Source organism: Pseudopodoces humilis, chromosome 2 (genome assembly GCF_049639895.1).
Source record: "Pseudopodoces humilis isolate 2021_Gansu_Grassland_sample_001 chromosome 2, ASM4963989v1, whole genome shotgun sequence".
NCBI lineage: Eukaryota > Metazoa > Chordata > Aves > Passeriformes > Paridae > Pseudopodoces > Pseudopodoces humilis.
The window spans coordinates 109,121,718-109,265,896 of NC_142201.1; the positions used below are offsets into that span (position 1 = coordinate 109,121,718).

At 40.5% G+C, this 144,179-nt stretch overlaps 2 protein-coding genes across 4 annotated transcripts; one reads left to right on the top strand and one right to left on the bottom strand.

The window, feature by feature from the left end:
* The first annotated feature begins 11,012 nt into the window (after window positions 1-11,012).
* HTR1F (5-hydroxytryptamine receptor 1F) lies at window positions 11,013-116,316 on the top strand. Of its 2 annotated transcripts, XM_014253603.2 has the most exons (4): window positions 11,013-11,168; window positions 59,138-59,238; window positions 103,803-103,940; window positions 110,534-116,316. In XM_014253603.2, the coding sequence occupies exon 4, from the start codon at window positions 110,572-110,574 to the stop codon at window positions 111,673-111,675; it is 1,104 nt and encodes a 367-aa protein (XP_014109078.1). In that variant the 5' UTR covers window positions 11,013-11,168; window positions 59,138-59,238; window positions 103,803-103,940; window positions 110,534-110,571; the 3' UTR covers window positions 111,676-116,316. The 2 variants fall into 2 exon arrangements, with proteins under 2 accessions (XP_014109078.1, XP_014109079.1); XM_014253604.2 differs by lacking the exon at window positions 103,803-103,940.
* Window positions 116,317-129,750: 13,434 nt separating this feature from the next.
* Window positions 129,751-143,510, bottom strand: LOC102100968 (cell surface glycoprotein CD200 receptor 1-B-like). 2 transcript variants are annotated; one of them, XR_015771885.1, is made up of 8 exons: window positions 143,142-143,510; window positions 140,911-140,992; window positions 139,872-140,189; window positions 138,714-138,962; window positions 137,571-137,666; window positions 136,727-136,773; window positions 135,239-135,499; window positions 129,751-131,465 (listed from the first exon to the last, which is right to left on the bottom strand). XR_015771885.1 is itself a non-coding variant. In XM_088051634.1 (7 exons), exons 2-7 carry the CDS (start codon window positions 140,969-140,971, stop codon window positions 135,383-135,385), a joined length of 888 nt encoding a protein of 295 aa, XP_087907760.1. In that variant the 5' UTR covers window positions 140,972-140,992; window positions 143,142-143,510; the 3' UTR covers window positions 134,735-135,382. The 2 variants fall into 2 exon arrangements, 1 of the variants encoding a protein (XP_087907760.1); XM_088051634.1 differs by lacking the exon at window positions 129,751-131,465 and having other exon boundaries at window positions 134,735-135,499.
* Window positions 143,511-144,179: the final 669 nt, after the last annotated feature.

A 144,179-nucleotide genomic window follows, 5' to 3' on the forward strand; every position in this document is an offset into this window, starting at 1 on the left:
CATTAGAGTACAGCATCCTCTCAGGAACAATCTCTCTGTAATACCACAGGTGTCACTCTGCTGAATCTTTTGTTTCCTTCCAAGCTTATATTAGAGTTATCACAAAGGGACAGTTTTACTTAGGAAAATAAGTGTGGGAAAAGCCTAGTGCTGCAGGGTTTGTACTTCCAGCAGTATTCAAAACCTTTCTGTAAGCTGTTATTAATTACAAAAAATTGCACAGAAAAGGAGCCAAACACTCTTGCCCAAACTCTATCATGCCACACCAAAGCTCTTACAGATTATTTCACTATTTCACATTTAAAAAAAAATTCATAAAGTCCAATTTATTCTTATTTCCATCTTCTCCATGGGTTCTGATTTAGGCTAATAGTAATACATTATAACAAGAGAACAAAAATGCATACACCAAGAGTTAAAATAGGGATGTCTTTTCAGAGCATCAAAGCATTTGACTGCCTTAATTCCAGATGTTTATCTCAAGGTTAATGGCAAAATTTTATGTTCTCAAAAGAATGTTCAGCTGAAGATTTAGCTTTGCAGAGGAATAGTGCTGCTCTCCCCTCAGTTATTGGCACAAATATTTCCATTCAAGGCCACAGCACCCACCAACAGCAAGGTCTCCCCAAAAGAGCCAGATACTCCACACCAGATACTTCCCCACCTTTAAATACAAGAATCACAACAACAAAGCTCTGCTTCTTAAAACAAGCTCAAGAGTCAGGCAAGAGTGATGTGGAGATGACCAGCAAAGACAAGACTGTCCAGCCAAGAGGCGCCTGACACAGCACATGGTGAGGCTGGAGCCCATCCCTGAAGGTGATAGCCCATATCCCCTGAAGATATGGGAACCAGGTGCATTCATCTGCACTTAACCTGAACAAAATGGAAATGTATCAGCCATAAACCCCCTTGCCTTGATTTCACCGAGATAGGAACACTCATGAAGTCAGCAGTACTCGCCTTTTCCCCGGCGTCCATCAGGCCTATTCCTTTCTCCACAGACTGAATGCTGCCACTTAAGGTGCCAACTCCAAATCCCAAGACATCTTCTCTCTTCCAACAACTAAACTTTCAGTTTCAGAGCACCAAAACAAGCTGACAACTTACACAGAGGAGCTAGAGCTGCCACTAGGGTGTTACTTTTCAGGATAACCTCTACTGCTGAAGCAGAGGCCACCCAGCCCAGACAGGCTGAAAGCAATTCAGACCCCCTCACATCTGCTCCAAACAAACCCAACTCCTCATTTATGCTGCTGTATGGAAATCACTTATTTCCCACCTGGATCTGATAATAAAGTCAGCTGGATCCCAGCCTTGAGTTCCACCTAATCTGCAAAGCAGATCAACAGTTACATTTGTGAGCTCAAAGTAATGTGTTTATAGTTTTGAATGTGTTTTATTATTAACTTCAAGCACTTTCTCTCACAAACACCTTCCAGAAGACTGATGAATGATGTTCCTATGTTCATTTTATACATACATACATATATATGTATATATATATACATATATATACACATAATGTGTGTGCATGTGTATAAGACATATAGGAAGAATCTTGGTTTTCACTTAAGACTTCCTTTGTTCCTTGCAAAGACAGTTTCATAAAAATAACGCAAACCAAGAAGGATTAAAGTTCAAGGAAAGCAGCAGCTGAGCTCCACACAGATGATGTCAGGAACAAACTAATGAGACACTTGTCACTCCTATATCAAATGTATCTCAAGATTATGGATGTGACATATGTCTTAATTACATTTTATGATTCCTCATAAAGATTCTAAGCTATTCTAGGAGAAGCAAGACCTACCCTAAGGGTATGAAAAAGATTTTGAGATGTTGTCCCTACTGAATGTTAAGATTAAAGGTTTTGTTAGAGGTGGAGGAGCAGATTAAAGATTGAAAAAGCAAAAAGCTTGTACAACACAGGAATCAGAGCAAAGAACATGCTCAGAAGGAATCTTTCTCTATGAGGGAGCAGGTGAAGGTCTAATAGCTTTGGAAGCATGCAAGGGTTTGTAAGGTAGAAGAGACAGAAAAACAAACATGGAAGGATAGAAAACATATGTAGAAAGTGGTTGCTGCCAGGAAATGTAGGAAAGAAAAATGTTTAAAGCTCCATGGTGACAGAGAGAGCCCAGAATGTCTGAAAAAAAGAAAAGAGGGGAAGCACAAGGATGAGTAATGCCAGGCAGAAAACTTAACAGAGGTGATTTTCTATTGGGAAACAATGGGAAAATTAGCTAAAGGTTTTCATGGCAAAAGCACTACTGCCAGTAACTTCCTCAGTCCTCTTGTGCTTGGTGAAAGGCAACTATCCTTAGAAGTCTTCCCTTCATTTTAAATAACTGGGAGGCCAGATATAGTGAATGACCATGAACTTCATCATCCTCAGATCCTGGGGGTCTCATCCAACATGCAGCTGATCAATAGAAATCTATGTTCACTCTTTTCTTTTTTGTAACCTGCTCTCCACTACTGCTTCCCCATGACAATCTCATCATCACTTAAAAAGTTACATTTAAATATCTCCTGAAAAAAAAAAGGCATAATCTAGTGATTTATGTAAAATAAAATAACACCACAATGCTTTATTTATATTCTTCCAGCAGGACTTTTTACAGATTGAAACTCATCTCAACTTCAAAATAGTAAGTTTTTCAGAGCTGGAAGAAAACATATAGATAGATGAGTGGGGGTGGGTCCTAAAATATGATTTACATTTTTACAAGTCAAGAAACTGAGGGGGGAAAAAAAATGATTTTACACATTTTCAGAGATGTAGCTTGGTGACAAAGCTGCTTTTTAGAAAACAAAGACTTTTAAAACCTCCAACACATTCATTCTATAGTCTGTACTCAAAGCAAACACACCAAGCTTTTGCATAAAAGGTGAATAATCAGCCAGTGATACACTATTCACTAATGATGCAAGAAGCTATTTCAGAGAGTGGGATCTTTAAAAGCAAACATTGTCATGGAAAGATGCATTTATTTAGAAGTCATTAGAATATTTGTCTCATCTATTCTTCCATTTCCTCACCTGAGCTCAGTCTGTTTAAGAGCAACACAGTCAAGCTGTTTAATAATGGAAAATTCAAAACCTTTGCAATAAATATGTCCCTAGGCTATTTATTTTCCAATGCAATTTTCAAAATATTAATCAAAGCAGCAGAAAACAGAAAGACTCAGAGATATCTGAGCAAATCTAATAATTTTAACTTATATTAAATGTTTTCTCTCTTGTATGAGCTATTTAATTTTTAGTCAATCAGAACCAACCATACACAAGGATTTCCTTAAGAGAAGCATTAGAAGCTATTTAGTGCCATGCTGGGTTGGAGATTTTTTATTCTTTCTGGATGTGGTGGGCTGACACCAGGTGCCCATGGAAGCTGGTCTATCATTGCCCTTCTCAGCTGGAAACCAGAGAGAAAATATATCAAAAGGCTGATAGGTCAATAAGAAAAGGGAGAGATCACTCACCAGCAAAACAGATTTGACCTGGGGAAATGGCTTCATTACCCACCAAAGTCCTTTTTCTCAGGCTCCACTCACAATTTTCTCTCCCTCCCCCCAGCAGCAGCACAGGGGTAGGGGGAGTGAGGGCCATGCTCAGCTCCTCACACATCATCTCTGCCACTCCTTCCTCCTCAGGGAGAGCTCCTCACACCCTTCCCCTGCCCCAGGAGGGATCCATCCCACGGGAGACCTTCTTCACAAATTTCAGCAGGTTCCCCTGGGCTGCAGCTGCTCGTGAACAGCTCCAGTGTGGAACCCCCATGGACTCAGGAGTTCTGCCAGCAAACCTGCTCCAGCGTGGGCCCCTCTCTCCAGGGTGGGCTTCCCATGGGGTCACAGCCTTGTTTCAGGCTTCCACTCACAAAGTTACATTTAAATATCAGGCTCCACTGTGGGCTCCTCCATGGGCTGCAGGTGGATCCCTGCATCCCTCTGATCCTCCATGGGCTGCAGGTGGATCCCTGCATCCCTCTGATCCTCCATGGGCTGCAGAGAAATCTCAGCTCTGGGGCCTGGAGCACCTCCTGCCCTCCTTTTCCACTGACCTGGGTGTCTGCTTCTTCCCTTCTCACCTCTCTCTCTCCATCCACAGGTTGTTGTGCAGGTTTTCCTCTTCCTCATTGTTAAATCCCAGAGCCTGTTCCACCATCCCTGAGGGGCCTGGCCTTGGCCAGCAGTGAGTCTGTCTTGGAGCCACCCGGCATTAGCTCTGTTGGACACAGAGGCAGCTTCGCACGGAAGCCACCCCTGCAGACCCCCACCATCAAAACCTGCTCATGCAAACACAATATACTGATTTAAGAAGGGTAAGGGAAGGACAGAAGGATTCTTTTTAAATATGAAGTCCAGCAGTCTTTGTGGCAGTCAGCACTTGGTTGAAGCAAACAGTGGCAAATGCTGATCTAGCTGTGCAAAAAGTCATGCTGGTCTCATTCAGTCAAAATCATGACAAATGTCCATGGAAAGTGTAAAAAAAGCTTAGAGAAAGGAATGCCAGACTTGACAGCGCTGAAAAAAATGCATGCACACCATTTAGCCAGCTTGGAAGGCTTGCTTTATTACTGCTCTGTTGTTTGGCTGCCTTTTCCTGGTTCTTCTCCAGCATAGATCCTAGGTTCATTTTGAATAAGGTTATGTAGAAACCTCCTTTGTCATTCCTGATGACTGATATAGATGACTTTTTCTTTACTGAAGAAAACAGATCTAAGTACTCTTAACATTTGCATTGTTAGACCTGCTTTTTTTACATCAGGTGGAGGCAGCTATTCCCCTCAGCAAGTTCTTATTCCTTTTAAAACTACCTTGAATATGACAGACTCTCATTCTCAGTGAAACTGAGAATTGAGACTGAGCCCCACAGACTTCAGTAAATCTTCAGTAAATTCTGAATCAGAACAAAATCAGCCCAGTAACTAACTGGTCAGCACCCTTGGGCAGAGACCAGAATACCTCTTATCAAAATTTTTCTGGTAGCTCATTGGAGGGAAGAAGGGTTTTCTAGACAGAAATGCTTCTAAACTATCCAAAGGGAAGGAGAGTTGTAACATCAGAATGTGTTTGGGTTTGTTGGGTACTTTTACCTCTTCATCAAATCATAAAATTTTAATGGGTTTAATGATGTGCTGTAAGGGCACTACTGCTGTAGCTATCACAATATTGTACACCATTTTGCTCTGTAATTAGCAATTTTCCCTTTTGCTGGTCAAACTCCTCCTTTTCCAGTTGCCCTGATACCAGGCTCTGTGAGTTTGGGTGTGTGAGAGTGTGTGCAAACACCATCACAGCAGCTGACAGAACAGCAGCACCCAGCCAAGTGGAAAATACAACTTTCAGAAGATAAAAACATGCATTCCCAGAGACAACAATCTGTCTGAATAAGTCATCTGTTAAATGTAGTAAGCCAGTAATTGAGCAGTGAAAACTGATCAAGATTTCTAGTGGCTCTCATCTAAAATTTTCCTATTTTCTTTGTTATAATTAAAAATAGATATAATAAAATCAGAATTTTTATGGTTGGAAAAGACCTCCAAGGTCATTGAGTCCAAACTTTGACCAAACACCACCATGTCAACTCAGGGCTTTCATATCCACCTACCTCTTAGGCAGTTATTACTTTGGATAAATAATTGTCTTTCTATTGTATAGAATCTGATCTTAGAAATACATGAAATATGGAGGACATCCTCACTTTTGCAAGAAGAAGGAAAGTACAGGGATTTTGACAGCCTCTATAGCTCTTCCCAGTACATGAATATACTCTGGTATATGCTGGTGTGAAGAAAGCCACCAAGTTTCCAGTGGACAACTGGAATGGAAGTTACTAAATCTAAGAAAGAGGCAATAAACCTCTTGCTGACATAATAAATTAGGATATAAGCATCCTTGTCCTCCCCCTTAGCTGTGTGTCATATCCAGTTTCCACATTCTGAAAACTCTAATGAATTTTTCTGGTAACAGCAAGACCCGTGCTTTTCTTCTGAGTGGTTTCTCACTGCATTCTGCTTGTCCTGTCCATTGGGAGGCAACATTCATGCTTTTTAAAATTCCAGTCTTTTTCTTCAGTCGCCAGGCGCTGAGCGTCTCCTTTCCCGCCATCTGACATAATAGGTGTGGCATTTCCTTTTTTCCAAGAGGCAGCCTTAGCTTCTCCAGTTTTCTTTGAAGAGTTAACACACCACCCCCTGTCCCAGAGCCCCTGCTAAATGTGCTGGAGGGCACCCTTGAGCTTGATGCCTTGGCCTCTGTGATGAGAGCAGGTTTGAATACATGGAGTGTAAATATTATTTAAAGGGAACAAACATCTTCAGGTTTTTCCCTCTTTAGCTCAATAGCAGTAAGACACACATATTTCATTAAGCAAAAATGATCATCTGCTTTCCTAAGCAGCAATCCTCATTCTCGCTTAATAATCAGCCTTTAAGTGAACTAAGAGTGTTTTAATTAAAGGATGCAGACAAATGGTCTGATTTTGAGAGATGTTGAGCACCTGGTATTGCAAACTGCAGATGGTCTGTCCCTGCTCCCCTGACCTGCTCCTCTGACCCTCGTTAAGGGCACACCACAGCACATGATGGCTGTGCAGAGTCAACTCTCACCTCTCTAGACATCATCATGTAAATAATAACATCATAACCCCTGTCATCTAACTGAAGCTAACCTGGCATCTGCATGGCATGGTTTATCCCAAATGTGCAGTTATTTATGGTGAAGTAGGAAAGGCAAGAACCGAGAGGGATCAGGCTCTAGGTCATCCTGGGACTCAGCAGCAGCTACGAAAAATGTCTCTGATGCCAAATACTGTTCAGCCAGCTCCTTCCTATCTTTTCTTTCTGTGTAACACTGATTCAGTCTCCCTTAACCCCACATGAGATAGTCAGGATATGCACAACAGACAGATACGCTCAGAAAGGAAAGCAAAGGAGTAGAGGGATTTAAAAGCAGGGGGGAATGGTCAGTTAGATCTCTCCTAAGAGCACAGCAGTAAAAATCAAAAAAGGATGCTCATCCCCTGCAATGTTGAGTTATTGCCCTAATAAATGCCACTGCCAAGGAGGAGCTGCTTGCACAAGACAGTGTGGCCCTAGAGACTAAACAACAACTTTTATACTTGCCTTTCATAAACCCAGTGGGAGGAAATTTTTCTGACAGCAGTATCTGCCACATTAATTTCTTACATCAGTTCAAGCTGTTTTATCTTCTGTTTGGTGTCTTTGGTTATATCCACACAAATGTGTTCAGGGCCTCTTCTCCGCTCCCCAGAAAGCAAATGCACCCAGGGGAGATCTGATGGAGGGCATAGTGGTGTCACAACTGTAAAAACATCACTAAAACTTTCCTTTGTCCCTCTGTCACAGCTGATACCAGCAGAGGTGAGGTAATATGAGAAGTAAGGAGGAAGAACAGGAGGGGGAAAACTCCAGCATCCCAATCTGATTAACCTCTGACCTGCAGTTATAACCCAAGAGAGGAAAGGCATCTACAAGCAAACTTCAGCAATCTGATCCATGTAAGTGAATGGGAAAGGATGAAGAAGGAGGAAACAACTAAATCTTCTTAACATTCCAAGAAAGAAACATCCCAGAAAGGAAGAGAGCCTGCACAGGGATCTGTAGAGGAAATACAAATTACCCACCTGATTTATTGCACAAGGGGAATTTAAATGTGATGGAAACCACCAAAAGTTTTAGATGTATCAAGTCTACACTGTCAGGAAGGGAGGAGAGTTCACAAATGATGGTGGCTTACAAACAAGCTACAGTCTTTCTTTCACTCCATAACCATGTGAGGCAGAGTTTGAGAAGGAAAAAGAGAAGGAGGAAAGCAACCTGGACTTCACAGCTGGATACTGGAATTTCAAACAAGGTGTTAAACTGAGGGTTTCCTGCCCTGCTCTTCTCCAGCACCAGCTTCACACATCAGCTCAGAGACCAGCCACCGTATCATTTTTTATTTTTTTATTTATCATTCAAAAAATCCACTAGTACCTTTTTATTGTCATAGTGTCTTAGAGCCTGAGTCCAGGATCAAGACTTTAATACAGCAGGTGTCGCACAAATTCAGGGCAAAAAGATTGTTTCAAAAAGCTTGAGCTGTAAGTACATAAGATATGTGGACATTCTTTCCCAAATAAACCCTGCATGAAGCTGTTTGCACTTCAATTACCCATTTCTAGTTTTTTTTTTCTTTTAAATTTCATGCAGGGGATTAAGTAACTTTATCTAAATTAACACAAGTACCACTTAAGCTAAGTAAAACTTTCCTACCAATTCTTGACTTTCAGTTTGACACATTACCTTGAAAGAAGTTTAAAACAATCCAGAAATATTTTTCCATAAGCCCCATGGCTATGTGTGCTGTAGAATGCCTTGCTGGAGTCACAGAACAGATACCAAAAGCAGAAATGTGTTCAAAAACTACCTGTATACACTCTTAAAAAAAAGATCTCTAAAGGTGGGTAGATAGAAAGGCACAGGCAGTGTTTCAAACCTGCATTGCCTAAGCTTCAGCCAGATGAGAGGATGTTCCAGGACAAGGATCTCCCTGTATTTGCTCAGATCTTGTACTCTTTTCCTAGGTACCCACTGCCAGCCCTCCTCAGGGAGAAAACAATGGACTCAGAAAGAATTTCTGCCTGCCCCAGCATGACCATTCCTGTGTAAAAGACAATGACAAAAAATTGTCATTGCTCAGAAAAATAAGCTTGAAATTGCCACCTGATATGATCAAAACAGAAAAGCCCCTTGCTACCATCAAATCTATTTCTGTGAGATACAGCAGCTGAGCAAGATGTCACTACACTGAGCAGGGCACAATCTGAGGATGAGCCACAGCTTGAAACCAAAACAGCACACAAAATAACAATGAGAAAAACTCTTAGAAAACACCACGGGAAGCAAGAGGTCCTAAGGAGATATTTGAAGGAGATGGAGAGACTACTTGCTCTCACTGTGACATCCAATGCCCTTTCATACTGTTTTGGGAATTACTAGAGAGTTTCTGCCACCACCAATGTCACTCAGGCAGTTCTCCCTAGGAGAAAATATATTTTAAAGGTTTACAGACACAGCAGAAAAATAATATACTAAATTGTCAGTTCTAGAGAGGCACTTTCACATTCCTGCTCGGTTGAGTGTAGTGGCATCAATCTGACATCAAATGCAGATTACAGTGCAGAGATTAATCATAAACAGTTGGCTCTTACTGGTCAGGAGCAATGGACAGAGCAGGAATGTTTTGCTATTATTTTTGCCATTTCTAAGGTCACTCGTGGTATAATACATTAATTCAAACAATAGCCAGTGATGCATGTAGCTGAGAGAGATTGTATTCACTAGAGCCAAAACCTGCAAAAGAAAAAAACAGTGTTCAGTCCATATAAAACTGGAGCTTAAAAAGCATGCAGAAGACAGGTCCTAAGCACGTTCAGCACCCAGCAGGCATCAAATGACCTGGGGAAACTGCATCTAATTAGACTGATGAAGCTACAGCGTGGCTGTGTGATGAAGGTAGTTGTTAGAACTTCTGTCTTTAAAGGCTTTGCCTTTCTTAATAAACAAAATTAGAAACTACCTTCTAGTACTTTCAACTCATATAAGCTTTAGTGGAATAAATATTGGTGAAGGGATGTAGGGGCTGGTTTCACTGAAACACATTTTGGGGTTGCTTCAGAAACAAAAGCTCACATAAACAGAGGTCCAAGCAAACAATAAACATCATGAGCTAAAGGAAAGGACATGAGCAGCACTCTGGGTTACTTGGCACCAAGGTAAAATGTGCACCTTGGCAGGGAACTGCGATCAGCATGCAAAGAGGAGCTCAAAGCAGTGCCTGCAAACAGGTTGTGTGTGTGTGGCACTCGGCCCCCTCAGATGACGGGCTGGGAGATGTTGAGTCTGAGTCCCAGCGCTGAGTGCCGAGAAGAGGGAGGGGAGAAGGAGGAGGTGTGCGAGTGTTGCCGGGTGCTGAAGAGCTGGGGCTCAGCCCGGGGACAGCAGGTCACAGCTCCCGGGCGTGTCTGAGCTCCTCGGCAGGGTATCACCCACTTCAGGGTCTGCTGGTCCAAATACGGGGCTCTGACAGCTGCGCTGTTTCTCTGCGGAAGATCTGAGCAAATGCTCTGCGCCACTTTACCCGCACCCTGGCACCCCTTCCTCACAGCCCGGCCGTAACTCTTCGGAGGAGGTTAACAGCATCACCCACGGGATCGCACTTGTGAAGATCCCAAATCCCACACGAGTCGGGTGCTTGAAACAGACCTTCCCCTTCATCCCCGACCCAGGCATCAGCCTTTCCACCCAATTTAGGATACACCAGCCCCCTCCCCACTCCGGAGGACTCGTGTGGCCCCTCCCAGCCCTGGAGCCGAGGAGGCGGCACAAGCGCAGGGTCCGCGGTCAGCATCGCACCGGGGCTGCTGCAGGTGGGCGCATCCCTGCATCCCGCCGGGCATCCCCCCGGACATCCCACCGGGCATCCCCCCGGACATCCCACCGGGCATTCCCCCGGACATCCCCCCGGACATCCCACCGGACATCCCACCGGGCATCCCCCCGGACATCCCACCGGGCATCCCCCGGACATCCCACCGGGCATCCCCCGGACATCCCACCGGGCATCCCCCCGGACATCCCCCCGGGCATCCCCCGGACATCCCGCCGGGCATCCCCCGGACATCCCGCCGGGCATCTCGCCGGGCATCTCCCCGGGCATCCCGCCCGATATCCCACCGGGCATCCAGCCGGCCATCCAGCCGGCCATCCCGCCGGCCATCCAGCCGGACATCCCACGGCTCGCCCCCGGCACCGCCCGCCCCGCCGCTCCCGCAGATTGCGGGGAGCGCGGAGCCGCCGCGGCCGCGGCGCCGGGCAGGGAGCGCTCGGGGCGGCACCGGAGTTTTCCCCGCCGGCTGCCGCTCCCCCGTCCCTCCCCTCTCCTCCCTTCCCCTCCCCGCCTTCTCAGCGTTTCATTTTTGGCGGGGGCAGCGCCGGCTGCGGAGGGAAACGCTTGGCTCTCCGGGACCGGCGCCTACCGCGGTGCGGATGCGTGTGGACGAATCCTCGTGAAAACAGCTCCCGACGTTTTCCCCCACCCCCCCCAAAAAAAAAACCAAACCCAAACAAACCACCCACTTGGATAATTAAAACGGTAAATCTAGCTAACTTTTCATTATCTTGCTTGCTGTGTGCTTATATATGTAGATATTCATTATTTATCTGGCTTCATTTCGTCATCCTTTGGTTTTTGTTAGTTATCTGATCTTGTGCTGCCGGAAAACTTGAAATATTTGGGTTTCGAACAGAGGAGGACTCCGTTTCTGCTTTTTCCTAAAGTTGAACTGAGGAATGAAAACATTCCTAGTTCATACCAACCTTGTGAATGCTTTTACTTGCTTTACCAACCTGAACGTAGATGAGATTTCCTGTGGCAGCGTCGTCGAGTTTGCTTTCCTTTAATTTTGGCCATAATACAGCAAAGATGTGTGCATGCTACACACATACAGTCCTGTAGGCTGATGGATTTTGTATGCTGAGATTCTAACTAGGCTTTGAATCTCTTTAGTTTATGATGTTAACAAGTGAATTGTCTTCTGTTTTCATTCTAATTCAACTTGTGGATTCTGCCAAGAGATCATCTAAACCAAATCGAGTAGTGTTTCTTAGCCCTGTAATTAGTCAGTTACCTTTTCAGGGATAGAAGCATGCTCTCGTTTGTACAGGTGACACAATTTGTACAGCTTCATAATCCAGGGGGCTTTTGTTTGAGAGGATATTAATTTTATATAGTCCCTGTATTGGCTGGATACTTTATGAGACTGGGCAACCCCAGGCTTTCTGCAAATTATGAAAACCAACTTTAGGAAATTATATGTCTTTGCTTTGTTAGGTATTATAATACCACAGATACTTATGTTTTCTACTATAAGATATTCTTCTTGGCATATTTATCCAGCAGATATTTACCTGAGGAAAATAAAATTGAGATGTTAGTTTAAAAAAAAATATCAATGTATAATGGGAGAAAAGACTGTCTTATTTTCATCAAATAAGAGAAAATGAGAGCATCAGTTGCATAGTTGGTAAAAATTACTGACCTGAACTTTGCTGTAAAACACGGGCTAAACTTCCAAGTCTGACTTGGGAAAAACTTAGCTCAGAGCAGACTCTGTTGCTCTTCATTGATTTTGTTTCTTTCCTTTCTGAGAAGTCAATCATGTATTGATCTACCTGCTTATACATGCATGGGTATATTCACCTGCCCAGGCACACACCTGATACTGTCCAAGTTCAGGACTTGTGAGCTGAGGTTTTGAGCCACAATGACTACAAAAAATGCAGGAGAAAGGAAAAAGGAGGAGGGATTTACAATATTTGCTGTTGGGCATGTATTTTACAGACCTTACCTTGGAAATGAGTCTCAGTAGTCAAAGAAGAGAGGCAGGACCTCACGTGCACTTGGCACAGCTTCTGCTCTGAGCTGCTGCCTGCTGAATTTTCATCTGTATTTAAATTAATCTTTGAAAAAAGCGTTTTCATCCATCATTTATCTTGTTAGTGTTAAAAATTGGATAAAACATGAATTTGCTGGTTAATTTGGTCTGCCAAATTCTAGGATCTGTTGACCCAAGAGACAAGTACTTTGCTTAGGGGCTAAAAAATTATTTTTGCTTATGATCATACAAACTGCTGTGTGCTGATGCTGCACGCTTCACTTCTTGCAGTGTTGTATGAAACAGGAATATGGAATTAGGAGTCATTTTTTTCTCCTACACATAGGACTTCAAGGGGTTAAGTGATTGGTCAGCAGCACTGCTCAGAGCATTAGTAACTCCAAGGGTTATTATTTTCTGAACACTTGGAAAGTTACAGCCTTTGCCTCAGGTTGTTTTAAGGTACTGTGAATAAACTGGTACCCCAGCCTCTTCACAATTACCATTCACAACTTTTCTCTTTGGTGAGATTTCTGCAAAGCCCAGATTTCCACCAAGCTTGTCATAAATATCTGGAAGTTTCTTCTTTTTGATTGTGGAGACTGAATCTTGCACACTTGGAAGGTTAAAGAAGGGGAAAAGGTCATCAGCTGCAAGCCATTGTGAAAAGCTAATATAATATCTAAAATCTGATTTCTGACTTACCTAAAAGTCTGCTTTTTTTAAGAGGAGATTAATCAAGCCTTCATCGTTTTGGAGTTTCATTGTAATTATTATTATTATTCCCAGAAGTTTGGGACTCTACAGCTTTCACTGCCCTCAGTGAAACCTGCAAATAAGCAAGTTTCCTTGCATGCTTCCTCTTCCTTCCTTCTCTGAGAGCTCCAAATTGCCTGATCTTTCCATCCAAGCAGCAAATGAAAGGGCTGGCAGAATACACTCAGGCAGGAGGCACTGCATGTAGAATCTGACTTCTGAGTACTGAGAGTCCCCTTGAGCTGGGGTTACAGGACATCTCTCAGGTGCTCACATCATTTTGTGCTAATTCCACATCTGAGGGTGACATACCACTTTTCTAGTGTTTGAGAGAGCAGGAGTGATTAAAATTCAGATATTTTTAATGACTTACTGATGCACAGCTGTTAAAAGCGACAACTGAATTTATTTGATCTGAAAGAGTAACACCTTTTTGCCCCAATTTTCTCTTAGGTATTTACTGGAAATAAGCCTTATATGCTGCCAGATTCAGTGTTCTGCCCTGCTATTAACCCCCCACCCAGAAACAAGGGAAAAAAGGCACAAGTTCGAAATGCATGAAAAACTGACTTTAAGACAGCTTTAGCTGAAATTGAAATCAGTTTTTATAGCTTTGTCTTTTAAATGACTAATCTCTACCTGTGGGTGTCCATTTAACCTGTGATATAACTTTAGAAGCTGCTGGAGGCAATTTGTACTATAGGATCTGAGGTGATTAACATTGGGTACACATGTACATAAAGCATTTCAGTATTTGATGGGTTGCATCTCTTGGTGTTGTATGCCTTTCTCCTTTTTTTAATATCACATTCTCATCTGCAGGGTCATTTATGAGCACGAGCAAAGGTTACAGGCTTCCTTAATTCCAGCTTCAACTGTTATGGCATTTTTATATAAATGCTCACTTTCTTTGTCATTTAGCAAAAAGGATCAATGCGATCCATTATCTTGCAACTATTTTGGTGAAAAAACAACAAAAAAAAGTGGTTCTATCAAAAATGTGTCCCCTGGTTGTATTTTTTTGAAAACTAATTATATATGTCAGACATAATGTTGCCCTCTGCTATGACATTATGTTTCCAAATGTAATAAAGTTGGGGAAGTTTCAATGCATGAAAAAAACAAAGTATTTTTTCCATGGGCATTTGATGTCCATGGTTTGAGATTTGCTCCTGGCAGAGGAACAAGTCCCTCTGCCTATACAATTTACATTTTAATTAAAACCAGGGCACATTTCAGAAAATGTATGTTATATATATTGAATTTCAAGTGTAATTTTCTTAGTGGTTCATTTTAAATATTAATGCTGGAGTAAGAGAATGGAACTGGAGGTTATTTCCTCCACATTCTCTTTAGGTCCTCAGTTCTACAGTTATTGGAGGAAGAAAAGCACATGGGACTACAGTGAAATATGGAGACCTAGACATCCTAAGAATTGACTAAACACTTTTTAGTTTGCCTTGCCTGCAGTAGGAGTGTGTCACATGGTAATTTGGGAAGCTTGCTTGGAAATGGAAGAGTTATGAAACTGGGTTTTCCTCCTACAGCTGTGCATCCCTGTGTGTGCCTTTGCAGGTTTGATGTAGGGGACAGGTGAAAAGCCCAAAATTAAAAGCAGGATGGCTACTTTTAAATAGGCTTGCTCTGCCATGAAGCATCAGCTCAGCACTACGAAAAGTCCAACCTAAGGGCTCCCACATCACTGGCTCCTCTGAAAAATGGGAGGATTGGTAAAGCTCTATCAGTACATGAGAAAAGTAGCCTTGTTGACTCTGTTTAAGTATTCTTTCTTGTCAAAATAGAAAATGAGCTTTGGAAGTTTTGAGTGGCAAGCATCCCCAAATTTAAAACAAGGCTTATCAAAGTGAAAAAATGGCTGCCTAAGTTTTTGGTTTGTTTTTTTTTTGGTTTTTTTTGGGGTTTTTTTTGTTTGGGTTTTTTTTTTTTTTTTCTTATTTGTTCCTAGAATCTTGTGCCTGGATTCATTCTATTTTGTAAGAAATCATTACTCCGCTATGTTAAATGGCAGTGTTACCTTTTCAGGCTTTGACTGAGCTGGATTTGTGTTGATTGTGGAAAATAGAATGGTTTGATGGTGAAAACATCCAAAAATAATCAGCCAGTCATCTGGCCCATGCACAGACACAGCAGTTATGCCCCAAGTGCCTAACTGTTAAAAAGTCATTCCCTGCCACAGGGAATGTTGAATTGCAGAGTGACAATCCTGCTGCTGAGCTGTCTGTGCAAAGTGGGGCCAAGGTGATTTAGCTGCCTACTTGCATACGTAGGTGTCTGTGCTTACGTATGTGCACAAACACACAGAACAGTTCCATGGAGGCCAATACAAAATTCATGTGAATGAACAAAAGTTGTGGTGAATTGTGAGGCAACACTGGGACAAGGACCTACTGGAGAAAGAGGAAAGGAAAGCAGAAATGAAAACCAGGAATCACAGTATGTAGATCCCGTACATAGACTTTTGACCAGAGTGAGAAGGGTTAGAACTGGCTACCTCTCCCAGAAATGCTTGTGCAGTAATGAGAGGGGATTGTAATTTGATGGAATTCTGCCAAAAGGTACTTTGTACCTATTGAAGTGTGGTTTCATTTGGCAGCTTCTCCTGACTTGAGGAGAACTTCCAAACTCTGCTGCTATAAGTCACAATCAAAAATATGACGATGTTAGAACACTTTGACCTTCAAAAGAGAATTTGAGAGTATTAAATTACTGTACCTGTAACATAGTCGTGTCTGCAATAACAATTATAGGCAAAATGACAGAAGTCAGTATCCCCCTCCCCCTTTTTCACAGTGGAAATATAAGTTCATTTTAGTCAAGTTTCATTCCTTTTCCTTTCCTCCTAGAGCTGTCTGTAGTTGTTTCCTGCAGCAGCTGGGTGAGCAGGACAGTTGGCCTGGGTCTTTTCACGGACTGGAATGCCAAATGTCCCTGCTTATCGTTCCCTCCCTCTGACAGAGGACACGCTGTTCAGTGAATCACTCTTATGGCCAGCAGCAGAACATGACTTCAGCATCACCTTGCATCTTCTGTCCTCCCAGTCCTGCTGCTTTTCGTGCCTCACAGCAATTAGGTTTCAGGCAGACCACACGTCCTCATCCTCCGCTGTTTGAGTTTCCTGGGGTTTGACTTGTTGGATTGCTGCTGATTGCGCTCACGTGGTAGCACTGACACTGCCCTGCCTGGAAAACTTCCTGTGTGGGCAGCAATAATCCTTTGGGCTCTTGTTTCTGCCTGAATCCAGAAGCCACTGTGCATGACACTTACTGGAGGTTGGCTGTAATACATCAAAACAAGCATTTTCCAATTTTAAGTGCAGATGATTTATTTGTATTATAACCACATTAGTTAGTCTCTAGATGCATACATTTGGGCCCTAATTGGATCTTTCACTGTATAAAAGCAATCCTTCCTCTAGGAGGAAAGAAACACATAATTTTTTATTTTTTTTTACCTAGAACTGTTGATTTGATAGCATTAAATCCATCCAGTTTATTTGTATTAAGCCTAAGATTATATCTAAATTTAATGGGGGTGGGGGGGGGAAGTAGCTATCAATACTCATTTTCTTATCCTTAGCTTTGTGCTAGATTATAAAAGATCAGCCTGGCTTGGAGAAGCCAAGTAGGCAGTGGTGGAGCCCACGGAGTACAAGTTTGCCACCTCACTGTGATGACTGTGGCTCACTGAGTCACTGACGAGAAGGGGGTGCTCTGAAACCAGCAGAGACAACTGAAACAGGGAGATCTGTGATCAAAATATGATCCCTGAGAGAGATTTTAGGCCATGGTTTATTGGTAACTCAACCACTAAAGGATGTAGGCTAACTTGGACCTCATCAGTGTTACTCAGAGATGAAGCCCAGTCAGTTATCAGAGTATCTTTCTCTAATCTGTGTTATAATAAATCCTGGTAAATACAGCACAAGCTTTTAACAGGGCCACAGACACAAAGCAATAAATGTGTGCTGGGTAAAAATATTAGGAGTATGTACCATTGTCTGGAAAGCTTTTATCAAAAATGGCTCACTATAACAACTATTGTCAAGTTGTAAACCTTACACCACTTGTGATTGTTCAGGAGACTCTCCTGGGTGCCCTGAAATGTTTTAATTAATAGTTTAATAAAAATTAGTGTTTAATTATTCATTAACAGTTGAGCTGAGGGAATAACCTGTAAAGTTGGTAAGCATGCAGGTGATGAAAGGTTGGGGAGGAATGCAAATGGATGGAACAACTGAGTTAGAATTAAAGACTGTCTTAAAAAATGCAGCTGCATAGAACCAGTATCAGGGATGCTCTCGGGCAGGAACAGCCAAGAGTGCAAATTTAACAGTGGAAATGAGTGGCCAGGCAGAGGTGACACCCCAGCAATATCACAGAGCTGATTCATGTTCTGATGATGTCTCTGGCGAATCCTTTTTGAATAACTGCTACATGGCCCTCCACATCCTGGGCACGTGGGAAACAGAGAGAGCAGGGCTGCTCTGCAAGGGGGACATGCTGGGAGCCCAGGTGACCCCAGCACAGGCACTCCTCACAGAGGGGCCACAGCCAAGCACAGGCAGGCAGAGCCAGGTGCCCATAATGGGACCAGTGACAACCCCAGAATTGTGGGGGAATGAACCAGTGGCCACCCCAGGGAGCAGCCAGGAGCAAAAAATGACAGACATTATTTAGTGACACAGGAAAAAAAATTCAAATGTACCAGAGAAAACAAGCAAATAATACAATTATCCTCTCAAGAAAACAGGAAAGTCAAACTTTAGAAGTTTAATAGCATTTTGGTCTCTGTGAAAGATGCATTTTAGGCTGCTGATTTCTTTCCTAGGGAAATTACTTCCATTCTGTCCTAACACTTGTATCTGCATAAACAATCTTCTGTATTGGGCTTGCCCAACATAATGGCATCATTACCATCTCTTCCGCACAAAGAATTTTTACATTATGGTCGTAAATCAAACTCCTTCTCACTCTGCCTTTTACTGAAGACTTTTAATTTTTTTCTTCCAGTCAAGTCTCACTCCTCTCAAAGACTGTACTGCAGGTCTCATTAGGAAATTACCTGAAGATTGACAGTTGCCAGTGGCAAAAAAGAGCCCCTGCTGTTTTCTAAAAGGCAAAATGTGTTTCTTTTCATTTAGACCAAAGTCTTGTGTGATTATGGGGTTTTGGCTTGGTTTTGTTTTTTTTAATTAATATTTTAGGATGTTTATATCCAGAATAAACAACCATTTTCTATTAATACTAAGGATCTATGTCTACACTGTCACTTCTCTGATTTGCTGTTAAGTCCCTGTCTCCTGATCATCAAAACTGTCTCGGTTTGAATTTGTTTGGACCCTGTTATGCAGAAAACCAATCCATTCCTCTCAAGACAAAAGCCATATGTGGATTTAGAGGTGATTTGTTGAGGAGACCATTTCAGATAAGCACAGTAGCCAGGACCATATCCAGACTGGGATCTTTCTGTGCTGCACAGTGTTTTCCAGCACACTTCCAGCAGATCTTCTGCTCTCAAGGGCTCGCAAATCTTTGTGTCGTGTCCAAGGATGTGCAATTTGATAACAGGCTATCAAACTACCAATCCACTGATTGAGCTCTCATGTCAATTTAGGTCTTTTGAACATAAAATGTCTAAAAAACAGTGATGATGTCTTTCAGCCACATGGCCCTGTGTTACAGGCCACACAGTGTGGGCACTGCTGCTTGTTCACCCTGCTCTAGATGGAGTTAACAGGAATATTGTGGGCACCAGTCCCACTTCAGCTAAGGAGCTGGGAACTCTCAGCAAGAGAGACATTTTGTTTCAGAGATTCTGTGATTCAGGATTAAGTTTTTTGTTTGCATTTCAGATTTTGTCAATGGCCTAGAGACACCCTAAGATTTCTCCTTGGGAAAAGGAGATCAGGCTCTCCTCAGCCCAGGGCAAGGCAGCTACCACTGGAAAGATGACAAAATGAAACAGCAAGATGAGCAGCCCAGGATGCATCCATTAGTTTTTGGCACAAAATTCAGTGATGCTTTGAACTGTCTGTAAAAGACAAATCTGACCTACAAAATACCTATATTTGGATCCAGCTGCCAAAGAAAGACAGGTCAAGAGGGCATAAAGTGTGGAACCTACTCATGACTGTAGTGGCAGCCAGCACCTGTAAGTGCTGGACCATCCAGATCCCCTCATAACAACAAAGAACAGGAGCCTTACAAATGCTGTCACTTCTCCAGAACGTGATTTGTGAGGCTTCTGTGAGGCAGTTACACAGTCCCTCGTGAACAACAGCCTGGGCTGTGGGTGTATATGGTATTGGGACACAATGTGCTATTCACACTGGAATTCCAAATCCCTGCAGTCGCCCAAAAGCCAGGAGTGTCATCTGCACTTAGATGTGTGATCTTTAATCAGCAGCAAGAGTGCTGGGTGTAGATCTTGTTTTTAAGGTGACCTATGAAGCTGTCAGCTGTAGCTGCTTGACCTATAACAGATAATGCCGTCAGGAGGAGCAAGCACTAAAATGAAAAATAGCTTTCCTTGCTTTGCCTAACATTCATCTGACACTCCTAAAGGCTGGAGCTGGGCAGCACAACTACAAACAGAGTGTAAGTTCACTATGAAGGTGCCTCAATTGTCTCTTTCTAGTGGGCTTATGTTTATTCTCTCAATTCTTAGGTAACAAGTCTGTTCCTCATTAGCCTTCTCCTTGATTTGGTGCTGAAATTATTTATTGGCTTTCTTGGTAGTTTGTTAGACTAATGGCACTCATTTCCTGTTATATACTGCTACACATAAGAAATAAGCAAACCATGTTTTGTCATTTCAGTCATTTCAATCTACAAAATCTCCCAAACAGAACAAAGAAAGAGATGCTTAGATGCACTGAAACTTCATCTGCTTTTTAGTCTTAAGAAGCTAAATTCGGAAAAGGTACCAAAAGAGTGTGAAAAGTATTATTTAGGAAAACCAGACATTAGATTTACAGTGAGATTCTTTGAGGTTCTTTAGATATTATGCTTCAGAAGCAGCTTCTGTCTCAATGGCACACATCACTGGTTACATTTTCCCTCGAAAGCATGACACCTAATTTCAGAAAAGCAGTCATTAATTTCTAGCTTCAGAAGTCTGTAAAGTGTGTCAATCATTAATGACATTTAACAAAAATTCTCAATGTAGCAATAATTTAATCTCTAAAAAAGAAGAGAGGATAAAAATGTGTCTTGGACATTTTCAGGCTTGAATGGTTAAACTAGAGAGTTTTTGACAACACATTCTGCCTTCAGCTTCAAAATGTTTATTGTCTTGTGCTCTGAAGAGCTAAAGAACCACTGTAACTGATAGAGGAAATAATTTTAGTGGACCATATGTCCACCAAAATTATGCCATTTAAAGAAGTGAAATTATTTGCAGATACACTGAATTTTATGCCAGAACAAACCTTAACCAAGGATTATTGGGCACAGAGATTTGGGGTTTTTTAACAATCCTGATACAGCAGTAAAGGAAGATAGTTGCAACAGGATGGCAGTATTTCTGTTTCCGTAATAGCTCAGTTACTGGAAAGCACAGTCCAGAGATAAATTCTTGCTCTTTGGGGGTTTTTCATCATGCAACAGTTTTAACTTCACCAAGGACCACTGTCAGAGTCTCCTGCTCCTTCTGCTCATTACAGGCTGTTCTCAAACAGGCTTGGAGCCACAGAGCAGCAGCAAGAGGAGCTCTCTAACCAGCTTTTATGGCAGTCCTGAAGACAGAGATGCTCTGGTTCAAAGCCCTTTTATCTCCATTTAAGAGAAAGGCCTGAAATGGGCTTAAGTTAGTGCTGTGAGGGGCAGTGGGAAAAGCAGAGCTTTGTGTTGCAAGGTGTGCAGGCACCCACACTTTGAACTGCTTTATCCATCTCCAGCACAGGCAGAGCTGACCTCTGCTGGAATCAAAGAGTATAGAAAGTAAATTGAGGGATTTATGTCCATATGAAGAGAGGAACACATTTTTTGCAAACTCCTCATTCCTTTTCAATATGTGTTTGCAGAAAATCCCATTAAATTCTTCTTTGTTGACACCTATCTGTGAAGGCTGGTGGATGCAACACAAGATAAATGGAAAAAACAACCCACCAGAAACTCAGGTCTGTGTTGCATCCACTTGCAGGAATGTGCTGGGTCAGCTTGATTTGGACATATCCTGAGGCAAGGATGGAGAAAGAGCAGGGTGGGTCCTGATTCTCTTTGGAAAATGCTTTCCACTGCAGACCCACAGAGATGCTTCTCTCTCTTTAAAGACTCATGTGGTCTCCACTACTGCAGTATCACCTGGGTTTTACTGAATGTCCATCCCACTGCAGTCTGTGAGGTTGGAAATGTGACATTTTATTGATTCAGAGGGAGAGGCAGGCCCCTGCCTGTGGATGGCATAGGAGGTCAGGGAGTTTGCCCCTCATCTCCCCAGATAACACAGCAATGATGCTGCTGAATTCTTGGCTGTGTGGTGAGTATAAACTGGTGACCCTCTGCTGTTCCCAGGGCCATTGCAACACACACAATCAGCTCCCAACAGTCAAAGGCTTTGTTAGAAACTGCTCATCTCTGCTCCATTGGAAAAGTCACAAGAAAAAGCTCTTTATGAGATACTGGAAAAAAGGTTTGGCCAGAATTTATCTGAGCAAATATAGAATTAAAATGGAATCAAATGCAGAAAGATGACAAAGCAACCATTTTTCTGACCTGAAGGCATCAGTCTGCTGAAATCTGATTTCCATGTATCAAAGAGGAATGTAACCAAGGAAGAAGGGAACAGTACATGTATCTTCACTTCTCTCATAAAGAAGTGAAGATGTGAAGAGGTACCTTCCTCTGGGAGGTACCTCGGTGGAAGTGGCACAGAAATCTGGATTGAAATCCAATGCAACAGTGTAGAGCCTAAGTTAAAGGTAGGCAGACAGAGAGATGTGCTGGAAATACATACAGGATGAAGCACCATTTACACAGGAAGGACCACTGGTAACTTCAGGAGCAGCTTCAATTCATCAGAACTTATTTCACATGGAACTGTAATTCTGAATTTTTTACTGCCAATTCTTTTCATAAAAGCTGCATGTTGTTTCGTTGGGGTTTTTTTGTGACCAACTAGTTTGTTCTTTTAACTGTTATTGAGAGAACTATTCATGCAATGGCATAATTTAATGATGCCTTTTCTGCATTTTAATGTGTAGTACACCTGTGACTAAATGATTTTTACTTTCTCATTTTTTATTGAGACAATATTGTGCAGACTTCTTTGGCGGGAACCTGATATAAAGCTCTGTCTGTGGAGCCCAAACACATTTACTTTCTGGAAACTCTTCCATTTAATCTAGAGAAGCATAGATCATTTGAAGAATGATAAAATTACATGGTCAGCCTGGAAATTAAGCCATTTATATGAAGAGGTTTGCTCTTATGCAGCTGTAGGTATGAGTCACTGACCTAAAAAGTTAAGGCATTGCAGGGATATTAAGAAAATAAAAATAAAGAATTTAATAAATTGGTGAAGTAATAAAAGAAGACAGGAAATAAAAGACTTGTTTGTCCTGACAGAAACAAAAATCTTCTTTTTGTGGTAATGAGAACAGATCATACCCCTCGTGTTTCCTGTTACAAATCTTCTGACCCAACACCTGTCAAATGCAATTGCTGGATGTTCTGCCTTTTAAAGAGCTGTAGCAATCAAGGATCAAGATGTACTGGTCTTGCTTCCAGTAAAGAAGACTTTGCCACTCCCTTCTTCAGACTCTTCCTGTCTGCAGTCATTGCCAGCTCAGAAACATCTGAATTGCAACAAGGAAATATCCAGGAGGGGTGGAGAGGGCCTTGTGGGCAGAACTGTTCTTCTCAGACACAGACACCTCCAGCCAGGGAAGAGAAGGTAGTTGTGGTTGAGGGTAAAGAGGGGAAAAGAAGGGGTAAACAATACCTTTCTTTCTTTCTTTGCTTCCTCAGCTACCTCTGAAACCTAGCCTGAAAGTGAGAATCACTTTTTCTTCTGTCTCTGTAGTGGAGGGAACTACAGGAATCCGTTCTCACCTCTGATTTGGTGCCTTTGAGGGAGAGCTGTGTCACTCCGAGCTCTCAGGCAAGAGCCTCATCTCCAGCATCTACAGGGGAGCAGCTCATACATTACAATAAACTGGCTTGGAGTCAATTCAATTTAGATCAAAGTGATGATAATGCCTTAAAGGAACTAAAGAGCTGATTCAAAAGATGTTTCTGCCTTCTGGAAGGTTATCCAGCTAGCTACTCTTATCCCTCAGGTTTGTTTGCAAATTTAGGTTCCAAGTTACTTCTAAGTACCCCTTGCTCAAGTCACAATGTTTTTTGTGTGTTTGTCTGGTTTTTACCCCATTTTAGCTGAGTGATTGCAGAGGCCAGTGGGAGGTAGAAAGGTCCTTATCAGAGGAAAATAGGGTACCTCTGATAGTAGGAATTACCCTATCAGGGTAATACCTTAACAAATAAATTGTGAAGATAGAAATATTTCTATAAATATAGTGTAGCCTCTGTTTCTCAGATTTAGATTCTCTGTGGTAGGGAGGAGGCTGTAGCACAGACTGTGCCATGGGTCTCTGTGTCTGATTACAGAATTAAATCTTTATTTAAACAGGTTTTCCTGCTGTGAACTTGCTGCCTCTCAGACAGACACACCACCACCACCACCCCTTTATGCTCCTTGTCAGGGACTTATGAATGTGCTCCATGCCAGCATCTGCCAGTGGCTGCAGGGTGCATCTTCCTTAGCAAGAGGCAGAAGCTGGGATGGGTTTGGGGACAGTGCTTGCTTGTGTGGGTACACAAAAGTCATTTCCAAGGCAGAGGAATCATTCATGGATTGCAAAAGTCCAGCAAGTCTGAGCCAGGAATTCCAATAAAAATTGTAACCAGATTGCAAATATACATATTAATATACATATTAAACATGATCCTAAAGAAGCTTCTAAATCAAAATGCAATAGGATAAACACAGATGATGAGAAAAAGCTGGAATAATTGCAAGCCAGAGACTGAAACTTCTGCTATATCATCTACCTGTTTTTCCCTCATACCACCCCAGCATTCTTGCTAGACCTTTCTGAATCACACTTGTGATATATTGTCAGTTCAGCAGCAGCAGAGCTGGGGATAAGGCACCATGATTAAATCCTCACAGAGACTGTAACAGAATAAATCAAATTATGTAAGTAGTTAATTTTCATAATTTGAAATTACTTGTCTTTTATGCAGTCAGAATCAATCTAGGCTATTAGCAACTACTTTGGAGTATTTTTGGGCATGGTTTATGAATGCTGTAAGGGAAGGCAGCAAGCCATTTTTGTAAGCAGGTTTGTAATACCAAGTCTTACACTGGGTTATACTCAATCAAAAGTGATGGCACAATGGTCAGTTCTGGGAAACTTGATAGGCCAAAGCAGAGTCAGAAATTGTAAGCAGGAATCAGAGAGCTGATTTGAGAAGGGAAAAGGGCAGAGACCACATGGAAGAGCTTTCCACCCCGCAGAGAGCCCAAGGATGCCCCTTCCCACAGCTCTCAGAGTCACTGCCGGCCCACAGCCCAGAGGGTTTGGGTTTAACTTCATCCTCTGCCAAAATGTGTGACCTTGGTGTCACCATCTAGTCTCCCTGCATCTCACTGTCCTGACTCATAAAGCAAGGTGAGGAACATTCCCCTGATTAACAAAGAACTGGAAATAAAAAGCACATTGAACAGTAAAAGGTACTTGAGCTCTGTAAGGATGGGGCATTGCTTGAACTGACAGATCTTCCTGTGAGGAGCTTCCCTGCAGCTTCAAGCCAGGGTTACTCAGTCTGTTCTCTTGGTATGGGAACAGGCAGAACACCTGCAAATAAGTTTTAAGCAGGACATGCAGTTCTGGAGGCCTCCACACAAGAGGCATGCCTCTGATTTTCTCTATAGCCAGCCACAAGTTTAAAGAACGAGAATTCGCAAATGGTGGTTTGGTCTTACAGCTCTCCCCTCCCACCAAGCTGACAGAAGGCTTTCACAGCTGGTTCTGCAGACCTTCACAAGACCTTTCCCTCTTCTCTGCAAGCAGCAATGGCAACTGAACATTGATTTTCAATGTGGCTTTTCATCACTGAAATGCTGACACTTTAATTATCAGGAGGCCCTGCACAGGTTGGAATTAGAAAACAATTACAAGTACTTATATCACAGAGCTTAGTACAGCAACTCCCAAAAAGTTACCTGAGCAGCAACACTTTTGAAGCTTGCTTGCTGTAGTTTTTGTTCTTACAAAACTTTTCAGTCCTTCTGTTCCCTCAGACAGATCCTCTAATGTCTAATAATATGTTGAACACATGCTGTGGCCTTTCCATTAACAGGGGCTTGCCTTGTATCTGCTTGTTTTCATCAAAGGCAAAGGGACTCTTGATCTCTGTAAATATAGTTGAAACTGGGCAATGAGTTCAAAAGGAGCTTGTGGGCACTGACAATGGCACAATCTTGTAACTGTTATTTCCCAAGGAAACTGGATTAAAAGGAAGCATCTGGCTATGTGGTAGGCTAATTCTAACCTCCCTTTCTGTCAGGTTTTTTTTTTTAAAAAAGAGAAAATATATTTTTGCACAATGTTTACTAGCTGAGTTTCAGTCAGAGGGAAACTGACTCCCCAAATTATTTTTTTTCTCTCATTACTGGGTCTAGAAGAAGGGAAGGTTTATGTCTTTGGACATAACTAGAAGAAATTACTCTTTTAAAGTTCCCTCTTTTATTAATTACAGGTAATTTGCTTTGTCAAGGGTTTCCACGGCATGGTGTCTCCTTTGAAATAATTGCAAAATAATTCTCTCTTTAAGGTTGTTTTGAGCAACATGATGGAAGTCTCCCATAGCCTGGTCTCCTACTGGAATTTTTATCCTTCTTGATTATAGGCTGTGTTCCCATGACAATTCCTGTGCTCATGCATCCCAGAATTAGCTCCTAACACATTCCAGCCTGATGGTACATTAAGCCCACTCAGTGCTCTGCAAACTACATGTACGCTCTAGGCTCTGAATATGTGGGGAGAGGAAGGTCTCTAATTTGGGTATTAAGGCTATGGGATTTAAAGATGGGAGAAGGGATGGACAGAAGGTAGTGGAGGAAGTAAAAGATGCCCAGGTTTATTCCCTTTTTAATTTCTTTTTAATAGAAATGCCTCATGTCTGCAGGCTAAGAAGGGTATGTAACAGTAGTAAGTATAAACTTTTGGCAAAATGGAACACTTGCTTGAAAATGACATCACTTTAACTTCAGAGTCTGCTGACATGGAAAGGAGTTCTGTTTTGAGTTAACTTTCCTGCAGCTTTCCTTCACTGAGCCCTCAGTTTACCTGCAAGCTCCTTGTTTCCATGAGGTGCCTGTGTGACATTCGCATTTTAAACACCACAGCATTCCAGCTGCAGAGCTACACACCTTCCTGGAGATCTCATCTTAGTCCAAACCTGAGGAATATTAGTAAAGACCTTATCAAAAGGAACAGCTCTGTGCTCAGTCTAGGCTGCCAGAGCAGTGCCAGAGCTGATGGTAATGCCCAACAGTGCCAGGAGCCAAGAAGGGAACACCTGGATACTCCATCACTGCAAGAGAAGTCAAGGTCCATTGACAAAAAAGATTCCCAGGAGGTGCTGGTTTGGCTCCAAATGACACTGCTGGATTATTAGGAAGATCACCATTGCATTCCCATGTTTTGTGGACAGCATTAATGTCTCTCAGCCAAAGCACAATGAATTCCAGCCAGGACTCCTGATGGATCTTCATGGACACCCAGCACTGCTAGCAGAACATGATCAACCACCACAGCTACTGAGAGAGCTGCTCACTGACTCTTCTCCACCAGCAGTTACAGCTCACACATTAAAGCTGTTCTGAGGCTTTCTGGATGTTTTTGCCCCCAGCCTGTTCTCAAGAAGCTGTCCAGAATGGAGAAGCAAAACTCTTCAACATGTTTCCATCTGAGAACAGCTTACCATCTCACCATCTGTCACAACAGCACTTTCTAACATTTTCTTCTCCCTCTTGGTACTTCTTATGCCTCTTCAAAGTTTGCCCTCTGGCATTCTCCAAATGGCACAGCAGTGTTCAGCAGTGTTGGGACACTTGCATTTGTGGAGTATCAAAAAGTCTCCTCCCTCCCAGATTTTTCTTGCTCAGTATGATGGTACCACGAGGGTTAAAAAAAACCCCAAAGCTTATTATAATGCAAGCATGGTTACCAAGATATCAGGTATAAGAGAAAATGCAATTGAGATTGTAGTTTGCTTACAGTTTGAATGATGCTCTGAGCTTTCAGCTACCTTCAACTTCTACAAGATACATTACCCAAACTAAGATATGTAAAGATACCTACAGATTTTAAAATACTCAGTTTGCATTAATCAGTCCTTACACTATTAATGCTTTGAAAATAGTGCAAAATGTCTAATATTTTGCTATGCAATTTGCTCAGACCTTCAGATGACCTAAACCCAAATTTCAAGGATAATACATTCAAAGGCAAGAGCATCTCTCTGAGGGGTCACCTATAAAAGTAACATTGACCTCAGCCTCACAGAACCTCAGTGAGAAGCTCCCCACAGAATAATTGCTGTCTACTGCACCAGCTGCCATCACCATCTGAACAAGACCCTCTCCGTTCCTTGGTGACAAACCTGCTGATCAGCTCTGTCCCACACCTCAGGGGCAGCCCATAGAGTTGCACCAAGAGGTTAACACTGATTTCTTCAAATCTCATCCATTTTCCAGCAATTCAAAGCCACACAGGCACCCTCCCAGTCCCTGTGCCAGTGCTGGTCTCCAGGCTGAGCCCAGGAGGAGGCCATAGGAGGGGAATTCCAGGAGTGAGGGAAAAACATTGCATTAGTGTTGCTATGGAGATGAAAATTAGCACAATAACTATTGTGTTCTGTTTCAAAGCTTCCCAGTCTTCAGTTTTAACTCCTTCCCCTACTCTACCACTGTTTCAGTTCTGTCCCAGCAGCATTCCAGCATACCTGACAGATTTCTGGGCCAAGAACTGGAAAGGGAATGGCAGAACACATAAGAACCTGAAGTCTGGGCAGCGACCAGAAAGGAAGGAGAAAAAAGTGAGGGAAGGCCTTGTAGAAGGAGGGGATAAAAAAATAAAAAAAATAAAAACAGGGAAAAGAAATTGGAGGGGGGGGAAGAGAGAGAGAATTGTAAGAGGCAGAGATCTAGAAAAAGTGCTTTTGAAGAAAGTGCAGAAACATAATTGGAAAATACTTTGGTACCATATGGTCACCCTCTACCATTCCTTAATGAAGCCCTGCTCCTCACAGTCAGCAATGCACAGGCTGTGCACACTCAGCAGTGAATACTGAGATCTCTTTCTTCCAGCATGCAACAGCCTCTCACTTCTCTTCAGCACTAAGAGGAAAAGCAAAGCTTCTAGCAAAGAAATATAACATCATGCTTTCCTCTCAGAGGAAGAGCGAAAGTTAGAATTAATTTGATAATTTTAAAGTTTTCCACATCCACATGGTTGCACTGAATTATGTGGTTGTGCCATTTCTGATAGGGTTTATGTTTCAGTTCCCTAAAGCTTGCACTTCTTATGGATGAGTTGTTGTTGACCTGAGTTCAATCCTTTCTATAAAATCACTTGGGCTGTAAAAGTAATGCCCTGCTCTTCTTCAGAAACCAGAAAAGCATTCAGACAGGGTAATAAAGATTCAGTGGAGCTTGTAGATGAAAATTAAGAAGACAAGGCACTTATGATCATCTAGGCTTCACAACTACTCACAGAGGCACCATGGGCAGCATCACCAGCTATGTGAAGTCTCTGAACACACCTTTCACCTATAGAAAATGTTGTCCTCTTGCTGCCACAGCTCTTGTGCAAAAGCCAGTGAACAAGCCTTGCTGTGTTACTTCTGGCTCTGCAGCAAGCACTGCCTTTGTTCTTCCACTCTTCCAAAATCTCATTCCTTTGCAGCCACCAAGGGTACAGCTGAAATTTTATTTTTCCCAGCTAGCAAGAGCAAGCCTTTAAAAGCAAAGAGATGATGAATGTTTTCCCTCACAGAGTTTAAAGAGTAGGAAACACCTTCACTAATTTATTGATTTATAAGGCATATTTTGTGGAAGCTCAAGAAAGTCCAAAACCAGAATAGGGATCAGTGGGACTCTCACCAACTCCAACCATAATTCTACTGCTACCATTTAATTTCCATCTCCTTTCCCTCCTCCAGCCTTGCAAAGGAAAATATCTTCAGAAGAAAAGTCCTATATCTGTTACTTCTGAAGGCTCATTCCCTTGCTTTCTTGTGAAGAACTGTAGAAATCCTTTTCTGAGAAAACTTCAAACCAGACACAAAACACAGACAGAAAAACTGTTCTTTGAAGCTCAGAAAGTTAAGGAAAAGGCTGTTGCAAATGAAGCCTTTCAATTAAAATTTCTCCAGTCAACAAAACATCAGACTGTTCTTATTATTAAAAGATTATCTTATCTAACAAATGATCGGTTTAAACTTGAAACTCACATGCAATATAGAATGGCTGAAGTCTGAAAATACATGGAGTTGGGTGAGAATGCTACTAATTATCCCTTCCCTGAAAGTCTCATTTTCTTTTTCTGAAATATAATACATAAAACTGTGACAAATAACTAAGATCTTTCTAATTGAGGAAGTATCAGGAAAGGGAGAAGCAGCAGGGTATGGATTTTGTTCACATGCCAAAAGCATGGTATATGAAATGTCATTGTGAAGTTCCAAAAACACTGAAGAGTCTTGCTTGGCAGCTGGTTAGTTAGGATCTGCTTAACTCTAGCAGTGCTGAACATTTCAAGTGCAATTCAAAATCATCTTTCTACCATGTTTCCCTCTCACACTTTTGCAAGACAGGGTGATGAAATCCTTTATTTTGTGAGCCTTAAAGACAAGAAATTACCAAGAGATCTTTTTTTAGCTGCTGTACTCTAACCTTCCTGAATTTCTGAGAAGTTTTGTCTTAGGGATGGTATACTTATCTTTATCCCTGGAATTTTATCTACCACAAAGAGAATGCAATTTTTCAACAACAGAGTACATGCTCATGTTTCTATTTAGGGGTCACTTCATAGACAAAACACTTGTATGAATGCCTAAATTAATTCTCTGTCACACCGAAATAACCAAACACCCAAACTACCAATACAATTTTGAAAAATGCTCTTAGGCTGGGGCGATACTGTCTTAATCTAGGTAATTCTAGATAACCTGATCATGTCACTGAGAGAGGATTGGTTTTGCAAGGATGATTAATCTCCTTTTCCCCCTAACATTATGAATGCTACTAACCACTCCAAGTTTGTGCAGTGTTGTTATTACTATCATCTCACAAATAAAACCTAGCCTGACATGTTGATGCCTTAAGTTTTAGCTTTCATATTTTCCAAATTTTGTACTGTACTTGTACTGTATTTATTGTGTGACTCTGAACTTCATATAAAGTGTTAGCAAGTTCTCCTCACAGTTTGGTCAGACAAAACAATCCTTTTCTAGCCCCAGAACCATTGCAGCTTCAGGCCCAAAAAGTACAAACAGCAAATTGAGGAGAGCAATCTGGGAGGATGGGACTTCATCACCTGAAGCTGTAATTGGACAATTAACCCCAATATGTAAATAGAACAAAACTTATAAAAGTGTGAACACTCGTGACCAGGTGTCCATCTTGGGTGGAGCCTTGGCCTGGCTCCTGTACTGCCCAGGGTGTATCCTTTGAAGGCCTTTTAATAAATACCTACTTTATTCCTTGAACTCTGTCCAGCCTCTGCTCCAGGTAGCCTCTCCAGGCATCAGTGTCAGTAACTTGTGCATCATCTACATTAACAAATCCTTCTTACACAAGATTTATTCTATGCATTTTTTAAGCTTTAAAACAACATGGTCAGTGTTAAGGTACTGGGAACTTTCCCACCTTTAGTGAGGGGCTGGAGTGAATGAGTTGGTATGTCATGAAATAGCTCAGATGGGTCACAGTGATGGTCTGGTACATGCAAAACCACGCCTAGATCTTTGGACAATGCCTGGATGAAAAGTAGAGCTTCTCAGGGTGCTCCATCCCACCAATGCATCCCATAGGAAACATGCTGCCTTCCTGGGCTCTGGTTGTAATGCCACCTGATGGTGAGTGAAAATGTCTCAGGTGATGTGAAAAAACCAGAAATTCAGGCTGAGCTGCATCAGTTTGACTCTTGAACGGGCAGAGTCGTGGTCCAGCAGAGAGCTGCTGGATGCTGACGCTGCTTTCTCTCTTCCAAGGATTGCTGCACACTTGGGAAGCAGAGCTAAGCCTTTTGCACTCCACTGCCACGTAAAAATCATGAATGTTGTTATGTTTTTTTCAAGCCCATTTTCGCTTTCCCTTACACTCAGCCTTTCCAGCTTTGATCACAATGCAGCACAGCTAACAGCACCTGAGGAACATTGCTAGGCAACAGATGCTGCAAAGGACCGCTTCCCCTCCCCTCACACCGAGGTGGCAGCAGACCTTACAGTGCTCCACGTTGCCTGTCACCAAATATTCAAGGTAAAACCTGCTTAGGTTTATGAAGGTGGTCAGCCGAAGCAAGAAATTACTCTGAAAGTAGGAGCTGGAAACAAAACTGCAGTAGGTAAAAAGAGGCAAGTCAAGGAAATGAAAGAGAAACACGATGGGAGACAACAAAAGGCAACATTAAATAAGGAGTTATTAGATGTGTGGGAGCAGGTGGAGCATATGAGGAATGAAATTAGCAAAACACACATACAGAACTGAGTTGAAAACTTCTGTGTTAGCATAAATATAACTAAGCTTAATTTACTGTCCTTGTTGTAAAAGTTTATTTCTGAAATTCTAGTTAGTGTTCATTTTACACCACCGTATCAAAAATTATGTCTACCATGAGGAAACCAACACTACTGTTGTGTTTTTGTTCTGAATTACCAGAGTACTTCACATTCATTTTTGCTCAGTCCATAAATGTCATCCATGGAGTAAATAGAAAAATTTCATCATCATTTAGGAGTGAATATAGAACCTACATAAGGCCACATAAATCTTTATAGAACACAAATGGGTATTTCACCCAGAATATAGCTTGAAAGGCACATAGAAAATGGTACATACTAAGCAATGCTAAATAAGCAAAGGGAATGTTGCATCTGTCTAATGAGAGTTTTCTTTAGGACAACAAAAACAAGCTGCTAGAATAACCTGACCTGGAAGCTGTGAAGCACAGTGCAGTATCACATTTAGGAAATGTGTTTTTGCATTGTTTGAATCTCTGATTGCTCTTTTAAATGTGTCAATAGGCTTGCCCAGTAGGATGAACAGTGGCAACGAAAACAGATGTTAGGTATGAAGAACCAACAGGAAAATTTCTGAGCATCAAATTAAGCTGTGTGTTAGAAATTAACAAATGCAGACTTATGGTGAAAATTAGATTTGGCAATGGATATTAAAGTAAACGGGGAGGAGGATGGAGTTACTTTGCAGGGAGGACAGAGATTAAAGATAATCTGGGTACAGTCTAAAAACTGGGTAGATACTCTGTGCCTCGTTTCAATCACAGGAGATGATGTTGAACATAGAACAAGAGACAGAATGGCTGAGGGGAATCAGGTTAGGAAAGTTGTTAAGGAGCTTATTTAGTCTTTTGGACCAAATAATCACCACAGCAGAATTCTGAAAGAAGAGGATGCAAAATAGGAGGCAGAAAAATACTTTCAGTAATTCTGTTGTGTCAATCCATTCTTAAGTGACCATACAACTGCAAAGAGGTTGATGAATGACTGAGTTTCCCAAAGTAACAGCTTTGGCAGATAAGGAATCTGTCAACAAACTTACAGTTGAAGCAAAAACCAGAAAAGGGAAAATAATATTTTAGCTGAAGGGTAATGTTGCCATGAGAGCAAACACAACATGAAGTTAGAAGAACATATCCAGCCTTCAGTACAATGAGGTTGGGTTTGGGGAACAGTTTGCTGAAGGTAATTGACATAAAAGTATTTAGAAATGGAGATTGATGGGTTTGGGTAATTAGAGATGAACTTGCCTGAGGTAGGAGGAGACCATTCCTAGACCAGAAACAAATAGGTCTGTTCTTTCTGTTCTCTCAGAAGGCAAAGGTTTAGGTTGAATGTGTTGGCATGGCACAGACTGAGTCCTGCCAGTTGTTCTTGGGGAGAAGGGAGGAAATGGAAAAGTCAAAACCTGCCTGCTGTCACAGGGGTTGAAAGCCCTACATGGCTCACCCTCTGCTCATGGAATTGACTGTACACATGCTGCCCAGATGAGAGACTCACTTAGGGAAAAGCAACCAACCATTTTCCCTCAGTCAATTACTTTTTAACTTAACAGAGTTTATGCAGTTTGTCTAACCTAAACCAAATTATTGACTGTGTTGAAATAGGAGAATAGAATTGGAGGCATAGGTATCTTCAGAAAATTACTGTTATGCTTTTCAAGTTTCAAGTAAATGGAATATTCCCTCCAAGGGCTTAACCAGACTTGAGTATGTTTTGTTTGTGAACTCTTCAGCCAGCTCTCTCTGCCACTGACACATCACTTTGATAAGTCCCTTTTTATTTGCTTCAACACACCAGTTAAAATATCTGACTCATTTCATAAATGCACTTTAAGGTTTCTTATTAAAAACTTTGCAATAGTCCAAGAGAAAACGGGTTCTGCAAATACAGAATAAAGTTTACTAATCTATTTTTGGAAAATGAGAGCAGTGCCAATTAGCCTGCAGCAGTCTGATGGTGAAATTCCCCATGCCCTACTGGGAAAGGTCACTGGAGTTGTGCCTGCATGTTGACACAACCTTTTAATGCATATACACATTTAAAATAATTATTTTGCATGTCAAGCCATATCTTCCTCTTCTAAGTTCATTTCCACTGTGGACTGGATGGCTTGAAATCCAATTTAACTAATTTTCTTGATGCAATTTTCTTCCATGTCTACTATTCTCAGTGCATATTACATCTTTACTACTTCTGAATACATCTTATTAAGTAATAAACACAAATATATATAAATATATATATATACACCATAAATTTTCATTCTGTAATTTCGCCTTTCAGTCAACTCTAATGTTTGTCATTTCTGAAAGCTTAAAAAAAAATCTGTTGAATAAGTATGCACTTCAATTGTTCTTCAAACCCACTGAACAAAGACATTTCATAGCTAACTTGCATTTATTTATCCCTAAAACCAATTCAATTTTCAATTGAATCTTCTTAATGTGTTTTGTTGGGGTTTTTTGCCTTTATAACAATTGATATGCAGTTATGGAATTCAATTGGATCACAGAATTTTTTTCAGAGCTGGAAATGAAATTTGCTAGCATCTCTTTTCTCATCCTCAGAGCACCAGTTTGATGTATTTGAAACGCTGCTACAAACCATAGAGTGAAACAAGAGAACTGGGGGCTGTGGGAAGGTCCAGAGAATCTGCTCTCCTTCTAACCCTGAAGCATGGAGGGGTCTGGAGGGATGCTGGGACATTGTTACCCTTATATCCCAGTTCAGGAACTGGGTTTTGGGCAAGGGGGTTTTTGTTAGGTTTTGCAGTCCTCATATGAAGTTCCTCCTGCTTATGCAATTGTTTCAAAAGATTTAACTTTAGGAAGAAAATTCTTAGATTCATCTTCTTTAAAATAAAGCAAACAACAACAAAAAACCCAGTCTATCTTAAAACTGGCTACCTCACAGACACTAAATATTCACAGAAGGGACGGGCTGTTTATTGAAACATTTTTCATGATGCATTTAGAGGTGTTCTGTACTCAACTATTCCATTCTAAACAGATTTAACTCGATCACAATGGAGATTTAACTCGATCACACTCAGGAGAGTGTGGCAGTGCTTTCTGCTTACATTTAAATGATAGTTCTGTCTGCAAAGTGGTCATAAAAGCAGCAGGCAAGGACTTTATAAGTTGTTGTCTGTCAGTTATTTCCATGTAAAGTATACGTTATCTGCAAGTTAAATTTGGTTTGGTTTCCCCAATCTGTCAGTGCTACCAACTCAAGCTGACAATCAAGCAAAGTCCTTCTCATGCATAATTACCTTTAATGAGGAATCCTCTGGCCCAGTTGTTTCACTGACACTTGAGCACTCTTTCCTGCCAGTATTTTTTGCACAGACAGCACAGACCAGATCTCAACAAACAATGCCAGTGACATACAAGAAAATGTTGAACCTGGTTGACTCTCAGCACATCTCCTGTGCTGGGCTTGCACACCAAAGAAAATAGTTAAAACATGAGTTTGAAAGACAAGCAAACTTGTGCCTTTGAATACACAAATAACATACTGAGTAGGTGGTAATTTTACATCGAAGTGGGAGATGTTAGATAAACTCTCTTCTCAGAGCAGCTTTTGAAATACCTGGGGTCTGAGTGCTGCTTTCACATTCACTTTGCCCTTTACTGAACACTTGTAGCACCTTCTCTTTACCCAACCCCATGGGAAAAAAATATAGGACAAATAAGTTTTCAGGGCTTGGAAAGACACAATTAGTTTAGTTTTCTTCTTTAAGAAACAGTGTAAATTTTAGTGCTTAAACATCTCACTTTTGTTTTCATCCACTTTTGGCCTTAGAAAGTAGGAAAGTTTTATATGCATTGTGCAGAGGTAGCAGCATGGCCTGAACACAGGTAGAGTGTTCTTTATCTGATATAATAAGCAGTTATTTTAAACTGGAAGCAACAAACTGGTAACTGCTACTTAAAGAATGAAAAACATTTCATAAAACACACTTTGCCACATAGTATTTGTCTTATATCCAACCCAGTGGGCCAGATGTTGATTTTCATTTGGAACAAAGGTCAGGAATCCCTCCTAGTGTGAGGTCAGTATTAAAGCCCTTATGAGCAGGAGTGAGGTGATCTCTCCATTTTTTTCCTTTGTTCATACAGGGTAACATACACTGGTTCCTGCTGTCAGTATTTACTTTTATTGTGCTGCTATCTGCTTTTCACAGTAATTTATGGAATCACATTACACACCACTCATCTAGTGTCTAGGAAAAACCCATAAATTCTGGTCTGATGAAAGACCACTGTGCCACACATAATATCTGTGAGACATTTGTGTTGTACCCACTCACATCCAGAAGTCAGGCAGTCCCTCATGCCTAAGTGATTGCTTTCAGTGGCAGATGAAAATGTCTTCCCTACTTCTCCAGATGCATGAATTTTTCAGCTTATTGCTTTTTTTTGGAGGATAGGGGATCAAAGCAAAGATGATGATAAATCTCTCTAACTCCATCCATATCAACATCTTCAAACATAAAGATGAAGAGCTTTAAGTATGTTTGCACAAAGATTCTTTCAGCATTATACTGATCTGCAAGAAATGATATATGCACTAGTGTCAGTGCTGCAGAACTTTATGCTCAAAGATGAAATTGTCAGTTAATAGCAAATAATCCTAACATTTGCTGACACAGTCAACAGAGGACTGTTTGAAACAGATTGTTATTTACAGCTGTGCCAGATGGGACAGTTTGAAATATGTTTAACTGCTCTTTAGATAACATTTAAAATATATTCCTCATATCCTTAAACAATTTGAAGTTGCCGAGATTTTTATTTGAGGAAAATTTACCTGCAAACATTTTTATGTTCCTGCTGTTGACCACAATTATATGTGCCTGAAAATAAAAGAAAAACTGCCTACAGAAAATTCTTACTGGAGCTCACAGAGTAGAAGCATTAAATATTAATAAATTAATACATCAGTTTCACACAAACTGAGTGAACTTTGTGGGAAACTTATGTGTTAATTTATGATAATACATTATATTAACATGACCTTTATCCTGCGCTATGCATTGGTGGGGAATTTGTGCCATCTGTGTGTCTAGCCCTCAGATAAATGGTTAATAACTAAACCATTAAGAAAGGGGCATTGAGGTGGTGCTGTTTTGATTCAGTGTTATTTTCATATTTTTTTAGACCCTACATGTTTTTTCTGCTTTCTTCCACCCTTTCTTATCCTCTAAGAAATGTAAAATTACATTAACAAAAGATTTTAGCAGAGTGGCTGGAGTGATGGGGCAGAAACCATGGCCTGCAGAGCTGAACATAGCATTATGGCTTAAAACTAAAGGAAGTGTTAGCTTTTCTATAAAGCCAGAAGTAATCAGTAAAATACACTTGTAGCATTCTCATCAGACCTCCAGTGAGGCATTACACAGCCAGTTCATATCTGAACAGCAAGCTATACTGTTTTACAAGCTTTTAGGAATTTTCTTAGGAGTGTTTGTGTACAGGACATGTACCTGGTGAATATACCTGGGAATGTATCTGTGTGAGCTGCTTTTTTGTTTCCCTCCAAAACAGGTATGTAGACCAAAGCATCTGAGCTCCACAACTATCTCCCATTCCCCCTTGGATATGATTCAGCTCAGATCTCCAGTGAGATCTCTGGGGACACCACAACTTCAGTCTTTGGCTTGTCTGCTGAGACTTCTGGCAGCACTATCAATTATTTTAAGAGGTGCAGCCCAGGATCCACTGAAACCAGGGTAAAGTTAATTTTACATACACTGAAACAGCCATTGTTAGCTTGGGCTGGATTTGAAGCATCAGCCTGAAGCAGCAGCTTTAACCACAATTCCCAATTCCCTAACAGCCCAGGAAAAAGAATAGAGGGGGGAAAAAAATTTAAAAATAAAAAAAAGCACAGATAAAGGAGATCATACAGGGAATAAGCTTGCCCTTCCCTGTGCTACTCCAAGGCATTATTTTTCTGTGGTTCAGAATGCCAAAATCATGTCAGCAGGGGCTTTGGGATGTCATGCTGAGGGGTGGAAAAAGGACAAGTGGTTGCTGGGTTGGTGCCCCAAGCACAGGGGCCAGACCCAGATCCAGCCCCATCTTTTCTAACCCCACAAAACCACAAGACAACTCTCTTCCCTGTGGCAGGGCTTTCTTTGCTCCTCCTGGCCTCACACATTCAAAGAGAAGAGAAAATAGTTTTTGTTTTTAGATGCACATAACGCATTAGTACCGTGCATCAATGTGCATAAATAAAAGCCTAAAGTTTTCATTTTGATGCATGCCAGTAGCTTATGTTTCTCTCATGGCATTGCCTCAAGCATGAATTTTAGCACAGGTGCAGAACAGAATCTTTGAATTTGCATTGGTATTTTAAGCACTATGTGTTCCCTTCAGAATTCTTATTGCATTTTTGGATGTACGTCTAAGAAAACCCAGTGAGAACTTGATCAAACCTTTTATTTGTACAAGCGGTTTGGACAGTCACTATTTTATTAGCTGTTAAATCATTTAGCCTTGCATTGTTCCTGCTGCTATGTGCTGGAAACACAAATTACAAGATTCTTGTAAGGATAAACCGATATTTATTCACTTTTGTTTTACACCAGGGGTGTATGGGGGTGGCACAGCTAGCCACTGCTTTTATACACCTATGGCTACCAAAAGTGGTTCTGGTGGCTTTGCCTTTTGGGGTGGGAGTTTTGTTTGTTTGTTTTAATATTGTGCAAATAAAAGTAGTCTCTATCACTCAGAAAAAATGTGCAATTAGAAAACCCAGCAGACCAGCTGGAGAAATTTAAGAAGAATATTTGTTTTTCTTTATTTTCCAACTACAGGAGCTCTAATGGCAGTGGTAGAAGCATTAGCACATTGGATCAATAGCCAAATGAAATCTACTGTTCTGGTCCTTTTTTCACTCTTCAGAACAGGGGAAAGGAGGAATAGGGAACAAAAAGTTCAAAAAAGAACCCCTCAGAGACCTGAAAGACAAGATTAAGTTCTCTTGTTCTCATATTAAAATTAAATTTGCAAGATGATTAACACAGAGCTGTTTAGTCATGGTAATTTCAGATTTGGCACAGTCCTTTGTGTACTGTGCACAGATCAGGAAAGGTTTATATCCAGTTTCCAAAATTCTCACTTGAGACATTAACTAAACAGCATACACTCTCTACTGAAGTTTAGCACACACCTTCAAAAGAGACTTACTATTAGGGAACAGATCCTTCCCAGGACTGTGGAAATTGCAGTCAGTTACAGCAGCTCTAGAGATCTGGGACAGTTACAGGACCCCTAAAAAACTTCATTTATGGTGGCTCCTGACTGTGGTGAGGAGCTGCTGCTCAGCACAGGGCTGTAGGCTCTGCTCAGAGCTCTGAACTGACCCAAAAGTAGAACCTCAGGTATTTGACCCCTGCAGGAGATTTCAGAGTGGAGACCTGTAAAAACTATGAGCTACCTAGAATCTTCTCAGCCAGGTGGACTCTGGACAACATGTTTAAGAATAAAAGAACTCCCTTACCCCCATTTCCTCAGTAGAAAAAAAATTGCTAGCTTAGTAGGGGAGATTTGCCAAGTGCTATCGTTGATCCACTTTAAAGAACACTGGATTTATCACAGCAAATTTTCAGTCTAGCCAGATATTCATACAAAAGATAGTAGTTCAGCAACCATATATTTTCTGTAAATCTATTTTTTTTATGAAGTTATGTCAATTGGTGCTGTTGAGACAAGATTTTCATATGTAATTTAGAAACCTATCCAGGCAGGTCATCCCACACTCTCTTTGTAGCCAATAAAGTGAAAAAGACAAAATGAAAATCCTCTCATCTGTTTTAAACATTTTACTTTCAGATGTAAAGCACTGCACCCTGGAAAGACTATTGAACCTAAAGAAAATGCAAAAAAAACACCACCCTCGTAATTTATAAATCTTTGCATTACATGCATCCAAAGAGGAAAAACAGAGCTGGAGAAGGGTTTAAAGCACAGGGGTTTTGAGGAGCAGCTGAGAGAGTTGGGGTTGTTTATCCTGGAGAAAAGGAGGCTCAAGGGGGAGCCTTATCACCCTCTACAACTCCCTGAAAGGAGGGTGCAGCCAGGGGTGGTTGGTCTTTTCTCACAAGTAACAGGTGACAGGACAAGAGGAAGCAGCCTCAAGTTGTGCCAGGGGAGGCTTAGATTGGATATCAGGAAAAAAATCTTAATGAAAAGCGTTGTCAAGGCCTGGAACAGGCTGCCCACAGAAGTGGTGGAATCACCATCCCTGGAGGTGTTTAAAAGATGGGGTGCTTAGGGACATGGTCTAGTGGAAGACTTGGCAATGCTGGGTTAATGCTTGGGCTCTAGGGTCTTTTCAAATCTAAACACTTCACTTCTATGTGTCTATGTTTAAGGAAATTTTTATCTTCCCTGGAAGTTTTAAGTCTGCTGCAGAACTAAATTTCCATTAAAAGTAGACACCACATCTCTTAAATGGATGGATTAAAGTTGTATAAAAATCATGCTCCTCTCAGAACTGGGTCACTGGAAATCCTGTGTTAACTTCCTCAAAAAGGGACTCTCTTACAGTAAAAATATTCTCAGTCACAGACTGAGGTGGTTCAGGATACTTAAAGTGGAATGGGGATTTTATGAAAATTTACTCCTCCTAAATAAAATTATTTTTAAAATAAATCAAGCCAAAAAATTAATTTCAAGGAAGCATAATATAAGAGCACTTCACTGAGCATAATGGATGTCTGGCTGATCTGAAAAACTTTTAATTTCACCACATATTTCTCTTCCAGATGTAAAGATACCTCACCCATGTCACTGTCTGGGATTGTTTTAGCTTCTAGCATTACAATATTAATTAGTTGTTCACCAACCTAGATGGATAGATGACATCCTGCAAGATGATATTGCAATTATTGTGGCTTTTAAATACATTTCTGACATTTGATATTTGTTGGATCTCATCTCTTGATTTCTTTCTTTCCTTGTTATAGCCTAAATTGTCTTTATTTACACTACTCCTTCAATAACTCATACAAGAAATTCTTGGCACACCAAACCATCCTTGCACAGCATTTCTGTTCACTAGAAACCTTTTATTTCATTACTTCAGTTATTCATTTTCTATGCAGCAATTTATTCTCTAGCTTTCTGTGAATTTGAATTTGTAAAGCTCTGGTAAAACTCTTAAATTTTCAGATAAACTTTTCTTCACAAGGCTGTTTGTCTAGTGCAGAGAGCTGCCCACCTCTTCTATTATCAATGCATCTGAGTGCACATGCTCCAGTGGCAAAAATGTTGTTTAGCTGGTGTTATTCTCAGCCATGAAAATACTTTGCAAACGTTGTCTTTGGACACTGCAAGGATAAGATTTAGGAGTGTCATTAGTGCCTTTAACTACAAGAAATACCAAGGAGAATAGATGGCACAGAGCTTCAGAAGGAGCACAAGGCTGTGATTAGAGCACACTTTTCTCTGTATTCAGGCTCTGTTTGAATCTCTTCTTTCCTTGACAAGCTGTGCTTTGGTGACACACATCAGACGTAGTAACAATCCTTTTCTAATGCATTTTGAAAATATGTAGGTATTGAAAACACGTTGGTGTAGAATGGGGCTGTTCAGCTTTTATGCGTCTCGTCAGGGAGAGAAGATCATCTGCTCTTCCCTCCATCTTCTCATGCCTCCTCCATCCCACATTCTTTTCAGCATCCCTCACAACTCAGTATTCTCTGAGGAGTGACTTGTGTTTAGTCCCTGCAAGCATATCAGATGTAGACTTGTGGGAGTCGTGAAATGTAATTTTTTGTAATCTGTCACTATTAGGGAATAGAACATGGCTTTTTGGCTTAGCTATAGTCCACTTTACACACTGTGAAAAACTTCAAGTTTTTGCAATTAAATGTATTTTGTTTGAGTGTGCCATTTGTATGTTTATCTGCCTCTTCCTCATAACTAAAAATTACCTGATAAAAAGTCTGGTTTAGCTAGTAATAGTTCTGGGATCAGAGCAAGATCTTCAACATTTCACTACAAAGCTATAGGAAAAGCTTCCAGATCATCCTCTAGTATGGCAGCTTGGAGTGGTGTTTTTAACACTGCCTTTGTTTTTGAAAACACCTACTCAAAAGAAAAATCAGGGATTAAATTGTGTATACAATCAGAATCTCTTCACTTTACAGTATTTCTATTATATTCAAATTCATCTTTGTTTTGGCTCTTGCACATATTAAATGCATAAAATATTTGTAAATCTGAGTACTGTGTCCAACTTAATTATGTTAGTTCTGCCTTTTTATTTATGACTTTAATTCAAAAGAGTGGATTTGGCAACCAAACCCATGTCAGAGTTTGTCTTGTTGCTGTAACGAAGATCAACCTGCATGGGCCACATTTTAGGTTTTATATGAGTCTCAGGAAAGTTTGGATGTTTTAGTTGGTCAATGAGTGAGAGCTATGTTTTTATATTTAAATATGACCTTTCAGAATGGTGCCCAACATGACTGGAGCTCTTGAGTTTCTATGCCAAGAGGCAATAACACATTCTCACAAAAACAAAAAAAGGGAAGACATTTTACAGTTTAAGAGATGGAATTGTTTGATCCCTAATCACTGTATGATTAGAGATCAGTAACAAGAATACAGAATATTTCTGCAGAGGTTATGTCAAAGAGATGGCTAAAAGGAGTGAAATCAGGTTGCACTGGTCAATCAGCATTTGGCTGCGAGTTGTTGGTGTGATGCAGGTGTGGAAGAAGTTAATGACATCAGAAAATGCTTTAGGCAAGATAATTTTGGAAGAGAAAAAGACTTGTTAAAGACTTCACTGAAATACTATTTGGACTACGTTTCTTGTCATTTACATTCTGAGAAAAGTAATGTAAGTTAGAATGGGTACAGAGGAAGAACAGAAAAATGATTAAAGGACTGGAAAAGTTAAAAGAGCTTGGACAGTTTTGTCATGCCAAATTTGAAAGGGGGAAAACAAGAAGATAAGAGAAGATCTGTTTCAAAGGCATAAGTAAAAATTCAAGTAAATCCAAAGTCATAATGAATCAGCTAGAACAGGAAGCTGGGCAAGGAAAAAAAAAATTGCTTTCACGCTTATCAGCATCAAAATCTGGATCAATCTTTCAGACAAAGCAGTTGGGATGACAAACTCTCATTGTTTTAAAACATGATTCAATCACATTATGCAGAGATTTATAAACCTAAGAATTGCTGCAGACTGAAAAATAAGTCTGCTACAGGTTCTTGAGTTGTTGGTGCAGCAGTACAGCCAAAAGAATTACTATTAAAAAAAAAATTACACTTATACTGTAGTAACACTGCATCAGGATTTCTTTTGTTTACCTGCCAAGAGCAAGAAAGTTCTTTTCCACCTTTGACACATCATTTGTTTTCCAAGTTTTTTTTCCTCCTCTCCAAATCCTGTGAGATTAAGTCTAGAGTGTCTTTCAGCATTCAGCTTGACTGCCCCAAGGTTGGCCCCATTGACTGGCTGCAGCTCCAAACATGCTGCAAGTAACTTGTGCCAGCTTCTCTGCCAAAATCCAATTCCCAGGTCTAGGGGCAGCAATTCCCTCAGGCTAAGCCAAACCATTTTAGCACCAGCTGAGAAAAGCAGAAAACTGAGCCAAAAATTAATACATAAATAAATAAATAAAGCAGGTCACTGCCTTTAACAAGAGAGAAAATATTTTGGAGCTCTGGACAATTCTTGCATCACATTACCTACTATTGCAAGTACTTAGGCTTTTACAACCTTTTGTTTGTCCATGGCTTCTGTCATTTACCACATATGGCCTGTCTTGGTAACAGCATTATCAAGCAATTTGCTCCTGGACCGCTTAGGAACATGCAAAGTAGATGTTTTGCAGACCTTCTAAATCAGACACCTGTGGTCAAACAGCCTGTGCAGGCAGGAGGCTGGCACAGGTCTTCCAAACCATTAATAGCATCTAAAAGAAATTTAATCCTGTAAAACAAATAATTGTAGATGTGGAACATATGTTTATGTAAGTGCTCTGAAACAGCAGTTGAGCTCTTCTGAAGTTGATAGTATTTACCTCAGGCAGGAGCACTTTTCAACCTCTGTTTGAAAATAATTGGCAGAGCTCCCTATATAACTTACTCTGAGAATTAGGTTGCTAAAACACAGTAAAATGCCCACGTCAATTCCCTAATACCCTTCCAGCTCAGTATTTAATTTTAACACCTCCCCCTTGACCAGCAGTTCTGGCTGACAATAAACTCCTGAGACCTTTTCCTGCTTATGAAAATGCACTCAAGTGCTCACTGCACAGAGAGCTCAGCAAGCTTCTTCCCCTCCATTGGTGGCTCTGACTGGCCTTGGCCTCTCCCCAGCTTCACTTTGAAACTTCTCCTTCCCCAGGTGGCCCCCAAAAACCACCTGGCCCCAGCCAGTCCCGTTACCTCCCCTCCCAGCCCATTCCATGACCTTTCTCTGCCCTTGACCACGGGGCCCAGTTGGATTCAGCAGGGGCTGATCTGCCCCCACCATGCTCCTTACCTGAGTCAACCATGTAAAGCAGGAGGGAAGGCACTCAGCAGACAATTTCATCGTGCTGCTAATAATTGGAATTGTTTTAACTGAACAAAACAGGCTGCCAAATGAGTAGGCAATAATGGTAACTATTATCACTTGCACTATTCATGTGCGGTGACAAGGCAGTATGACCTAACTGCAGCTTTCCTGTAGTTCAGCTATTATAGACATCACAGCTGTGATTTCCAAGAATGGTCTTGGCAGTTTGGACGTGCTGCTGCCAAAAATAATAAGTGAATTGCAAGTCCGGTGTCACTGCCAGCTTTAAACATTAATTCATCCTCTGATTTTGTTTACTAAGTTCTAAGATCTCTGCTTTTACTTTTCTGTAATCACAGTCTTTGCTGAAAGAGGATCTTGGGGATGTATGCAGGAGCATTCCTTCTCAAAATAGGAATAGACCAAAAATTAAATCACCCTACCATATAAATGGAGGAGTGAATTACACATAAAGGCAGAATTAGAATGCTGATTGAAAGCAAACAGAGAAAGAAAAAAAATATAAAAAAGCTATATCCTTTATTTAATAATGGGTTTTCATCACAGTTTTCAAATGTAATCTTCTCTAGCCACACATTATGGTTTAAAAAACGTGATGAAACTCCCCAGGTGTGGGAGTTACAATATAGACTATCAAGGAAAACAATATATAGACAGATAAAAATCAAAACAGAGAAAGACAATCTATTCAATCATTTACATAAGGCTGTATTACCTTATGATTTTTCCCAAATATCATTCACTGTAATATCAGAGATTAGTTTTCTCCATAGGATAGTACTTTTAGAGGCAATCATCTACCAATTAGTATTAATTAAGATCATAAAAGATGAAGTATTGTATAGGAAGCAACTCCCTAGGGTGAGAAATATGAAAGCATCTGTCTGCTTAATGGCTTGAATCCTGTCTAAGCACTCAAGCCCACCCTTCTATAGCATCCACACAGGCAGTCTCTTGCATCCTGCACTCAACCTGGTTCTTTTCTTGCTTCCCAGTTTAGAAATGGAACCTGAAACACTGATTTCAGACATCCCACTGCAAGAATTTGGACCATGTTGCAAAATGGATCCCCTGTATCCAAGTGTTGCTGATTACTTTTAATTTCAAGACTGAAAAATATCTTCAAGCTAGGGAATCTGAGGGAAGTTGTGAGCTAGGAACATCTATTGGTAGGTCCTTCAGCTCAGAAATTTTCTTTCCCCTTCCAGTCACATCCTGAAGATCAAGGTGGTCCCTACACACTGCAAGTGTGTCCTTGGTGCATTTGTTATCAGGGGAAAACAAAAAAAGGAGAGAAACTGGAAAAAGAAAGTGGAAAATCTACAGATCACAAACTATGATAACAATAGGGAATGAGATTAAACAGGATCTTTGGTAGGGGGATCTAAGCCACCATCAGCCCCAGAGATAACATCCAATAAGCAGCAAAGAGCTGACAACAAATGTCACAGCCTTGAGCCAGGGCAGCCAGGCCCCTCGAAGTGAGAGGTGCCAGAGGGTGCTGATGCCCTCAGTGTCCTGACAGAGAGTCCAACCCTTCTGTGGAGAGGTCAGGGACAGGTGAGCAAGGTTCAGGAGAAAGACAGTTCTCATATATACATATACTGGAGGAAGGGGTGAAAAGATAGGTCTGTTTATTTGTAGAAGATTCTAGTGTCAAACCCACTAATTTGGAAGGAGAACATCAGCCAGCAGGTTGGACTCCATGCTGGGCAGAAAGCAATGAGGAAGACGAAAGGAAAAAATAACAAAAAGAAGCAGCAGCTAATGAAATCTGAAGAGTTAGAGATGCATGTCCCTCACATGGAGAGGTCTAAATGTGCAAGAGGAGAGTGGGGATGGGAGTTCATGCAGGCAGAATCTGACATCAAATACTGACTCTGTCTATTGTCTAAAGTTGTTGAAACTCCACCCTAAAGAAAGCATGCTTTTAGAGAGACACTCTTCTAACAATTTCTTCACTTCAAACACTTAACAAAAGAAATTCAGGAGGAAACTTTTTAAAATTGCACTGGAAGTAAACACTTATATCATATTATTGTTAAAGCAGGTATCACTTGAGTTTCTTTTCATTTTCTAAATCCCAGAAACAGTGTGAAATCAGAATATAAAAGAGAGAAAGAGCTCATTGCTAGAAGGTCATTTAAACAAGGAGCTTCTTAAGAGATGCAAAGTGACTTCAGTATTATGTAATCCCAGTCTCAGCAGGGTGTCAGAGACCTACTCTATTTTAGCAGATATCCCTCCAGACTCTACCAATACCTGAAACACTGCAAAACACTTATTTATGCTTTTGTATTTTACAGTGATCACAAAGAAAAGCCTTCCCTGGTTTCTAGGTGTTAGGAAACAAATTCCATCCAGTTTTGTGAGGCCATCTCTCCCACAAGATGCTCTCGTGAACCTGCAGAGCAGAGTCACAAATGCTGGGCCTTATTTGCAGCCATGTAATCCCACTATTCCCTGAAGAGGAAACAACACATGCAATGGAGATCAAAAACACTTAATGGCAGAGACCCAGATCCCTAGAGACAAACTAACAACAGAATAAATGCTCTGAGTCATGAAATAACTAAAAGGACTACTACAGAAATGAGGTAAAGCCGGAGGCTGACAGAGTTTGGGATTTTTGGCATTAGCAAAGAGGTTAAACAGTCAAAAGAAATCTTGTTAAACACCTGTTCCTTGTATTTCCTGCTGTTGCATCTAAATGTTATTAAAATTCTGTTCTTTCCTTAATGAGTTTTCAGGTTTCAGTATCATGTCACCCTCACAGTCAGTATCCTGCTTCTCCTTTTATTCAACCCAGAAGCTGCTCTTCTTTTATTGAGAGCAGGAGACTCTTGGTGTTCCAGTCCTTCACTCATATGCAAATATATACATAGATATAGATACATCTAATACCCTGTTATGCATTTTCTTCATGATCTACAGTAGCTGATACTTTTTAAACATGCTATTCCTGTGCTTGTGAATGATGAGGACCAATATCCAGAAATTTTAAGACACACAAGATAAAAATATTTACCTAAAATGCTCAGAACAAAAGTACCCTTTAAAAAAAAAAAAAAACAGCTGTGTCCTGTTTTCTGTTAACAAGCAGGAAAAAGAGGTAAAGAAGCTTCACTGATCTCTGGATGCTGAAATTGGCCAGGTCACTTAATCAGGCATGAAATCATTCAGTGTGAACATAAAGGAAAGCTGTAGCTTTCAGTTTTTCCCTCAGTTTTTGAGAGGGCATGGGTTAAGTCAGGTTGTACCCAAAAGACAAGAAGGAGGACAGGGATGAAGGGGGAAGCCTTTGGAAATTGCCCTTGGGTTTTGTCTCTTCCCTCTTGCTTTCTCCCTCCCCTTTCCTTCTTCCACTCATGTTTGTTCTCCTCACTCTGAGCAGCCTCCATTGAAACTCCACTCCTACTGTCAGCATCCAGCATTCACCCTGCTTGTACCTACTCTCCTCCCAATCTTTCTGGCACATCTGGAGCCACCTGTTCTATTTTTTCATCAATCTTTCCCTTTACCTGCCAAGCAAATATGTTAGGAAGAAAAATAAACATAATTATTGAATTCTCATTGCCAAGCTTCTTAAATGCAGAAATTTCTTTGCCTGAAATGCAGCCTTCACCAGAGTTCAGCAACATCTTCCTCTTTCAAAAGTATCCATATGCTAGTGGGTTTTGTCAGCAGAAGTCATAAAGGTCCTGCACCAACCAGCAGTAAATCTTAGTCATCAGATCAGCATCAGCTGTAGGCATTCACTATGTAGGCATTACAAATTATATGTTCAAGTCTGCCAGTGGCTGAAGCCCCACATATTCCATTTGGCCCTGCCCCAAAAATGCAGAGTCTCAACATGCAGGGAGTCACTCTTCTCCCTCCTGTTTCCTGTAAAACAGCCAGAGCAGCAGATGTGACTCTCCCCACCCAGCCTTCCTCCCCACTCTGCAACTATCCTTCCCTCTGACTCCCCAGATCTTGGCCAGACCAGACACTCATCCTTGGGATCAAAGACTTCAACTGTGTCTCCACCACTGATACACCTTGAGCACGTTCTGTCTCAGCTGTTATCATCCCCACTACTAAACCAGGTATTAGTTACTGCAAGATTTTTCCCACAGCAGAAATCCTATCTCCTCAACTACCCACGTGGGTCCTGTGGCATTTAGGAGTAAATCTAATTCCTTAGGCTCTTTGAGCACAAATCATAAACCCAATACCGGCATTAACATGTCCGTGCAGACTATGGCTTGTTAGGAGCCATTTGCCTCATCTCCAGCATTGCTCATTCAGAGTTTTCTTCTGCAGAATCCTTCAAACCCTGAAGGTTGTGGTTGAGAGCTAGCAAAATCCCCCTTTCTTGTCCAACACTGTTCCATTGCTGTGCTCTCTTTCCTGTGTCTCTTGTCCTGGCAAAGTAGCTTGAGAACAAGCCCAGTAGGGCAGAAGAGAATCTTGGCAGGCAAAGAGAAATCCTTCCCAGGCAAAGAAGAGCAGCCATGGGTGCATTTTTCCAAGCCTGCTTCATGTTCCAGTCCCCACAAGCAGATCAGCTGCTGCCAGAGCTGGAGATGGCAGCAGTTGCTAGGAGCAGTTTTGAGGCGGTCACAGTCTCCACGGGAGCCACCCTGGGGCCAGTGCCAGACCTCCTTTGCATCACATGGAGTGAGATACAACGGCGACTATCAGCTCGCACATCTCTGTAAACACAGCCAGGTGTTCGAGTCTTGACAGGTGCCACATTGGCTAAGAGAGGCTTCAAACAACAGGGTTTGTCTAAAAACCCTGGGATCTTTCCTGTTTCAATCTCCTTGCTTAGAGGATTTGATATTTTAAGACTATTTTCCTCCCAGCTAGCTGAGCTTGCAGCTCTGCCTTAACTCTCCAGTCAGGATAATGAGACATTTGGTTAGACCTCACCACTTCTGACTGAGGTTGTACCTTGCTCCAACATTGGAAACTATTTTAAGAGGTAGGAGAAGGGTGTTTAGGAAAGGGAAGAATTACTCATGATTGACAAGTAAACAGTTCTGTCTTCAGAAGGCAAGGGGGATGATATGAGCCTGAGGTTTAGGACAGGGAAACAATAAGATGAAACACTTATCTGCCTTTTCATTATACATCTAGATTTCTTAAAGATGTTTTTTTCCCTGAGGGAATCTGAATATGAAACTCTGAGATGTTCTGCACATTTCCTCCTTACCTCACAGCTTTTATCTGAAATTCTGCAGCATCAAATCTTGGCTTCAAATTCTTGAACTGTCCATAAAAAATAGTGGAAAAAATTATGGTGGAGCAAGCACAATAGAATTCTCATAAGAATATAAAAGAAAATATTCTACTACTCCCCCAAAAGCTCTGTGGGCACTTCCATATTTTCAGTATAAAATTGATTATCTAATCTTCTGCCCAAACATTGTGTACTTAAAATCAATAGCATTTTTCCATTTTAAAATGTCCAGATTTTGAAGACTGATCTTTCTTCTACCTGTATATTCCTTTCATTTACAATGTAAAGGGATGCTGAGGACAATGAAAAATTTTCTGTTTGCTGGAATAGAGTAAGATCCTGTTTCAAGTATGATTAGTTTCAGTAGCTTTGCCTACTTTTATCCCCTCCACTGCACACCCCATTCCAGCCTCTTCTCCTTCTCTGACCTCTCCTTGCTTACTCTCTGTCCTTGCCCCTGGCAGGGGGCTTGGAACTCAAGCCATTCTAGGATTCTACTGAATGTCTTATTCATTAGTAGGACAGGCAGGGAATGTCATGTCATTGGTATTTGTCTGCTTTGAAGAATTTCTACCACTTCTTGACAGATTGTGTGGATTTTTCCATTAAGAAAGGAACAGATTTACTTGCTTATTTAAAAAAGCACTTTCACCCATTGTTGCTACCCACAGTTTCTTCAAGGCAGGTACTTAAATACTAAGAAGTTTTAGGTCCTAACAAGCTGAAAGCACTTCTGCAGGTCCTGTACTCCGATCAGTATCTCCCCCTCTCTCTTCCCTTTCCTTATTGTGAGATGCTCCGTTTCCCAGAAGTGCTATACATGGTGAATTGAAGAGCTGTATCTTGAAAATTCCCAACTTTTCTGTAATATACATCTTCTCCAGAGAACTGGCAAGCCTAAAAAGTTCAGCTGCAAATACGTCAGCCTGAACCAAAGAGGCGCAGATTGAAGGCGGTGACTCACTAGCTCGCGATGGAGTGGCTTTGTGCACTCAGCTTTTTCCCACATTAAAAAGTTCTAAGAGAAAAAGTTGTGGGGCTGGAGGCTATTTTGGGGTTTCTGCTTATGTGTAGACTTCTGCTCCATATTAGCCTCTGGTTTTGTACAAAATGAAGTAAACCTAGTAAACCTTTTTCACAAGAAATCATATTTAATAAACTCCTTAGTCTATCATCCATTTTTTCTTGGAATTTGCCAATATAGGCTCGAATGGGCACAGATACCTCCACCAACTCCACGAAGGAATAAAAAGAAAATTTATGTAGAGAAAGTGATCTGACAAATGTGCACATTTATTTAAGCCTGGAGAAACTGGATGAGGTGCAAGTGACCATCCTTAACATTGAAAACTTATCTGGTTTCTGACCCATAGTGAAAGAGAGCACTGGCAAATTTCAAATCTTTCCACAGAGAATGGATGACAGGTAGTGCAGCTATCTCAGCATCTGGAGCAAATGAAAAATTAAGTGGTTTCACCCACAGCAAAAGTTGAGCCATTAAGATTTTGCAGCCTGTAGTTGGAGTGGGATGAATTAATGTTTTTGTCTGAGAATAAATAATAGCAGCAGTGGTTTGTGACTTACACTGGAATATGGTAATTACCATGCTGGATCATAGTGGTACCTCACCTTTAATCTAAAGCAGGCAGAACACTAAACTGGCCACCCTGGGCTGGAAAAGGATAAGGAAGAGAAGGGCATTTTCTACATTTGGTACTTGAACTAGAACTCTGTGGTTTTCAAGCCCTAACACATCATTTTGAAACTAAACCCTACAGTGAAGTGTGGGCTCTTTTAAAGGATAGAAAGATACAGTTCAGTGCACAATTCGGCAAAAGACTTTGGAGAGCTTGTCCTTGAAAATGTTGTAGAAAAATCTAGACATCTTTACCTAAATCTGTGGTCTCTCTATTTGATAAATTTTTTACCCCCCAATGTAAAAGAAAGCTGGCTATTTCTCCCTCCACTATCTTTTAAAGAGAAATGCAATTACTTTTGTGCAACTTTCAGATACAAAGCCAAAATAAAGAGTGCACAGCACTTTCAAAATTCCCTTATTTCTATGGCATTAAAAATTGATTTATTCATAAAAGTCCTATTTTTTCCTCATTTAATTACAAACCTCTCTACAATGTTCTCAAATACATCAACAGAAAACATTCTGCATGCAGTAAGTTAGAATTGATTTATAACTACATATTAAAATGATGTGCTTGAGATGTAATCTCAACCAGGCTGCCAATGAATTTTCTTAAACTGACCCAGCTTTTGGATATGGCTTAAAGGTTGGGGTGCTGAAACAAAATGTAATTTAGCAGAATGCAGAGCAATTCTTTGCACATCACCATTAAACACATCTCTTTCAAAAGGTACCTCTGACAGCAGCATCCTTTGGAACTGCATTCATCAGGGCCTCACAAACACTAGCCAGTTCTGAAAATATTGAGTAAAAGTTGAGATTCTTAAATTGACTTCAATTGAAAGCAGCAGTGAAGGATAACATAAACATTTATGTTAGGCCTTCTCTAAAAGAAAAACATATTCAGTCCCTTTAGTGGCCCTGCCGTACCCATCACCATTTCTGTGTTCCACAACTAGAACTCTTCCCCAAAAACTCTTCCAGCAGCAGCACGTGCATCAGGAAGAAAGGAGTTAGTCTCAACATGTTTTTGAAAGCCAGCATGGTGTCCAGAACCCCAAACTCTGAGATTAAAGATGAACATCAAAATTGTCTGTCTACCAAAGGGTTGCCAAGCCTCTGATAGAGGTTATGGCAAGATTCCCTTTCATTTTCCAAGAACTTTGTCTCTTTTAAGTCTTGCATCACCAATAGCTATACTTTAAAAGAGAATGACTATTTCAGGAAAGTTGGAGCCATATGATAACTTTGCTAAAAGAATGTTACATAGGACTGAAAGGCTGCCTGTTCTAGAGACATGACCTTTTGATATGTAAAACATTTGTCTGTGAAAAAGACAGCACACAGTTATACCACTCCAGAAACAACGTACACAATTTTTTAATCCCATACTTAGTTCTTTGTCTGTTAATCCCTGTTTTTCCTCACTAAAAGTGCTCTGCTTGAGCCATTAAATGGCAAGAAAATGAATCCATTTTAGCAACACAGTTTTCACAGAGAGATACTGCCGTACATCATAAACTTAGATGACCAAGAACCATCAGGTTACATCAACAAGTCTATTAATATAATGCTAAAAATGTTATTTGCCTGAGAAGACTGAGGCGTTTCATTATTTCCTTAAGTAAGTCACAGATTGTTCTCCAAATGAGTTTGAAAATGAGATTTTTATCCCCAGAATGAGAGCCCAAAATTTGTCTCAGGAGAGACAGACAGAGATGTGGAATTGTGATTACAACTTCGTTGGCAGTGAAGGAGGTAGTTTTACTGAATATTTCTTTATTAATTAAAATAAACATACTTTCTTCTTGAAAGTGAAGTTCAGGTTTTATTTTCAGTCTTAATCATCCTTTTCAGTTTCTTAATCTGTCAAGGTTTGACAGACAAGTCCTGAAAACTGTGACAAAACTCTGTGGCTTCCATTAGAAGTCTGAAGATAATTCAATTCACTCTGGCTCATCTTTACCACTTTTTGGAGCTCTTGAGTCACTTTTGACCTTGTTGCAAGGCCTGCAGAATGTAGAATTGTTTTTTAAAGTAGATGAAAGGACACTTCCATTAAATTTCCTCTACTTACGTGACTCACTGAGGAATGATCCCTACAGAAGAGTGTAAAGGAGCTCTGACTACTTGGCTTCCCTTATTGTGTCTTATCTCCTCAGACTTCAACCTTTCAAAGAATGCTAGGGCTAGAGCAAAATGTTCTTCCAAGTAGTTCACAGCCCTAGATGGGAACTTACAGGTTCTTTATGACACAACTTTCATTTCCATGAGAAAAAGTTCTCTCAGTCATGGTTAATCAATGCCTGGGAGCCTAAATGGTTATAAATATTTGATTTATGTTTCAAAATTGATTCATCCCGAAGCAAAAGAGAGGGGAACACATGCTGACATAATTTTGTTGTAATTCCACTTAAATTATGTAACCTTAACCTTATTAGCCAAACTGGTACTGGTTTGACATTAAGCAGTGGCAATGCTCACAGATGGTGAGGACTTGTTTAGCCATTGCTTCTTCCACACTTGTGTGGTGTATGTGAGGATACACCAGTGACAGTACTCAGTTTACAGTTTAATACAAGCAGCAAAAAATTTTGAGGAGAAAGAAACAAACCCACAAGTGTAATCTGGCTTTTTGGGTTTTTTTGTTTTGGTTTTTTTTTTTTTTTGTTTTTTTGAGTTTAGAAGTGATTCCTCCTTGCAACTTCACATTCCCTTTTGCTTTATGAGCCAACTAACTTTATGTAGTCCTCATGGCAGAAATGAGTCTTGAGAAACAATAAAGAAATAAAGAAATCAGTCTTTCATCCTGTTCAACAACCAATAATTTTCCCTTGCCATATGATGAGGGCAGATGTGGGAGGAAGACTAACTTCCTGGAGCAGCACAGGAGGTAGGCACAAAGCATCCACAATCTAATCAAGACAGGCCAGGCAATCTCATCTTTGTGCTTCTCCTGCCCAGCCCTGCTTTAAATCCTCGGCTGCAATTAGTGATGACATGTTTCTAATCCTCTTCATACAAGCCATCAGAGGATTGTAACTTCATATGGGAAATGTCAGAGGAAGAAAAATACAGGACAAGAATCCTTCCTTCTTACAAAAGCATTTAATACTGAAGAAGGATGAACTAAAAATAAAAAACAGACAGACTGAAAGGGAAGTTTGTTTAGAACTAAATAACTCCAGCTGGGCTTTTGCCTGGCTTATTGCTGTTCCTTTGTGGGACTGAGATCTTGTTTGAGGGTGCAGTTTATGCCTGCAAAATTTCATACTGAAGTAGTTGCACTTGTGAGTAGGTATTATCCTCTTTAGATAATAAAAGAAATAATGGTAACAGTCAGATTTGTTTCTAGAATTGAACAGTAGCTTAAAAACTGTCAACAGAATTACTCACAAAACTAACCATCCTACATATTTAACTCTTTGTTTTGCTGCCACTTCCTAGATTGCAAAGGTTTCTTTTAACTTCATGGCAATGAACACTGGAAAGCGATAATTTATTTATACACAGACTATGTCATATAATGCTTCAGTCTCAGCAATATTTATTGTGCTCAGATAAATTTTGCTATTAATATTGTTATTATCATCATCATCACCACATTCCAATACAGAGGAAATAAATTTTGAACACATTTCTCTTTTTTTCACTTGTAGCTGGGAGTTTTTGACATTTGAGCATCAGCTCTTTCTTCTTATTTTATGCATTTGCCCTCTAGCCATTGTCAACCCCTGCAGTCCTAATAATGAATTCCTCTTTATTGCACTGTCAGTGTGCTGTCATTATTGCAGACTTCTTCTCCTCTGCAAGGCTGTTTTGTAAGTTATTTCTGAAAAGGTATATACCACATACGTGTTTGGGATTTATAGGACTGTACTGATCCATCATTTTCTGGAACATCTGATGCAGCCACTCTAAATTTAAAGAAAAAGAGAATTTTCATCCAGCTATGGATGTCAAGCCATTCTAGGAAGTATTATCTACTTCTAACTCCTTGCTACTTTTGTACAAGAAACACAAACTCAGCTCGTGATCACAGAGAGATTTCTGTTTGCCTTTGCAGTAAGATCATAACTTTTTTTATGGCACCTTCACTTCTTGCTGTCTTTTGAGAAGACAAAAAATTGTGTGTGATCTAAAACTCGGGTCTTCTGCATGATAGGAAATGATGCTGCCAGCTGAGCTTTTAAAACAGATGTTAGGTTCATGGAAAGCTGTTTTCCTTCCATAATTATCCTGGAAAAAGGTAATATTTTAAAAAGTGTAATTTAGCATCCTCCACATGGTAAGAAAGTCACTTTTATTCTTCTCATAGAATTATGGTATTTTTAACCACAAAGAAAGCTTTCCTTCCACACTTTTCACAAGATTTTTCCCGTTGTGTTTCACAAGACCAAAGCCTTCATAATATCAATGTCTTTGCTAAGAAAGGAGGGCTGGAAATGAAAGTTCTGTGTTTTGGTTACTGGCAGACTTCAACCTGCATAATAAATATTCAGACTTGAAGTAGGAGTACCCTGAGGCTTGAGAAGCAATGGAAACAATAAATGTGTTTCAGAGATGGAAGCACGTCCAGAATTATTTCTGCTGGACTGCTTTCCTAGAGGAAGTTGCTGCCACACAGAAACTGAGACTGCTGGGATTTTGAGCAGATGTGAAATGACTTTATATTGGATAAAAAGAGGTTTGGGTTTTGTTCAGAAATATTAAGTCCTTATATGTACAAAACAAATCTGCAAATATTTTAAAAGCTTGGGTTCTGTTTATTAAACAAAACAGAGTTCATAGGACTTGGGGTAATTCCCCAATTTTTTTTATGTGGGGCTGTTCTACTATAAAAAAAATTGTAAATTACTTATCAATAGTTCCAAAAATCCTTATTTCTCTAATTTTGTAACGTCCTCTTCTCTGTCCTCAGCCTATGGGAATCACTACTCTAAACCTGACCTCACTTAACCCATTGAACATTGCCTGGGTTTTTTCAGATGATCTTAGAAACTTAAAACATAATTCTATATGAACATTGCTTGCCAGCTAAGATTCATCTTGGAGATGTCTGTTCAGTTCCTGTGCTGATCCCCTAGGTCCAGGGTGCTTACATTTTAATTAAGCTGAAAATGATAAGGCAATGATAATGAAATTATAATGATAATGATAAATGAAGAGGTAAAACAGCTCCATCCATTCAGCTGTATCATCAACACGGACTCCCACATCCTTCCCATCCAGACAAGGTTTTCACAAGAGCTTGTAGGCAGCCTGCAAATCTCCCTCACAGGGGCTGGCTGGCTGGCTGGCAGAGCTCCAAACAAGATAACAGGGAGCAAATAGTGATCAGAGCACCCAGGGGCCTCCAGATCCCCTTCAGAGGTCACTCTCCCCATTCAGACAAGAATGAAGTCATTGGATGGCAGTGCAAACAGTGAAATTCTTGACTCTGTAAGCACATGCATGTCAGAAATATTCCTTTTTGCATTAGAGGACCAGGAGAGAAATAGGGAATGCAACTGGAGATGGACTGAATGCAAAGACACATTTGAGATGAAGATGAAAATGCGAATATGCAGAAGCTGAAAGAGAAGAGAAAGGGAAAAAGACATACTGCAGGGGTAAGGCATGTATGAAAAAGACCTTGAGTTTGTGAAGAAACAGAGACTTCTTATTTGTTTAGAAAAGCAAAATAAAATGTCTGAGGTGTTTAGGTGCTGCCTAGATGTTGTGATACTTAAAATTTCTTAACTGGGAATGAAGGTGCAAGGTCTCAAACAAGAACTAATGCCTCCTAACCATCCATCCCTTAAGATGGATATCCTTCTGAGCATTTTAATATCACTCTAAAATTATCCCAGCTCTTGTGTACTCCTGCAGTCTCACTCAGAACAGAGTTTTGCTACATCTGAAGCAGTGTGTTGAGAGAAAAGGATGGAGGCAATGGTTACACCAACAACTTCCAAACAAGACCAGACAGAAGAGCCACTCTGCCTCTACTTTCAATCACTTAGATCAGTTATTGATGGTCTTCTGGTGGATACTTATCGAGATACAGCAAAGCAGATCATCATATCCTGAGTACTGCATATTCCCACAACAGGTCATGCTGGCCCCTCTGCCTTCTGTCCTTTCTGGCCTTGCCTACAGAGAGAAATCTGAATTACAAGAGCAGGGGAAAACAGAGCACAGGCACTCATTTTACTTTTTAAGCTCTATTATTACTGCCAATAAGTTACATTTTGAAGGTTAATGTTCTGTACTAAGCAGGAGACTTAATTTTTGAAAAATGTCTTACATCTACCAGTGGCACGGGTACAAAAGTATAAGAGCTTTTACTTTTCCAAGTTTTTGCAACACATGCAGCACTGATGCTGTAACTCATGATTTGCTCAGTGCTCTCACCCTTCCTTTAGCAATAAGGAAACCAGAACTTCCCAAAGTTGCACTGACAACCTCAAGAAACCACATCACCTACTGTCCTAGCCTACCACACAGAATCATAGAATTAGTAAGATTGGAAAAGAACTCCAAGATCATCAAATCCAACCCTTGACCAAACACCACCTTTTCAACTAAACCACAGCACTAAGTGCCACATCCAGCCATTTCTTGAACAATCTAGGGATGTTGGCCATAATGCCAACAAACAGGTCTGTAACCTCAAAACCTGCCCCCAGAACACTCTGAGCTGTAAGAACTCATCTGATACCAAATAACAATAGCCAAATGTTAGCATAATTATATTCCAGATAAATTACCATGTTATTTGATAATGTGTGAAAAATTATTAGGTTTTATCCTCTTTTTCCCAGGAAATCAATGATAGTTCCTTATTATTTTTGTCACTTTTTCTTCTTTTTATTCGTTTTTCTCACTGACTGCTGCTCTCCTTTGAAACAAGAGCTGCTTTTGTTATCTGATTTTCTACATTTTAAGCACATTAGCTATTTAAAGATTTTATATTTAAAATTAAATCAGCCTACTCTTGGTAGAATGATATATTTCTGCACTTCACAGTGTAGACTTTTCACAGTGCATATTCCTTTGCATTATGTTTCCTCTTTAGGCAGTTGCTCACCATGAGACACTGCTAACTGGGAAAAAAAAAAGATATTAAAGTTGGGAGAGTGCAAGAAACAATGCTTTGCACTTCAAACATCACATACTCTGGAATGTTTATCTCTTTAGCTTAATAACAGCAGGTTAATACAGCAAAATTCCAAGTGCCCCAGGCTCCTACTGCAGTCAGTGGGAGTTGACAATTAGCACCTGACAGATGCACTGGGGTGCTAAAAGCTTGAGACACACTAAAACTGCTGGTTTGGCTAAACAGCACGGGCTTCCTTCCCCTTTCCTTTAACCGGTCATTTATCTCCAGGAAAGTACAAGTCAGGCCTTTCGATTTCTTGAGTTCCTCAAGTGGAGTCAATTTCTGGACTGTCCAATCCTGCACGGCCCTTGCTGGTCATTAACTCCTTACAAAGTATTTCTGTCATCACCAGCTATGCTCTTATGTGAACTCTGGGAAGGGGGAAGGGGGAGGTCCTGGCACTGGTCTCTAAGCTTTTAAACAAACATTCCCAGTTATTTGAAGAGATCCTGAAAATTATTCTGAAAAATCATTTCCTTCCTCTGAAGTAGATATTGCCATTTATGGAGCCTATGTTACGTTTTTGTGCTTTCTTGCAGGTTTTTGGCAGTATCCAGCGTTGCTAAGGATGATTTAATTCCTACTACCAGTCCTATTCCCAGAGGTAGCTTCTCCAAGGTGGCTCCTGACACAGGAAATGGTGAGTTGCTTTTTAGCTTCACACAGAGAGATTTTATACATGTGTTTGTGGTGTACCTGCTTTAGAGATCAAGATCATTTGGTTGGGTCTTCCATAAGGATTCTGCAAAGCAAGTTGAATACAGAGTTTTGCTGACTTCTGCCAGACTGACCTTTCCTTAAAGTAGTACAGGAGGAGAGAAAAGTCTGCACTGCAAAAAGCCTCAAGTGGGAGCAGGGAAACGCAGCCAAGGGAGGGTTGACCTGTGGGGTTATTGAAGGCTGAATGGGGCAATCTGAGCACATTCACTGCAGTGGAAAGCTGCAGACCAGCCAGGAAAAGATGTCAAGGAGGACAATCAGTTGAGAAAAGGAGAGCAGAAGGATGACTGAACAAATGAAGAATGTCTAGCCCAGTCTGAGAAATTCAGGCACTCCAGAAGCAGCTTAGTGTGCAGTCCTAGATCTGAGCGACCTTCCCCACAGCCTTGGACATTTAAACACTCAACATCTACTTTAACTGAGAGAAAAAAAAACAATGGTGCCAATATAATGCTTCATTGCACAGATATATTTTAAAGACTTAACCTTTGCAAGACATTTTGAAGATGGAAAGCCCAAGAGCACAAAGATATTTTATGAGAATACTTTTCTCAATTTTTGTATTAGCCACTGTATGCTCGATTTTATTTCTGGTTTTGCCTTGTGCAGATTTACCAAGTGACTTTTTCCATAGTCTTGTAGATTTTTAACAACAAAGATTAAATCCCAGAATCCTTGTTTCCTGTAGTTGTTCAAATACAACAGCTTAACACTGATAACATTTCAGAAAGGACAACTGGTTTAAATACAAAAATATTTAAAGACAGAAGGGTAAAACTTCTTACAACAGTAACAGGAAAAAAATTGTCATTTAAGACTGAAACATGTGAATAATAAAGCCAAAAGAAACAAAGTGAATCTTCAGCAACCATTTAATTGCCTGAGCAAATGAACATGAAATATGATTGCTCAGAAGTGAAAGTGAAAATTCCACATGTTGCGACAGAGTAACGTGCCACTGTTTGACATTCAGAGATTTTCTAAGGTATTTGATCACATTGGATTTTTTTTTGCTAGAGGAAGAAAAAGACTTTTAAGGCTGATGTGTTCCTATGTTCAGCTCTCCCTACTTTCACCTATATCTACACCAGTTCTGACCCCTACCATCTCAGGATTGTGTCCACACTCTCAAATATACAGCAAATTGCAGTTTAAAAGTCCTACAGTGGGAGGTAAACACAAGGTTGCTACATTTGTAATAACAGAACAAACAAAAAATGTCACTGGGTAGCTGTAAAATGGACTAAAGTCGCCCAGTTGGCTCATGGTAGTGTTAATACCATGAAATATACAGATTTTAGTGAAAAATAGGTCAGAATAGGGGGCAGTTTCAGCCCTTACAAGCCTTTGCTGCTGCCATGAAGAATACATACAGAAAGACGAAGTTCCCAAATTTGTATTATTTCATACTTCTAAATTGGATTTTGTCTTGGCCAGGAATTCCTCCAAGTGCCATCTGTACACTTAACAGAGAAAAGGAAGACTTTTATACTGTATCTGGAAAGTTCAGCAGATTCAGGTGTGGGGAGTGCTTGATTTGAAAGCTTCTCTTTCCTTTACTCTTATCATTTCTAAAACCTATTTTCTCTCTTCTACTTCCTGTTTTTTATGTAATAAGAGAGAAATTTTGGCTGTTCCTTAATTCTACTATAATACCTGTGGTGATATTAGAGAGAGAAATTACCTGGTGGGAGAAAATGAAAGTGAGGTATAAACAGGGCTTGTTTCTGATGGAAATGGTTTTCCTGGGTGCATGCTGTTTTCCAAAAGACAATGACAGGCTGGCAGCTCAAAGAAAACAGGTCTTGGCAGCACATGTTAGTGAGCCAAACATTTTCTAACACCTTGTGTCACACAAAGCACTTTCATACCATCTGTGCTCCAGCAGCGAAGGGCTGTTCTGTCCCAGGCAGAACCTTTTGTCTCTGCAGAGTCACGGGAAGCAGAGAGCAGGTTTGTAACGCCTGTCTGAGGCTGGATGTGTGCAGGGTGTCAGCTCCCCCTGTGAACCCTCTATGTGTCCCTGACTGCCCACAGCCTGCCAGGAGCAGCAGCACAGCTCGGCAGAGAGGAGGCAGATGGGTACTGGTTTTCTTGTTTAACGCTGCCTTGGCTGGCTGAATATAAGAAATAAAGATGGGAGGGGGAGAAAGAAGGAATGCAATTCAAGAGCAAGCATGTGCCTCATTAGTGCTCACTATGCAAGTTCCTTAAACTCTGGGGAAGGTAAAAATATTTTTCACCATGTTTTCAAATATTTATTTAAAAAAAAGGACTTTATAAGGACAACACATTTCTAAGATAAATATAAGTAGCACTATCTGCAACTTAAATAGAGACCAGGAGGGTAAATAGAAAGCATACCTTGATTACAATAAATTGCCTTCTTTGAGCAGCTTTGGTGTTTGTCATTATTAAGTTGTATGTTTCTCAGCACTGGAAGAAGGGAAATCATTAAAACTAACACTTATATAAGAAGCATAAAAGATTGTCCCTGATAATCACTATGAGGCACAGGTTTTGTGCTAGTAAACTCCCATATGCCTATGGCAATTTAAAACTAACTGTGTTGCCAAAAATTTATGTGATTTGTCAGAATTGAAAAAAAAAAAAAAAAAAAAATCTCTGGAAAAAGAAAACAGCCCCTCCCATGCAGTAAGCCCTAAATGCAATCTCTCCTTTCAGTATTGTCATCTTTGAGGCTCAATATTTTTCTCATTATCATCCCTGTTTCATGGATTTTTTTCTTACTTTAATGAATTTCTGTTCCAAGTCACATAGCTATTTTCTTGGCTATCTTGCTTCATTATGCTGATGGAAGCAGCCTTTTAATTTAAGACATTATTATTAAAAGTAATGCATGAAAGGCTTATCTGAAAGATATATTGGGTTGGCAGTAGATGCAAATCAAAATGCAACTGTCTAGGTACTCAATTATGTATTTTAATGGAAGACTTTGAGTAAAGCTCAGGCAGGAAGGGAAAAAGTACTTATCAGCATCTATCATTTAAATTACCAGCATATTGGTAGACTGTTCCTATATTTCCTACCCCTCAATAAGGCTGAGACTGAATATGGGTCAGTGGACAGCAGCTGGCTTGTGAAGTCTCCGTCCTTGGAATTCACAGCAGTTTTCCAGAAGCACCAGATATTCCTGCATTTTTTTTCTCCCACGGATTCAATACTTACATCTTCCAACATCTGGTAGGCTACTTCATCTTTTGTAATCCATGTAAACATTTACCATCTACTTGTCTTTGAATGGACCCCATACTTTTTTTCTTTGGTGTCTTGGGAGATTCTCTCTGTGACTTAGGCTGAGGGTGCTCCACAAGAATGCACATGGAGTGATGCCTCCACTGGGGCACTCATCACACATTCAGCTGTCACAACTACATTTGGGGTTACTTTCAGGTTTCAAATTTGCAGGGCTTTTCTTCTCAGATCAGTACAGCACAAGTGACTGAAGTTTATTGAAGAGGGTAAGAGCATCCTGCAGGCTCCTGCTGACCAAAAGCTCACATGACACAAGTCCTACATGAGCAGAGAGGATGTCAGTGAGTTTAACCCCTGCAGTGCTCCATGGAACTCAGCCTTAGCTCTTTGGAGATATGTTTGACAAGTTTGATACGTTCCTTACTGCTCAGCTTCCTGGCAGCCACCTCAGTCCAAGTCCTTTGCAATGCAGCAGAGGTTGCAGGGATCTCTGTAATGCTGGGATCCGGGATCAAGCATCCTGAACAGAAAGATCAGAAAATAGGCACACAGACACTTCTAAAACCTGAATGAAGACTCTCTGTAACTTACTCCTTCCTAAAGAGGAATGAAATGCAGATTTTAAGAGCCAGCATTTAAGCTCACGTATTTCTGTGCATGTAAGGAAAGCAAATGTGCTCTGAAAGAAACCTCAAGGTCATGGAGTACTCTGCTTCACTGTAGAAGCACCTCCAGCAGGACAGAGAATGAGCTTGTCATCTCACTCTGTAACTGATTCATATCTAATACACAGCTTAATTTAATTTATTTTTTTTAATTGCTGTCCATCTTTTTTTATTTTATAGCAGTCTGTCAGCTGAAAACTGGCTTGATGGTCAAACAAAATGTCACCATATAAATATTAACTTTTCTCTATTTGTGGTGGCTCAGCTTAAATGATTTCTGGAGTTTGTAGACTGCAACAATGCTGGTAGTGGTAAGTTTTGCCACTTGCTAAACTTGCTAGAGTTTATCACAACTTTTGGATCATCTACTTTTACTTCTGATCTCTGTACCTGCACTCAAAATTTTAACATATGCACTGACCTAGACTTTTAACAGCAGCTTAACAAGAAGTCATCAAAGCATAAAGTTAGGATTTAAAATGGAAATCTGAAATGAAGGGAAAGTTCAGATTGAAAATGGAAAACTGCAAAGAAGATAGGCCCTGCTTGCAAAAGGGTTTCATTTTGGCATAGTTCCCATTAATACAGAATAATTGCTTCAGCAGGGCTTTTTTGTTCAAATATTTAGGAATTTTCCTGACATTCACTCAAATCCTAGCAGCCTTAGCTGCTACATTCAGAAGGACTGATAATTTAAAGATTGTTTTACTTTCACACAGTAGAGTTAATTCAAAGAGTTTTTTCAAAATTCTCACCTGCTAAATTTGACTTGGAGCTTATTTTAATTATACCAGAACCTTCTAACTTGTTAAAAAAGTCACTGAGATGCCAAACTTAAATCAGAAATCCAGGACAATTGGTACAAACACTGAGGCAGAAGAAGAGGACCTATCAGAAGACTGTACTTAATGAGATTTCCACAAGACATCTGAAATGCTGACCTTTGCCAAGTGCTTCTTTTATCATGTATTGGCAGAAATATGTTACTTCTTTAGGTTATGTATCTGCAGTAGAGTCTATCAGCTAAAATCATGCAAGTTGTAATTCTGCTGAAGCCAGTGCACTCTGGGGAGGACAATTTTAGCTACAAATGAATAGGGTCATTTACAGTTAAGATAAGGGAAAGCAAGTTACTGCTAGTTCAGTAAAATAATATATACTTATATAATATATACTTATAATTAGATATAATTAATATTATATATATAATTAATATATATATATTATAAATATAATATAATGCATATACTTATAATAATAAGGGGAAGAAATGTTCAGACATTGAAAATGTGTTTTCAAAAATTATGGTAACTACAATATATTTGATAAGCTTGTGTCCTGCTTTGAACGGAGTGTTGCCGTCACCTAAACATGTTTAGTTGAATTAAACTAAGCTCAGTTATTGCAGACAGAGTTGGTACAGCAAAGGTCAGCACATTCACTTTCAAAAGGCTCAGCAGATGAATGCTCAAATTTGAGATTTTAGGACCTAAGATGCAGTACTAAAGGGTTTTCTCTCTTGCACTTCAATCTCCTTCAGGGAAGAGACATCTTTTTCCCTTTCAAAAATATGGGATTCTCAGGACACTAAACACCAGGACTATGCTGTAGTAGGATCAATTAATATCTATTAGAACCTATTCCCGCTGTCACAACTATCACAACAACACTTTTCCCACCAGAAAATTGCCAAATATCCCTTATTCTCAGACAAAGCTTAAAAACCTGAAAATAAAGGTTAGAACTCAACTGACCAAAGACAGACACCTTGAACCAATCATTCCAACTTTCTTTTTGAAGTCATAGAGAGAAGCAGACACTCATAAGGTGCGAGGCATCTGATGTAAATAGGTCAACACAATCTCACCTCAGTATTTGCTTCACTTCTTTCCCACAAAGGGTGCCTAGAGTGCCAAAGATCTAGCACAGATTGCTTTTAGCTTAGGCAGACACATAAAACGAGGTGAGAGGAATTCTACTGAAAGAAGCTGAAAAACTTAGAAAATGGCCATTTCATTTCCCTTTATATGAACAGGTGCATGAAACTTTCTCACTTAGTAGGAGTTGGTGGCTTCAGGAAGAGGATTTTATCAGAAACATAGGAAAGAAAAAGTGGGGAGAGAAAAGCTTTAATTCATAGGGAAGATTAACATAAGCAAATGCCTTTTGTAATGTCCCCAGTGGAGGGGAACAGGTAGCATGTTTTGTTCAAGAAATGCTGGCAAATCTTTAGTGAGCAGCAAATTCCATGGTTTCCTCTGTGTGACAGCTGTTATGTGCTTTCAGAGTCCTTGCTGCAGAGTTTTTTGACAAGGTCTGTGCTGTTGTGAGCCTTGTCTCCCATGACAGCTAAGGGCTATAATCCCTAAAAATCAAAGCTTGCATGTAAATGTCCTGAAAGAGTGTGTTGGGTTTTATCGGAGCCTGTCGTTAGAAACTTTTCCCCTGGGGTCTTTCAAGTCCTTGGAAAGAAAGATCAATATTTCTGTAGAGAAAAATACAAGGCAGCCAATTGAAAATATTACTTATTCTAAATACAGGATTTCTTGATGTGCCTCTGACCCAGAGCAGATTCCAGAGATTAATCTGCTAACAAAGAGCTGTTTGACAATGCAGGATCCTTTGGAATCAGCTGCTGACATGCTGGAGATGACAGAGCACCTAAGAGACTGATAATAGCCTGGAAATGGAATAGAAATACAATGTGTTGTGTTTTTCCTATGAGGAAACAAAACTGAGCACCGGCATTCTTTGCAGAATTCATTTCTCAAAAATCTGTGAAGTCTGTACTAAGCCTGTAGACATTGAGAGATTTTCTTTTCTGTTACTCAGATTTAATTGAGCTTCCACAAAGATGTCAAGGCCATGTTTCTCACCAGCAAGGTCATCCATGTCACATGTCGAGGTCATAAAAGACAGCTAGAATTTCTCAGCCAAGAAAAATATTCACAGACATTTTACATTGGCAAGAACAACTTTTCTCTGTCTGCCTCTGAAAACACATGGCTGTTGGAAAATATTCTAACGTTTATTTCCTGGAAATGTTTCTTTCTTCTTTTCCTACGCTGAAAAGAAAATAACCCAAGGCAGACAGAAATTTCAACCAGCTGGTTAAGGTTAGCTTAGAAAGTAGAGAACAGTAGAGAAATAGGGCTTTGGAATAGAAATTTTGAGACAGTGATCATCAGATCTTCACCTATCCCAGCACCAAGCTGGAAATTTAGATTTAATTCTGTACTCCTTCAAGGAGTTGTTTACCTGGCCAGGCAAACAAAGGTCCAGTTCTCTGAGATCTGTTATGAGAATAGTATTTCCTTTACTTTGGAATAGGATTTGGTTCTAAATTATAAATGTGTCATAACTGCCAAGCTGGACAAACACATATATCATGCCTTCAGCTGTATCTGAAAGTGTACATAGGATAGCAAAAAAAAAAAAAATAATCAGAAGCTTGCCTGCTTAAATATGATTAATATTAAGGCAAAGTAAGCAGTTTACATTTTGTTATTGCAGCTTACAAAAAGACAACGCTAAAACACAAAACTGCTGTGTTTGACCAGGAGGAGACATTAAACCCACATTTGAACTTCACATCTTCAGGTATCTTGGTCATTGCCTCCATGAAATTATTTCTAAAGTTCAGTAATTAGCAGTTATTGCACTGATTAATTATGTAAAATAAGGAAGCAGCTGAGAAACCTGCTGCGGATTCAGGCTGGCATTTAAAATAATAGAAATGGACTATTTGGCAACAAGGCTGATTGCCAGATGCTGAGCTGCTGCTCAGAGAGATGGATTTTGAACTGACCCATAAGAAGAAAGGGCAAAAATTGACAGTTTTGCTGCTCTTGCTCGTCAGCAAAAAGAAATCGCTGGCTCTGGTCCTTTTTCTTTCCCATATCTTTCACTGCTTTAAGACACACAAACATTAACTTTCAACACTTGCAATTTACATTTCAAAAAGATAAAACAGTTCCGTGACTTGGAAGCCACAGATATATGTCATAAGTAGGCTCAGGTTAGTTTAATTAAGTGATGCACTGAGTAAGCTGTGAATGTGTCTGAGGTACCAAAATATGAATATGAAGGTCTGTATGGAATTACCCTGGAATGGTTATTTGCTCATAATTGTGTTACTGCAGTAGTGCCTCAAAACCCAGGCACTCATACTGAACACAAATACAATAATAAGTGGTCCATTTGCTAGAGAGGTTTCAGTATGAACAGGCAAAGTGAAGGGCAGGGGAAAAGTGCTTTTTAAAACACTTGTGGTCTTTCGTAGGCAGATAAATTGTAACAATTTAACTAAAGCCCTTTAGAAGCTGAAGTTACACCAGGCACTTGAAGATGACATAGGTAAGGATTTAATAGTTTACATCTGCTGCCCATCAAACACACCTTCAGTTGTAAACTCGCAGCCCTAACAATGTTTCCACAGGCAGCTGTTTTGTTCTATACCCAACACATGGATGTTCCTGTACCCAGCTGTCCTCAGGTATTAACTCAAAGCAGCTTAAAATGTCTTTTGGGCTCACAATCCTTCAGAAACAATATAACTGTGAAAACTTCACTGTGGTCTAATAAGCAGGTGGGCTTTTTACACCACAAGGGGACTGGCAAGCTGTGGTTTCAGCTTTTAACTTTTCCATCAAGCATGGCAGCTTTGTGCTTTCACCAGCTTCTTATTGGAAAGCAGAGAGGAAAAACAAATAAAAACAAACAAACAAACCAAACTTTGCATGGGTTTGAAGGAACCTGTGCTCTCCATATTTTTTTGCAAGCTCCAGAAGAAGAGAACAAGTGAGAGTTTGGAGGTTTGGTGCCTTGCTGCTGCTGCCAGTTCTGGGTGGCTGGACTATGGTTGCAAACACAGAAGTCACAGCACAGCAGAAGCACAGAGGATACTCGTGCCTGTTTCAAACAAATCAGCCTTCTAATCTAAAGAATGTTGAAAGCACATTTCTTGGTATCTTAGATACTCCAGTGGTAGAAAGAGATAGTGGCAAAAGGTTATCCTACAGAAAGGAAAGTCATAATTTTGTGGAAAAGAGGGGAGTATCCACATTCCTGAGATTATCTGAGGATCCAGCTAGAAAAAAAATAAGGCATACAGAGGAAAAACCAAGGAAATCAAACTAACCAGAGGCTTTTTTTTTTGCTTTGAAGTGCTGGGCTAACTTGCCAACTCCTGTATCTCCCTCCCATTCCCTCATGAGCCTCAGATACAAAATGATTTGTGTTTAGCAACAGCTTTTATAGCTCAGCATGCTACAAGCTCTGGTACAGCACAGCCCTCACTTATTCTCAGCTGAAGAAAGGCAGAGCTTAGAGCAGCAGCTGGGGAAACGAGTCATTGTGCCAATGGAGGGGAGTGACTGAGCCCTCTGGCTCATCAGGGCCCAGAATCCATCACTAAAGGGGAACCTGCTACTTTACCACAGAAAAGTTTTCAGCCTGGGCTAGAGGAACCCTTCCAGTCAATTAACAATCTGGCAAAAGCTTTTCAGCTTGCATGCAAGAATCTCACGGCACTAAATAGAACATCATCCCCATTAAGTTCCTTATAATTCACTGCTATGAACCAATAAGATCTTCCTTGTCACTACACAGGTATTTTTCACTAAGACCCAAAAAAACATTCACTTTGTGACACCTTCTAAATACAACCACACTGGAATAGTCCTGCTCAAAACAGCTTAGGAGTTCAGGGGATGGAGGTTACCTGCAGAGTCACCACATGCAAGTTAACAGTGGTGGATGCTTACCCATGAATTTGCTGTGATCTTTTTCAAATCTATTTTTATTGTTGGCTGTTTCAGCATCCTGTGGTGATAGGTGCTGCAGTTTTAATAATTTCATAGCCAGGCCTCATGAATTCGGTGGCAGGGCGTGTGTGTTGTTATTAAAACCACGCTTGCAGGTACCTTCCCTGATTCCACTGATCTCTCTGTAATTTGTCTTGCATAGCTAAAAGACAGAATTGCAACTTTGGGCCTCATAAGCTGAATATGCATTATAGTGAGCTGAAAAAATACAGGAGAGGCTTTTGCTTGTGCACTTCATCTCTAAACAGTTCTACATCACTTACCTTCAAATGACTTACCTTCAAAAAGTCACTTTGCTAGTGGAAATTAAAATTCAGAAACTCTCCAAGTTTAGGATTCTCCTCCCCAGTGATGTGCATCTGAGAATAGCCGATATAGTTACAGCCCTGAAAATTATACATAAAATGCATATTTAAAATTTTAAACAAGTCTGACACAATTGTATAAATTTTACTTAAGGTAATTTGAACTTTGAAAACTCTTGTTTGAACTGCCCTCACAAAGGCATTTTAACACTGAAAAAAAAAAAAACAACAAAAACAAAACAATGTATTTGGTTATACTTTAAAAGTAAGAAAAAAGAGCTTTCTTAGGAAAGCTTTCAGAAATTTTAGGACCAGAACAGAAGACTAGCACTTACATGAATTCATTATCTGCTTCAAAACAATTTATTCAGAAGCAGTGGAACAGAAACAAATTAAAATGTCCCTTTAGATTTCACTCAGGAAATATATTCTTTTATAGGCCTTTGACTCCAACCTTCTAACAGCTAAAATTAACTTTGCATTACTGAAACAGATAATGCGATGTCCTTATTCTGTTCAGAGATAATACAGTAAATACTGATTAGGTTTAACATATTAGGTTTAGAGCAGAAACATTTCTTAATTTATATTAGTTTGTATTTGTGAATGATGTCTAGCTGCCCACTAGGCTTCACTATTTCAAAACTTTATTTAAAATCAACATGTCAGCTTTAACATTTTTCTGTTGTGGGGAGTTTTTTTAGTGCTTCTATGTGTATGTATTTATACAAATATTTCTTTAAGTCACTAAAATTTAATAATAAACATTCTCTTTATCTTCTGCTGCCTGCCAGACAGCTCGCTTGTACAGAAGAAAAAATCCTATTTTGGATTAAACCAGTTATGTATTTTTAGGGAATGTAATAATCTTCGTACAGTAGCAGAAAAGTGATGACTTTATAGTGCCATAAAATGTGTCCTTTTCCTAGGATTTTCAAGCCTGCAATATGTAGGTTAATACAATCAAATCCCAGCTACATAATGTGGCTCACGGTGATGAGAATGATGTAAAAGCACCAGGTGCATTATAGGTAAGGTGGATGGTTTGGTGGCTTTCTTAAGCAATCCTGTCCCTTTTCACTTTTGGAAAGACAGCTTGGTCAGTGCACAGATTTTTATGTCACACAGTGACATAAACCAACACTCCTGACCACCCCATTTATTCCAAAGGCTCTGATATATTTCTTAATTAAATCTTGACAATGAAATTTTAGTTCATGAAAACAATCCATGGTGGTTTGCAAGCCAGTGTGTGTGCATATTAAACCAGCACTTGACCAGACTGAGTTTTTTACAGTTCAGTCAGACATAATGCTTTGAAAGCATTATCAGGGATAAGTGGTGGGTATTTGAATAATAAGCACTCTATGTCTGCCTCTGGGATGAAATACAGAGCTCCTCAGGCAGTCTGCAGGGCTGTAAAGCTCAGTCAGAATGTTTGGTATTTTGTTCTGCTGCAAGCAGCCATAGTTTACTTAGACACCGAGCTGTTTTTCTGATCCTTTTTCCCTGGCAGCAGTGGTGCCTCATCAGCCCATGCAGCCAGAGGTGTTATCATTCCCATTCTCTCTAACTCCCCTCTCTGACCTATATTCACTCATCTGTTTGTTAGTCTTTCACTTACAAACAGACTTTAAATGTTACTGTGTGAATTCAAGCCTATGTTAATAGATAACACCACCCACTCCTACTAAATAGAAATACTATTTTTCACCATCTTACAAGTTTAGAGCCATAATTAAGATAAATTTCAAGCACACTTTAAACATCTCAGTCCAAATGCATGCACATTTCAGAAGTGCTCTTATTAGTAACTTGGTGATAATTTTCTTCTTGCAGTTAGAGGTGAATTTTATTCCTGAAAAACAGAGTTGCTTTTCAAAGGACAAAGTTAATCTTCCCATTTATTTGAAATCCTACTTTTCATTTGAAACAGTGACAGTTTTGACCTTGCTTGCTCTGTGGTGACTCCTTTACAATACCAAATGCACCAGTCAAGCCAATGTTCAGCAGCATGTAAGAAGCCAAAGGGATGGAAGTGTAGTACCTCAGTTAAAAATTGTCACCAGAGGCCAATGTGCAAATTAACATGGAAGACTTAAGGGTAACCAGGAATTCCCATTCCAGTTTGAAATATTCCTACAGAGGTATATTTTCTACACAGGGGAAGTAGATATCTAGAATTTATTCTTCATTTAGAAAATGAAAACACTGAAATTGTACAGTGTGGCACCTGAAGCCACATGGAAATTGTCTCTATGCTGCACACCAGCAAAAAGAAACACAGACACCAAACCAGCTGGTGTAGATGGTCTCAGGCTGTCCAGACCTGGCACCCTCTGGAGCAAACATAATTTGACAATAACTAATTTTTTGGAAAGAAAATCATGAAAAATTGCTGCATGGCCAAGATGTTCCTGAAATGTCAGGAGAAAATGAGGTAGACCAGAAAAGTTCCTGGGGGAAGTGCTGCCTGCACTGCATTTTTACACTTATTCATAGGCATAAGTTTTCTGCCCTTTAGTTCTTATCAGCCCTTTATATGCAAGAGCCAAGAACAGAGATAAAGACTGTCAGGTGTGAGTGTGCTTAGAGGACATCAGCTGGAATGAAATGATTCTCTAGGAAGGCACAATTCATCACAGCAACTCATTTTACTCAGTTTCATGGTCAGCACAGGAAGCTGATCCCAAGTTTGAGCCCCAGAGCAATCTCCAGTGTTCTTCCAGAGCCAGACTTAGCACCTGCTGGGCCAGTCCATTTGCCAGGTTGTTATAGTGGGAAATGCTGCAGCCATGACCCAGGGCCAAAGCAATGTTTGATTTGAGCCTATAACCATCTCTCAGATATTCTCCCTCAGGCTGGTAGCTCTTGTGGCACCAAAATATAGTTATTATATATAATTCTTATCACATGGTTGGGGTTTTTCTCAGGAAAAATCTAAAAAGACGAAAACCCACGTCCTAACCTGGCAGAGTAATATTTTCACAACATAACACTTGAATTACATGGCTGTGCTACGGCACGAGGGAGTCAGAATTTGGATACAAAGGATGTTCTTGGAGGGGGACAGATGTGGTGCTACCCTGTATCATTCCTATTGCCCTGAAGCAGGTTCAGGTATAAAACCTGCAGGCTTTGGTGCTCAGGTTTGTCCTGTTAGAAACTGGCTTGTTCTCTAAGAGAGACAATTTTAGTGCATGAACAGTGTGAATAATAAAGCAGAAGGCAAAAAGGCAGCAGAGCCAGAGTGCAAGGGCAGCATCTCCTCAGGAAAATGAGGGAAAAATGAAAAAGAGCTTGAGTGAAACCATGACAGGAAAGGATTTATGAGGCATAACAGTCCACAGTAGCCCACAATCTTTTCTAGCCCTCCTAGAGGAGAGATTGATGTTTTACACATTGGGATAAAAATTTAGGAAAGGAACAAGAGGAATTCTAGAGGAAGTCCTCTCCCTTGCATCTCATAGCTAGTGGTGACAAAGTCAAGAAGTCATCATCATCATCAAAGTCATCAGGTCTGTGGGTAAGACAGAATTATACAAGAAAATTGTGTATTTCAGATTAATTTCTATAATTTTAAAATAGTACCCTGGTAGTTAAATAAAAATAATAGATATTCTTTCTAAATCAAATTATTTTTTTCAGTTTTTTTCAGGATTCGAAATAAGATAACAGTAAAGGTCATAAAATGATATATTAATATTTATCTGTGTAAACGATAGGAAGACTTTTAAGGAACACATTTTACATACAGTGCAGCCAAAATTTAAACCATAAGTTTCCTTAAATAAGTGCATCTGTAAGAGATGCTGTTCAAGGAGTTTAGACAAATTATCAGACTGATATTTCTAGATACAAAGTCATTAAAAATATCTTCAGAATGATCTCCACATTAAAAGTGACACACTGAAGGATGACTTCATTTATTCTCTGACATTGAGTAAAGCAGGTTTCTCTTGCCCAGAAATGTAAAAGAAATAACTGCAAACACCCATGGTGGAAAAGGAAAAACAATCACATCATAAAAAGACAAGTTACATAAGCATCATTTTTAGACATATTTGGGAAGGTAATACTTTTACTCACAGCGAGTTAGAAGTACTCAAGGCGTTTTCCAGTGGTGTTCATCACTATAGATTTTTCCAAAATCCAGTGGAGGCCTCTGCCCCAAGTTCCATGGGCAGTGGCCTTAGGTTTCAGTAATGCACAGCCCGTTGTTTTCACTCTACACCTCCTGGATATCAGCTTTTCACATCATCTCATCACTCCTGAAAATCAGAGATGGGCACTCAAGTCAAGCATTAGGGATAATACAGAGGGACAAGAGCCTTATTTACGTGACTTCAAAGTCACTGATATTAGAACAGAAAGAGGATTAAAACTGATTTTAAGATCCAGAGGCAAGTGTCTAATCCTGAAATTTTTAGTTTCTTTTCCCTTTCATTACCAATTCATCCTAAGGAACAAAATCAGCATGGCAACTCTTTTTCATTTGGTTTGGATTTTTTGGGGATCTTTTTTGGGGTTTTTTTTGGGTTTTTTGCAAAGCTGCAGGAAGTAAAAAATCACATTTAGAGTGGAAAATACATGGATAGATTTAGGCATAGGCACCTGAATTAATTTCATGATTATTACATTCCTCTCTAAGGTATGAAACAGCAATTCTATTTCCCTTTTCACTCCTCTCTGGCAAACCTGAAGACCCAATAATGTCATACAACATATTGCAATGTGACAGCAGAGTGCTGTTATACCCTATACAGGCATTTGTCATTTTAGGTGTGGGATGATTTTTCAATATATTCAACAACACTTTAAAATATTTGCCTAAATTAGATTTTTTACCTTCTGTTGTGCAAATCTAGATTATTTTTATCCATACAGGGGCATTCAAGCTAAAAGGAGCTGTTATCAACACAAACAGAAATATTCTGTAGGAAATAGAAATCCCTATGAAAACAAACAGGATGCAGAAGGAAGATGCTATATTCTGTAGCATGTACAGTAATAGGGATGCCAGTTTGACCAGATGTTTATAATTAAATAAGGAACAGCCAGACTACTACAAATATTGTAGTGCTCCTTGCTCTGTTCAGAAATCTGCACATTCAGAACTAAAATGCTCTGTTCATCCATTCCCTTTGAACACAAGAATTTACTAGTAGTACAGGTAACAGAACTGAAGGGATACCCCAAAAAAAAGGATTTATAGACTCATGTTGAAGTTGATCTTATATATGGAAGGCAGTAGTCTGTAACCCAGATAATGCTCTTATTTTGTGCTTCTAACAATGCTCAGGACACATTTTGAAGAAATACTAATCTAGAATATTATGCATGCATCACTTTTCCCTGCTCAAAGCAGCTGGAATAACTGCAGTGCTTCTAACATATTTCCAGGTTAGTTGTTACAAGTGACTTCATAGCTCAGACATGACAAGAGCTGATAGAGAGTGGGAATGATTCTAAAAGTAATTCTGGAAGTGAAGGAATTGAAAATTTTATTGTATATTTATTAACTATGCTCATTAGCTAAGTCAGAATTTAGTTAAATTAATTAGATTTTAATTTAGTAGAATCATCTACCAAACAAAGTGCTTCCTTAACTTTTTGTATAGTTTACTTTCTGTTTTTTTCCTCAATGTGTTGCCATTTATCCTCCCTGTAGAACTAGCCTGTTTATACTTAATTTATTTGAAACTTGCCATGACTTGTAGAAAAGATACTACTTAAAGACACTAGGCAATGAACCTGACTTTTAAAACTACATACTCATTTTTTTCCTAAAATACTCCTTTTTTATTTTAATTCTTGACCTTCCCTGAAGGCCTATGGTATTAATATCTCCTGAGCTGCAAGTCCTCTTCTAGAACAACAGCTCAAGCACTGACATTTGCCTTTTTCTGGTAAAATGTGTCCTTGATTGTGGCACAACTCTGACAAAGCCCTAAATCAAGAACATCTGTGGGCAAACTGGAGGAACAGCCCATTTCAAAAGAGACAGCCATTCATTGTCCACAGTGAATTTCAAAGCACTACATTGAGTTAGGAATAATCACCTGTCCAAAGCAGAGCTGTGAGAGACTCTGCAGAGAAGGACTGAAGGGATCACAAACAATGCCATGCTATTGGAGAGGAAAAAAACCCCACAAAATATTATAGTGTAATACATAAAATGTCACTCCAGACCGGTCTGTTTGTTTTTGACCACTTTAGGAGGGTCAAAGTCATACTGGAAAGCACACAGGAAAGAACAAGGAAAAAATTCAAATAAGTAGAAAATGTGGAGTAAGAAGAAATATCAAAGAAATCATGTTCTTTATTCTAAACAAGGGAAGCACATCTGGAAGCCTAAAGGCTGGTGCAGTGAGGGAGGGACAAAAACAGTCTTCATGCCCACCCAGAGCCCAGCATGCCTGACAACAAGAAAGGTTTAGCTCCAAATTCTGACTGTGTTGGGAGATGGTGCCTAGGAATTGTTTATTTCTATTGCTGGAATGCCCTAAACAATAGAAACGTAAATATTTGTCAGATGTGACAGTAACACTGGCAAGATGAAAAACTAAAGATTACTGTTCAAAACCAGTTTTCCAGCAGATTATATTTCTGCCTTGTATATACTATGCTCACAAAGGGAATTTTGCCTTCACAGAAGATTAAAATTGGGACTGGCATAACTGGATGTTTGCTAGTGTAAATAAAAGTCTTTAAGGGGTAATAACTCCTTGAATTTTATTTTTGTCAACAGCACGGAGACTCTGGCAAAACATCAAAACCCAAACTTGCAGTCCTTGGAAGTCTTTCATTGCTCATTTCTGGCAAACTCAACAACTACTCAGACTTTCATATAAGCTTTTATTCTAGCTTTTATTTCAAAAATACTTACCTAGCATACTGACACCCTTACTTGTGTTTCACCTACTTCATGTCTTCCTTTTGATCCCCTCTCTATTCTATTCTACTTCACATTCAACATGTTGTCTGGGGACAAAACATCTTCTGCAGTTTACCAAAGCTGAGGTACCTACCTATGCATCAGAAGAATGCTCATGAGGAAGCAGGGGATGTTTTACACTCAGGGCTGGTTATTTGGCTGCACAGAACATAATTGCACACTTGGGAGGCAGTAACTTCTTAATTACAGTCCTCTGGGGAGTGGGAGGAATCAAAGCAGTGGCATGCCTGAAAGGGACTTGACAGAAGTAGCCAAACTGGCCTAATCCCATCAGAGGAGAAAGTACTTGATCTGTGCTCCAGCAAGCGCCCAGCCTTCCTCTGGCACTGTATAAATAAGTATTTAAAATTTCTCCCCTCAGTGCACTTCCCTGCTTCTGCTCTTCTATCAGCTTCACCCCTGAAATCACCAGCCTGGTTAACCAGCCCTGATTTCTGCTTCCTGCCCCTGCACTCTCCAGTTTCAGTGGCTGGGGGTGAGATTGTGACTAAGGCACTGGGCTGGGGGTCAGCTCTCAGTTCCTGCATGGCCCATATCACACATGCTCTTAGTTTTGGGTGGCTGTCATGAGGCACGTCAGCTGAATGCCCACGGGAACTCTGAATGCATGAAATTATCCTAGAAATGATCACTTCTTTAAAAGTTAAGGCCTGGACGTTGGAAAGAACTCATGCTTGAGAACAGTGTTGGAACACATGCTAGTTTTATTTATTTCAAAGTATCATCCAAGTTTAAAAAGAACTAAAACACATTGCTGGATCAGGACATGTGACTGACTATAAAAAGGGAATATCCACACCACTTCTAAAGTGTGTCATTTTAAAAGGAATGCAATTATTCATTCTTCAACCAGCAGCCAACCTGCAGCTCATGGCAGTTAGGAACAAGCACTTTCTCCAGGTGTGCTTTTTCCATGCATCCATTTCATGCATTTTCCTGCTTTTTGTCTAGCCCTAATGCCAAACAAAATCAAGATCTTGGAGTTGAAAGAGAAGACACTAATAAAATCAAGGGTGGCTTCCCTTACAAAGCAGTGTGAAGCAGGCACCTATTTTAGCTGAGGACCAGAGTGCTGCCCAGCCCTTCAACCACCACCAACCCAGAGACCACTTTGTGAACTGTTTCAGGTAATTCTCCCTACAAACCCCACATTTCACAGTGGGAAATAATGTAAGAAACTTTCAGGGTTATTATCTGTAAGTTCTCTTTCTGGGAATACAGCAAACCACCAAATCCATAAGAACTAGGTACCATTAACACCACCAGAGAGGTCCTCTGATGTGGGTAAACTCACCCACAGCTAAAACAGGGTGGAAGACAATGAAATTGCAAGCACTTAACATCTCTTTATATAAAATGGGCAAATTTTTAATGCTACGACCAAGAAAGAAAAAAAATGAATGAAATAATCTTTCTGTAAAAAATTATAACCTGCAGAAAACGAAACATTTTCACTAATCTTGAACTTTGGCACCAGAATGATATACTCCACAGGGCTGGTGCCTCATTAATACAGCCACAGCACTGCAATCCATGAAGGAAGAAATGGGGGAGGAGGACTGTGCTAATTTAGCTCCGAGTTCCACAGGAGAGAATGTCACACTCACTCCCCCTCAGCAGTGGGCTTTTCATATGGCTGCATCCAGGATGGCTGGTGGCTGAAAAGAGAAATTGCTACTGCTGAGAGAGAGCAAGTCAGTCACTCATCAGCCCAGTGCCTTTTTCTGCTGTCCTTAACAACAGTACACCTCTTGCCCTGTTAAAATACTGTCCCTCTTACCTAATCCTGGGTCTGGGTTGAGATAGAACAGAATGAGGCGTGTTGATTTCATCTTGTAAGTTTCTGTTGAAGATGTCTATCAAACTGAAAGAACTTTGTGGTTTCTCAAAAAGAGGTTTTGCTTATTAGCCCTTTATCCTTTAGTGAACAAAGGGAGTCAAATATGTGTTTTGCTGTGAATCCTGTAGGCAATATCAGCCAAATATATATTTCATGTGGTTATCCCATGTGGCTCTCTCTACTGTAAGTTACAGCCTAAGATTATCCCTTTTCTATTTTCCTATCAGATAAAACAAAATGGTTGTTTTCATCTTGGGGTCTGTAAACCTTTATATGAACATCTTCTAAGAGAGCCATTCAAAACAATTAGGCAAAAAACAAACCCACCACACTACTAGTTCATGACATCAGTTATCACACGGGGACTTAACATTTCTACTGAAAGATTTTTAGTAATCTACACATTGGCTGGTGAAAAAAATGAAGTTTAAAACCACTGCAGAAGCTAAATACACCAAAATAATATCTGCGTAGTCAATAGCAGAAGGCAGATAACCCTTGAGAGAGACTACAAAATTAAAAGAATATGCACAGAAACATACCCATTGGGGTCTTATTGTCTAAAAAAAAAGTGTCTAAAATAAAATAAAAGGGAGAACTGATGAGAAGACAAGAAAATTGGGGGTTATCAGATGTTAACAGGAAGGGTAACAAGGAAATCCCACCATGGGTTAACTGGCCACAAGTTTCCCTATTTACAAATAATGGAACCTTAACAGAAGAGAATAGGCAGGAAGGCAAGCCAACATTTTATACCAAACAATTATTAATGCACTGACAGTCTGAACATTAAGTTAAGGTTCCATAATAAGGCTAACAGTCTGTGGAGATGGTTCAGTCATAAGACTGTTCTCAGCTTAATGGGTGCCATAACCATTAGAGATGAAACACAATATTTGGAAGGCAGAATAGACACAAAGAAGAAGAACATCACAGCAAACAGGAAAAAAAAAAGCTCTTGTTCCATTCAGGCTTGGCACTGCACAGCAGGATGAAAAGAAAACACAATACTAGTTTCTCTATATCCCCCACTGTTCTCACTTCTGGAAACTAAGGCTGAAGACACTCAAAGCCAACCATAGCTTAGGGAATAAGTCTTCCATGGTTCCCCTCTACAGTTAAGGGATAGAGAAATCTCCTCTAAAAGAATAAATCAGAGCAGAAACTTGCCTGAAGTTTTTTGTATCCTCTAGGATAATAGATTAGAAGTTTCTGACATGACAAAAGACAGAGCTTCAGCACAAAGAGAGCTGGCCATAAATTTGAGGACTGAGCAAACACACATCATGAAGTTCAACACAGCCAAATGCAAAGCCATGCACTCAGGGAAGAAAAACCCCAGGTCCAGGCACCTGAAAGGGCAGGAAACCAAATGGGTTGACATTAGTCCTGCCAAAAAGGGTCCTGAGGTTACCGTGGGTGCCAGATTAATATAAACCAACACTGCACTCATGTCACAAAGAAAGCAAATGACCTCATTAAAATACGCAAGTCCAGCAGGTCAAGAGGTTATTATCCAAATCCAGTCAGCACTGATCAGGCCAGACTTGCAGTACTTCAACCACTTCTGGGAAGAAGGGTGAGATCAAGATGGATGTGGAAAACATGGAGACAGTCCAGTCTATGAGATGGTCAGGGCTTGGGGCACATGGCTTGTGAGAGAGGGTGAAAGCAGGGGTTGCTCCATCCCATCAAAGAAGGAGTGATCCATCAGACTAAAGAAAGGATGATCTAGTGCAAATACTATTAGAGAGCTTAAAGACCACACTGAGAGCTTGTTTTGAGAGTGGCAGGCAAGATAATGAAGGATGACAACATTCACAAACATTGTCTTGATAGGTTCAGGTGGGACACTAGGAAAAACTTCCTCACCTGCAGGACAGGGCAGTGCTCTTATCCACAGAGCTTGTAATGTCTCAGTTTTTAAGGATTTCCAAAACTCCTAAATGCAAAGCCATGGCTGACCTGGTCTCTAATGTCAGCAAGTCCCCAGCTACATAGAGGAGGCTGGATGAGGCAACTTCCAGCTGTCCCATCCAACCAAGACCTCTGTGACTCTCCACAGGAGCCTCACTATTAGTGGGTTTAGGAAGACAAGTGTCCCCACACAGAATCAAGCAGTGTGAACAAACCTCTCTGAACTTACAGGAGCAAACAAAGCTTCAGATCTCTTCAGCCTTTCTATGGATTGTGTAACCTAGAAAGAAAGCTGCTGTCTTCCCTGTTTCACCAAATTAATATTACAAACACTGCCTCAAAGTGAGAATCTGTAGGATCAGCCTCACACTTTGCAACAGGAAAAAGAAAGCCTTTGTAAACAATGTGGCACAGAATACAGGTATTCATCAGCTACATTAGGAATCTCTAGATAATAAGCAAGTTAATGGCAGCAGTAAATTTCAAGTTGGTTATTGTAGGCTGGGGAACAAACTAAGCATGGGGGATGGTTAGCAAAATAGACCTAGACATCATGTGACTGGTTTCAAGTCTTTGGCAGTATTTTTTTTAATATTTTTCAATAGTGAGTACTGAATTTAAAGATTGGTTTTAACCAGCACTGCAAGTCCACATGGAAACTGCATATTTAGTAAGAAAGCTATCTGAATATGTGTCCAGAATTAAAGAAACAAAAGTGGGGGGGCAGGGGAGGGAATTGCTTGAGGTTTTTTTGAACACATTCAAAGGTTTATTTAGTAGAATCCTTGCAGTCCTCTCCTACATTTGTGGTGGGGAATTTTGTATTTCTGCATTGTTTGGATAACACCAGATCCAGGAACATTGTAAGAGAAGGTATTTCAGGCTATTGGACTTAGCTTAAAGCATGAACTACAATATTTGACATCCAAAGAGAGCTTGTTTCTCAGGAAGTTTTGGAAGTTCAAGAAACTTACCCAGTATTCATTGCATAGGCATCCAAAATTGCCAAGGCTCACCTTGACACAAGGCTTTGTGACTAACACAACACTGACCACCCATGTCATATCTAAAGATTGACTGAAGCATGGTGCAAACCACAAATTAAATAGTACATATCTATCTCCATGCTTCTATGTCTCTCTTGGGATAAGTGTGGTATGAAGATTTTATCAGAAAGACTGCAATAGCTTCAGAGGTAAATGAGCTCTAAAGGCCATTCCATACAAACACTGCTAAAGCTCATTGTTAGCGTCTCCAAAATGATCAGCCCTCATTTCTGAGGTTCAGAGCCCCCTTCACCCCCAGTTCTCCTAGGGTGGATCTCAGTAGTAGTGCTCCTGTTTTTAAGGACTGCAGGCTAGAATAGCATTTCTGAATAACCCCTCAGGGTACCTCACAGCAGGGTAACTCCTGCCCTCTGTTTCTGATCTGTACAACTGTAGAGGGTAAATTAAGTGGCAATTGGTTGCTTGCTCGGATGTGCCACTACAGGCAGTAATATGGGGATAAAATTGTTCTGTACTGACCAAATTAGAAATGAGTAGCTGAACGTACTTGAATTTATGCCAGTAGTCTCAGTAAGGTAGGGCAGAAACTGAGCAGTGACTTATGAGATCTGCCATCATCACCCAAGAGCTTGTTTTATAAATAATAGTTGATTGGCAGCAACTCAAAGAGTAAAAGACAGAAAGATTAAGCCCCAGTTAAAGGACTTAGCAGCGTTGCCCCTTGTGGAAGAAAGGATAAATCAGAAGTGACGAGGTGCCTCTGCAGCACGCTGTTGTGGTTGTGCACGCTTTGGAGAGGAAAGGGTTCCGGGGTGAGAAAGGCAACTCACCCATTTTTACTGGGACAGGCTGGGAGAGGGAAGTGAGGGGGCTGTTCAGCCAGAGGCACTGCACTGCACGGGAAGTAGCAGCACACAAACCCAGAAGGGCTTTCTGCTGAGCCAATGTCAGAGTTTATCACACTATCAGTGCAAACAAGAACTATAAACAGTGAACAAATGCCCACAAAATACATACACTGGAGTTCTGGCTTACACACAATAACATACAGGGAAACATGCTCCTTTCTAAATAATTTTGTGAGGCTCATCCAGAGCTGTAGCAAAATCCTGATCTTTTATGGGGAGACCACTGTAGGGAGAAAGAAGCAAAAGGCCTGCAAAGAGAAGTTTCTAGGGACTATGAAGTAAGCACTTCAAAAGAAAGAAATCAGATTTCTCCATTTGTTTTTACCTAGTACACAGGAAACATATTCTTAGGTAATGCACTGAAAATAGGAAAAATACCTTGACTATTCTTCCAAGCCCTACAGCTGTCAGAGACAAAAATATTAATTGTGCCTTCACTAAATAAATCAGCGCCTTAAATAATTCAATCAATTAACAAGACAAGCCTGTAGCTAAAGATATCACCATGAACAATGGGTAGTAAAAATTGGGAGAATTCTCTTTTCTTCCCTCTGAAGGTCTCTGCTGTAAATGTCAGGTGGGAGGCATTATTGTATTATATGCAAATAGCTTTCCTCACTTAGAAAACGTGCCGATACAGATAATCAAATTCTAGCTACGACCAACCCACTTCAACACAGAGGGAAAGTCTCCCACAACAGGATCCCTCCAGCTATAAATTTTTATATCCTGTGATGAGCAACAATGCTTTATATCCAGAGATCCCACACTTGATCTATCACCACAACTACTGGTGTTATTTGTGAAAGGTCTAACCAGCCTTTATGAAATTCCACAGCTGCATTTCTGCTTAGCACTGATGAACTACCAAGGGCATTGCAAAGACCTAAGTCTTAATAAAGTTCTACAGTCTACCCACTGATTAACTGAGCACACAGGATCCCCAGGCAGCAGATAGGTGTTGTTTGATGATAGTTTTGCAGAAATCTGACCCCTGCACAAGAGCAGAAGCTCAGCAATAGTTCAGCAAAGCACGCAGAGCACAAAACCACTGCAGGATAGATAAACAACTGAACTATCAGGCCATCTACTGCCCAAGAACCCAAACTAACAATCCTAAAATGACAAAAAGTTCAGTTTTCTTTTTGTCATACCCTAAGGAGGAATTCAGTGTTCACTTCACCCTGCTCACAACAAAATGCAAATCAGCTCTCTTTTCCCTTCTTGTGCCTTCTCTACCTGTGAGATGAGCCATAGACAATTTGGGCTCCAGATCTCGAAGCAGACAGATGAAGCCCTACCTGGTGCTAGAAACATTTTGCATGCTGGAAGACTTGTATCTGCCAGCCTCTCATGGTCTCTTTCCTAGCAAAACTACAAGAGTGGTTATGACACCAAAGGAGAAAGAAGACCATTTTCTAAGTTATATGCCTGCTTATCATTTCCATTTTGTTGCCTTTCAGGCTTTTTCATAACTTTGCCATTACTTTCTACAATTCTTTAGAATTGCCATAAAGAAGTCAAAAGTTGCTGCTTAAAAAGAACATTTCAAGGCTGAAGCAATGTTCCAGAGCAACACACCCTATAGTTCTTCTTTAGATGCCTGCAATCACCACTGACTCAATTTAAGGAGATGGTAAACTGGGGCTGAGAGCCACCAGCTGCAATAGTCAAATGGCCTTTTACTCAGGGAGCTGCACTTGAAAGCAAAAAGGTATTGAAGGGCTGCACATCTACCTGTCCTTTTCCTTTTCTTCCAATTCATTGAAATGTAGCCCCTCTGGGGCTTGTCCTTAGCAAGGCAGATTGTAAATCCACGCAGCAAGTAGCTACACTGTGCCTTTAATGGTAAAGGACAAATAATCACTCATTATCATAAGTATCATGAATTTCATGAATACCATTAAAACACATTATCTTTGGACTAACAGATTAACAGAAATTTCAAGAATTTCAAGAACCTCTTGTTCTGTTACTTTCTGATATTTAAAAGTAAAGAATCTCTAACTCAATTCTATTAGAGTCTCCCACTCAGTATTCCCTTAAGTCAGGGGCAATTCTCATAGGGACTTTTAGCCAGGGCAAAAGTATTCTTTGAAGAGAATAAATAATCCAGAAAGAGATGGAGATTTCTTCCATGGAAACACAAAGGGAAGAAACTGTGAAGTTATTTTGTGAAAACAGTTTGTTTCATTTGTATTGAACATGAAATTAAATGCTCCAAGCAGCACCGAAAACAGTAATTATCTTCATGTAATATCAGTGACATTTTTCACCACAGCATGCATGGTGTTGGGTTTTGAGATACAGCAAAATAAAAAGCAGCCAGGGGGCTGGCTGAGAGAGAAAGGGGAGATGCTTGATTTGGTTGGGTTTGTTTGAGTTTGTTTTGTTAATAAAGAAAAATTTCAAAGCTCATCACCCATCAGGTATTCTCAGACAGGAATTAATCTTTCTTGATGCATTCTGGTTTGACTCAAGCAATTTAATTCAGAATGCTGATGCTCTTGCTGCAATCAGGTTGGTAGTGGAGCCTTCCAAACCCACTGCCAAGACATTGGAGTGATACTGCATCTGCTTCCCACCAGAGGTTTTTGAGACACCACCCACTCCAATTGGAAAATCAGTCTCTGTAAATTCAGACCTGGACACATCCACTTCAGGGATTGTGCCCTGCACTCTGCACAGTCTGTGGCATTCCCAGAAGAGGAATTTAATGTTGGAGATGTAGTTTGTCAGAGAACAAAACAACATTTAATGAGTTGGGAATAAGAAATCTTGCAACATTATGTAAATATTGTTTAGGATATTTTCCATTCCAGTGACTTAGAGGCAGAGATAGAAAGGTAACAGATTTACTTTAAAAATTTTAAAAATCTACAAGACTTTCCAGAACACAGAAATCTGGCAATTTTTTCTGCTCTTTATCATTTATTTCCAAAGGTTTTACAAGCCAAAAGACTTTCTCCTAGGAGAAGACAGCTGTATGCTTTACAAGACCCAACAGATTACCCTGCCATGTTTACTAGGAGATCACAGTGGTTTCAGTGTATCAGGCTGTCCTGGGCTGACAGAAGGCCATAAATCTGCCTTAGATTTACTGCCTCTCCCTCCAGGAAGGGGAGAAATCACCATAAGAAGGTTCAAGCACATAAAGGGGGAAGTCTGTCCAAGCAGGTTCAAGTTTCAATATTCAGGACAGGATAGGAAGGGAGGGATTCCTCTGGAGCTCCATCTCATAGCATAGGCTGTGGACTGCAAGAAGAACATGCTTGCAGCACCTCTTCAGCAAAATCCTTGTTATTTCTAGAAGTTTGGTTCCCAAGGGCAGTGACATAAATGAGACAGCCTCATGTTGTGGTGAATTTTCAAGAAAGGTTGCATTTATTTTGTCCATGTGTGGATAGTACTGCTGCCAGATCCACACACCCAGTGGCAGAAGTTTCCTCCGTTTCGAAAGAATGGAACAAAATATATGCTTTTAAAGATAAAAAAGTCACAGTGTGGGTAAAATCTGTCCTGTCTCTGGTTGTGAAAGCAGAGAAATAGAAACACAGTGCAGGATCACTGACAATAGATTGCTATTCATCAAAGCACAAATGTTTACAAACTGAAATTAATACTTTCAAAATGCTAGCAGCATCATGTAAATTAAGCTGCAGCTCTAAGAGCCCTCAAATTTGAAGCCTCACAGTAGGCCATTTCAGCATAGAAAATATTGTTATTTCAAGTAGTTGAAGCCTGCCAAGATTAACGATATTCAACAAATCAGAGATGGAAAAGCAAGAACAGGATCAGTACTGATGTTGAGAAAATAGGTTTGCAAATTCTTATACAATGATGAATAAAAGAACTGCTCCAAGAACAAAGCTGTCTGTAAGGCTAATGCTGAACAAGTACATGATGCTCTTAGCAGACAGCACATATTTGTTTACAGTAGCTGCAGGAAACTGTACTAAACCTCAATGTGACTTCAGGCTTCTGGTAGTCAGTAGTGTCAAATTAAGTTTGTCCTATAATGAACAAGAACTTGGCAAGTTCCCCAAAACACAAAGTGCTGAGCAATCATGTCCCTTCAGAAGGGATGACCACAGCCCTCAATCAGAGATCTGCACCTCAAATCCACTTGGATCCAAATAATTTTGAGACCCCCATGTCCCCTGGGTTCCCAGTACAGCATCTGTAGCCCACAGGGTGAACTCAGTCAGTCCTAGCACAGGTGATCATTAACTATTCTCCCTGCACTCTTTGGACTTGAGCAGGCTCTCCTTGCACCTTTGCTGCACAGCAAGAATTAATAATAAGCAGAGCAGAGCCGGAGTGAATCAAAACTCTGCCAGCAGGACCTGTGGGAAGCACTGAGTCTGAGATGAAGATTGTGATGCTCACCTGCTGGATCCACAGAGGCCTTGGAGCAAGACAAGTGCCAGATCACTGTGCCCTGAGGGTGGATTGGGTGCTGTCTTGCTGCTAAACTCTTTCTTCAGAGTAGCTGTGAATACTTTGGCAATTTGTAGTGTTGGACAGACTCCATGGAAAGGAAAAGGGAACAATAAATCTCTGACCTAGACTCACACATAGCCTTAGTCTTCCCATTAATTAATAAATCAGCCTGCAGCTATCCTACCCTCAATTTTTAAGACGTGATGGGCCAGAGAGCTCCCTTAAGACTGGAAGGGCAGTGCAGGAGAAGTTAAGTAACAATCCTCCAACTGCAGTTTTTAGTAAGCGCTCTGTCTGTATATAACATATACACATAACACATTCACCTGGACACATAAATGTTACAGGTAATTCCTACAAGCATGTCTTTTTGCATATCCAAATTTAACTATCAGTAAATCTCTCAAAAAAAGTTAAGTCAGTCTTAGGTTTTAGATTACTATAAGACTGTTTAAGGACGCTGTTCCAGTCCAGAAAGCTCTGGGAAAAAGAAAATGAAATTACCCTATCTTCATTTGTAACAGTCTAGTCTTCATAAAGGGATTTGCTCACATAAAATAATTAAATTTTCATATCTTTCTCATCTTAGAATAAAAGAAACAAGTTCTTACAAGCATAGCACCTGACCACCAAAATTTTGTAAATAGCATGAGCTACTAAACATCTCCATGAATTGCCTCTTTCATCTGCAAAACACCTTCAGAGCCTTCATTTTCTTACACATTGGCTGTTTGTTACACGTCATTCTTCCTCCCCTGAGGCAGCTCAACTTTGACTGCTCTGATGAGTAACTTCTGCCAAAAGGAGTTTGCTCTCAGAGCTCTGCAGAACAAAGGGATAACCCAAAAAAGTTCACCAGAATCTCATACTACATGCTCAGTGCTCTCTCCACAGCTGCTGTTACCTCCTGCAGTATCTGAGCACACAACTGGGAAAAGGAATGTTGGCCACAAAAACAACTAAGAAGCCTCTTCCTTGTTAACTGACCTTTCATAATACACTTACTAGTTGTGTTCCTAATGATTTGGACATCCTTAACTATTTACAGCTGAAAACTGTTTCTGACTGAGCACTTTATTCTTATGGAGTATATTGTTTCAAGCTGCCAAAATTGTCTTCTGAAACAAATTAATTTGTGTCGCTTTATAGTCTGGTAGTGTAAATCAAGGTAGTTGCAAGTTCTGGTCTATCAAAACAATCTTAAAAGATGCAAGTTAGTTTCTTTCTGGAAAATATATCTGTTCTTTGTTTACAGCAAAACCAAACTGCAGAAACATTCACTGTGCAGACCATATGTAACAGCTGATGCCCTGCTCAGCCATATTCCCCCAAGTAAAAGCAAATCTTACAGCATCTGATCTATAAGGAAACACAAGGACTTATTTCCCTTTACATTACACCGAGATATTTAAATTCATGGAAAGCTGTTTGTGACAGCTGTCAATGGCTTCCTGGAACTGGCACCCATTGTATTGAGCAGAGAACAGCATTTCTATGGCAACTGTCTCATCACATTTCAAAAAACGGACAAACAAGAAGCATTCATCACCTTCTACATTCCCTATTTTCTCAGTAGCACCTTGCCTTTCCATTCTCTCAACTCTTAAGGGCCAAGATAGGAAGAGAAGACTTTCAGTCAAGCTCTGTAGAAGTTTCTGGCTCCTTGGCCACTTGCTCATTAAAGCTCTCAATTAATGCTTCCCAGAGATCTGTATTGTTTTTCCTGCCTGTCCTACTGACCCACAGCAAGACACTGCCAGCTATATCTTTAAGTATCCCCACTGTCCTGGGACATGAGGCTGCCAAGGATGTCCAGTTTATCTCTGCCAGGGGAAAACACAGCCAGTGCACACTGGGCTGGCTGCTACCACCAGCTGCATGAAGGGAGGAAGGCTGTGGTTCATCAGCTTCTTTCCCCCAGAGGCTCCCAGAAAGGCATCACTCAGGCTTGTTCTCCTCTTTTAAACACTCCTCTGTAATGCAGCTCATGTAACGCTGAAGAAATTGCTGTGTGAGAAGGGCAGCCTGACAAGCAGGAGGGGCTGGGGAGGAAATACAGGACAGCAGCATCCCCAGGGAGACTGGTATCTGTGCTGCACATTTGCACATGTGCTTGCTGAGACTGCAATGATCTGAATGCAAGGCAAAGCTGCTCAAATTTTAGAGTTTCTGAGGAAGAAATGTAGTGGTTATTTTTCACAACTACTTCTCTGAAGTAGGAAGAGACCTAGAATTCTATCTTTTTTTTTCTGTTTCTTCCCAAAATGGACACTTTAGTATCCCCAGAGAGAGAAAAGTATTTAAAGCATTATGTGCATATACTCCATTCCCCTTTGAAAAGGACTATAAACAGCTACATCTCATTCTGCAGTTCAAATTTGCTATCATGGAAAAGACAAGCAAACAGCATGATTCAGTCATTCTTACTTTCAAGGTCTTTTTTGAAAGATGTTCAAACTTTTAACATTTTCAAGACTGAAACCTGTCAGTCACAACCCCCACATTTCTTCATGCTCTGTTCAAAGCACAAGATATGTGATTTCTTCTGTTAAGGAACTTCTGCAATTTCTTTCAAAGAATGAGCAAATTCTGTCTTATTTCACTCTTTTGTTCAAGTTCTTAATAGTATCAGTGTGCTCCGATTTAGAATCACTGCACTGACCTGCTCTAAACATAGACATGCATGGGATGGTGTTTGGGTTTCCAAACTTGCTATGTGCCACATGAACTCTATTAACAGCTTTACATACTGTATTTGTGCTTGACTTATTTGGCTTACTACTGAAAATGTCATTTTTAAATAGTTGCTTTAAACATTTCCATTAGATACCTAATGGATTGCCTAAACCATTAGTCCAGCAAATTTAAAAAAATCATCAAGCCAGTAAAACATGCTTCCTTAGCAAATTTCTTTCCTTATTTGTCCTCAAGGATCATTTACTTTGTGTATACGCACACAAAATCTTTCAAATAATCTCACTTTCCCCAATCATTTAGCATTAGCTGTATGCAAGGTTATATTCATTATATCAATTACATTGTTCATCCTTTAGAACTTCCCACAAAAATTAAAGCCATAAGTCTTGTAATTGCTGCTTTAAAAATAGCTATATATTTATCACTGAGAAAAAGGCTTAACTAAGGAAATGTGTAACACATTTATTGTTGTGTTGTTAAAGCTTCATGCTGCAGCATGGTGCTAATCAGCTTTCTTGTACAAACCAGGTTTATGGGATTTGAAATAGAGAGAATAAGCTAATTAGAGAATTGATATTCCATTAATGAACCAATACCATTATTGCAGAACTAACATGATTATTGCAGAAACTGTTTCTCATCTGCACTGCACTGTAGTATTCCAGACGGAATTCTAGAGGACTGGACTGTTCTCAAAGGAAAAGAATGTCTGGAGAGGGCCTTCATCATCCTGTAATTCTCAAAATTAGCAGGGAATTTTTTCACAGAAAGTTTGTAAGAAAAGATTTTATATATATATATTCCTATATTTATATAAATATATATATAAAGTAAGGAAAATTAACATAAATATTCCAGTGTTGGTTGAGAGCACCCACTTAAGTGTTGGGTCCTGAGGGCAGGCAATTCTGGGAGCATTTTCGAGGAACTAACCAGTTTGAGGAAGGTCAAGCTGCTAAGGTACAGCAAGGTGGGCAGTGATACTGTGATACTGTGAAATGTGAAACTTCCTCTGTTTCTGAGTGCACTGGTCTTAGAAATCCCTGCCAGCCATCCTTTCTAAACACAAAATTACTGCACAATAACTCCCAAAGTTCTCCTTCCTCACAATACAAAGCTGTTATTGCAATGCAGGAGCTTGAGGATGTATGGAGCAGCAATTTGAGGGCTCTTATTAGAATAGAAACATTCATTGCATTACTTAATAATGAAGAAAAGTCTTCTACTTACCAATATTATCAAAAGTGCAATGCAGGAAATATTTATATCTCTCCTACTAAACCAATAATTCCTACCAGCCTAGTGCTTATAACCTTTAAATCCCAAACTCTAGGTCAGAGGAATGAGCAGAAAATTGCAGTAAATTGTCAGGCAGCACAACTGAATGAACAAGACAACAACTAATCTGATGATGAGGGGGTAAAAATTTGATAAGCCCTTCAGAACAGATGTTTCTTCAACAATCCCCTGTTATGCTGCTAGAACAGTTAATGTAATTTTGAACCTGGCAAGAAATTTTAACAACTCAATTGGACATTTCCTGCAGAGAAGTTTATAAAATACTTCTGTCTGAACTGAGGAATAAACTCATACAGGACGTTGCTTGACTTAATAAATTTTACATTGCTTTAAGAAAATTAGTATTAACTGATCTGAAACTACCAGGAAGCCAGTCTAGCAGCCTACATTAGTAAAAGTAACTTTCTGTAATTGTTCAGTTACAAAAAATGCTAGGAACAAACATGGCTTCAAGCACAGATTAAGTATCACTGTCCCTTGAAGCCTATGAAAGCACCAGCATATTGGATCATCTGGGTCATAAAGAGAGTGCAAGACACTGTGTACCAGACTCCCACAGTGGCATCACTCACAGCTGCCAGTTTAAAATAATGGCCCAAAGAAGCTTTTCCAAGTTATTCATGGATCACTTAGGAGGAAGGATGTGAGGGTTATTGGAAATTACTCCAAATGGTATTGGTGTGGGACAAGTGAGGTAACCAAAACCCACATGGGGAGACTGGCTCCAAGCCTGCCCCATTAGGCTTCCCCAAAATGCTGTGGGCACAGCAGGTGGGGGCAGCAGGGCAGAGGGAACAGGCACCTCCTCCCTACACATCACCTGGCCCAGGGCAAGCTGGAATCCATGAGCTGAGAACACCAAGCCATGTTGTCCAAGAGGTCTATGGAACAGCTGCTGAGAGGAGATTCCCCACTCCCCTCCATCCCTGATAGCTTTTGCTTTGTCAAAGACCCATGACATGCACTAAACTCTCAGAAGTCCCACCAGCAATGAAGGAGGAAGGAAAGGGTGATTTTACTCAATATTCCCAGCCCTGGGAATCAGGGGTCCCATCTTTGCCTCCAGTTATCCCTTTCAGTCTGTGTGGTTTCCTCACAAATCCCTACAACAACTTCTGCTACCACCTCCCCTCCCACCCACCAGTGCTACTCAGAAAGATGCCTATTCCTGATTTTGGAGGGGGTTGTTTTGGGATTTTTTACTGTGTATAAAAACCCTTATATATCTATTTGTTTACAGACATTTTTCAATGTTATGCACACACAGTGTTTGCACACAGGCACATTCTTCAAAACCACCAAGCAAACGCTTCACAGTTAAAGTTCTGTACCTTCAAATGCCAAGGTCTCCCCCAGTGATCCCAAATACTCACACATCTGCTGCAATTTCCTTTGAGAGACATTTCTTTCATCCTGGAGGTAATTTATTAAAACACTGACTTTTTATTTAGGACACTTCCTAATTAATACCAATCTTTAAAGCTTCTGCCTTCCAAGACTTATTGTTCCTTGCACAAGATGAGAAGGCAGTCACAATTCATTGTCTTCATAGAGACACATATTGGTTCAAAAAAAATATATATTTAGCAGCTTGCAGTTCCATGTCCTTGAAGTTAGAAGTGCTTTTACAGTTTCATATAGGGAAATAGCAAACTTTTGCTGTTCTAGACACGGGCCCTCAACACATCCCTATGTCCATGGTACATTTTAAAAATATGTAAATTCTTTTAGACTGTAATTAAATTGTTGAAGACTCGCTGAAAGTTCTTCAGTTCCATAAACTGGGCCATTACCTCACATCTTATATTCCCACATTCTCGTTTATAAGAAACAGATGATTGCCAATAAGATAAAATCCAAGTGGCACTATATACAATTTTCCAGCTAGAAGAGAGAGGGAAAAGGAGAACTTAATAACAGAAGTATTACAGGAAAGCATCTATCTCCTAAGAATAATACAAACAGGCTAAAATGAGATGAAGCCTAAGTTCTCTTGTTTTTCTTTTGAGTGGAGGAGTCCACTTTATAAGGGTGTAAAGACAGCTGGTGAACCCAAGTGGGATATATTCCCCAGCAGAGGTTATCTCAATGTTGGCATTACTACAAACATCCTAATACATGCTCCTTTGCATTACCACAAACATCCTAATACATGCTCCTTTGCATGCCCTGCTCTGTTGGTTATCTTCGCTGATGAACCACTGCAGCTCTGAAATTTTCGTGCCATGTCTACAACCTTCTCTGGCCGCTGTGTAACACCACAATGGACATGACAAATGATCTCTTTGGAAATCTTATCTGTTCACTTTCTACTATTGATCTCATGGGCAGGGTTCATCTCTTTGAGCTCTAGAGGACCACAGTGCACACTTCTGTATCTGTGTCAGTCTTCCCAGGCTCCCTTTACAATCAGTGGGGAGGAATAAGCATTTCCAGGCATAATTCACCCGATTCAACTGAGACAGCTACTTCAGCCTGAGAATAACTCTGCCCTGGAGATGACTGCTTCCCTGTGTAGGGTGAAAATTAAGGATTAGATGGCTGTATTTAGTCAGTTAAATCCCACCATTTGTGGTTTAAAATGTTATTTTCCCCCAATGCTCCCAATGTGGAGCATGACACATGGGTAGTGAAATCTCACACGGTCATAAATGGAGCCTCTACACAATAACCTCCAGGACAGTTTTCCTTCTAAAGAGCTGATTTTCTTTTGAGAGTACAGACTCGACATTTCCCAGCAGAAGAAAATCATCAGTTTGTTCAAATTAATGTGGCTGAACATGTGTACTAAAATGGACTTCCTCCATTTTTCACCCTTATGTTCAATGATTTGACAGAATACTTCACGCTCTTAGGTGCCTATTTCAATCCAAAACACTCTCTGAGTAGCACTTGTAGCTAATGGATTTGTCATAATTTACTTCCAGCTTGCTCTCTAATGCTCCAGCATGGTACTTTTTAAATTTGGAACACAGCAGAAGGCCCTCCTGGGACAAAAGCTTCTCTGAGCTTCCCCATGGGGTTTTCAAGCTGCAGTTCACAGATGAGGGAGCAACGGGAAGACAAAGACCACTTCCAGCCATGCTAGAGGTGCATGCAGCTGTCACTCCCACACACCTCCTGAGTGACTGCATTTCATCCTTTTGCCCAGCAATGACAAGGAGACAGGGTGCTCCCTGAAGCTTGTCCCTTTGGGATTTATAATAGGGATGGCTGCTAGGACCATCCCTCTCCAGTTTATAAATGGCAGTTTCCCAGAGGGAACAGAGAGGTCACTTTGGGAACTATCTGACTTTCCCAGTCCTCAAGTCCAGAGTCGTCAGTGCAAAGACAGACACAGACAGGTTTTATTTTGTCCATACACTCAAGCAAGGTACCACAGTGTCAGAATAAACATCAGCTGTGGATCTTTCTCCACTACCAGGAGCTTAGGCCTAGGGATACCTTTCTCCAACAGAAAAAATTACTTTTAAACATTCATGTACCTTCTGCTAAGAAACACAAGATCACTCAGAGTAAGGCATGGAGGTAAAGCTCAGCCTAAAAGAGGGAGATGACAATGTAAAAGGTTCTTGAAGACAGCCTACCAACTACAACTTTCCTTCGTGAACTTCTCGTACTTGTTTTGTTTCTTGAGGTTCCCAGTACACTAAGGATAATCCAGATCCCTTTGTGGCAGGGATAATCCACCCTAGGAACAACACTGGTGATTCCTCATCTGGAGCTGGGTCATGTGCCATCATTGGCAGAAAAGTCTTTTCAGGTCCCACTGCTTCCAAATAATACCTCTTAACAACAGAATCAAATCAACAGAATCAAATATGTGTCACAGTTTAACTTCAGCCATGTGAAATGGAAAAGGGATCAACTTTCAAGTACCAAGTCAATTTGAAAAGGAGGAGACTGTTGCCCTTTGAAGCTCAGTTGTTACTATTATGACAATTATTTTCAGCCACACTCTTGTTTCTGGAAAAAAAATATTTTCTAACTACACAATATAAGACTTGGAATGAAATTCTACAAAAATTGTCTTTCATGGATACATCCTTGAGCTACACCTTTTTATGTAAGAGATCTTCCACCTGTAGCTCTGCCTTGGCTAGAAGAAAACCCAAGAGCCTCCTTCTGTCTTGTTATTCTGAAGCACACCAAGAAGTACTTAATCAAAGAATTTTGGCTTTGCTTGGAGAGAAGTTTACAGCTGGTGGCCAGCTAAATTCGCTTTAAGTTATTTATACTCAGCTCTCTTGTTCACTAGCAACCTAAGAAAATTACTGCAGCCTTATGCAAGTCATGGTGAGCATGTTGATTTGCCATGTCTGAATCCCTGATTTCGATGTTTAAGGCACTTGGATAGTTTCTCCTGGGAGGAGGCACCTTTTGGCAGGGGGATTGTGATGGATCAGTTAACGAGATCAATCAGCATTTTATTTCATCTCACCCTGTGCATCCATCAAGGCTCACAAGGACTGGTGCAAAGCGCTTGCACCCTGGACTCCATCTTGCACCTTCAAAAACCCTCCGACATTACCACCCCTGGTGAAAACATAATTGCTTCAAGGTAAAAAAACCTTATAAATGCAAATGTGCTGAAACCAGTACATCATTCTTAATGGTAAGCTCCCTGTCTCAGACAGCTTTTGAGTATCCTAGACACCCATTACATTTCCAAATGGCTCTCCAGGCTTAATAAATCAACCCCTGAAGTTCAAGCAAGAGCTCACAAAGCCCTCTCTAACCTTTCAGTGCGCTTAGGCTGGATTTCTACCAGACAGGTCAGAAGCTGTGGACCCGAGAAGCAAATCCCCTCCCCAGGAGATGCACCAGGAAGGATTTGCTGCTGGGTTCTCTGCTGCAGAACTAATGGACAGTGTTCATGGCTCAGACTGCTTGCAGGCTGTGCACAGATTGGCACGGAAAATGCCACCAGCTCGCTGCTGCCAAGGGGTATGGATTGGGAAAGGCAGCCAAATGGGAGCATTTGGTCAAATTGCATGGAAAGATATTCTAAAAGCTCTGTGAAACCAGGGACTGGGCTTGGCTTTACTTCAAGACATTTTTGCCACTAGAGCAAAAGGAAAGTACTTATTTGACCTCTCCTGGGGCATTAAGTCATCCATTTTTTACATTTCTTTGCAGCTACAGCAAAAAGGTAAAAATCTTATCTCTAACTTTGCTAGTGTCTGTGTTTCTAGTAGATGAGGAAGGAAATGGGGTGCTAGGAAATATTCAACTTCTTTCCCTCACAGATGCTCTACTGCTAATATCATCAAACATCTAAATGATTAATAAAATAAAGAAACCCAAAAATCAATTTAAGTGCCATGTGTTGTTGGCAATCCAGATGTCCAAAGACAAAAACATGGATAATTAAATTTATATGTATGTGAATTTTCTATTGCCACCCATTATTAGTGTCATAATTCTATGTGCTGAAGGAAGGGTTACAACTCCTCGATAGAGAAGGTTTATTTCATTAACTCCTTATGTACAAGTAGGAAGATTGCAGTAGTGCCTAGAGGAATAGATGCACCATCAAGCCAAAGTATTAAAAATACAATTAAACAAATACAGTCCCTGACATACTGTTTGCAATATAGCAGAATAGTAAAATACTATTTAACTACATTTAATTCCTTTGAAACACTTCAATTTTAGATACTTAGCTATAACATTTCCTAAGGTTGAGACTCATTTGATTTAAATATCTAGGCAAGATGAAATGTTCTTTAAAGGTATGCAGGAAGTCACCTAGATGTTGAAAGGGTTTCTCAAGAAATTGATTCATGCGGTTTTTTATCCAGTTTCATGGAGAACAGGAGATCCTTATGAGCTTTTCTCTGGTCATAAAGAGAGCTTTAGGAAAATCAAGCTGATGAATCTATGACTTTTGGCTAAAGTCAATAAACATAGGCAGCATGGTTGTTGTCTTTTCAAAAACTCTCCTATATATGACTACAGCATTAGCACTAAAAGCTTCTTTATAGCCAATATAATATAATTTCTAACTACACAAAACCAAGTCCAGAAGGAGGCATGTGGATTCCTCACTCCCTACCAACTAAAGTGTTAGTTCTCTAGAATCTGTAGCATGCATATAGGAATAAAAAATATCCTGATTGAACAGGACACAGAATTTGAGCACAACTTCAATGTTCTGATCAAATGGCAGTAGAATTTTAAATGAAAAGCAAAGGCTTCAAATGGCAAGAACTGCTCAGACTGACATTTTTACTGTAGTCAGAAGAAAATTCCTGTGCTCATCAGTCTCTTGTTTTGATAGATAGATGATTCAAATAGTGCTCTCCCAGCAATCCCAAGCAGCATTTGTGACATTCTCAAAGGCAGTTACTTTTCAGACTACCTGCTCTGAGACCACACAGATAAATACTTAATAACACAGCTTATGAAAACTTTTCAAAGTCAATTGCCTTTCCTCTGACACACCTTTTGCTGGTTTTACATAACTGCTTTTAAAAGTGCAAATGCAGTAAACATCATCCTTGGTGAACTGAGAATATAAAAAGACCTATTCCCACATATAAGCCACTGCAATCTATAACACCACTTTTATTAGCAACCTGCAATGCAGCCAACACATGGAGATGAAGAAGCCTGAAGAGAAGTAACTGCTGTTATTATTATTGTTCTTATGAGTCTCTCATACAGTGGCAGTCAAAAATCCAAATACTTCCTTCAGTTCCAGACTGGAAAATAACTTTGTTGTGCCACAAAGTCAAGCAAATGAAGAGCCTCCTGCCACCAATTTCCTAAACGGATGTCTCTTCTCAGCAATTATTCTGCAGACTTCTGTTAGCACAATACTGTCACTGACGCAGCCCAGCTTCCTTCTCAGGCATACTTCCCACCCACACAAAAAACTCAAGAAAGTACACTCCCAGCAGTTGAAAAAAAGGTCAAAAGCACCTCTTCCCTACTCTTACATGTGAGCAAAAGAAGGACCACAAAGACATCAACTTCTTGTAATTTGAAGGCAGCTCAATATCCTCCTTCTGGGTATTCTATAACAACCATCATGGCAGTAAAAGATTAATTATATTAGGGTGAAAAAACACATTATTAAGTAACAATCAAACAGTTTTTATCTTAAAACCTATTAAAGCTTATAGACCCTAAGCCTTGATCTGACAATTGTTCAGCCAGACATAGAAAAACGTGTATGAAACCATCAGTGGCACAGGGCAAGGAGCCCCAGCTGGAGTGCATCTATTTTTCCAGCTGTAAAGGAATTACAGGAAAACGACCGATAAATAACTGCCTTGTGTTCAAAGCATCTGATGAACAAACCCCCTTTGTGCTACATTTCATTATGCAAACAGGAGGGGATGAGAGAAGAAGAAAGGAGGACCTGCTGTGCCCCCAAACACAGCACTGCTGATAGCAACTCCCTGAGGCTTCATTCACCCTTCCAGAGACCCAAACTTCTCATCATTGCTTGTCTTTGAAAAGGTTACCTCGAGCAATATGCAAGCATTTGACCATGCTGACTGACACCTGTAAATACTGAGCACTGTTATTTTCAAGTGGTTCTGCAGCACAGCTTTCTGGGGGTCACTACTGGCACTCCACACCATGGCATCTGAGCAACCTTGGATGAAATTAAATAGATGTGACTAAAGTATCCTACACTCAGACTGAAGAAAGAACAACTGGAAGCTGTAACAGATTATTTGAGCTGGATACTTTCTAGCATTTCACACCTTAATTCAATTTTTCCATCCCAGGACTACCTGCAGAGCTGACAGTTTTCAATATATTTACAAAACACAAGTGCTGGATTGTCCATTTTACATGCTGAAGTCATTCACTCACCAAGCTCTCCTAGTACATCATGAAGCACAATTTCCTAGCAGTCACAAAGGAGCAGCAGGGATCCTACCACCCTGCTTGGCACCAGCTTCTGGACACTGCAGGGCATGTGGGATCCTGGGCGGGCAGGGTGGATGCCAAGGTGACAAAGAGGTGCCCTGATACAAAAGAGAGAAATCAGTTCAGGGAGGTGGGAAGGGGCCAGCACAGTTGCTTGATTTGTATTGTCCTGCTCCAGCATCCAGGAACCTTTCTAAAACAGTTTTGGCACTGATACCAGCTTCTCCCAGCTGAATAACAACCTCTAGCATTTAAACAGATTCATCTGTTTCACAGGCCTGAAGAGGCATATTTTAATACAGTTCTCTAAATAGGGCAGAGGCAAACCTAAAAGGGCAGCCAAGTTCTGTGAGTTGGGCAGATCCTGCTGCTTTTATCCAGGATTACCCACATGGACACTGGCTCCACCATTCCTGCTGCAACATCCACACAAAGAACATAATTCCTTTTTGCCACCCAAATTCAGCACTGCTCACTACAGGAAAAGTAATTATCTGTTAATCATCACAGAAGTCAGAAGCCAACATAAAAGCATAAGTTATGTATAAAAAAAAAAAACAAAAACAACACAACAACAGACCATGTCAGGTACCCATTTATCTAAATTAAAATCTTTATCCGTTTCAACGTAATAAAGAGCATAAACCTACTGATCCCATTAAATACAGCTGAAAAACATCTTACAGCAATGCTTTTCATCAAAACAAAAGGTTAATCTAATAATCCTGTGCCATATTTGATGGTTATAAGACGTAGTCAAGTTTTATTTTTGGGGGTTGGTTTGTTGTGGTGTTTTTTTGTTGTTTTCTATTTGGTTGTTTTTTTTCTTGGGCTTGGGGGGGGGGTTTCTTCTTTCTTCACTGCTCTTCTGCACCTACTTTCCACAAAATATCTTGTCTCCAACAGAGATAAGAGAAACCTTCATGATATTTAAAGGTCTGCAGCATTTTTTCCACTACTAGCTGAAAATAACAGGGAAACAAGGACTTCAGTGCATTGCATTTTTTACCTCCTACAACACTACCTCAAATCGGAAATTTTCTGAAAGCTCCTATGCTGTTTGTTATAGGGTTTTTTCCCAAATTAAAATTTGAATTTGGATTTAGAATAGTTGATGAATGAATGGTTATGTCCTTGCAGTTTTCTTCCACAGAGTGCTGCCTATTATCTAGTGAATAAAGAATACTGACAGTCAATATTGTGGTCAAACCAGGTCAAACTGCAGTAATCAAAAGAAAATGTGTAAGTGTATAATATAATGTTATTTCCCACACAACTGATTCTAAGATTTTAGGATAAAGTTTGCTGCATGGCCTAAATTAGTGCCTAATGATTTTTTTTTTTTTTTTTTTCATTTGGAGGCATTATCAGAAACAGAGAGAACAAAGAAACTCAAATAAACTCTTTGCAGGTGGAAAATCCTGTGACTGCTTGCCTGGGTCTGAAACAATCCATTTGAATTATCAGAAAGGATAATAATCTTGCAGTAGAGGTCAAGTAACAGCAGAGCCAGGAACTGCAGTTAATGGTGTTGCCACTTTTCAACCTCAAATTCCAGAGCTAAGCAAGTACAAACAGGTGGAGCTTCCATGTAAAGTACATATAATTTCTTCAGATGCTGGCAACCACATCCATTTTTCCTCTTCCAACAGCTGGTGATCTGGCTATTTCTCTTCACTCTTACTTGAAGCCTTTGATACTCAGGTCAACTGATTAGAGAAAGCACCTTCCTAATTTTTGTACATATAACCACCTGTGTCTTTTTAAGAAAGCCTCTCACCCTTGGGACTAGGATGGGGAATAATTGGTATACATGAACTAGTCACATCCGAAAGATCGTGAATAAAGAAACAAAGAGGGAAAAGAATCACAGAATGTAATGTCAGCATTTAGTGGCTGAAAATGGGAAAAACTGAAATGAGGAAAAAAAACTCAAGGTATTATACAGAAGTGGGCACTTGCCCGAATCTGTTCATTGCTCCTTTCCAGAAGAGTTAACATTATAACATTCTTCAGCTTCAAAGAGCAAAGAAGCATTTTGAGCACTAAGGAAATGTAGTTTTCCATGATGACTTCTTAAAATAGAAAATACAGAAATGATGGGGGAAATAGGATGCAATATCCACATGTGTACCCACACAAGGGCAAAATGTAAGAACCTGTACTACAGTTCTCATTATTTGTCAACAGTTCATTTATGTTAAAATGTTACAAGCCTTTTTCCATAAATTTCAGTAGCTTCAGAGGTTAAAATTGAAAAAGCACTTTTGAGCAGATAGATTTGAAGTTATAATTTGGTCTTTTCCAATCTCCTAGCAGAAAAATAGTTTTTCATGCTATAGTTCTTAGGGAAATCCTCCAGCTTCCTGATGTGACAGTTGGGTTGTAAGCAACCCAGGGAAAGGAATTCAGCATTTCCAGCAGTGCTAAGCATGACGTCGTTGCTCCCATACATAACAAACAAGCCAGATCATACAGAAGCAGGGGCTCACCTTTGATTTTTCCAGGCCTCTGCCAGTCTCTGAAGATCAGCACTTTAACCATTTGCTTCTGTCCTTTACTCTTGCTTTTTACCATGTTATTACATGAAAGCACATCTTATAATCTTGATCTCTCTCAGAAATGAAAAGGGCCACAGAAAGCTTACAATTGCTGAGAATCCACTGGAGGTTTTCTGAGCTCTCCTGCAGCAGTTCAGAGCACTGATGTGCCTTCTGTGGATTTGGGCAATTAGACACATTCTGTTCAATGCCTCTTTTCACAACCAAACTAATATTTTATATTATCATGTGCAAGTATGGTCAAACAGCCTTTTTCAACAGCCCTTGTGCAATATATTGAAATACAACGCAAGCATGCACCAAGTTTTCAAAGAAACATTCTTATATAAAAACACAAATTTCATTTTCTCAGCATACAACTTAAGGAGAAATCAACTACTAGAATTATTCCCTCTTTATGTTATGATTACACTCTAAATCTAAAAGTTAGATTTGCACAACCCTCTTTAGAAACTACATAGGTGTTTCTTAATCAGGAATTGAAGAGCTAAAGTGCTGCCTACAAGAATCCCTAGGACAAAGTTGTCCCTAAACTTCTATACAGTGCTGAAGGCTTTCATAATCACAGTTATGTTTTAAAAGATTTTAGAAAGCAAACATTGATAGATTCTCAAAGGAAAAAAAAAATAACAACAGGAAAACCAAAAACTTTGAGATACTTCCTTAGTCTATCATTCAAGACTCTTTATCAATGAGAAATTTTGGGGATCAGCTGGAGCTGGATGATCTTAGACAATGAACATCTGTACTGAATTCCTGGGACAACTATAAGGTTGGTTTTCATAATTAATTCTGAATCATCTGTTTAAATTTTAAGGAGCTATTCACAGTCATCTGTGCTGTGTGTCAAGTGTCACAACTATATCTGAATTATGCAAAGGAAAAAAGTTGTATGTGACAGTCTGTTATTTTCCTATCAGAAATGAAAATGAATTCATAAAGCATTAGAGAGTTTGAGAGCTGATTTTGTAATCATAGCATCTACAACAAGAGAGCTGGCAGATCCAAGATGTTTCCTAAGATAAATCCTTGTTTCTGTGTTTGGACACTTTTTACACTGTCCTGCTGCTACAAGCTTTCTGGAAAGTGTTGTACCCCTAAAAATACACCCAAGGCTGAACGTTTCCAGGAATTATTCAGCAAGCTTTGTTGGCAGCTGACCACAGAGACAGTCATTCTCTGCCAAAATAGGATCTTGGGAGATTTTGTTGGGCTCCCAGTCCTGACCAAGCACAAGTCATTTCCAGACCAGCTGCCAGTCTGGGCTGGTGGCAGCTGCTCCAGTTTGCTTTCTCTCTTCCTTGCTGCTACAGACACACACTGAGCCAAGGAAACCTTCCAGAAATCTCAGAAATCCCACACACTGTCTTCCACTGCACTGTGGATGTGCGACTTGATGCACCTTAGTTCTTCAAGGAAGTTGCTGTATTTGTATCATTTCAGCACCAGTGTGGGATACAGACACATGCAAATACTAAGCAGGGATTACTCCAGCAGCCCTCCTTCCTAGCTGATCCACTTCCTCAAGTGCTCCTCACAAAACTTTCACTTGATGTACTCTCCCCTATCTCCACAGCTCTCTCACCACACACTTGATTTCACACAGGCTGTCCTGAGACTTATTCTGCCTAACACTGGTGCTTTTCAAGAGAATCACATTGCAGTGCAGTAAGAAACTGAAGTAAAGAGAAAGACATGCTCAAGAGCTGCAGAGTAGCTGGAAACCGAAAAGGATGAAAGCTAAAGACCAATCTGCACTAGAGAAGCTTTGCCAGTGTAGCTGCATCACAGATCTCAAGACACAGATGGTTTAAACAGCCCTGGAACTAATGGGCATAAATTAGCATTTATGCCAATTCACTGATTGAACACAATCCTTCTGGCTAAAATATTCAGGTGTGTCAATGCTAGGATTTAAATCCCTAAAAAAAAATAATTAAAACAAAACAAACAAACAGAAGAAAAAGCCCAACAGCAAAACCTTCACACACCTGGAAAAGCACATGAAAGCAGCAAATGAGGACTTCCTGGTTATCTTGTGGTGCTCATAGAAAGTCTGATCAGTTACCTGCCCACGTTAATGCTCTGCCTCCATGCATGAGAAAGCAGGTACAAGAATAGCTCTCTGTACTGTATCACCAGAACTGTGGCACCCCATGCAGAGCATAGCAAAAACCACATCCTGGTTAGTATAGATCTAAATTTGAAGGCACAGAATCTGAATTTTAGAAAGACAGCCCCCAATCTAAGTGTATAAGTCATCAAGGCAAGTGGAAGTTATCAAGGTGAGGTAGCCTGGCAACCTCTGGTGGAAAAGCATTGTCTGAAAGAAAAAAAACAAACATTCCTCCAGAACAAAATCCTGTGCCATGCATCCATCACTTCGAGAAAGTTTTCCACAATTTTTTCCAGCTTTCCTCTCTGTCTTTCCCATGGAGACTGGGCAAAAAAGAACTATTTTGAGTTCTACTTCCTCTAAAAGACTGATGCTCTTAATATTCCTGCCTATTCCAAAATCATCTGCTTTAAGGACTGTTTTGTTTGTTTTGCTTGGAGTACTTCTTGGCCAGGGCTACATGCACAGCATTCAGGGGAAATAGCCTGAATTGTCTGTTAGTCCTGATAAAGAAGTGTTAGAGAAGTGCTGTTTAGGGAAAACCCAATGCAGAGTTTACATCTGATAGGATTATCCCATGCCATATGGATAATAAGATCAAGGGGAAAAGACCTTCAGTCTCCAAGATGATCAGGTGAGGACTAGAACAAAGACAAACGACACGGTGAGAAGTACAGAGAAAGACACTGGGAAATATGCACTAAGACAAATACTATCTAAAATAGCATCAGTCTCCAAAACCTAGTCAGAGATGTGATTAAAGATTAAGTGAATTTTGCCATCTCTCCTAACTGTAAGTGAACAACCACAGACTTGTGCTGTTCTTGTGTCACACAGAATCCTGCTGCAGAGGAGGAGCACAGGGACGTGTCGCCTCCACTCCCCTTCCAGCAAACTCTCCTGAGACCAATTCTCCCTCAAAGCTGTCCTGGTGATCACACAGCAGAAAAATAATTCCCCAACTGTTGGACCAGGGTATAGTCTGAAAACTATGTTTTCTTATATTATAGATTGAAATAGAGATCTTTTCCAGGCACACATTTGAAAATATTGACTTTTGTTGCTGAACCTCCTTCTTGTAAAAGAGTTTCAGAGGGAGGTCTGTCACTGAAGGAGGTTTGCGATTTGCAGCTGCACACACAAGTGTTTTCAGAGGGCTGTCAAAGAACACATGGCCTCAAAGCATAAGGATGAGTGGGAAGTGGGAGAAACAAGGTTGCATTTTATGACTGTTCAAGCAAACTAAAACTGTGTCTCAACCTCCTTGCTCCAGCACTGCTTTGTAATTCCTACAGGTTGCAATCCCTTACCTGAAAGGCAGTTTTTTGGAACACAAGTAAAGCCATTCTGCATTTTCAATCCCCTGTGCAAATTTAGTTGATAATAATGAAAACAAGGCACTTCTGCCTAGTAAGAAACTAGTTGTACAAATTAGATAAAAATGGATGATTAGTCACTTTTTTGATTCACTACCAATCAAAAATAAATAAATAAATAAATAAATAAATAAATCATTCAAATAAAACCAAACAGGAACTTTGCTTTTTCTTTACCAGGACTAAAGTAAAAATTTTAAACTCTTTCTTAATACAGATAATTTTTTGGTTGAATGGAACATTTCAGGCATGTTAGATCTAAACTAAACAATGGATAAATGCCAAAGAGCAGGGATGGGAAGTGAGTGGACTGCTTATGTTATGGAGGGTTCAAGCTCAGATCCCAAGTCCAAGGGAATCTGTGCTTCTAAGGAGAGGGTGCTGGCCATGTGGTTACATGGCATTTTGTCTTTAGAGAACACTTGCCATCATGAACGTGCCATTCTGCTCAGTGTGGAGCTCACACTGGAGGCTGGGGTGCTCAAACACTCCTCCTCACATATATTTACTTATTTAAACAGCTGTGAGCATCAGCAGCAGAGAAGATGTCAGGAAGCAGCTCCCATGGGGATTGTTGTCCAGGATCTGATCCTCTGGGGCTTTTCCACAACATATACAACACATCAGCCAACTAGCCAGGCCATTATCCTGAGAGATCTGGACTAGGGGTTCAGACCAGCTTCAAATAAGAGAGGAAATCAAATCCCTTCTTCTAACAAATTATAGAAACAAAGCACTGTCGTCTCTTCTGGAGAATTATGACTAGGGGAATGAAATTTTCTCTTTCTCCAGCCAAAAATGATCAAATCATAACAGGTTCAGTCTGTGACCACCCAAGAACTGAAGCTGGATTTGGGAGTCATGTGTTATATAAGCAAGTCCATCATCCTGTGTTCTTGCTGCTCCTCCTTCCCTCCCCCCCACACCCCTCAGCTAGATTAAAACAGATGGCAGAGGGACATGAAATAAAGAGCAAACACAGGCAAGTGACTAATTTTCCAGAAGGAGACAGAAAGACAAACCCCTAACTTCAACATTAGAAGCAGCAAGGAATGCATAATTACCCTCTGAACATCAAATTCTTCCACATAAGCAGATGCAGTGGTTGCTACAGATATCATGACAACAGGCAGGGGAGGGATCCTCCAGGCAGGCTTGACAGGCAGTCTGGGACTACACTGCAGTCCTAGAGGCACAAGCAGAGAACCTGGCAAAGGAATCACAGTAGGAAATATGAAGGTGAGTAAATCGCACCAAGGAGATGAGGACAGAGCTATTCCAGTGCTTTCATTTTACCAAAGAGCACTGTCTTCATTCCAGTCCCGCTGGAGTTGATGCTTCCATCTCTCCTGTCAGCACCCAGTGGCAGAAGGCAAATTCCCCTTCCTTGGCAGCTCGAGGAAGGCTTCAGACTTTGCATTTCAGTGGAAGCACTACCCAGCTCTGTTGGTTTGGCTTCAGGAGCAATAACATGACAGAGCAGACATTTGGGGTGGTAATTTTCAGGGCTAAATCTATCAGACTTTGTCATTTTAGCCATTTGGGATTATTTCTGCTGGCTGAACAAATTTAAAGAGACATCCAGAAAATTTAAAGCAAGCATAATCTTTGTTATGCCTGACACAAAGCATACTGCAGCACATCATTTTGCCAACAGAAGGACTTTTGAGACTGTTACACAGCTAAGAAAAGCACCAAATCCAGGTTCAAGGCACAGAAAGGGACTTTTCCTTTGCCATTCTGTAAGAAATCAGAGTGCCTGTGCTCAGACATGGAGGTACTTATTCTCCAGGACTCAGATTTGTTTCCCTCCTGCTTTATATTGGTATTCAGGGCATGATGCAAATCCTATTTATTTGCCCGTGCTTCTCTTGAGGCGTGCTTGGGAGACAAAATTCCGCATTATCTTTAGTTGATATTAGTTCAATTGATTTATCTGTAATTTTGCAGTTATTTGTCGTCTGTGTTTCTAGGTCTGTTGTGACCTTTTACAAGTGGAAATTATAAATAACTCCAGTTTGTGGAGACTCAGACAGCAAAACCTAAACAGCTTTTAAGATATTCCTCCAGTTGCCAATACATTTCAGGTCCAGACTGTGCTCAATCCCATGGACTGGACAGCATCGCCCAAAGAGGGAATCTTAAGCATTACTTTAGCATGCACATACATTTGCTGACAGATTAAGAACTGGAAATAACTCTAAATTCAGACATGAGGAAAAAAAGAAAAAATAAGGTTTGAAGCATGCAGAAATGCAGACTGGGTAAGGAGAGTTGGCAACCTTGTAATTTCTGCTTCGCACTTCAGTCTGCTGACAGACATCTACTTTTGATTCCAGGAAAGGCAGGTTTGCTTCAGCAGCATTCAGCTGGCAAGGAACTTCCCTTGCAAGCCTTCCCTGCCTTGTCCCAGGGATACACTGTGGCTTTAGGAGCCTTAGCAAGAGTTACTGTCAGGAAAGAATTTAAGAACACCAAGAATCAAGTGAAAGTGTCCCTCTACCCTTCCTCCTCTGTTGGGATACCAGGGCTCAAGCTCGAAGTGCACATCCCCTATCAGATTCAAGCACAATCTCATCTTTCTTAAATGGATTTTTTTAATCCAAAGCAGCAATATTTCCCTCTATTCACACTTAATATGATGGATAGAGCTAATTGTCATTAGTACATCATTTGGTCAGTATCTAAAGACACACAGTCACACTAGGAAGACATCGTATACATTTATAAAGCATCAAAAAAAATTTTACATCCAATTGGCTTGCACATCAGAGCAGCCAACAGAGCAAGGGACTCTTGCTGGCAAGTGAAGTGTTTCATTTCAAAGCCAGTTGAAGCCTGGTGAGAGGTGGAAAAGTAGGAGCTTTCTCTGCCCTGGCACAACTTTGTGTTTACTTAAAGCATAAAGGCTGCTATTGCTGCCTGCAGCCGTTTAAATGCCCTAAATTCAATCCTTGTCTGATTACTGTTACTGTTTATAATTAAGGCACATTTTGCTAATGAACCCAACAAAAAAAAAGAAAGAAAAAAGCAAACACCTTCTCCCACCCTTCACAGTACTTTCAGAAAACCTGTATTTGAAAGCAGTACTTAAAACCTAATCAGCCAGTTTTCTCCCTGCCAATGCTTAAAGCAAAATAAAAATAATAATAATGAAAAAAAAGAATCAGGCCCAAAAATCAAGAGCTGTACATTTCTAGCAGTTCAGTCTGCAACCAGAACCTTAAACAGCAGACTGATAATGCCTTTCCCAAAGGTATTCCCGGTCATGTTTCTCCAGCATTAGGCATTTTTATTAATTTTCCAGGTTTTCAAAGGCAGAATAGTACTATTTTCCAAACCTGGAAGGGCAGACTAAAGCTGTTGAACAAGAGCAATTACATTGTTACTTTGTAAATCCTAGTCACAAATGGGGGGTTATGCGCTTAATAACACACACACATGCTAAGGAAAAGCTGAAACACCAACAACATCCATTTTCCTTGAGCAGCTACTAGACAAATTCAATGTTTACTTCTGTGATAAGGTTGCACAGACAATTTCACCCATGCCTTCTAAACATGATCAGTAAGATGATATATGCGTGTGTTTACAGACCAGGAAGTATTTACATTCAGGTCACCCTAATATGCCAGATCTGGAAGGGAAGGAAAAAAGATTTGTAGAAGTGGCTAATTCCTCCCATTCCACAAGAGATAAATCATGCTGCTAAGAGAAAGCAATAATAATAAACAAACTAAGGTTCCAGGGAATTCCTCTTGTTTAACAGTGAATTAGCAGAAGCACTGAAATTAATTTGCTCAAAAATTGACAAGGAAAGGCTAAAGCAGAGGGGCAGAGGCCAGCTCTCCTGCATCTTAATCCAGTGAGCTGTCTACAGGACCATACTTCATACTCCTAAAATTGGGTTGGTTGCTTGCTGAGGACAAAAGCCAGCCATGGCAACTGACTGAACTTAGTTCCTCTTAAGAAAAAAACCAAAATTAGGCCACTTTGGCCATTAACAAAAGAGAAGGAAGCAGCAGTCCTTAAACACTGCAAACGCTTCAACTCCACATATTTATAAAACAATCTTTTTAGTTAATGATCACCCAGTAAAGCTGCACAAATTCCCACCAGTTAGAAAAAGATCCCCACCCCAGTTGACCAGGAAAGCCACCAAATTTTGTGACTGGCAGTCCCAAGCAACACAGCCCTCTGCATGGCTCTGCCTCCACACAGAGACTCATAATCACTGCACAGAAATGTGCACACCAGTACATTTCTGCCACTGTGCTTCTCATAAAGAGCCTCCAAATCACAGCAGCATTAAGGAAACTACTTATTCCTACAAGCCACTTCTACAAATATACCCACACTATCTTCCTTACACCACGGTCTCAAACTGAAGAATCCTTCAAAAATGATTAATCAGCTTTCATTAGCTCTAAATTGCTTTTTTTCCTTGCTTGCAATTAAGGACTAATATCCAAAGAGTTAGAAATTTATAAGGTGATTAACCATAATGAGTAACTGTTTTAAAGTGTGATCAACAGCTGAGTATCAACAGATACCTTAGTTTTTCCCAATAAACCTTTTTTCCCTATGTATTTGCACAAGCTCGAAAAGGAAGATTTATTTAGGAGAGGTTGAACATTCATCAGATAATAGCATATGGGTCTGTCCTTTCCCTAGAAGCTATAGACAAAAATATCTCCAAAACAGAAATCAGAGTGGATTCAGAAAGTTTTAAGGTGACATTGACATGACGAAAAATGTTTTATGCCTGTAAAGTATATTTCAAGTTCAGAGAAAGGAACACAGAAAGCACACACATGTTGTGATCAGCTCATGTACAGGACAAGAATCTGCTCAGTAAATATCACCACATAAAATACATTTCCTTTCCTTCCATTCAATTAAATGTTGGTCAGCCGGTGCTAAAAACACTTTTGAGTACATTAAGCAGTGCCCAGGTTAAAATATCAAACCATGTGAGTGAGTTGGGTCCAAGACTATAAGCAGTAAATGAGATTCTTTTTCAGCCACTCAAGCATAATATCAAAAAGCTTTAGTTATGTTATTGAAACCAAATTTCTGAAAGAAAAATTAATTTCACATGTTTCCATACATGTGGCATCCAATGTAACACAAGTGCAACTCACTCACTACACTCAAAAATCTGTCAGAGATAACCCCACATAGGGGGGTATTCATCACTTAGGTATTCATCAAGTAGATCTTACACAAAAAACTGCAAGTCAACACTCACTAGAGGATGAAACCTGACCCTCTTTGGAGTAGAGCTTGCCACTCACAGTAAAAGCTGGAAACTCCAATTCAGCTGCTCTCTGCAGGGTACTCAGAAACTCTTCTTGATAAGAACATATCTCCAGAACACAACCAAAAACTTATTTCATCACTATTGCCCTGTATTTTCCTTCCTGAAGAGCCATAGGAGGAGTTAGGCTATTTCCATAGAGAGAGTGATTAGCAGAACAAGTAGCATCCAAGTTTTCTGCAGTTTTCTTTGGCAGAAACCACAGAACAGCAAAACTTGAGGAAAAGTAGAGATGCTCTCAGAACTCTAATGTTTATATTATACTTCAATTAGACAATAAGTGAACCATTTGAAGCTTTAAAACATATTAAGCTGTTTCATTTTAGAGATGTGTAAGAGGAAGACATAAAATGACACTTTAATCACACAATTTTTTTCTTCTCCTGTTTGTATGGTGTCACCCTGGGACATACGGAAATGTTTCACATTTCTGTTTTCTCTTCAAAACTACGTCCCAGTTAAGAAATCCCATGTTTAGCTAATACACGAAGAATGAGTCATTTATTGATGGGAGAAAATGAGTTTATATGGGGAAAACAAGCATTATGCCTGCTGGATTAATGTTTTCAACAACCATTACATTGCTTAGTGGAGCAGACAGCACGAGCCTAAGAGTAGTATTAGTGCTTACTTTAGGATGAGGTTGTTCACATTTAACCAGGTTCAGGACTCCTCTACAAAGCATTCAGAATAAGTGCTTTTAGCTGGAGGGAAAATAAGTATTTTTAGCCACTTGACAAAACAGGCTGGAGTTTGGAGCCAGAATAATTTCTAATGATAAGTCTGAACTTCTTGCAAGCTTAGGGCCCTCAGTCTTTTAAGATGACAAAAATCAAGGGTGCATTATCTGAATGTTTTTACTTTTCCAACAGGTAACTGCTACAGGTAAAGATCGTCTTTAAAAGTGAACATGGATTTAATAAACTCAACTGAACAAAACATTACATCAGAAGAACCTTTCAAATGGGCAACATCCAAGATTCTCATTTCCATTACCCTGTCTGTGCTTGCTCTAATGACAACGGCCATCAATTCTCTTGTGATGACTGCAATAATTGTGACAAGAAAGCTCCACCACCCCGCCAACTATCTAATCTGCTCTCTTGCAGTGACTGACTTCCTTGTGGCAGTCCTGGTGATGCCCTTCAGCATTGTCTACATTGTAAAGGAGACCTGGATCATGGGGCAGGTGGTGTGTGACATTTGGCTGAGCGTGGACATCACGTGCTGCACTTGTTCCATCTTGCACCTCTCCGCCATTGCTTTGGACCGGTACAGAGCGATCACGGATGCCGTGGAGTATGCCCGGAAAAGGACACCTAAGCATGCTGGCATCATGATAGCAGTTGTATGGATCATATCCATCTTTATCTCCATGCCACCTTTGTTTTGGAGGCACCAGACAACCAGCAGGGAGGACGAATGCATCATCAAACACGACCACATTGTTTCCACCATTTACTCCACGTTTGGCGCCTTCTACATCCCGCTGGCCTTGATCTTGATCCTTTACTACAAGATCTACAAAGCAGCAAAGACATTTCACAGGAGAAGCGTCAGCCGGATTGTGAGGGAGGAGGGTGTGAATGGACAAGTCCTTTTGGACACAGGTGAAAGAAGCACCAAATCAGCTTCAATGCCCAGCACAACAGAGAAGACCTCAGATCCCGTGGCGAGCTCTGATAAAATCAACATCACCCTACGAAGCCCCAGGTCTGAATCCAAGCATGAGAAGTCCTGGAAAAAACAGAGAATCTCCAGCACAAGAGAGCGAAAGGCAGCAACAACGTTGGGTTTGATCTTGGGAGCATTTGTGATCTGCTGGCTCCCGTTTTTTGTAAAAGAAGTAGTTGTTAATACCTGCGAAACATGTCACATCTCAGAAGACATGTCTAATTTCTTAGCATGGCTGGGATATATAAACTCCCTTATTAACCCTTTAATCTACACAATCTTTAATGAAGATTTCAAGAAAGCCTTCCAGAAGCTTGTACGGTGTGGGCAATACATTTAAGAGCTTTTGTTCATCTAAGGAGAACATAGTCATTGTTTTTTAACCTGTATAAATTTATATAACTGAGATGGCATTTGTTGTATTTAAGACAAAGCACCAGGACTCTGCATTTACATTATAATGACTTCTTTTGTATAGGTAATATTGGGAGCATTAATTGCCCAAGTTTTAAAGAGATGGATCATCTGGGATTGGTTTTGCTCTAGAAAAAGAGGTATTATATTGTGGCTCTGATCCAGTTGGGATTTGCACAACTGCCTAGCTTGAAGCATAAGGTATTACCGTAAATGTCAAGGAAATACGCACTTAAAGTAAACAAAGAAACAAAACTTTTTTAAAAGTAACCCTCAGTCATCAATGAAATGCTAAGTAAAACAACACACACTTTTAAACCCTACTGATATAAGATAGAAAATACACCAAGGAATGACAACATGATTTTAACAGTCTGGCACAGGCCTGCAGCATAGAGCCAAGCCATTCACAGCCAAGGGTAGTAGCTTTAAATATATCTACCATCACCCTATGTCAGCCAGCTGAGCGAGCTGCAGCCCTGCCTTGTCCCATGAATGGACTTCCCTGTGTTACACAGCACCCCAGCAGCAGGCAAGGGGCTGGCATGGGTTACCAGTTGCACAGCAAGCCAGTGTTGGGAACACTCTGCCACTGCACACCCACAGCAGATGTGAGCATAACACCAAGAGAAACAGCCAAATATCTGGGGCACCCTCAGTGAGCTGGGAACAGAGTATCCAGTGCTCTGAGATACCCCTTCCATGGGGAAGGGAAGGCTCATAAAGGGCAGCTGAATCTCCTTGTGGAGATATTAGAAAGGAAAGAAGCAGGAGACAAGGAGACACTCCTTCCTCCATGTCCTCACACCTGGCCAGGCACAGAGCCTGTGACCTGCAGCACCAAACCAGCCACAGCTCATGGCAGGGCAAAGCACTGCTGACAGAGGGTGGCTTAGGGAGGTTTGAAGAACTAGGGCTGCCAGCTCCGGCTCAGCATGTTCAGCCCTCCATCCTCAAAGCCTGATTCCCCTGAGCCCCAAGCACCAGGGCTGTGGTCCCATTCCAAGCAAGTGAGAAAGCACCACAGGGCTGGCAGCGTGGGTCTCTGGAAAAGGCTGTGAAGCACCTTCTGCAGCAGGAGCAGAGGGAGTGACCTCAGTATGTACTGCACACCTGGGCAGGGGAGCCTGTGGAATGCTCACCTCTAAACCCTTTCTTCCCCCAGAGCACCCATCCACATCCCCATTCCCAGCAGAGTTAAAAAGGCATTACAAGAACTTCAGCCTGCCCTAACTTATTTAGTCAAAGATGGCTCAAACAAATCCCTTCCAAGGCCTGAAAGATGGCAGCTTGGCCAATCCTGACTGACATGCTCAAGATGCCAAGCCATAAAGTTGTTAAGAACCACACCAAAGCCCAGGTTTTGCACTTTTCAGGACAAACATATTCATGCTGTGCCACTAAGAGCCCCGTTTCAAACTCTTTGTCAGAATTCAGTGCTGCCTCACAGGAACAGGGACTTGAGGGCCCTTACAGGGACTCCAAACCCCCACTGTCAATAGCAGCAAAAGTGCTCCAATTTGGCACCTGGGCCAGCAGCCTAGGGACACCACAAAGGAACTAAGACATAACAGCACCATGGCCACCTTCAGTTGGGGAGAGGTGTCACTGTCCTTTGCAGTTGTTCTTCCAAGAGACTTTCAGTGATTTGCATTAGACAAAAAAAGGAAAACACTTGAGAGAACTCATCACTGTTGTTTCTCCCCCTCTCTCTCCTCTGTATTACAAACTCTGGAGTTTGTAATAATTTTGTATTTTCCCTACTGACTACCAGCTGACACAACACCTGGTCAAAGGGGTTTCCTGCAAGATGATGAGGTTTGAAACTTGAGATACTGATTTGTTTCTGTCACTTGCAACTTACTGTATTCTGCTTTCACATCAACGTCCAAAAGAAATGCTATTCAGAATTATCCGAAACAGTGCATTTGCTTTGCCATTGATTTTAATGCAGCCAGGAATCTAATGGAAAGCTCACTTGTCACACCATGGAGCTCTAGCACAGCAGTGGCACAGCTAAATTTTGAAGATACTGGGATGCGACAGAGTGAAATTGGCTCATGCTCAGTTCAAGCCAGAACACTTTATTACCATTGCAGTCAGAGCACAGTCTCTGCAGCCCCCATGACCTCAGCACTGGCTGCATTATGCTGAGAGAAAAAATTGCTCTCAGCATCAGCTATCTCCAGAAAGAGCCATGAAATCTAGCTTTCCAAAAGGATTAGCAGATTAGCAGTGGGCAGCACAGAAAACCCCACTAAATCATTCACTCTTGAAGACCTCTGTTTCCCACGTTTCCTGAGTCATAACCCTGGGTGTCTTGGGGGAATCCATCCCTCTCCCCCTGCCTCTCCCTTTATGGCTGCTGGAGTACAGGCTATATTGTTTATCCTCTTACTCGTAAGATGCTTGACAATATCTTGTGAAATCAAATTGGAAGGAAAAATAGAGGCTGCTTTTCAGGAGAAAAGATACTTAAAACACTCATTTAAATAATAATGGGTGAAGTTCAAAGGAACCATATGTAGATAAACAGAAAATAGCTGTCATATGCACTGTTAACAGTATTATACTCTGAAACTAATTAAGCTGCTAAACATTTCTCAAGATGCAAGGTGGTTTCTTTTGTATAGTTTTCACTGAGCTGTATCTGCTCATCCTTCAACACAGCAGTGGGAGAGGCAACTACAAGAAATCTGATCAAACAAGTGGGCAGTTATTCCATTAAAAGCACTTGTGGCTTGTGGACCATCATTTCTTGGTGTCTGACTGCGACTCATCACTCATTCCCTTACAGAACCCACTGTGCCAAACACTTCCCCACACAGCACCACACAGTATCATTTAATCTCTAGCATTTACCCATGCATGTGATGCATCCTGAAAAAAAACAAGAATTCCACTTTCAAAATGGATAAAGGTTAAGATGTCTGCAGGATGCTGCCTTCCCTCCACACAAAGCACACAGGCTTCCACTGGACCTTAGCACCAGGTTCAAGGAGCACAGTGGAGCGAGATTTTATGCACTGGAGCTAAGATTTTTTGCAAGTAGCTCTGTGCCCTGTGAGAGTTCAATCTCAGTAAAGAGAAAAAAAAATGTGTCTGGTTTCCCACCTCTGTCAGAAGACTGCATGTATTTCAGGAAGAGGGTTTACATGTCCTAAAGAGTTTGCACAAAGCTTCCTGGGTCTCTATTCCTGCTGCAGCTGCCCTCCCCTTTGCTGTTTGCTGCCCACCCATCGGTTTAGATTTCTTCCAACACCCAGAGAACTGGATTTGGAGCAGCTGACCCACTCTCCCACTTCAGCTTTCTCAGAAAACGGTTCCTGAAGCAGCTGTGAACATGATATCCAGCTCAGGTGGATGGTTTACTAACAACAAGCAGTTAGACACACCTCGTTATGCTGTACCCATTTCTTTGCCTTTCCTCCCTGCCAGATGCTTTATTGGTGTCCTTTTCTCTTGAGGATGGCATATCCCTTAGAAAGAGCTTGGGGACTCAAAAATATATTTGTTTTAGTGATGCAGTCACACTTGTTAACACATGACTGTACCACCCAGAAACACCCACCTCATCCAAATGCGCTTTTGGCAGTCACTGTCTTCAGCTGGTGCCTGATTGTTCTCGGTGCTGGGGAGGTGCACGGAAATAGCTCTGTGCCAAATTATTTTCTCCAGTAGTTACAAACTCAGCACATTATTTCTAGGCAAGTACACATTACTACTCGACCTCTGCACGTCAGATTCCCCTCGCAGAAGAGAAACAGAAATTCACTGCTGTAGCTGCTGAAAAAAAAAAACTACAAAAGAACAAAAAAAGGCTTTTCGGAAGTCTGCACACCAAAGAGTAAGTCCTGCAAGAAAGTGAGAGGAAACCCTTGTAGCAGCCCTGTAAAGATTAACAATCCTAACACTTGTGCCAGTTCTACTATAGGGGCAGTACTACCAATAGCAGAACTGCTAAAAATTACCAGCAAGATGTTGATATCTCCTCCCCTGTGAAATGCTGATATTAACTAAACCAAGTAATTTTTTTCAGATTTGCCATTGTCTTCTGGAGAGCCAGGATCAGATTTCTTATTTTGCTCCTCCACCAGGAAAGCTAAACCTCCAAGAGAAACATTTTTTATTTTTTTTATTTAGTCTTTCTAACCATTATAAAGACACTCAAAAAAGCTAAATCTTTGATGGTACTGATCTTGGCTAAGAGGAAAGATTACAGAGAACAGAACAAACAGAAGTCAGCAGCAAGGGCTGTGAACAGCCAAGGTTACCAGCGAAATTCGAAACAGACTTTCTGGTGTTTAATCTCCCACACATAATGGACATCAGTGACTGAAAGCAACTTTGTATCCTCACTTTCTATCCTAAATTACTAAAGTATGAGTTTCATAAATTTCAGTTGTTTACTTCACATTCAAATGAGTTACTTCTTAAGTAAGAACTCTGCAACTCAGGAAAATTTCAGAAGGGAATATTTTCAGGCAAGGAAAAAGTACTGTGTTTCATTAGTCAGAGTACATTAGTACAATTATGAATTTAAAATTCTGTTTGGGGCAGTGTAAAGTCAAAGATGCTGCTAATTGAATGCTATTGCTTTTTATCCACTAATAGCTCAAACCAATTGTATCTACTCTTGTTTATAATATAATACTATTATATATATATATTATATATAAGCCTAAAATTATTTAAAATATAGTTTTGAAGGTATTCACTGCTATGCACCAGATGGGATGTACAAATAAAAATTAGCCTCTCTTTCCACTTTAAAGCATGGTACCTCCTATACATGGATGATATTTTCCCCTCACTAAATTAAGACTTTTTCCTTTCTTCCTGTACACCCATTTATCTGAAACTCAGAGCTGTATTTCATGGTTTGGGTTTAAAGATGAAAAACATGTTTAACACCACAAAAAGCACTAACTGCTAATGCTAGAAGAGGGATTAATCTTCTCACTTTTGGTTTAGATCATGACTGGTGGTAGACATTTAATGCAATAGCTGGTTCTGTGCTGGCAGCACTCCAAGATGCAAAAGCTGTGGCTAATTTGTATGACAGCAAGCGTCTGCTAAGCAACTCACTCTTGGCTAAGCCTGGTTTCCCATCTTTCACAGTACAAAGCTGCATGAAACAGTCCACAGCCATGAAATAAGGAATCAGCCAGTTTGCACTCCAGCTGTTTCTAGTCTGGCAGTCACTGGAAGATAGTTGCCCACAAACTCACACCACTAACCAACAGCAGCAAAGCTGTGCCTGCACCCACAGCAAAAAAAAATATTTCATCTACTACTTTGGAGGCAGCCTGAACTGACTCATGACCAGGTGGGCTCAACACAGAGCAGCACTGCTCCCAGCCAGCCACAAAAAGAGATCCCTTCAAGGAGAATGCCAGTGGTTAGCAAAACTCTGTTGAATTACATCAACAGCTCTGGTCAATATAGGGATTGCATTCTCTGTCATCAAAAAGTTCACTCCTGAAGCCTGAGGTGATCCATCAGCTTAGATATACACAAATTATATATTGAAATTTAAGATAACAAAAATTCAAGCTAAATGTTTTCAGGTTGGGGATTTGTCTTCCACGTCTACTTTAACAGCCAGTAAACTGTGGTCATTTTGAACCCAAAACAATTTCCCAAGCAAGATATAACAGCTAAGCAAGACTTCATTTTTTCACACACATAAATATAAGGTATGTTACTATTGGACTGTTTCAAATCTCTTTCATTGATGTTCTCTTGCATTTTGACAAGTATTTATTTCATCTGGTTTTCAAAGTGTGGAAGAAATATTAATTAATGAATTATCTTAGGTCTTATCTCATTTTTATGGTTAAAAAACAAAAAGCTAAGGGAAGAAGGCAGCCAGCATCTAGTCCTGAGGTCCTGGGGTGGAGGACAGGAGGAGAGAGGAAGGAAAAGAATGGGAAGGGAGAACAGGAATCCTTTTGTTAACTGCACAAGGAATCACACACTACTGTTTGAGGGATGAAAATGAGAGCTGTGGAGCAAAGCAAATCAGGAAAGGGGAAGGAGGAGGAGAACAGAGAGAAAGACTGAGCAGTTTTCTCCTTATAGGGCCTGGCAGCCTTGAAATAAACTTGCATGAACTCATCACAGCTCAGATCCAGCTAACAGAAGTGCCAGTTCACTTTGGAGCTGCCTGGCACCTCCTGGAGCTGAGAGAGGGAGAGGAGGTGGTTTTGTCACCTCCATCCCACACAGGGTCAGTGCAGCACTGCACAGCCCAGCACACGTCATCCTGCTCCAAGACTGCTGTGACAACTCTGGTCAGCACCAGCCGTGCTCAGCCAGTGAGGCTGGGGAACTGCAAGTACTGAGTTCTTGAAAGGTAAAACAAAGGGGAAAAATAAAATACAAAAAAAAATAGTAGTAAGAAAGGATATCTTAAAATCTTATCTACATTCCAATGCCTTCCCATCTTCTTAAAAGGTACGTCAAATACCTGGAGAGCTGAATGGAGACTTTGTCCCTTGCTTTAGACATGGCAGGGATAGATGCTCAGCTTGCTTTGTATTTCAGAAGTACAACTTACACAGTCAAACCACTACCACATTTCTTACTCTTCTTAGTTAAATACCCCAGTGTATGCCAATCCTCCTCAGCCCCTGCCAGCCTGGCCCTCGCCTGTGTCTCCAGCTCACTGAACATGGTGTTAAAGCACTCCATAACAATTTACGCCAGCACTCCTCTCTTTCACTTGACTGGAGAATAACAAAAAGCAACTGAAACACCCTCCAAGCTCTAAAACTGCAAATAGGGCATAAAATAGAAACAGAAGGAAGCAGTCTAGATTTAAGAGAAAATAAATCAAGTGACACTCCTGTGAACCGCCCTTTCAATTCACTCCACACTCTCTTCTCACCCAAAACTGTGCACTGTGAGGGAAGGGGGAAAGTTATTTCAGTAGCAGGTTTGATTTATTTTGTATAGATGGGCTTTGTATAAAGAGCTCTCGTTTAAAGATCCTTCAGGGGAACGAGGAAGGCTGTGAAATGATAACCTGCTTTGCCTTCTCTCATCCTCAGCTGTACTAAGAAAACGAAGGAGGAGCGAGGGATTGACTCAGGTGCATACAGGGAGACACAGCACAGATGAAAGGGGAGAAGGAGGAAGGAGCAGCCTCTCACTGAAGGCTGGATCTCACGGCACAGCGCAGCTTTGCCTCAGCCCCCGGACACCTGGTGAGGGGGCAACCCCAGCCCCCGTCCGCAGGCAAGAAACCACGAGTACAGGAACAGGAGGAACGGGAGGCGATTCGGGGCTGTGATCGCCGTGCCAGGCTCTGGAGCCGCTCGCTGGGGATGTGCCGGGCCGCGGAGCCTTTTCCCGGGCGGGCGGGTCCCTCTAGCGGCACCAGAGCCCGGCACTGGGCCTGGCCGAGCTCCCGGGCCTTGCCCGCCCAGTCCGGGGACAATCCCGCGGATCACAACCCCGGCTGCCGTCCCCACACAGCCGCCTGGTCTGGGCGGGCCCGGCTGGCAGCCGAGCCCCGCTCCCCGTGTCCCCAGCACGGCAGCCCTGGCGTGGGAGCCAACGTGGCGGCAGGTGGGGAAACCATCAGCATGGGACCCCCCTTTCCCAGCACGGTTCTCATGTCTACCCGCACCCCCCTTCAGTAGGGTTCATCAAAGAATCGTAAAATACACTGAGCTGTAAAGGAACCACAAGGATCATCGAGTCCAGCCCCTGGCCCTGCGCACCCCAATAACCACATCATGTGGCCAAGAGCTTTGTGCAAGCACTTCTTGACCTCCGGCAGGCTTGGATCTGCAACCCATTCACCTGTGGAACCTGTTCCAGTGCACAGCCCTGGATGAAGCCCTGGGTGAAGAACCTTTTCCTGATATCCAGGCCACTTTCTCATCCCCAAAACAGCTCCTTGCCGTTCCCTCAGGGCTGGATGCCAGAGTGAAGAGAGCTGTGTCAGCCGCTCTGCTTCCTTCCCTTCATGAGGGTGTTGAAGACAACAGTGAGCTCTCCCCTCAATCTCCTCTTCACCAGGCTGAACAGACCAAGTGACCTCAGCCACTCCTCTTAAGGCTTCCCTTCCACTCCCCTCACCATCCTCGTGGCCTCCTTTGGACACTCTCCAATGGCTTCATGTCTTTTTTTTATATCAAGACACACAAAAATGCCCTCAGGGCTCGAGGTATGGCCACACCAATGCAGAGCAGAGCAGAACAATCACCTCCCTCGACTCGGTGCACCACACTGTACACAAAAGGAAGAAAAATTTCAGTGAAAGGTTGATTTACATAAGGAATCATTACTGGGACAATAACCTGAGAGGAGCCACTGAGCACAGAGCAGGTGGAAGGCTGGGTTGGTGAACAAGGGAGCTGCAATATAGCTTTCCTCTAGGTTTATGCTCCCGAAGCATGAGGCTCCTGGGACAACCAGGTGCCAGAGGCAGTGGAGGTTTCCAAGAAAGCCAACATGACATTTGCTCCCTCTCATGGCTGCTCCAAGACTGAGGTAGTAAGTAACATTTTGTGAGCTGAATGAAACTCCCGGGCATTCCAGTTAAAGTTGGCAAGTCTGGGTAGCTCAGAAGTGTGTGTACAACCTCCCAAGCAAAGGTCAGAAAAGACTGTCATTTGAAATGGTGTGCACAAACACCTATGCAGTTGAAAAATGTACATAAGGGAGAAAAAATTACAAATCACCAGAGATCAAGGAAGCTGATAACACAATAATAAAGGCATCAGTGACAAGTAGAAGCTTCTAAGGTGGTTTCTAGAGAAGCAGTTTCTTTCTGATATGTTATTCTGATTTCTAATATGAAATTTCATATCAGAAATATGATTCTATTTCTGATATGAAATAACATATGTTATATGTTATTTCAGGATTTAATTCTAAGTACTCACGCACAATACCAAGTACTACAGAAACAGCCACTTACCTCTCTATTTAAAGTAATGGCATTAATTATAATAACTATTTTTTATTTGGACTTGTTTGTGGTTACTGGACTAGATGTTTTATTCACAGTTGCTCTTTACCCCACTTCTTGATATTGCACACTACTGTGTGAAGTGGCCAAAACTTCCATTTCCAAAATATATAGCCCCTCTCATACTGCACAAGGACAAAGCAAAGCACAGGGCAGTGGAGAATTATGCTCTGGAATTATAAAGTGGTCAACAACTGCAATTTCATTCTAGGAAAGAAAATCATGCTGAAGTGTGAGTAACTGAAGTCTTACTCTCTTCATACATTTTCTGTGAAATTCTATCAACAGCATGTCTGAATTTGGTTGAATACTGGTGGCAGCAGTACATCAATGCATACTCTGGGTACTGAGGAGAGGAGGTTTAAAGTCTTGGTTGAGACCAGAACACATACACAAAGAAAAACATATAGGCCACACAAATATTTGTACATGAACATAGAGCTAAAGTGTCCCAAACAATCCTTTTCAAGATTAGAAATTACCAAATATAAGGGATTCATGATGGCAGATTTTTCTGAGCAAGAGAATGCATGAATTGTGTGGGTTCTTTCTATTTCCCTTAGCATTTTTCATGTTAAGAAATTGTCTCTCTTGCATTGCCTAACCATTGATTTATACCCAAGTGCTTCAGTTGGTTCCTGTCAGATGTCCAATTCCATTCCTGGAAAAGTGAATCTAGAATTGTTTATGTAATTCACTGGCAGCTCGAATTTTCTTTTCCTTCTTTTTTTTTAAATATAGGCAGCACAAAAGCCACAAAAATACTTGAGCTGCTCTGTAAAGCTAAGAAAGAAAAATTATGACAGATTTTCTGACTCCAGTTCTGTCAACATCTTTTTTCTGTCCTATGTGCATTCTTCACTGTCATATAGACACAAAACAAACAAAACAAAGAAACAAATAAAACAAACAAGGAAATAGCCACACCAACAACTTTACCAGACCTGGAAATTTCTTTCCAAGTTTTGTTTGATTCTAAGGGGAAGGGGAAAAAAACCAAAAAACAAGGATCAAAAAAAATCAATCCAAATCTTTCATCACAGCTGTGGGGCCAGTTACAGTTATTTGTGCTGCATTTCCAAGGGAATACACAGTGGCAGTATGATCCCATCTCATTCCCTTCTGCTGTGGAATGTGTTCCTATAGAGGTGGTAATTACAGATATTCAGACACCCTAAAGATAGGCTAGTTTTAAATAGTAGAGAATTTACATTTTCAGGTTGTTCAGAGAGATGTACAAACAGTAACCATGCATTCAGCAGACCACATCCTCCTATTCAATTGCCCAGAAACATGTGAGAAGGATTTCTTGGCAGATAGTGCTCTTTACAATGTTCAACATTTGTTTGATGCAAAAATAGCACAGACTCTTTCTACCTGCAGTAGTTCACCATATAATAAGCAAGTATGGAGTAAACTTCTTCCCTTATTCCCCTATCTCAATTTATTCGTGTCACTACATGGCATATCCAGACAAATGTTCTGGCATGGGAGGTCTCCTTGCTCAAATGCATCTCCTGGAATTTCATTGCTATAGCAGGGAAGTTCAAACATTGTCATCATCGCAGGAGATCACAGATACAGAGTGATCATCTCTGCATCACACAAGGTGCCTGTCAAAAGCCCTGAGGTAAAATGATGCAAATTGATCTGAAACAAATGATAGGAGTTTCCCCAGGCCCTGCTAAGGAAAAGGAAGACTGATGGTGAGGCAGTCTGCTGAGTGTGGCTTGGAGCACAACCAGAATGAGTGAAATCCACAATCCAGCACCCAGGGAAAGCACCCTCCCGAAATGTCTGTCTGTGTTCAGCTGAGCTGGTGTCCCAGCAGCAACTGCAGGACAGTGTGGGGACACGCTGGCTCAACAGGTCACTGCAGTCAGGGAAAGGCCTGTGTCCCCTTAGTCCTTGCACTGACAAACACTGCTTGCTAGACAGTCTGCTGTCATTAAGGTATGGTCACTTCTGAGCCTTTTGAGGGCCTTTTTCATACAAGGAAGTCCCCTGCTGACTAATTAGTCCAGCTTGCCCCTCACTTGCTATCAGCTGTGGAAACAATGCAGACCATGAATATGATCCAGATAACTCTGGCCTTTGTTGCCAGGAATGGAACGAGAAATATCACTGCCCTCAGCAATGAATTTTCTGATCTGGCTGTCTGTACATATAAAGCACAGCTTAGTAACCCGAAATATAAATACAAAATAATCCTTTATTAATGCAAAAGACTGACACGTGGTATCATTTCCTGCCTGGTCTTTAGAGGTGTATTTCTATTTCTTTTTTTCACACTACATCCTCCACACTGTGGTCATTTCCTTGCTCTAACCCTATCACCATGATCTTCTCCTAGTTCGATACCACTTCTTAGTAGGTGGCCCACCGCTTCAGAGACCACAAAGCAGCCAGAGTCTGATATGCAGCTTCTATGTGCAGAATTACTGCCCACAAACTCATCGGGGTTTTTTCCATTTGCACATTTCCAAGTGTGTCAAAACAGCAAAGTCAAGCACCTGGACTTTTTTCAAGTGCAGAAATACAGATATTACCTTGTCCCAAAAACGCTAAAGAGTGCTCCCCAAGCAAATGGGGATTAAAAAAAAAATAAAAACAAAAAAACCTCAGAAACTGACAATAAACCAGGCATTCATCTGAATAACAGCACTATCAGCCAGCAGTTTGTCCTGTCAGGTGGCTGTTTTATCTAGATGTTGCAGGGAAATTCCTTGCTTCCAGGCTGCTTCTGCCTGAAGTTCATCAAAACCAAAGGTATCAGCCAACACCATTTGTGTACAGTCTTGATAGTTATGGGAGATCAATGTGATGTGCCGTTTCCTTGCTGATCTACTCATTTCTTTTTCAAAGTTGTTATTAAGCCCAAGCTGTAGCAATCTAAGCACAAAGCTCAAGTAGGACAAGAGGAATTAATTAAGTACCTTATTTTCTATTTTAATAAGAACATTTAAAAAAAAAAAACCAAAAAACCACCAAAAGACAGAAAAATAAAAAGCCATTTCATTCTACACTTCCATTTCACAGGTGGGTGTGTTTTCTACAGTCTTTTTCAACATCAGAGATTAACAGTTGCAAAAATATTTGTAAAAATGAGACCAAGGTTTGAATTGGCAGCAGAGGTTGGATCTCTAGCCCAGTAAGGTTCAGAGGTTATTGGTGTCCTCACACTTCTCATGTTCACAGAAAGCACAACAAATTGATAGAAATATTTAAACAATATTTATCCAGCCTTAAGTCAGGAGCCTCAGAGTGGCTTTGTGTTCTTTTTCCTCTCTTGTATTTAACATAATCCCCTTGCTTTACTGTCTGAGCTCTTCCTTGTCTTTTATAGCAATTAAAATAAAGCATCTCCAGGAGAAGCAAGAAAGTTTCCTTTGTTCTGTGTCCTCAGTTAGAGATAAAAAATTGTACCAGAGAGAGAGAGAGACAGAGAGGGAGACACTATTGCCCAAGATCACAAAAGAAAACAGCTGCAAAGAATTAAACCCAAGTCTTCTCACCTACTATGACATTATTTGATTCTCTCCTTAGGCTCCATTATGTCATTTTTAAAAGCCTGTAAAATATTAAAGTCAGGAAACAAGCAAGGGAGCTCCTTTGACATAAAAGTGCACAGTCTAGAGTGGAGATTTGATGAAAGGATATAGAAATTTATTATTTTTGGCTAGTCTCTTTATTGTTAACCTTTACTGTTTGAAGTCATAGCTGGGACTCCAGAAGATAGTACAACTGAGATTTGCTTAATTTGTCATTAAGAGCTGTGTTGTCAGATCCACTGGGTTTTCAATCATTTTAAAATCCAGGAACCCTAAGCCAAACACCAAAACTGGGACTCAAACAAATGGGATTTTAAGGTAAAAAAAAGCAAAAACCATCAAAGACTCTGTGAGTAATCAGTGAAAACAAGCAAAGTTGAAGTCAGCTTGTGTTTTCAGAGATGGTAGAAAGGGAAAAATTATTCCACGTGAGGAAATTCTGCATGAATTGTAGGAAAAATGTTAAGTAGGTTTCTGTGGAAGGCCACAATCAAATTTTCACTTTGTCCATTCAACATCACACTAAGATGGCTCCTCAGACTGGAACATTTTGTGGGTACAAATTTGCAGGGATCAAAAGGAAAATCCACACACATTTAAAATAATTCTTATTTTTCTCCATTTTTGACACCAAAAGTGAATGTCTTATGTTACAATTCTTTATAGGATGGACACAAGTTTAGCTATTTAGATTACTCAAAAGCAGTTTAGAAGAAAAAAAAAAAACATTAAAAAGGAAAAAACCCCGAAACTATTGCTTTGCTACAGATTACCATGCTTGTCCCAAAGTTCACAGAAAATAAAGATTCCCCATAGCTATAGTCTACACAATAATTGTACCTAGAGTAAAAAGATATTGACTATTAACTAGTGTTCTCAGCTCTTTATAAGTAGCACTTTAAGAATAAGTAGTGCAATTTATTGTAACCAAGCAGTAAGACTGAACATCTGTACGCTGCAGATTTAAGCACACCAAAAATGTATACATTCACTTTCAAAAAATTTTTGCTTACCACTCTTCTTTGGTAGTAGTGAAGTAAGCTGCCTGCTCAACCAAGCTGCACGATAGAGAATGTTTCAGCATGCTTCCACTGAGAAGAATAGTCAGTGGCATGAAAGTAGTAAATCTCACCTTAAAACATGAAACTGTAGCAGAAAATGCAGCAATGCCTTCTTCATACAAGAGCTTGGTACCCTGAGGAAGGGTGTGATCTTCCAAACATCAAGCAGATGTCAAGCTCTTACCATATCCAGCAGTTTTCTGATCCAGATACAGCCACCACAGGATTTGAGGAGGGGCACATCCTCCTTAGGCAGGTGGTAATTTTTGGTGTGTCTGTCTATCCCCCCACACTCCCAAAGCATGGACACAAAAAACATATAGGAGCCATACTGAACGTCTACCTTGCATCAGCACAAATTTCCATCTCTGCCCAAACAGCTGCTAAATCCTCTGATGTGAAGCCATCACACATCAAATTAGTGATGAGACTAATAACTAAAATCTCCTAACACTACAATAAAAGATTTTATTTGTATCACTTCTCAAGGCTTTTCACTGCTCAGACTGACCCCCTTCTGCCTCAAACAGGTGCCTCATATCACTAACACAAAGCTCTGGCCCAGCCCACCTTGCCAGGTACCAAAAGCAAACTTGGACTGAAATGCTCCACTCATTACAGAAAAAACTACGAACGTTTCTCTGTAGAGAACCCTTTTCCTACTTGAAGAGCACTGGCTGTGCATGACTCTAAACACCAATGCCACAAGATCCTCTGGCTCTCTAAAAGTACAGGGATGCAGAGAGCTTTGGGATTCAGGGCTGCTCCCACCACAGCTTTTCTTGCCCAAAACATAGCAATTAAAGGTATTTTGCAAGACCAGCTGTGCACTTGCACAGCAGTTGGCAATTCCCTGAGCTTCTCGAGCCTTAGGACAGGCCTTTCTGCAGGGCAGTCACCTTTACCCATCCTTGCAGGGTTTCCCTGTGTTCCTAATGTCCATTTCAATAGACTTTACCCTTATTTCCAAAGCTGGCTGGGTTGATGTTTCCTTTGGTTTAGAAGAGAAGTCCCCAACATCTCTATGTGTTTAACATAAAGAAATTCCCAGCTTCATTTAAAATTAAGTCTGGAGCTTTTTGGTCCATTCTTCACCATTTAGTTCCCCCTAGTTATGCATGATTTTCCCTTTTTAAACTAAGATCGCATATCCATGTTCCAGGTGACAACTAAATCAACCTCACTTGCTCGCTCAAGGGTTTTTTCTACAACTATCTCCTCTAAGTTGTTAATGTTAGTCTCAGAAACAAATTTTTAAGTTGTATCAGCCCCTTGCTTCATTGACTGTGGAGTTAAATAGATCTTCTGTTGTCACTCCTGTGGCGTATGATTGCTAATGGTTTTCAGTCTGGGTGACTAAGAAAATTTCCTGTGACACAAATCTCTGGAGTATTTCACTCTCTAAAAGCATTCAGTAATTCTTTATTTGCATCCAAATTCAACTCCCCAGTCTATCCCAGGAGGGCTTCCTTTGACATCTTTTCCTGGAATAATTCTGATGGAAACTAATCTACCTTATCCACATTATCACTTCTTTTTCTTAACATCTTTAAAATATGTTTCTACTCCTCCAATACCTTTAAAATCATTATTCTATCATTTCTGTACAGCCCATTTCCAACATGATTGCTCTTGTCATGTAATAATCACTGCTGCTCTTCCACCTCAATGTAATTGATGTAGTTGATGTTGGTGAGGATATTCAGTTTGCTGCTCTAACAACACCTTCAATAAACATTTTCATGGTGTGAACACCATATGTGTTGCCTCCTGACCGTAGACCTCCTAGGCATATAAAAGTAAATACTTTGGTATTGATATTGCCCACTTAACTACAGTTGGCAACAGTTTTACTCCCCCTTCTCCTTGTATTACAAAAATAGCTGTAAGGACTTCACTACTTTTCCAAACAATTTTATTCATTTCTTTATTTATATTTATTTTCACAAGTTTTGTTAAGTGTGATCCCAGGAAGCTGTGTCTTCAGCATTATCCACCCTGTCCTAATCCTTCCTTGGGGATGTGGTTCATGAGTCTCCCACTCATCAGTGAAAACCTGACCAATTTTTCCTTAGTCAGGGTTGTTTACACTCCTGGATGTGCCCTTTTGGGGGCAGGTGGAAATCCTGGCTTGGAGGTTTGAGATCCTCTCCCTGCTATCCTTCTTCCTAACTCTTGCCTCTCTTTTGGAATGAGGTGCTTTGCTCCTCTTCTTTGCCACTACTGTTTCTTTTGCTGCTTATTTATTTCAGCTTCACCACAGTAATGCTTCCTCCTCTCAGCATTTGACTACCAAGAAGTGGGTTTCAACCACCAGCATAAATATTTTTTCACAGAACATAATTAAATTTGTGGAACTCATTGCTGCATTTTATAGATTAAAAACATAAAAAGGTTAAAAGACACTGAAATAATTATGGAGGGCAGGTTTGTCAGTGTATGTTAAGAGATGATTCAAACACAACCTCCATCTCACAAAGTCCTAAACCTTTGAGTGTAAGAAGTTGGGCACAGTTTTCAAAGGGTCAGATAGCTGTGGTTTTCTATGGTCTTTTCTCCTCTGGCCATTCTGGACCATCCTGTAAAATATTACACAAAGTTAAGAATCTCAAGTCATCTCCAGGATGTTCCTCTGTGTTGCTGAAAAACAGATGTGTTTCACAATGTCTGGGCTTGGTTCACAGCAAGAATTCTACTTTTTCTAGAAAAAAATATTCTAAAAAAATTCTAGAAATTCTACCAGTTTTATATATATATATATGTAACTACTGAATAAGGGAAATGGGACTAATGCATTTGCAAATCATTGTGCAGATGGTTCTTAAATCATTCTATGTGGTATTTCAGCATTTGTGAAGAAAACGTGAGGCTTAGCCTGTAATAATGCCTGCATGAAGCCATGGCTGCTATGTTTTCTTGTCAAGCAATCCAGTTTTAGCAAGTCAAGAATCAGCCCCCAGTGCTTTTTGCTAGACTGAAAATCACAGGAGCACACTCAATAGTTGGCCCCATCTTTTCCACACACATCCTTTGTGTGAAGATCTTCAATACTTGAGCACTGCAAATTGGTATTTTTCAGCACTTCCTTGGAGCTAATGCTGAAGTTATTTCTTGCATACAAAACAGCTTCAAAAAAAAAAAATCACATTGCAGGAAGAGCTTGTTTAACAAAAGAGAAGTTTATCTCATCAGCTGTGTAGCTCACCAGGAGTGATTTGACAGAGCACAGCACGGGTTGGGGATTTTATTTCGGGCTAGCTCTGGTCTGATCCTGTGAGCTGAACACCCGAGAGCAGCTGGAGAGCATTAGGTGAATCCCTGGGGTGCTGCAGAAAAGATGCAGCATTTGCTGTGTGCTCCAAGGCTGCTGGACAATACCAACCCCACACAGTGAGCACGGGACCACCGGGAGTTTCTTTTCAAAAGCACATTCCTGACCCAGGCTAACAGTGTGGGAATGCATCTGCCAGGAGATGACTGCAGAAAACAAAAGCTACAGGAGAGTCCCGAGGACAGAACATGGACACCAGCTCTGGTGTGATCCAGCCTCTCCATAGCAGAGCTCAAATCTCTTTTTGCTCATTTGACAGGCCCTATTTGAAATGTTTTTCTAAGAATGTGCTATAGAGGGATGATGACAGCTGCAAGCTGAGAGCTAAAGAGCATTTTGTGTTTAGCCAAACATTTCCTCTGTGCCTTAGCATCTTCTATGTGTTTCTTATTCTCTCCTCTACACCCTACCCCAAGCTGTCTCGTACACCAAAATTAGCTCAAATTAAGTCATTAATATCATCAGTTCAAAACTGCTGCAGCTGGTCAGATGTGAGCAGTTCTGACCAACAGGGATTACATTTTTTTCTGCCTTACACCACACTGATACCAAGGCAAGAGAAAGGCTTAAAATACTCACAGGAGAAGGGAAAAAAAAAATTCTGTTAGTCTGAGATGCACTTTATAGTCACTGTCAAGATGGGATTTCCATTTGTGTATCAGAAATTCAGATTCTTTCTAAAAGAGGGAAATGATATGCAAACAATATTCTAATAGAAGACAAAGACTGGGATTTTGAGTGCACAGAAGAAAGATTTATTTCAGGTTATGGTTTCCACAGCAACTTTTCATTTTATCCCTCATGTGTCTATCTGTCTTATAAGGTCTTTCACAACATTTATATATAATGAGATGTTCCGTTAATGGGAAATTATTAAGAAATTAATTTCTCAAGCAAAAAACTTTGTAACTTTTCCTGTGTATATTCACAGCTTCACACACACACACAGAGCAATGTACCTGCAGAACAAGATGTTTGCATATAGGTGTACATTTTTAGTTTTGCTATCTATAGCAGCATGAAATTGGCAGTCACTGTTGATTACACAAGAATGACAATGATGAAGGACGTGATACTAAGTGTAGCTGGTAGATATTCAGACCTGGAGGCAGGCAGTGTTCCTGAAGGTATCAGAGCTTTGCAGGCACTAACTTGCCTGATTAAGGAGGCAGCCCTAACAATACACTGACTGGTGATGCTGGATTCCAATCTTCCTGATTTAAATATTTCAAGTGAATTGCACAAAAAGACTAGCAGACAGACCAGAGCTTTTCAGTAGTTGGCTCACTTGTTTATTCCATGCAACACTCCTCTCACATGAGATGGAGTGAGTTACAAGACATTCATGTACTAAGCACGTTGTTCTGCAGCATGTGGCCGTATGTTTTGCACAGAGGAGGGGGTTCTACTTTTCATAAATCTAACACAGAAACGATTTCAGGGGGGTTGCCCATGGTTTCTTTTTCAGATATACACATGGAAATCTAAAATATAAGCACAGCTAGATACGAACATTATGATATGACAATATAAATGCTGTTGGACTGTGGCAGAAGTGAGACAAAAATCAATCCCAAAAGCACTTAGCCTTGTTTGCTCAGCAGTACTTATTGACAGCTGAGAGAATAGAATGAGTGGAAATGAAATTTTCAGAGCTCTGTACACAGTGATGAGATTAAAGTCAGGAGACCTAGAGAGGGACCATCGGCATAAAAATGCCTTAATAATGTAGAATCCGATGTTTACAGCATCCTCTTTCCTATAATAGCTCTGCTGGTGACTAAGCCTTGCCTGGTGCATTGACCTTGGCTGGCTGCCACCTGACAGTGCCCAGCCAGACACTCACTCACTCCCCATCCTCAGCACAACACGGGGAGAAAATACGATGGAAAAGTTCATGGGTCAAGATAAGAACAGGGAGATCGCTGGCTGGGGTCATGGGCAAAGCAGACTTGACTTGGGGGAGTTAATTTCATTTATTAGCAATTAACAACAGAGTAGGATAATGAGAAATAAAAAAACAAAATTGAAACCACCTTTGCTCTCACTCCCTCTTCTTCACAGATTTACATCATATTCCCCAGCCCCAGCAGTGCACCGGGGTGGGGAATGGGGTTTGGGGGGCAGTTCATACCTCTTCACCTCCGCCACTCCTTCTTCACACAATTCCTCTGTACCAGCAAGTTCCTTTCCGTGGGATAGAGTCCTTCACAAACTGCTCCTCTGCTCCAGCATGGGTCCTTTCCATGGGATGCAGCCCTTCAGGAACAGACTGCTCCAGGGTGGTTTCTGCCAGAAAACCTGCTCCTGCACAGGTCCCTCTCCAGGGTCACAGCTCCTGCCAGAAGTGTTCTCCAGACTGGGATCCTCATGAGCTGCAGGTGTAAGTCTGCCCCTCCATGGATTCCCATGAGCTGCAGGGGAACAGCTGCCTCACCATGGTCTCACCATGGGCTGCAGAGGAATCTCAGCTTTGGCACCTGGAGCACCTCCTGCCCTTCTTCTCCGCTGACCTTGGTGTCTGCAGGGCTGTTCCTCTCACATTTTTCTCACTCCTCTTCCTCACGGGTGCTGCAGAGTGTTTTCAATATTCAGAAAAGTTTCTTCACTGGGAAGCTGGTCAGGTATTGTAACAGGCTGCCTGTGAAATCACCATCCCTGGATGTGTTCAAAACATGTAAATGTGTCACAGAGGAACACAGTTTAGTTGTGACCACAATGGTTCGGGGTTAATGGTTGAACTCAGTGATCTCAGAAGTTATTTCCGACCTTAACAATTCTATGATTCTGTAAGACAGATGTCAGACAAGAATAAATAAAATGCTGCATATTATGCATTTGGATTTGGTAAGTGAGCTTAGATTCACAGAAGTCTAAGAACAGAAGATGTTTCTGATCAAGAATGATTAATTTCCTATTATGCATTGGTAGGGGAGGAAAAAAAAGAAGGAGACCTGGAGTAAGTATATGTCTTTGAAGAAGTTCAGTGAAAAGCACTAAAAAATTCCAAAACAAGTTACTATTTAAAACCTCTTGTTACACACATACAAAAGGCAACAAAAGAATGAATAATAAAATTGTATTTGATGCCAAAAAGAGAAAGAAATAAAACTAGATAATAAAATGCATAGAGAACATAAAAATAAAAAAAATTTTAAAAAAAAATGAGGAGGAAAAATAAAAGTGGGTACTTGCATAAATAAGCACCATTAAGAGCACAAGTACAAACTAAGGCAGGACAGAGAAGCGATAGGAAATGTAGAATAAGACCCACTTGGTTAATTCCTGAGCTCCTCACTGCCTCCAGCCCATGACAGGTGTATACAGATTGTGGACACAAAATCAAGGAGCTGACAAGTTATCATTAACAGCAAAGACTTCACAAAGTCAGAAAGACCAGGTCACAAAGACAACACAGGTGTTACAGTTACTAGAGGAGAACCAGGAATGCTTCTTCTCATCAGAGAAGAAAGCCTGTGACAAATTGATGCCAGGAAGAATAGACAAAACTTATAGCTGCAACTTCAAGCTTAGGAAAACCAAGCTCTTCAGTGAACTGGAAAATCCCCTTTGGACATCTGCTCCATTTCCAAAATCTGCAGGAAAATTGTTTACCTTTTTCATTTCAATCTTGGTGTTGTGATTTTAAACAAATATTGTTCATAATGTGAAGTCACATTCCAATTTATGAAGCTCTAAACATAATGTTTTGTCACCATTTTTTTCCATATTCAGTGAAGAGAAAGAGGCATCACAACACCTGCTATTTCCAGAAGACAAATTGTTCATAGATTAATCAGAAAGCAGACATCATCATTATTACAAAGAGTGTCCTATGAACAATGTGAGTGAAAATCCACACAATAAACAGGAGCATTTTCATCTATAATCACATCTGGTGCTAAAAAGCTCAAGTGACATTCAGTCAACTGTGCATTTGACTAAACAGTCAATCTGAAACAGCAGTGTCACGCTCCCAGGCTTTTTTTAAAATTTTTTTTTTGTGACAATGTGCAAATAGTTCACTCCAATTCCCATCACTTTTTAGTAGCTCTTTCACAATGATTAGTCAACAAACAGTCAGCATTTTCCTACACATTTTGGCAGTCTAAAATACCTGCCTTGATTAAACTTTCTTTCAGTGCAAATAAGAAGAGTATAGAGTCACCAAAAGTGTACTTATAATTAAAGGGGGGGGTGGGGGAATCATGATAAATATACTCATAAAAACCTTTCAAGTTGCTTATTTTTGAGACCAAATTGTTATAAGACACCAAACACACAATTTGAGTTGTTCTTTGGGTTACACCAAGCTGCCTATCCCATACAAAAGGAGCATGACAGAAAATATTTGAGTGATTTATTTCTCATTATCAAATACTCAACAGATCAGCTCATCAGACCAAGAAGCAGGGCACACATGGCTCTGGTCATGGCATGCAGAGAGGGAGCCACCAAAGCCACCAGGAGCTCCACATATGACAAAACTCTGCCCTTCACCAGTCACAGCCAACACTGAAAGTACCTATATAGAAACTTTATTGTTGTCCCAGCCTTTCTTGCAACCACCCCCATAGCCATACTATTCTCTTTGGCCTGATAACTTTTGTTAATCATACACAACAAGCCTAAAAAGCATAAGGACTAATTTTATTCCAGGATAGCCCATATCATTGCCAGAGCACTTAGTTTCAGCACCAAGGCTGCTCAGAATTTCTACATTAATGGAAGTGATGAGACATTGCAGGTGACTGGACCAATTCCACCAAATACAAATTAAAGGTGAAAATGAAGTTATGAGCGTGAAAACTAGAGTTTTCAGCCAGGACAAATTATCACAGCTTCAGAGAGCTTTCCCCCCAGCACATCATCATCTCCCTGTCAAGGTTCTATCTTTTCTGTCTCCATTAGATCTCACCCTTCAACATTTCACTTGCTGCAAAGGAATTAAGAAAAGGTCTTACATAACACCCTAATAATCACAGCACACATGCACTGTGATTCCCAGAAGCAGACTGCTCCACAGCTCTCTTAATTTTAACAGATCCTTCGGTCTGGCTGCAATGTTCCAGCTTCTGAAAAAGGCACAGATTGCTGTAGCTGTCCATGAAAACAATCCATGCTCACTTACCACACTGACAAACACCAGCCCAGGAACCAAGGTTTAGACCTGACTGGGCAGTTCCTTAAGCAACAAGAGATCTTCCCCCCTATTTCAGAAGCTTCAAGTCACAAGTGACCCCTCGACAGCACCTTGGACTAAGGCTCTGTTGCGGATTTCACTAGAGCTACAAAACACTTTTCCTATTTAGCATCATTTCAAACCTATTTGCACTACTTCCAAGCTGTCACTTTTTTTTCTACCAGAGGTTTCACGTGTGAAAAGTGCTTCTCCCTCCCCACAGAAGACAGGATGATGCTGCATGCAGCTCTGAGAGTGACCCATCACTGACATTCAGCACTCCAGGAAAGGCTTTGCTTGTCCACCAAGCCTGGAAACAAACCTGGCTTCTGTAGGCCATTTTTCTTGAGGCAGAGAGTCATTCTTCATGCCTTTCTGACTAAAAATGAAAGGCTGGATGTCAGCAGACATCCATGTCTATTTAGAAGTGATAAAGTGCAATTAAAAGGCACTGGGAGATGCTCATGCCTAACACTTAAGGAGCAGAGATGACCCTGCAGAAACAAGCAGGAAAAGGCTCTTCAAAACACACATTTCAGTGTAGTTACTGCATTAGTGTTTGGAAGGTCTGACACACCTGACCAATGAAAACTGAAATTAACAACCAGTCTGTGGAGGTATTTTTAGCTTGGGGACATAAAGATGAGAAGAAATAAATGGTGTGGTTAGGGTTGTCTTTTTTTTTTTCCTTTGTTTTAAATAAGCACACCACCTGCCTTTTGTACTACTTAACACTTCTGTTCTCAGGAAAACCATGCTGTGATCTCAGCTTCTCAGAAACTGGTCAACATTTACCCAAATAACCACAGAAATACTTGAGGTAAATATTTGCATTTTTGTGCATTTACTTTAAAGAGTGTCCAAATATTATCCATTGCTCTTTCTCATTTCCATATCCAGTATAATATCAAATTGGTTTTATTTTCCATCAATTATCAATGCAAACAGAAAAATTAATTGCAAAAGAAATACATTAAAAATTCAAAAATAGACAAAGATGTCAAATACTAGCTCATCATGTGTCAGCTACAACCATCTATCCAGAAAACAAAACAACCAAAAAAAAAAACCCTAAAAATCTCTTATTTCTGCATTTCTGTTGGATGTATTGCTTTGACCTTCTGTGTTTTGAGGTGCCCCATGTCACACAGAACTTTAAAGAGAATCCAGTTGCCAAAAAGGAAAGAAAAGTGCTGTATTTTCACCAGCAGTCTTTTACTCTGGCACAGAATATGTCCATTATAGTTTTGAGGAAAGGCAGCACATACATCAGAGTTCACTTTCAAAGAAAATTAAGGTATTTCCCTAATTCAATCTTTAAAAGTTCTAACTTTTTCTAGAGCTGTACTGATATTTAGAGAACGAGAAAAAAACTTACTAAAATGGGTCTTTCTGCCCCACCATCGTCAGGTCAGGAAAGACAAAGGTTTTCGTGGGTAAGGTCAGAGGCTCAAGAGTTGAAGTACAAGTTCAAGTAGCTGAGTATCATTAGTAGCTGAGCTGGCTACTTGTGCCTACGCTGTTATAAGTATACATAAACAGATCTTGGGTTGTAGTTCTGATAGATTTTCTCTGAAAAGTCAGGAGGCTTGGCTGCTTCTCTTCTCGCACGTGAAGGTGGGAACTTGCAGGTTTTAGTCTGCAAAAGGAAGAAAAAGATGTACCATTGTATTACATTGTAGAATTTTGTGGGACCGTCAGTCCTATAGATCCCAAACAAAAAGCAGAAGAAACCTGGTAGATAACATTACTGTTGCAAAAGAAATGTGAAGTGATTTCTCTGAGCTCTCTGAGCAAGAGGGTAGAGCACAGAGGGTGAAACATAAACTGGCAGACAGATGCAAGAGCAGCCTTCACAAAACCTCAACAGGACAGCCTTTGAAATTTTTTTTCTTAATATAATCGAAAACAAAGTTTGAAATGTTGGCATCTACAGCAAAATAAATGACAATGAAGAATGCTAGCTTCTCTGAAAGCGAAACACCGAAACAAAAACAAAACAGACAGACCACAAACAATCCAATTTAGGCACCTAAAATCATTGGAAACCTTTGATCTCTGCAGCTCCCCCTCTCATCAATGAAATTTTCCTGAATGCCACAAAAGAGCATGTCAGGAAATGAATCATTCTAACTTCAGAGCACTCTGACTTGTTTGCAACAAACAAGGCACACGACCATTAATTAAATCATGAGCAGAAAACAAAATAGGAAATAATTGGTCTCTCCATGTGCATTAAGTGAGGCAGAAGCCCTGAGGAAAAGCAGCACTTTTTCATTTTGTTAAATATATATCAACAACACACTGGATTTAGAGACTAAAAGTTGTGGTGGCAGATTTATCACTGCTATTTCCTGGCTTCCACGTATATGAACTGCCATGTAAAAAATAAAAGTTTCATAGCTGTGTTTGTCTCCACTACAGCAAAACAAAGTGGACCTTTTTCCTTCATTGTAAAAGGCATATCTGGTTCCATCCAACCTATAATCAAGCAGGCTTCTGCTATTAAGAATAAATACATTCTTAAATAAATCATCTGAGTAAAGACTACTCTGTGAAGCAGAAATATGAATGTATTGAGTTTTGGGAGAGTTAAAATTCAGCATTGTAAACAGACAGGAAATGCACTATACCACTCTCTATCCAGTGCTTAAATGACTGCTCAAATACTCTGATTATACATGAAGATATAGCCATCCAAACAACAGACATTGTCACAGATGATGTGTTCCTCATTCCCCACTCCAAGTGCTCACAGAGGTAAATGGGAGATTTGTCAGAGCAGACACATTGCCAAGAAATTACAAGTTTTAGTGAAGAATACACCAAAACCTGCAAAGCACACACAAGCACAAAGCCCACTTACTGTAGAGTGTTCTGCCGGGTCAGGTGCCTGTTTACATAACCAGCAAGCTGAAAGTAGGATGTCAGGAAGTTAGGATGGTTTGATGGTGCAGGGTACACAGCTGTTATAGCTGGGGCTCTCCTCTAGCTCTGCCCCCAGCTCTTGAAAGACTTCCTTCAAAATATGGTTACCCTCATATGTTAAATTCTTATGTATTTTTACATCCTGCTCTTTAACACGCTCTTGTTTTATTTTTCCCTTCATTGAAACTTCTGGTCATGCTGGGTGTCCTGGTTTCTACTAGGGTAGAGCTTATTTTCTTCTTAGTAGCTGTGTTTTGCAGTGTTTTGCATTCAGTATGAGAAATGAAACAAAGCAGCTGATATGCCCAGTGCACAATTATCTGAGAGATACCAAAGTATGTACATTTGGCCTATTCTTACACTTGCTCAAGGGAAAACTTATCACTGCTCATGGAAACAGAATTTGCGCTTAGTCATTAGTTTATGAACTGTCATTCTTAAGAATAGAATTTTGGGCCAGTAAATGCAGAACAAACAAAAATTTCTAAAAACTCAAAGCCTGCCCTATTCTCAGAAAGAACCCCTTTCATCCTGAATGAATCTCTGACATGTCTGTAATGCATTAATACCACAGTACCTATAGCTCTTTCAAAAATCCAGACTTATTTTTAATCGCCACCCCTTATTTTATTACAACTTCTCCAAAAGGACAGTACATATATGAACATTTTCCTCCCTTGCCTCCCACCTCAGTCTCAGCAGTAAAGTGCTGAGTGTACCTTGTACCTGCACATAGTCAGCAATGGGATTGATGAACCTGAAATATGTTACAAAGGACTCACCTCTGCACCTGAAAATCAAGCATAAAGCCACACCAGTGGCAGCACTGACACCTGTAGCTGTTCCAACCAGGATGTAGAGAAGCCTATGGCAAGTGTCTGAGCAAAGAGAAAAGAGCAAGTTACAGAGCTAGATGTCAGTATCCAGAAATTTGTGACGTAACTGCCTACCTTAACTGGAAGAAAAAGCTAATCCTCTGCTTCCAAACAAAGCAGAGAGAAACAGATGAGATGCCTGGATGCAGCAATAAGAAGCTGCCTCACACCCCCAGTCATTTGTGTGCACAAACACATTTTCATTTTCAACTCATCTGCCTTTACATTCTCATTTTCTTTAAATACTACTAGCCCTGAACAACTGAGCAGCCATTCCTGCAAAATGCTGTTATTAATGACCAGTCTATGCTGATTTCTGTTCTTCATGCCTCTACTAGTAGAGATATTCTGGTGATACAAGCACTTATTTAGCTGTTCTTACAAATCCTACTGCAACAGATTTCCAACAGGTCCAGCACAGCCAGAGGAGAAGCTGAATTTTAGCCTTTACTACCTTTGGAACACTTGCAAGTCACAGACAGATAGTGTCCAAGGAAAATTTCTCCAGACCAACACTACTGTGGAAAAGCTGGACAAAATGTTGTGGGGAAGGTGCTTTTTGATTATTTTTTGTTCTTGTTTCTTGCTATCCTACTCTGATTTGAGTGGCAAGAAATTACTTTCCTCTCAAGCCTCTTTTGCCTGTTACAGTAATTGGTGAATGATCTTTCCCTGTCTTCACCTTGACCCACAAGCTGTCCATTGTATTTTTGTCCATGTCTTGTTGAAGAGATTGGGGAAGCAACAGAGCAGCTTGGAGGGCACCTGGCAGCCAGCCAAGGTGAACCTACTAAAAGCAGAGTAAGGATTTCTTGTAAAACAGAACAGGAATTGAAAGAAAAACACCCTGAAAGCTTCTCCATACAGTGCCACAAAGCATTTGGTTTCAAAATTATTGATTTATCTCTCAACATGCGCTAGGACTTCACCTTAGAACCACGCTAACCTATTTCCAGGGCCCTGGCATTTATTGGGAACAGCTGCACAGAACAGCAGAGAGGAGCCCAAGGCATGGTGAAAAGCAAAATAACATCAAAAAATAACATTTACATCTCAGGTCCATGACCAGAGTCTGGTTCTTGGTTGGGTAGGTGACCAGGCAGGTGACAGAGGGAAATGAGCTGTGGGCCCAGCCAAAGTAGCTCACTCTGGTCACTGTTCCATTGGGGTGGTGGAATTCTTCCTCAGAGCTGTGATTGCTTGCAGGCATCCAGGAGATGTCAGCAGGTGGCTTTCCTGCAGATGCCTGACAAACAGCCACCCTGCTCTTGTCATGGGTCAGAGTCACCATAGGAGGGACTGCAGAAGAAATTTTGAAAAGTCACACCCATTATTTCTATTAATATTTTATATTTTTATTTCATTTTTAGTATTTAATTGATTTCAGTATAAAATCACCAATTGAGAAGCTGACCAACAGGTGGTATTTTTCAGATTGTATGACCAATTTGTGAGATTTTAAATTAATTTGAAATATTAGCACATCTTTAAGGAAGAACAATACATCAAAAAGTCCAAGGTGAACATCTCAAAAACTATCTGGCTGCATCTAAAGTACTGCTTCCTCCTGTTTCCCAAAAGGTAATGACAGATTAACAGGATATGGGATGACAGAGAGGGGTGGATTAAATAAAGATTTATAACATGACTGAAGAAAAGGCAGATTGTTGAAGCTTCAGGTACATTATTTAGGAGTCTGAATATGTAGAATCAAAAATCTGATAGCAGGGAAATAAAAGAGGAATTGGGCAAAACTCTTCTGCTTGAAGTCAAACAACTCATATTCTGCATTTGGCAAAACAGGGAAAGGTTAGCACAACACCTACATTTTTATCAGAAAGGCAAGATTCTGCAGGGAACAACAAAAAAAAAAAAAACAAAATCCAAAACCAAAACAAACTAATAAAATAATCCAACTAAAAAAAAAAACAAAACCAAGTGACTAAAATTAGTAATAGCAATCATAGAGTTGAAAATTAATTTCTTATAATTTTTAGTTATATAGAGACAATTTAACTAATAGAGCCAAAACACAAAGTCTTCCTGTGGCTTGTTTTCTTTTTTAATTTATGGAAACCTAGATATAGTTTACCTGACAATATAAAAAAGGTAATTTGATGTATTCATTATGCTTCCTAATATTCTTATACTCCTGCCTATGTTGCAAATAGACTAATTTATTTTTTTATTTTAGTGATGCAATCTTACCTGTCACAGTCAGAGAAGAGAGAAAATTATGATTCCCTTCACTGCTGGCAATTTCACAGGTGTAATTTCCCTCATCCCCGAGGTTCACAGGGTAAATACGAAGCACGGGGTCACTGGCAGGTGGATATTTCCATGTGATCCTCTCACTGCAGTTCAGCCTGCTTGTCTCATTGTGATCCCTTCTATAAGACAGCAGGCAGCAACTGCTGCAATTCCTCTTCCATGTCACCAGCACCAAAGATGCATTGGAGGTGTAGGGGCAACTCAGCACAGCTTCATGGCCAGCCTCTACACTCACCCTGTTGTGAGCTGCATAAGCTGAAAAAAAGACATTAAAAAGATGTTACAGAGACATTGTAAAAGCCCAGGAAAGTCGTGGCTTCAAAAATATACTTCCTGATTGCACTGGCAGCCTTGGGGCACATATTAGTATTCAGCTTCCAGATCCACCTTCCTGAAGTTTGGAAGTACAGTGGAGATGGTGCCTTTTTGCTGTAGACAGTGACGAGCTGCAAGTTCTCCAATTTTATTTTAGGCAACAAATTTCTATCACTTTAATACAGGCTTTGAAAACTTGATGGGGCAGGCAAAATTCATTCTTTAGGGAAAGGAAACTACTTTTAAAAAATTTATTGTGTTCCTGAATTAGATGCCTTGCTTCAAGTCCAGTAAAACCTGGGATAGCGATGGAATACACACTCGTGGCACGGTTAAAACCAGCACCACTCGGAGCAGTAGTTTAGTAAGAGATGTATGTGGATCCCTTTTATTCCAGAAATCATAGCTCTCCTGCCATTGTCCCAGCTGAACAGATGTGTCTTTAGATGACCAGTTTTGGATTCCTCTCAGATTTATCATTCTGTGCCACTCTGCAAGGCACTCAATTATTTTTCCAGCTGAGGTGGCATTACTCTTTCCATTCCCACTAAACAATAGGCAAAATTTGCTTTGGTGTACTATGAAGCTTCAGTGTCCTGGAAAGTTGGAAATGCAGAGTACCAAACAGTGCTACATGCAGGTTTGGATCTTTCTTACTTACCTTCAACCGGATTGATTGGCAAGAAAAGGAGCACAGCCAGAACTGACCAGTTCAGAGCCATCTTCAGCAGAAGGAATCAGCGCTGCAGAAAATGAAGGCAAAGAAAATGACATGTAGTCACAAATTTTTGTGCTCATCCCCTCAAAGAGAAGATGTAGTAAAACCCCTGCTTCCTTTGAAAGCAGTTCTAAGTAAGACCCCATGTCAAGTCATTCTTATACTGAAGAAAGTAAGGCAAAAACACAGCTGAAATTTTTTTTAAAAAATTTTAAAAAAAGAAAATAAAGATAAAATAAAAGAAAAACCCACCAAAAAAACCCCACAAAAACAAACAAACAAAAGCTACTGTTTATACAGAGTTTTTTAAAATCCTGGATCTCTGGTTCCTCTCAGGATCTAGACTTCATCAACTCCTCAGCAAAGAAATTATTCCTAACCTTTGCATGCAGATTTTAATTTCTTGAAGAGTAACTCACTTTTTGGAGCAGAACAAAAAGAACAACCCTCCTACTGCAAGGGATCAAAACCATATGAGTTTGTTTCTTGCTTTCATAGGCAGGGTGAACTAAAAGAGGCATCTAGTAACCCCTGCTATTCTACAACTACATAAACCTTTTAACAAACCATGTCTTATAAATGCTGCCATTTCTGTATCTTTAATAATTTACTTTCTGAATCTGGCACCCACAGCTTGAGATGATTGGAAAATTGAGCTCCCATCCCATGGGAAATAGTGACATGATGTTTTCATTCCCAAGTCAAAACCCAAGATGCAGCAGACAAGCAAACATCTCTGTGCAATGGCTGATTCAGAAATGTCACATTTATAGTAACAGGACTTTCCTTGTGGGTTGTTTGGATCATGCACTGTTCTCACCCTTATTCAAACACAACCAGCAAGTGCTGGAAGAAGGAAAGGCAGACAGGGTTCACTCTGTACCCAGAGACCTGAATCCTCATCTGGTACCAACTGCCATGACAGTAACGAGCTTTAATTAAGCAGCATTACAGATTTAATTTCAAATGTGAAACAAACCACATGAGGATGCCTGGTGTACAGGAGAGAAGCCACAACACTGCCACACGTGTGGCACAGGAAGAGCAAACACTGCCACAGTCACAAGCCAAATGCAACAGATGGTGTTTTCCTTAATACAGCGTGATAAAAGTGCATATTCAAGTTACTGAATCACAGAATGGTTTGGGTCGGAAGGGACCTCAAAGATCTTCCAGTTCCAGCCCCCTGCCATGGACACTTCCACCAGACCAGGATGCTCAGAGCTCCATCCAACCTGACCCTGAACACTTCCAGGGATGGGGCATTCACAACTTGTGGACTGATTTGTGACTTTAATTGTGATGCATCTGGATGAAAAGCTTTAATTATCACCTGGTAAAAATGTCAGTACAAAGCACAGTGATCTATATTCTGCTACTAATGTGCAATAAGGAATGTAACTCTTAAGTTAAAAACATCTCAGATTTCATTTTCATTCACATAAAATCTTTGCCATAAAGGAAACATATTGTTTTGTTTCATTTTAGTCAGTGCTGTCAGAAGTTTTGGGATTTTTTTTTTTACTTTGCAATTTGGATACATTATGCATGCAAAAGTTGCTTTCAATCAAAAAGGTTTAAAACTTTAAAAGCTGAATTTTTTTTAAACCAAAAAGGTTAAAAATATACATTTTGACCAGACTTAAGTACTGAACTTGACCCAATTTGCAAAGAATTTCTCAGTCTCTTTCAAAAGGAAAGTAAAAGAAAAAACAATAAACCTTCCATAATTTCTATTAGCAAATTCACTATTTTCCAGTTTTGATGGGTTCATAAATATTCATAACAGAATATTGTCATATTGGAACTTGTCCCAGAGAAATGTTTTTTTTTTAAATGCATACAAATCTCATATATGGGGTTTATTTGCTCAGAAGAACAGGCATTAATGATTAAAAATGGGACCTTACAGAAAAAAAGAGAGTATATGACTGTTTAAATATTCATGTGTGAAACGCAGAATTTAATCTGCAATTTTTAAATTTCACAACCCTTGAACAGTCGTGCCTCTGAGTGAGAAGGAATTCTCAAAATCCAAAAAGGAACAACCAAGCAGAGATGAAGCAAACCCATTTAAAAGTAGCAAGCGAATACTTGTGGCTCGCCTTGTGTTATTGCCTTTGATGGAATTAAAACCCTTCAATAGCTGCATTAAAATAAATTAAAATTTTTACCCAGCCTCAGTGGCGGTGGCTGGCATGATGTGCGTGTCACTCTTCCAGCCGGGGAATGGCACCGCTCCCACTCGGATTCATCCCAAGGAGTGCTGAGGCTGGGGAAGATTCACTCAGTTACCAGGCTCAAGAAGAGGAGCCCTCCTCACCCCGGGAGCTTGGGAGAGGAGCAGCAGCAGCTCCAGCGTGCTCTGGTCTTCAATTCTCTTTCTGGGGTGAGCAGCCGCTCCCGCGGGGATCCCAGTCCTGATGGCTGATCCCGAGGCAGCTCCTGCACACCAGGGAACTGCAGGGATGTACCTGGAGCTCCCCTCCCTCTCTGTCCCCACGAAAGGCCCAGATGTAACTGCAAAGTGGGAATTATCTCAATTTAGGAGACTCCATCCCATGCAGTCCCCCAGTTCAGCTGTATGGTTCATTAGTTTCTTCTCGTTGTTGCTTCTGAGACCTTAACATGCAGCTGATTTTTCTCACCGACAGAGAAAGCCTTCACACCACCCCCCCAGAAAGAGGTGAGTAAAAAAAACCCTCTGGTGGTACACTGCCATGAAAAGGCTGTGGCAGAGCTAAACTGAGAGAAGCAAAGTGCTTTGTGACATGATGAACAAGTTGCAACCTTAGCTGTCTGCTACACATCATACACCAGCCACAAGCCTTGAGCACCAACTTAAAATCAGGCAAATAAATGCAAAGTCCTACATGATTTAAATATTTGCTAACAGCCTGAAAGAGAAAAAAGGTCTGGTATCCACCAGTACATCAACTGTCACCACAACTTCTTTAAGGATAACCAGTATGTCACAGAGCCATTCCTGTGTTTAATTCAGCAAAATATGGTTCTGTTTTGAAGTGAAAGCACATTTCAAAAGGTACAAAAGACCCTGCCTTAGAAGTCTGTTCTCTGTAAGACATGTGCTTTGGGCAAGGAAGGGCTGGAAGGGGTGGCAAGAAGAGGAAGCAGCAGCACATGTATATCAACCTTCTTGCTTCCTCTTATAAGGATAAGGTAACTGCTCTGCAAATCAAGGCTACGTTATT

What these genes read in the sequence shown, in the direction of transcription:
- LOC102100968 (XM_088051634.1), bottom strand. Translation starts at nt 140,971, where the DNA reads ATGGCTCTGAACTGGTCAGTTCTGGCTGTGCTCCTTTTCTTGCCAATC. An exon ending in GCCAATCAATCCGGTTGAAG is followed by an intron (nt 140,190 to 140,910) that starts GTAAGTAAGAAA and finishes TCTTTTTTTCAG; the next exon opens with CTTATGCAGCTCACAACAGG. An exon ending in ACCCGGCAGAACACTCTACA is followed by an intron (nt 135,500 to 136,726) that starts GTAAGTGGGCTT and finishes TTCCTTTTGCAG; the next exon opens with ACTAAAACCTGCAAGTTCCC.
- HTR1F (XM_014253603.2), top strand. Translation starts at nt 110,572, where the DNA reads ATGGATTTAATAAACTCAACTGAACAAAACATTACATCAGAAGAACCT.